This window comes from Solea solea, chromosome 1 (assembly GCF_958295425.1).
Source record: "Solea solea chromosome 1, fSolSol10.1, whole genome shotgun sequence".
Taxonomy (NCBI): Eukaryota; Metazoa; Chordata; class Actinopteri; order Pleuronectiformes; family Soleidae; genus Solea; species Solea solea.
The window spans coordinates 11,690,416-11,834,594 of NC_081134.1; the positions used below are offsets into that span (position 1 = coordinate 11,690,416).

Below are 144,179 nucleotides of genomic sequence, written 5' to 3' on the forward strand. Positions count from 1 at the left end.
ACCAGAGTTAAATAATCTCAAATGTCTGACTGTCTGGTTGCTGCTTAATCCACTGTGTAGACAAGGCAGGCTGGGTGTATCCCCATGGAGGCTAATGCTACCGTTAAGCTCCTCCACAATGTAGGCCCACTGCCTTATAAAACTTTTATTTTTATACCTTATATACAGCATATGTGATATAGCATGTCAATCTGTCATTTAAGTGTGTTATTGTGCAGCATAGTATTGGATTTGATGCTGTTTTTTTTTTTTTAATTAAAATAAATGTTATTATTACTTAACTTAACAACTTCCCCATGTTCATGTAGGATGGTGCACGGTCAAAATAAGCAAAAATGCACCGGTAGTGGTTTAGTGTCATCAGTGTAATCCATATGCAGTCACATATGTCCGGCCCGTGTTGTTAGTATGACGGGCACATGCGGGTGAGGACGTAGTGGCCTTGCAGCATTGATTGCGACTCCCTCCCCTCGTGCTCAGCGGGATCGCCAGCGGGGGTCGCTGAATTTGTAATCAGAGCCAATCAATGATGCTCCCGTCTACCAAAAAATGTTTATTCATCCTGGGTCACACACATGTGACTGACATGCTCTCACACACACAGTCCAACAATTCGCCTACTCAACAAGCATCCTCTAAATGCTGAGATCATGTTGAGCATGGGGTGTTAGCCAGATATTCAGTGATGGGAAGATGCTGACAGACAGAAGACAACCGTACAGGGATCATGTCGGGGATTGAGTGAATTCACTTGCAACCTGATGGGGACGGAAAGAGAGGTGGACGGGTACCCGAAGGGAGCAATGGAACATTCACACCAGAGCACATACATCTCTGGGACATAAGAAATGAGGCTGCCTGTAGCATGCTAAGCAGAGTGAGTCTTGGACACACATACACACACACACACACACAGACCACAAACTTCTCCTCAATCGCGCCTCACATCAGTGCAGAGTTCACCAGTCTAATTGCAATGAAGGCTCTCATGCTAGTGGGGCACATTTCTCTCCGGCTGGCCATTGTCGTGTGGTAACATAGTTAAACAGCCAGACGCCCCCCCCCCCCCACACACACACACACCCCCTGCATCTCCTTATCAAGATGCATTCTTTCTAATGACAGCTCCACTGAACATGCTGTGTGCATGCTCTGTGAGTCGCAACTCTACGTACATCATGTAGTTATGACCGTGAGAAGCCGGATTTATCTTCATAGTGACAGGGAAAAATAAAAACGCAGGGAAAAACTGGGAAAACTTTTTTCCTCTCACTTCGAGTTGCTTGTAAAAAGGTCTCACCCAGCTCTCCAGTTCTGTGGGGTGTGGTGTGATTTTTTGGTTCAGAATAAAGGCAGAATACGTTAGCACTGTGGGATCTGAGATAACTGCACTGTCGCGTTATTCACCAAGATCTCCAAGAAGAAGCTGCCTGCTAAGCAAAATATAAAACTTTGAGAAAACATTAAAGTGTTTATGCATGAGGGCTTTGCACATGTATGTTTTTTATGTTCCTTCACTCGACAAATTACAATAATATTAAAGGCGAGTGTCTCCAAATGTTGTTCCCCTGCTCTCTGTCTGCAGTGAGGCTAATCAGTGAAAAGGAGAAATCCAGCAAATGTTTCCCGTGGATTGTGGATTTGATGACTGCCGCGAGAGTCTCGATTGCTCCGTCACATCAGAAATGTCTGTAATTGGGTTCAATTAGTCAGCTCAACAGCTCGTCGAGCACGATAGCTGATCGGCCAACAGCGCATCGGTGACAGAAGACCTGGCGGTGACAACTTTGAAAAGAGGGAAATGGATCAGTTGAAACTCAAGAAGAAGCTGCGGTTAGCAGGAGCCACAGGTCCCCTTTGTCTCACTCAGTTCAGTCCATCTGTCAAAAAAGCTATTTCCAGTGCCTCCCTCCTTTCCTTTCCTTTCCTTTGCTCCCTCCTTCTGTACAGTTCAAGTCTGTCACTCTGATCCCCTGGCTGAAAAGGTAAGACAATCTGGTGGTGGGTGGGGGTTGTCTCTGCTGACCTCACTCTGCAACCACACAAACTCAGGTCGACTTTGGCGAACATCTGTTTGAAAATCATGCACATAAAGGCTGCGCTCTTTACTGCGCATTTACAGCTCTGGTTCGTCTCCGAATGTGGGAACTGGTGTTAAATCCACTCCAGGACTGAGGTGAGAGAGATTTGTCTGTGTGAAAGGACATTCAAGTGTGTACTTGGCTAAGCCAGTGGGACAGAAGCGCTGATGTGTGCTTCCATTTAAAATAGCCCAGACAGACAGCTGAGCAGCTGTGACCTCAGGTCGCTTGAACTCTCAGTTACACTCAGTGACCACACTGCTTTTGCAACATGCGTGCATGTCTGTGCCTACAGTGCAATACACCGACTCATCCAGTCAATGTTTTTTCAGGACGTTATAAAGTGTGTTTTGTGACGAAAAAACCTCAGTAAGAAAAACATCAAACTAACGCTCTCTTTCAGTGTGTGTGTGTGTGTGTGTTTGCTGCCTTTCATGTTCATATATTAAGGTCACACATCGTTCTTTCTACGCCAGTCTGTCAGGGTATCGAAAGGACAACAGACAGATTTGGTTTTGTCAGACAGGGACAATGCAGTCCAATTACAGCTCAGGCACGATATCCTTGCACCGGGCACTCACTCCGCCTTAGACTGCAGCGACAGCCAGACCCTCAGTTTCACAGCAACACATATGAAATACACTCCGAGGATCAAATGTAGTCAGTGTGCACAACTATGGGACAGGGTGTGTCGGTGACATCATCCGTGTGCCTTTATGATTAGAAAAGTGTACATGTGCTGGAGAGGGTGAGAGAAAAAAGTGAGCGCATGGCTATTGTGGGCTTTAGCCAGGAAAATGTTATAAGTTACATGCTCCCAGGCTGATGGTTAAAACAGTGGGAGGTGTGGTAGGACTTTAAAGGCCACTGTCGCCTGACACACTGATATCCAGTGCTTTTATAGTTACCATGGAGGGGGGAAAAAGAAGGACAACACACCTCTTTTTTCGCTTCAGTCCGAATGAACGCTTTCGAGACTTATCAGGCTTCGCCGTGGTAATGCATAAAACACTATGCTAAGCAGTGATGCTTACATCGAAGCTGACAGCTGACAATGCGGGGCAATTATAGCTGATGAACAGGCATAGTTTCCCCTACAGGAGCAGCCAAAGGGGTCGGGCCACACATCAGCTGAGCGAGCAAACTGTCACCGTCGACGCTGCTTTCATCACAACTGTCTGTCTGCCACGGTCCCTTCCAGCACCTAACCTATTCATGTCCTCGGCACTCTGCCTCTATTCCTGGTGCAAACACACAGACAGTTATGTTTAGCGAGAGGCTTATTGGATGCAAATAAGGAAGGTCAGACTCGGATGGCTCTTGCTCTGCCTACGCCCTGACCAGCAGCATGTATGGTCAGTGAAATGGTGATGCCGTTTACAGGAAAGGAAGCAAGCCAGTGCAATGTCATCACGTCGTCTTTGTTTGAAATTGACACTTGAGACGGTTTGTGTCGGAGAGTTACTGTACTCGACAAACTGAAATGGAGTGGGAGCAAATCAAGCTTCACAAGAACAACATGTCACCGCTACAGCTCACAAAGGAATACATCTTGTTGCTTTAATCCATAGACAATTTTAAATTTTAGAAGCACAGTTGGCAGTTTTACGGGGAGTTGCGTGCTGTAACTATTTCTTGGCCGGGCACTGTGAAATTCCAGCCGTGTTAGATTTCAAACAAGGTACAATGTGTTAAGCTGTAGAGGCGCTGGTAGGCGAATACTTGAACTCTGGGGTGAGCCAGGCTAGCTATTTCTATGTTTACAGTCCTCATGCTAAGCTAAGCTAAGCTAAGCTAAGCCGACTATCTCGTGGCTCTTGCCCCAGCTTTAAAGTAGCGAAGTGACATTAATATCAGGTTAATACTGACAACAAATTCCCAAAATGTCCGGCTACTTCTTGAGCGTTTTAAAGAAACAGCATTTCTTTATAACGCTCAAAAAGTAGCTGGATAAACGAAGCATGGCCGCCTCACTGTCTCATACTCCAGTAACGTCAAAAATAGGAATTAGAATGGCTCGTGCCTACTCACTCGGGTTGCCAACCTTTCCGTAAAATAAGGATGTGTTTCTCACGCAATGTGTGTAATATGTAAACAGTATAACTGAGCAACGGGATTTTATTCCTTATTTTCTTATCAGGAAGTTGGCAAGCCTACTACTCACCTTCACAGATGTTTGCACTTACTACGGCTGAATAAACACTGCGTCAGTTTAAAGCCCACACGATCCTAAAAAATATGATTAATAACTGGTAAGCCGTGCGTGTGGGGGAACGCTAACAAAAACAGTTTCCAAGCAAACCTCTCTCGTTAATTAGTGTCTATTGTGTGTGACGTTCTTCTATGACGGGCCCAGCTACACGATACAAAGGGCAGGAAATGAGACACAGAACAAACTGTGACTTAAAATATGTACATTTATACACATGCGAGGGTATAGGACTGTAAGTGAACTGTGGGTGCGATGAACACCAGCCTGGAACAAAACAAACAGGAGGATATCATATGAACTGAGCAAACATGGTTACAGAATATGACAATGGGACACATTTTAAGTGTTGAAACTTTTCCTTCTTCATTAAATGCTTTTAATGAATAATAATAGTATATCTCTGTGTGTTTAAACTAGAGTTTAAGTTTTCAGTAGAGATACTGTAGAAGTTGTTTAGAATGCAGCACGGTTAATGGAAGAGGTATATCATTGCTCACAGACCCACGTCAAGCTCTAAGTGTGTAGCCCTTAGCTTTGATACTGTATCTATGCAAATTTATTTTTTTACAAAGGACATAGTCATCTATCTTGAGTACTGCATTTGCATAGCAATGACCATGCATTTATATCTTCATTCACACAGTTAGGAACCCTGCTGTAACTGTACCTGTGCATACAAACCAAAATCTAAACAAGAAATAAAACCTGGTGCACAGTCGAAACCATTGTAGAAGTCATAAAAAACGAATCCCTTATGTTACGTCCTCATAAAGAATCAACTAAAACAAATGATGATTTGTTATTGTAGTTGTTGGGATTTCACGAAATGTTCCGCGGGCATGGAAAGGCGTTGCTTTACCCATTAGCTACGGTACTGCTGCTTATCCTTCGACGATCCAAGGACGGACACTCGCATTCACCACTACAGGCAATTTAGTGCGGCCAAATAACCATGATTTTGTTCAGTGGGAAGAAACCAAGGGAACTCTACACAGACAAAAATGATTCTAATTCAGGAGAAAACACATGATTGAATCCATGTAGCGAGACTTCAACAATGGCCGCCACTGTACTACAATGAAACAATAAAAATATACTGTTTTTGTGTCAAATTGTTGTTGAGTCTTACCCATGTCTCCAAATACCATGTGACACAGAATGGTTGGTAGTTTCTCAACAAATGAATGTGCAATTCAATGAGCAAAAAACACAAAACAGAGTGCACCATAAACAATAATATATAGACTGTACTGTATATTTATGCCATGAGCTTGACCTGGAAAATCAATTGAACGCTCTGCTTTATTTGTTACAGAAATAAAATCTCTCTATAGTTTTCTAACTTTGTGGAGCAGACAGGCATAGTCCATTCATAGCTAGTTGAAAAGAAAAGATAAACCCATTCAAATAGATCCGTTAAGAGCTCTTTGTAGTATCAGAACCTCACACACACTCCATCAAATCTTTCCACCTATTTACAGTTACATATTATCGACACCTAGTTTGTCTGCACCATGTATTCAACTGTGCAAGTGTGAACTAATTACATTCCACTTCCAGCCGAGGTACGCAGTCAGAGAATATCAAATCTGCTGTTCTGGGCTCGGCACCTGGGATTGATCTACCAATTTTCCTCAAAAGGAAAAAAAAAAAACCCCTAAAAGAGTTGACATTTCAAATGAGTCAAATTCTTCCGTCTGAGTGTGATGAGGTTTAGAATCCGAAAGATTAAGCGAAATCCAGCAGCAGAAAAAGAGCACAGCTGTATTGTTATAATGTATGTAAGAACACATAAATGTGAATCCGTAATGCTTTAAGTGTTCTGAACTATAAGAGTGTGTGCCGAGTGTGAGGGGAGCGAGGAGCTGCAGGGCTATATTGGTGTCTACATACGCACACACACACTCATCTAATCCCAGAACAGCCTAGTGGAAGCAGCAGGCATAATCGTTGTAGATGGCCGTGCATGGGTTCAGCTTGTGCAATCATCTGCATTGGTAATGACACAGGACAAGTTCCTGCAGGAGCGCCTCATCTACCGTCTCCTACAACGTTGTCCTCCTCTCTTCTGTATCCATCTTCCTTTCCCATGTTTCTTTCTCCTTTGTTACCATCCATCCGCGTAGATTAAGGACAGGAGCAAGGATACTTTATGTGACATATGATATTTAAGTCTGTCTGCATATACATGTTTCCTAAAATGGTTAAGTGGGATTCACAGACAGTGCTGGCATCAGAATAAAGTCCACTGCATGCAAAGTGCAGCGAGGAGCAGTGCAAGGCTCCAGGGCCTTGCCCAGCTGGCAGGTGGTGAGCCCCCTATCACCTTCACTGATGGGGGCTTGGAGGGGTTCACATGTGGGCCGTCACCTCCAGGTTGTCTAGCAATGGGTCTTCTTTCACTGGAGGCATCTATGTATGCTGTAAGAGACAGGAAGAGGAAGAGAGAGGAGAGAAGAGACACAGAGATAAATGGTCAAGTGGATCACAGTGATCACATTTAATATGTTTTAATGGTCTCTGTCCACTGGTATAGTACAATTGTAAGAGAAAGCTCATCATCTCAATCACCATTCCCATCATTTCAAGGACTTTCAAAAACATTTAATGAAAATGATGTACGATTATGGCTCTTCAATTTAAAGCGACGTCAGAGGAGGCACAGCTGTGGCTGCTTTAGTCGAAAACGCCCGTCATTTATTTAGGAAAAGAATAATTAAAAAATGCATGTGCACTGGATAGATAGGTATAGAGCAACTAAGTGACTTTTAAAGGCCCTTTTCCCCAGCCCCGGCCATTATATATGACATTTTTCTGCCACACAGACACACAGTAAAAAGAAAAGGCCACAGAATGCCACACACACACATCATGATGGAGGAGTGATTGGTTGTCCTATCTTCAGCTGCACCCTTTAAGTGCTCATTTTATCACGGTCCCTGGGAACACATACACATAAAGCTGTATAAACACTTCAAGGCTGACATGAGAGAAATCTTGAAAAAGGACTTCACTTCAACTGCTATTATTGCTATTACTACTATAATGGAGGATTTGCCAGATAGGGCGAGAGATGGCTCCTCTGCAGAGGAAATGGTTTCACTTCACACACACACACACACAAGCGGACCGTCTGTGTGTGTGTGTGTGTGTGTGTGTGTGTGAGACAAACAGTGTGTACACATGTTGTCCACCTGTCTTTTGTAGGGCCATTGTACTGTGTTGACAATGGGTCTTTAAAATAACAGTGAAATACTGCACCCCTGACTTCAGAGTAGATTTTGATCATCAAACGCACACTCGCTTTTCACAGCCAGAAGACGGCAATGTGCCACCAATATGCCTGACCAATGTGCACATGTGCGCTCAAAACAGCAACAAGTGCAAAGACTGTTAAGCTGCCAACATGGGCACTGCAGGAACGTGACAACTGTGCTGCTGCTCTTCAACTGACAAAAACACTTGCATCATGCCTAAAGTTGCTCTGCGCTGGCTGTAAGATAATCGCTTTCTTTCTGTCTGTCTTACTTTTCTCCGGGTGGTGACAACGTGTAGGTGTCTCCAAGTCTAATTTAATTCCCTCTTTTCAATAAAAGACACATACTTCTTTCCACTCCTCTGCCTGACCAAACCCAGCCCATCCTAGAAACCTACACATCTGGATTAGAGACAGATTTTGACACAAAGTACACCAAACACAGGCGAATTCCCATGACCGTCATGACTCAGGCCTAATGATTGTCATACATTTGAGAGTGGAGGTTTGTGCAAGAACCATGCGAGTGTTTGTCTAAAAAAGTGGGATGGATCCCTTGATCAAAACAACAAAAAACAAAAGAAAACAGAACAGACAGACAAGGAGGAAAGAGGGACTGGGTGTTGTGATGAAGGTACAGTAGTTATCACAGCATTGACAATGACAAAGTGTCAGCATGTCTTTTTAAGCCATTACTGTCTGTTTGAAACGATCCCCGGCAGTGGGTGGATAAACTAATCTATATTTAAAACTATACTTATATTTGCATACAATAATATCTGTAGACACTTAGTTGTCAAAACTACTTGACAGCCAGATGTGTGCGATAAGCTACAAATGAAACCTAATGCATTCTCTGGTACAACTGAGAAGGCATATAAGCCCATCCCTATGGTGCACTTGGGTTTTTTTGTGTAAACAAGTATGAAAAAAAAAAAAAAAAGGCTAGGCAGGGCTCGAGAGAGGGAGAGAGGGAGGGAGGGAGAGGGAGAGGGATGATTCCAGTGCCACTGGTTTTTGTTGTTCCAGCAGACAATAGACAAAGACATCATTTATCCCAAATCAGATTGCTGTTATTGTTTCAGTGGACATTGGCTGCATATCACCAGAAAGATGTCAGAAAACAGCGTTTGAATGGGCCGACACAACATTAATGTGACAGCGCCGCAGGCAAACCAACTGGCTAATTACTAGAGCAGGTCCTTGCCAGAACGCCCAATTAGAGCACAGACAACAACGCCGTGAAGCTAGTTAAATTGTCATTTTCACATCAAGCAGGTAAACGGGAAGGTACCTTGTCGGACTGCTTCTCCATCTTTGATATAAAACCAAATTACTGTAAATGCAATAAAAAGTGTGGTTTTGTTTTATTGCATTTGATTTGGTTTTGGCTGTGAGTCTGTCTACTTAAACAAATCCTCTCACCAGGCCTATTTGTGGGCAAAACCAAACGTGGTTGTATATGCCTACAGGGGCAACAGCTGCATGATACATAAAAGAGATGGAATTAACAATATAACTGTGATTTTGACAGTGATTTATCTTATGTCTTATAGGTTTCCTTGATGTTTTTTTTTTGGAAATAAACCAATAAATCTAACACTGCACTTAACCTGAAAGACCAAAACACACACACAACAAATGACATAACCTGGACTGGAGAACGGGCCAGTGAGATGGTGAACGTGACTAAAGAAAAGTACGCTTAAGCTGTCATGTGCTGCTGTCGTGAGCCGGGTCCAAATAAGAGGTGAAAATTCAAAATATGGATCAGCGCAGTAAAGCAACGTTACATAAAAAGACTTGAACAAATGTATTGCTGTTAAAATCCTGGGAACGGACGGACAGAAAGTATAAAGTGCTTAAAATATAATAGTGCATTGTACTGTATTTGTCTTGGACAAAAACTCTAACTTTAATTTGTGTTTACTTTCTAACTGCAGGCAAACCTTTATGCATAATTAAGAGCCAAGAATTAAATGTGGTTTTTATTTGATTTAGTTTAACTTCAAATTATTCCTCAAATGTTTTGCTATTGGGCTCCGACATCTGTTTCTCTTTTTGTCATTTGAGAAAATATATGTAACTAGCAAAATAGACAGTCCTGGGTTAAGCACTGTCATCACAGCGTTTACCAGGTCGTAATATAATTGAGATATCCTTTTAAGCCAATAATTATGAAATACCACGGAGATCTTTATGATTTTACAGACATCTCCTGCAATATTGTTGAAAAATGAATCCGTGGGAGTGGAAGCAGACGAGATCTGGGAATATAGAGAGAGGTGTTGAAAGAGTTAAGTCCCTAAAATATTCAACAACCTGATGCACATCAAAACTGAAGAAAACAAGCAGGGGCAGCAGGGTCATGGGATATGATGTTGTTGTCATAATGAGGCAATGTTAGCAGATAAGCTGTGCTTTATAAGCTGGCTCATGGCTAAATCCCCCAAAGACGGAAAAAGAACAACCAAGTCAGAAAAACACAGAGTGGAAGGGAGTGAGAGATGATGTAAAGGGTTAGCGGAGGAAAACAGTGAAGTCGGCTTTTCACTGTGAGAAAGATAAATGTCCACTGTCACTCAGACGACGCATACACCGTGGCACGATGGCCCCGCTTCTCCCATCACCCCATAAATGACGTGTGTTCTCTACAAGTAAAATGTGAGTTGATTGATTCTAAAAGCTTTATTATAAACAGGAAACACTGACAGTAAACAAACAACACAAAAAAAACCTGGGAGACAAATGGAACCTAAGTGCAACCCCAGTATTGTTAATGGTTAGGAGGAATTGTGTAGACGTGTGTGCATGTGTCTGTGCCCTGGTATAAAGAATGGGTTGTGGTTAGCTTTCATTTGTCAGTTAAGTAGACAGGGTCGTGAGGAGAGAGGATAGGAGAACATGTCACTTCATTCATCTGAAGCACATTCTGCTACACGGGCACAGCGTCACTACCTTCAGTACAATAACACAAGATCTTCTGCCACTGTGTTGACCTCTGTGTTGGATACGGGTGTGAGAAATGGTTCATAGTGTCCTCTGCCATTAATACCTCTCCAGATGGGCAGCTTGTGTTTGGAGGAGACTCCATTTCCCACTGGCCCAGAAGCAACAACAGCTGCTTCTAACAAGTCTGGCCACGGCATGGAGGAAGAGGCGGACCTCAGGTCTTTGCCAAGAGGAAGGAGGGATTGGAGAGGAGGGAGGGAGGGAGGAATAAGGTTTGGTGAGTGGGAGGAATAACAAACGTCTTGGCCATCATTTCTTTTGGAAAAATTGTGAGGGATAGAAAATTGCATGATGGTTGTCTGGGCCGCCATTTAATTTGTCTGTTGCTGCAGAGACAGGGACTCTTTCCTTCTCTCCTCTCCGTGGTTTGGTTTGACAGCACCTAGCTATAAAATGACCCACAGTCTAAATCCTCACAAGGAGCCGAGTAACAGTATCAGTCGAATACAAGTCAAAATCCCTGGGTCAGATAATGGAAAAAGAAAGAGATTCAATCCGATACAATCAATGCTTCACTAAGGACAGTCAGGAATGATCATGTGATCTATGTTGACATTATTTTAAGACAGATTAGTGTAATTTTCGAAATGTGTCTGTATCAGACAAATATCAGGTTGCCATCGCAACTAAATGCTCAAACCTATGTAAAGAGGGTAAACAAACCTTCCTCAGTGCATAATAGACGCAATCCAACTGGGAAACTAAGAGACAAATCCAGAGATAGAACCCAGATCCACAGCAAGTTGTCATGTTTTATGCTATTAAAATGACAAAGCAGCTTTTCCAGTCTGAGCTCAGACAAACATAAACATGTCGCCAGCTTTCTGTTTCACTGAATTAAAATAAACCCAGAACTGTGTTTCAGTCCAACTTTCGTTGCACACAGTCATTTATCCGTACTCCTTTTTTTTTAAGGATGGTCAGAAGATAGAGTTTTGATTTACGACACATGGAAGGACTGTGGAGGAGGTCAATAACTTCTCCTTCTCTCGCTCATTCTCACCACCTTCCTCTCTCTGGGCTCACACCCCTGCCTTGACCTTGCAGGTTTTCTGGCTGCTAAGTGGTTGATGGGAAACAGTAATGGGGGGTGGGTGTTGTGATGTTTCATTAGGAAAAGGTGACCTTTAAAACATTTTTTGAATCACTCGCATGTACAGCCACATACTGTATATGTAACCATGTACATAGGATAGGATTTAGACATGTTTGAATTAATGGGTAGAGGGAGTGTGAGCTCTTCTAGTTCAGGTATAAGACTTGAGACATGAGAAAAATAAAGTTAATTATATAACTGGTCCTTTTCCTTGTGAGAGCTCTGAAAAATCGGAAATTATGCCATTTGCTAAGCCAGTGCAGAAGGGCATGACATTTTTATTCTCTTGAATGATTCCACTGATTTCTCACTTGTTTGTGTAGATGAGCCATCGGATGATTAACTTCACCCATAAGACACCGTTCAGTCATTAGTGTTACTTGGTAGTTACAATATTATCCCTCACACAAACCTGTCAAATGTTATCTGTCCAATACAAGTGGTATTTACAAGTTGTATACAAGTAGTAATACTTGCAGCCTCCTCATCCTCCAATGGAGGCTTGCACAGGTCACACAAATAGCCAGTATTACTACGCCACAGAAGTTTCCATTTGACTCCAATTGGACTCCAATAAAGGACTGATGCAGCTCTTGGTGGCAATGCATCAGGAATGTCCTGGCACTGTTAAAACACCAGGAGAATGTCAAAACAATGTTTTTTAAGGCCCCTCTTTACTGTCTTACGCAGAAACATTAACCTTCCCAAGAACCCACACAATGTTTCCTTATCTCTTTTCACACACTCTAAGACAAAGAGTGGTAAGGTTAGAGGGTGGGGAGAAGGACAGGATGTTTTCACGCAGTTCATGGCTGGTCATTCATCGTTTGCTGGTTCCGTTAATGGTTCACTCTTTATGTGGTGCCATGTCAGGCTGGGGCTCCTCACCCCATCAAACAAATCTCCCTGTTCTGTATTCTGAGTTGCACTCTCACATGCACACCGACTCACTTCTCTGGGAACTGTCCTTGCGGTTCACAGGCAACATGTATAGGGAATCCAGGACTGGTACAGGGTCTTTAACGGGACACGGACGGACTTAAGGGCCAAAAATACAGGGGCACCATTGGGGTACACATCTGAGCCTACAGCTAACCTAGCAACTGGCAGAGCAGCATGGCAACTCCAGGGCAGGGATCACAGCAATGGAATCTACCCAGTCTGATTCTTAGACTATTAAGCGCCTTGGCAAGATTAAGAATTACTTCCCTGGATGCACACACACACGCACACACACACACACACACAGAAACAAATAGGCTAAAGGGGCCCTGGGAGGAAAGCGACCTCTACCAGTCAATGTGACAGATTTACAAGATGCAGGGGAATCCTGGAGAGAAAGCAACCTCTATGCAACAGAGGAGTTAGTGCAACTCCTCAATCTTACAGAGGCACATACAGCGCATTCCCCAGCAGAACACTCATTTGACATTTGGATGATAATATTGGTCATACGCACACGCACACGCACACACACACACAAACACACATACACCCACCAACACTACACCTGCTTGCACTCAAACGCCAGATGCCTCATTGCATTGGCAGGTGTCAGGTTGTCCTTGTCAACAGACAAGCGTGAAGGATGCAGAGATGCACTCGCATCCATATACTTTCGCCCACACACACACGCACGCAAGAACAAACACGCACACACACACACACACACACACTCTTCATTGCCGTCAAGGAAGTGCTCATCAGGTAGCACTTAAGAAACACTGTCGCTGTGAATGTCTCCCAAGAGTTAACATTTCAACCACGGATTCCTCTCCTGCCCACTGCAATCTACCAATCAGTCTCAAGATAAAGGATATTCTTTCTATGATATTTTCTCACAATCTTCTGAGTTTTATGGTTTTGTCTGGAGTGTAAGGAATCTGATGACCTAACGGGTCAAAAACGGAAAACGCTTTACTGTGAAATCTGTCAGAATTGACAGGAAGGCAGGAAGAGCCGTGCTGTTCAAATCCATAGACTTATATACCAGGTATACGTCCATTCGCAAGCTGTTTTCATAGCCTAACATGGTAGAAAGACAGTCAGAAGCAACGGTCCTTTAAGTTCTGCTATATTTGGCTTGATTGCTATGGATTCAAAGAGCAGTGACACCATAAATGAACACATTTTCAACAAACTTCATGTGATGTCCAGAGCTCTATACAGGTTACTACCTGCTCGGTTAGAGTAATAGCAGTGCCCATACATAAACAAGACGTCAAAGTGTGCCCAGCCTCTTCTGCATTAATCACTTCAAAGTGATACTTGCCTATTCAACTTGAAAGGGTTTTGAGAAATCTGTGGGATGTTATAAATGTTTGATTTTGTGGGGCGAGTCAAATACTTTGATGTAAACTTTGATTGCATAATTGAATACACTATTAGAATCAAATCACTACATTAAGTACGCCGTCAGTGGCCCTTCCAATCCCCCCCCCAGCTGTCAGGCATGACTGTCTGTTCCAGGTTCAGCTATAATTGCCAAATCAATAATGGATAAGAGCACAGGGCTTTGTCGCTCTGGTTACTGGTCAATAAGATCGGCTTTTAATGAAGTAACTTGCACAACTCTATATCTATGATACCCCTCATAGACTCCTGGGTGGTACCAAAACTCTCTGCACTGCAAAGCTAATACTTTGTGAAGTTTGCATCAGTGGAGTCTGAGATGGAAGTCTGTGCGTCAATAGGAAAATTCCATCCCAGGTCCATACTTTCTTAACTTCTCTCCTCACCTAGTTTGCATTTCCCCTGCATACCAGGCAGGGCTGAGACAAAGAGGATCAGACTCATCCCTGCTTATCCTTTAACTGTATTTTTCAATATCAAAGGAATGTCTGCCTTTATTTTCTCAGTGCTGTGTTACAGAAGGAATGCCAGTTTCTGTGTAAGTAGCCAGCATGGGCTCCAGGCGAGGCATGAAAGTGAAGAAGGTAACTCGTGTTAACCCAACACCCACTATGTCATTCAATCTGAGCACAGACATTTATAAATAAACCTTGATAAATGGTCTAAACAAACTCTGGCCACTACAATACTGCTTCAATAAAATATCTGTGTGTTAGTTTGTGTAGTTTCAAAGAGTGTTCCTTAACCTTATCGAGCAGTGATTACTTTAGGGGGGGTGGCTGTGGAAAAGGAGGAAGAATGGGTCTAAAAAAAAAAAAAAAAGGTCTGTGGTTCGATTCCCAGTTCCTCTAGTCAGCCATAGAGCTGTAGTGTCCTTGGGAAGACATTGAACCACTAAATGTGAATGATGTGTGACAGAATGAAAGTGCTGTATAAATAGCAGAGCATTTACTTCTGGTTCCAATGACAAAAAAAAAAGAGACACATTTAATCTAAATCTGGCTAGGAGTTATATCTTCTAGATTTGCAGGTTTCAATAAAGTACATTTAATGACTCTGTACACCACCTTCAACCATCTCTAAAATGCCATTTATTGCTTGGGAATGTGCACATGTTGTAAGGATTTCCTTTTATATATGTGGATAATAGCTCCTTCTGTGGTACCGTAGTTGAGGCTTTTATGTGGCTACGGTATCACAGCACTGACTCATGAGCATTCCCTGTTCCTCTGCTAGTAAACTTCATAGCAACCATACAAAACGCTGAATTCTATGTAGTTTTACGAACTTCCAAGGTAGTAATTCCTAACACTTCCTTTAGTTTATAACCTGTTGCACACAGGAGATTCTTGGTGGTTCCCCAAAAAGGGCCCCAAAGGTGCGGTGGCGAGGCTCAATCATAAAGCTACTGATACTCAGTGATACCCACTTGGAAAGGAAATGATGATGATTGCTAATGAGAAGCATTCCCCTCTGATGACCTCACGCCTAGGGAGCCCTTCCAGCTAATACACTCTAAAAAATGCTATAAAAAGCACAGGGCAGAATATACCAGGCCTAAAATGCAGGTGGAAGGAAGGTAACGTTAAAAGGATATAGACAACGGGGAAGTTAATTAAAAAAGAAGAAATGTGTGATACAATAATTTCAATAAAACAGTGTCTGTCAGGCAGATTACTTGCTGCAAATGGATTTGAGCAAATCAGTGTTTATAAGCATGAGAATTTGAGCCACACCCATTTTTGTCGTCTTTTAATAGTCACCATTTAATAATTAATACGCTTACAAGTTTGTTCCCAGAAACTTGATGCATACAGCTAGGTCACGAGAACATAAATAGTTTTTTTCATTACCTGCTCCATGCACTTATGTAATTATGTTATACAATATGTGTATTTAAAATACTGTATATAGGTGCAGACAAACATGCAGATTGGAGTGTTGGACCATAAGTGTTGTTCAATACATTTGTTATTGTAAAATTGTTCTTTTTTTGGCTGCACTAATTTGTGAAGACCAGTGATCAGTACTGTAATAGAAAAATACACACCACTTTGGTTTCAACATTGATTTTCCTCAAATGAATTTCATACGAAATGACACTTAGATGTCTCAGAAATCCTCCATGTACAAGTATTGCACGTATTATGCAACGTCATTCCCCCCGTGTCTCACAGATGACTCTGCATGTCTGACAGAAATTGTAACTCACTCCTCCTACATCCATACGCAAACCAGACTCTCTCCCTGCCCCACCAAAGCTGTCTCTGATCCTTGTGTTCCTTCTTCTTCAGCCCAACTCTGCCCTGCAGAGCTCACTCTCAGCCCCTTGAGCTCCAGATGAAAGGCTGGGGGAAATGGCAGTGCTATTGGTAATATCCGCAACGGGACATCTGCTGTCCAGCCAGCCTCTAAACACGCCAGTCCCAAGGGGCCCAGACTCATTCCAGGATGTAGGATGGGACGACTAAGGGTTGGACTGGTCCTACCCAGCCTGGCAGAGGATATAAACACCAAATCCCCCATCTACCTTCTCACGGTAGATTGAATCATAGGTTCTGATGCTGTAATCGTCCTCCCTGAACCTCAGTCCTTATCGTGGTATCTTCATGTTAACTGTACTCTCATGCTTGTACCACTTGTACTATGGTATTAACCCATTTCTGCCCTCTCACCTCTACTCCTCTACTGTGTGTCCTCTCTCCAGCGCCAACTTGTCACCAACCCTCGCTCTTAATCTTCACTTTTCGAACACGGAAGGTCAGTGCGTGCTAGGTCCACGACAACAACAGGCTGTGGTGGGTTTTGGGGTTGATCCATTGTAATCCTGCTCACACTGCTTTAAGTTGACCGTATCCTGCTAATACAGCTGTTATTGTCCAAAATGTACTTCCCCCTGCCAGGGGGAACAGCTGTCGCACACCTTTATGGCCTTATAGGCTTTGGAGAGAAATTCTCTCTGTACTTTCAGGTACAAACACGGCAGTAACCCAATAATCATATTATAACGGTATATCAAAGCTGAAACACTGCATCACAGCCAAATTCAAGGTCATATCACACGCATTATCTCACACTCTACAAGAATGCCGCAATGAAAGTATTCATGATGAGTGTGTGTGGGAAGGAGTAAAAGGAAAATTGGGCATTGATGGATGGATGGGGAGTACGTATCTTGTTTTGATGTCCTCAAGACTTCAGAATTCAAAACCTGCAGATTGGGGCCTTTTTGTGTGTGTGTGTGTGTGTGTGTGTTTTCAAATGAAGGAGAAAATTCACATCTAACACTATATAAGTGCATTTCACAAAACTAGCAGCTGTGAATTTGAAAGTGTTCAGAATTCATTTTCCCCGGGGATAAACTTTATAACACACACACACACAGCCAGCTGGTTCCTCATGCAACGGTATGCAATGAGAGAGAAAGTTATATAGTTGCCACTCTTTAAAAAGGGAAAAAAAAAAACAAAAAAAAAAACACTGATCGACTCATAAATCTTCCCATCTAGATAATTATGTTCTTTAACATGATGGCAAAGCAAAACAAACATTGCCAGTGGCTTCATGCTGATAGACTGCTCGACAACTGAACTGCAGCGCGTAAGAGCGTAATGCCAGGGGTGTCTTCACTTCCTTGATGAGCTCACCAGTGTTTCTGACAGATGGTGTTTGTTACCAAAAGAGAATTGTACTTCCATGGCTGTATGATTCATACTTTTTCACTGCATTTCCCCGTGGCTCAATCACAACAAGTGTTTATCCATGCATTTACTTCTTCTCCTCTGAGACGGATAACCGGCTTTTTTCTATGGTATTTTATATTGTATTTTTTTATAGCTTTCCCCACATTTTCAAGACCGACGGCCTCATCAGCAGCAGCACAAACACAACTGTCCTCCGGCCAAACACAAAAGTTGTTGCAGTGGAATTCTTTCCCTCCCATGTCACATCCTAAACTACTTTAACTACTTTAATATTTAATGAAAACTAAAAGAAAACGCCTTTTCACTTTCAGTGCCAAAACAGTAACATCTCTTCCATCTTTCATTCCACACTTTTAGATCTTCAGAAAAGGCAAAAAGCCTACCAGAAACCAAGGTGAGACTATTGAAGACAAAGGCAAGAAGAAAAGCTGCACAGACATTTTTCCAGAATCCTCTCTCTCTATAATGGAGAGAAAGGAGCCTAATGTGCCACTCCGGGTCTTTTAGAGATTAATAAGTTAATAAGCTAGCTACAAATGAATAGCTCCTTTGGAAGCAGCAGCCACAAGTGTCTCTGAGCTTATAAAGTAATACGCAATAGCCACACCACAAAATGTACCACATAAAAGGAGCGGGATATATGGTTCATTAAAGATTTACTGAATAATACTGCTGTTCATGGCTGTTGTCATGGCTTTGCACATGACCAGGCCTTGTTTAGCTCCCCAGGCATGTCCCCAGGCAAGAGTAGCAGGATCTGAACCGAGATCAAACAGGCGTGAGATCACGAAATCAGGCAGCAATTCTTTGTGTGGAGAGCAAATTGGACTATGTGAAAAGAACAAGACCTTCCTAACTCTTGTCCCGGCATGCACACATGCATTTACACACACATGTACACAAACACTTTGCGTATGTGTAATCCTTAGGGATTAGGGAGCCTCGGTGGCTACAGCCATACTACTCCATTCATACATACATTCATGTATTCTACTCTGAATATGCTTACTGTCCACACTGCCACTGTTTTAGAGCCTCCGAAATGGAGATGTTTAAAAAAATGCTGCTGTTTATGTTTGAAAACTCTAGGGATAAGGCTAGTTTGAGTCTAAATGGGCAAAAAATTGAGATCCTTTAAAACAATGTGTCTCTTTGTCATCGGACAAATGAAATAAATCCCCGATCTCACATTTCACCATACAATAAGTAGCACTTTCTGAAAACTAAGCAAGCAACTGCAGAGAAGACTACCAATTCCAGGTTACACTGGACAGATTACTTCTGATACACGGGCTATTTTTATCTGAAAATACTGTATTCAAATGGAAACTTTGTAGTATGGATGTAGCCTATAACTGCATATATTCAGTATGCATGTGTGTGTGTGTGTGTGTGTGTGTGTGTGTGTGTGTGTGTGTGTGCATTCAATTCCCTCAGTCAGAATAGCAGCACATCCATCATATCACTGTGACAATGGAGACAGTGTCTGTCCTCTGCAGATTAGTGCTGTTCATTAACTTGTAATAAAGTTCCCCTAGTAGAACAGTGGGTTGTCATACCCCTTGTTTACATGGACCTTGAGAGCTCTGCCAGATCTATAATGAACAGACAGAAGTAAAATATGCCTCCTACAACCCAGCAATGCATTGTAATCTCACCAACCCGAGGAATTCATTTAACAGTTGCCAAACGTGATGTTTGGATCAATCAGAATTTTATCATAAGAGAAAAATAGATAACCATGGGACTTTAAATGTACCCTTTAATATTATGTAAAACCCACTGACTTCATCCATGTAATCAATGAAGCAGACCACATCAAGAAATATCAACACAAGAAGCCAAGCAGTAGAGTGTCACAAGATGCCAGGTTTTAAACTCTTGAAAATGAAATGCAATCCGACATATAGACCTGCAACTTCAAACGGCTTAAGATGGAAGTGCCACTTGCAGTTATTCACATGAACATTTTTAAAGTTGTCCCAAAATGGAGTGTCCTTGCTTAGAATGACAATTGTCCATGACAATTGCTGTTTTCCTGTTCTGTGTGACCTCATAAAATGGTCTCATGACATACATTCCATTTTTTTAGATACAAATAAGCCAATCATAGTTCAGTATGGCTTGATTTTTGATACTGGTTGATAAACAATTTTTGAAATTTTGAAAGCTAAAGAACAATTTACACTCCAAACGCAGTCTAATGGGTTTTGTTCAGTAAATATCAAGCTGTGGTTTAGATTGATTATCCCCAGTTGTTGGGATACTGAAGCCACATCACGACAAGGAGAGCATAGTTGTGTGTAACTGATTGGTGTATTATATAATGGTGACAATCGCCTTCTTGCTACTCAAAAAAAACTTAGAGTCCTTGGATATTTTGTACATTACTACAACCCTAAAAATTATGATTTCTCATAGTTGTATTTTCATTTGCTGTGCCAACTTGCTACTTCCTTTGTATGTCCTGCACCAATTAAGAAAGAAAGAAAAGAAGAATTATCCGCCTCACTATGATTTAATATGTTGACATGCTGAGAATTAAATGTGAAATATGATGTCAGTGTTCACCTTGGTAGGAAGACAACAATCTGATTCACATTTCAAAATTACTTACAAAAACTCAGTGTTGTGACCACGGTAACACAGTCAAATCCTTTGAATTTTTACACAACATTTTGGGGGCATTTTAATCCTTCTCTTTTTTTTTTTTTTTTTTTTTACATACAAACACTAATTAGGTGAACAGTGAGGCAACATAGTGAGAACCCAAAACATTTACGCCAGCAAACTGCAGTGTCTGTTGTATATTTACTTGTGTGTGCTCATCATAAGGCACATTTTTTTTTATCTATATGGCAAACATTGTGCAAAATGCCTCCGTGAGACAAGCAAGTTAACAAGCGAAATGTTATGAATGAAGAGTCTGCTGAATTAGCATCTGGCGTTTCTGCAGTGCACTGTGGATTTTCACATTGGGCCTTCTACTTGTTATGATTTTCCTTCTTCCTTAGATGTCTCAAGGCTGTCCACTGATGGAGTATAAATTCAAATGAATAAGTAAATAAATAAATAAATAACCTAACCTCACACCCTCTGCTGTTGTGTGCAGGGATACATGCTTTCTGCGTCGACTCCCTCCAATGCTACAAGGTAACGCTTCACATCAAAATACCGTGTTTTACCAGCATTATAATTATAACTAATTAATATGAATATTATATAGTACATCACAGTAAAACAAGCCCTGACATATCCTCTCCTGTGTGTGTGTGTGTGCGTTCGCACGCACGTTAGTGAGCGAGTCAGTGTGAGTAGCAACTGTATCCTGTATTAGCGTAAAAGAGGTACAGTGGGGGAGCAGTGCATGCAGAGTGTGAAAATGAATGAATCAATTTTAGAATGAATTTCCAAAGCCATGGAGGAGGTGAATGAACACTTGTGGTCCTCACAAAACAACACAGAGGCAGATTTGTCCTTGGTTGTATACTGCACTAAATCATCTAAATAGAGGCAGAACATAATTAGAAAGTATCACATTGATGCTGTAAGCCATCACAAAGATTGATGTGGACATAATGATAAGTGGCGTGAGGGTTTTAGATGCCGAGTGAAGGACACTTACAGGTATCTTGACCATCTCCTGAGGCTTGACATCCATCTTCATCGTCACAGCCTATGGAGCTGCCCTCCGATTTCCCGCTGCCCAACTCGTCCCAGACCTCCACCTGGCCCAGTTTCGGAAACTTCTCCTGGGTCTCCTAAATCACAAAGAGCAACACAGACTTGTTACACACCGGTTTATATTTTGTCTATCCAGAGCCATCATACCTTAATGACAGTGAACGCTGACAAACTAGTCATGAAAACTGCTCAATTTTGTCTCTGTGGTCGTCAATCGGATACATTTTTTTTTAGCAAAAATTCCATCAACATTGACTTCGGGCTATTTCCATGGGAAGTTATGGATCCTGCAACACCATATAATGCCAGTAAGTGGCACAGTGCATCAGCGGGGAACACTCTGCTTGTGTCTCTCGCGTTTTTTAAGTGTTACTTCTGCTGCCCTGAAATAATAGGCCTAGTATATTTCAGGACTCAGCAGATGACACACAGCATCCTGGGGATATAAAAGATCAGTGTGGGTGGTGTAAAACAACTATGGCCGTGGGTGGTAGGATGATGTGCTGTATTTAATTACAACCACATTTTAAGCACAACATTGATTACAAGGTTGAGATAGATTTTCCCCCAAACAAAAAGAAGTTTTGTCACTGAGGTTTGTTTTTTCACATTATCATTTTTTACAATTTTTGTTTTGAAACTGCATCGAATTCCCTGGTGTTCCGCTCTGATAACTACTGAAATACTTCACATAATAGACCACATTCACACCATTTCACTCAGGGAGCGGGAAGCTCAAATGCTGAGGATGTATCATGTCGCACTGGGCTATCATACTGTATTATTTTAACGTCAAACATCTGCAACTGTCCTGACTTTATCCTGATTTATATCTGTGACATGCACTCATTTCACCCATCACGAGAACCACGATCTATGAAATTTGAATCGCAATCAAACATCAATGGATTCCATAGTCTATCTTTTCATACCTCACATCTTAAATTGTGCGTCTGTTGTCACAATTTGTTTTATTGTAAGATTAGTTTTGAAAGTTAAATTCCAACTCATCGAAAGCCAGTCAACAATTGCAGATAGCAAATGCGATGACTGGAGTTCTGTGTCAAGACCTTGTCCTCTTTAAAACCCATCTCAGTATGGGGTGAACTAATTGGACCACCTTCTGTCTACTCCTGCTGTCCAACATCATCAAGGTGGCCTTTGTTCCATCGCGCCACATCAGAAGAGGAGCTCTCCCGACACAAGAACAAATGATGTGTTGAAGTGAAGCGAAGACGCCGGCCTGAATACTGAATCTGTAGAACATGTGGAACTACTGAGAGACGCAACACGAGCTCGCGTTGACCGCTTCATGTGCACAAACTCACACACTATTAAACATTTATGAGAAAGCAGGCAAATATCACCATCTGCAACAGCCGACCTTCATTCAGTGTGAACAAGCACTGAAGACATGCTGAGAGGTGGGTGGGAGGATGGGGGGGTGGGGGGCTTAGGGTGCTGAGGAATGACTACATATCTTAACACTGACAACATACTTTTCTCTCACAGTCAACACACATGGCAGCAAAGGAAACCTGAAAACAATATTGTCTGATTAATTTCAAAGCTAAATGTAAGACCCTAATCATTTGATGCATATAAGCATTCAAGATGCTGTTCTCCTTGTACTTTGATTTCCTCCAATAATTCAAAAAGCAAAGGTTCATTGGACCTTCGAAATTGACTTAAATTGGTTATTTGTCTCTATTAGGTCTTTCACACCGGCAGGGCTCCACGCCGGTTCCGGTTCCCAAACCCAAATTGAACCGGCCGGCACTTTCACACCGAAAAAATAACAGGTTCGTAACTGGGAAAGTTGGTTGTCGAGGGAACCAAGAAATACCTGGTTCTTCCCTGCGAACTGTGACATCACCAGTGGCCGTGTCTTACATTTAAAAAAGAAAAAGCCGTGACTGACATTTTACATTTGGGTATCAACGGAGTTTCAAATTAAACTAGAGATCAATACAATAAAAAGTAAGCTTTATGCTGAACTGACGGAGGAGAAGGCCAAGGCTGGGTTCACCCGTCAAATAATTAATAAACTCAAAAAACTCAAGAAAGAAAATAGAGACAGCAAAAAAGAAAAAAGTGGAGCTGGACGTGGGGATACAGGCCCATTGTATGAACCTTTGGACAGCGTGATGGGTCAGAGACCGGCAAACCAGGTGACAGGGGCACTGAACTCAGCCACCACTGCCACTGTCTGTAGCAACAGGACAGAAGCCCGCAGATGCTCCATGCGATCTGCCATTATTTTTGCCGGGCTGGTTCGCCAGAAAGCACCACCAGCTTTCACACGATGTTAGCTGGGACTATTCATTATGAAACTGTAGTGGGACAAATTAGACAATATTGGGCATCTACAGACTGAGACAGAATGAGGCTGCTTACAGAGATCTCATTAAAGACAAAGATTTATAAAGGTTATTCTGCCCTAGACGCAAAAACTGCAATAAACCAATAACAGTCACTTTAATTATAAGAGTATAGGCTGGACACCGTTGACCCTGTTGGCATGGATGCACTGGTGGTAACATTGAGAGGCTCTAATTTATATTTTGTTTATTATACAGTGCTCTTAAATCATAGATGTATATATTTTATAGCGAGACCGATCAAAATCTCCTGCTCTGGCTGAACAATAAAGTTCTATTCTATACTCAAGATTACAGTCAGCGCCGCAGATACTGAGCCAGCGGGACGTTTTCTGAAATGTCTGCTGTGATAATGACATCACTATGAAAACCCTCGAGTGGGAAATTAACACCAGAGAAATGTAAGTTCTGGTAGAAAATGAAAGACATTAAATTTTGAATATTAATCAGGTGGTGAATTTGACCGTTTCTGTCAGGGGGTTGATGTCAAAATCATCATGAAAGCAGAACACATCACTATCATCTCTGATTTTGATATTGTAACTCATTATTATATGGCATGTATCCCATTTATACCCAGTGCGAATGTACTCCATCTCACTCAGGTCTGAGTGGGAGAAAGATTAAAGCGTATATATATATACATATATATATATAAGTGTAGAGGAGTCGTACACAACCAGAACATGAGACTCAACTTCATGAAACTCAAGTGTGCCCTTCGGTAGAACCAGCTAAAACATGTCACTAATGCCCAAGGCAAAAGTGAAAGCCACTGACAAAAGGGCGAATAGCTAGGTTTTCACAGATGGACAGCTAGGTACAAGGGGATTAGACGAAATTCAAACGGTATTACATGCTCACAGCTTTGTACTTCATGGCTATGGAAAGGCTCAATCCGTTTGACGGCCTCTTTGTGTGTCCTGTACAGGTTAGGCCCGTTTGACGCTGCAATATAATATGCCGTGTTAAAATAAGGACAGGTTTTTGTCAACAAAATTGTGACTGGTAAGAGAAACTGTTAACTACATCAAGTACAGTATGGTGCTGGTATTTCTCCTCAGCTCGTCAGCTAGAGTTTCATTTTATTATCTATTTAGCGAATCAGAAGGTTTCAGCAGAGGCCTGCAGAGAAGAGATAAGTGACAATAAAAGATAGATGGTAAGACACCGAAAACATCTCCCTGGGTTTGGACAGTCACAATGATAAACACACTAAGACTTATTAAGCAGAACAACAGCAGTTAATTCAATGCACGTTCACCGAGTTCACAAGAAAAGGCTCTGCTGAACAGCAGAACTTTGTACCAACACCGTCCAAATAACCAGTTGGGTATTAAGTGAATAACTGTGCCGTTCAGGGGACGTTTAACACAATGGCGCTTGGCCCAGCTGTCTTTAAAGCATGCTAATTAGAGAGGGAATCAATTAAGTTGCCGTTGCTGTGGAAACAACGGCCGAGTCGTCGTGTAATTGTTGGTTGGCTGCTGTCCAATGCAATTTGTTGGTTTGTTGTGACAGAGTCAGGAATGCAAAAGTGCCTGAGCTCAAACGTGGTTATTTCAGAGGTACCATGGAGGGAAATAAACTGTGGTTTTCCAACAACACACCAGAAAAGCACATTTCTAATTTGTCCTTGGAGAGCGATAAACCATGCACTAATATGAGAAGTCAGACAACTTTGAATGTATCATATGCTGTGAAGTCTGTCTCTCTACCTTCACTGCAGTCTAATAATAAAAGAAAGTTCTCTATCACTTTCTCAAAGTGGCTCTTCTTTCTACAGGCCTCTGTTCATACACGCTAATGTAAAGCTATTAATTGCATTTGTGTACGTGTGTGAGTGTAGACACATGAAGGAGAGAAAGAAAAAGATAAGAACGTATATTAATACATAATTATGAAAGTAAAACTTTAACCCTGCAGGGACAGACGTCTTTGCATTAGAATGACTCTCTTTCTGATGTGTCAAACAATACCTGATATTATTATCTTGTAGGCATAGAGATTAAACTGCTGTTCTCAACAGCCTGTTGCCTGTGACAGCATGCTCTGAGTACAAAAAAAAACTGAACTTAAAGCCTGTTGAAATGTGGTTAAAAGTGTAACTTTTGAATATATATATATATATATGATTTGTTTTGCCTCCTGACTGACAGAGTCAACACGGAAACACAACAGAAACATAGTGCCGGTAAAGAAAGGTGGCTAGAAAACGTCAAGAAGCACTCAAGTGAATTGTACTTCAAAACAAAACAAACAAAAAAACAAAAACTGGATGTTCAGCAGAAAAATGCATCTAGCAACTGGGGACTGGAGAGGTGAGGGTGGTGTGAAATGACTTCAGTATATAAATATATATATCACGTAAAGGCATCAGCAGGGTTTTGGTAATCCCTCAGAGGGCGACAGAGGTTCTGTACTGGGTTGGCTTTAAAAGTTGCAGGTAAAAAGCAAACAGTAGGTTCCTATTCCTCGAACTAGGTTCAATGGTAAACCTCTGATTGTTTTTTACTTGCATGTCAGATTGTGAAAAGACAGTATAAGTAGATGTAGAGGTGAGGGATACAATAAAAGTCACTAACACTGAGCTATAGCCTGAAGTTGTGCAAGCAAGCTGAGGCAGGAGGGGTTAAAAAAAAAAAAAAAAGAGACGCTAACCTTCAAGGATTAACTTGAATTTACCACGCAAACCGAAATGAAATCATTTATTCCCAAAAGGCTTTAAATAAAATCCCATATCATGGAATATTTTCTACTTCTCCTCTCACCCTGCCAGCTTCCCCCCTACCTACTAAGAGCATCAAGAGCTGAATCCCTGCACGCATTAGACTAAATTCTAGTCACACTAAAGTCTGTACTGCCAAGAGTAACCGATCATCCTCTGAAGAAGTTTTTTGTGGAAACAGGAAACCCAATTTCGAAATGTAAAAATGTGAATTGTGGTCATCTGGGATGGAATATGAATACCACAGCTGTCGCAGTATTTGTGCAAGTGTGTGGCCGCGCATGTGAAACGTGCAGAGGCCTGTTGTCCAATGAATGCACTACAATCATAAGTCACATTCTTTGCGGGCCCAAATTGAGACATGTGCTCTTTTTCTTCCCTGACGTTTTGAAACAGTATCACCTCGTTGAAGCCAGTGTTGGTGAAACTGCTATGTGGACAGTGAAAAAGGAGAAGGAGGAGAGACTTAAAAAGCGACCGTAAAAGTCTGCACAAGTCCTCCCGTCTTTTAAATTAAAAAGATCCACATTCTCTCACAAGCTCATAATGCTCTAACATCAGCTGGAAGACAGAATAAAGGCATGTGTGTGAGTGTGTCTGAGCCAAGGAAATGGCTGCAAAAGAAAGGAGAATAATAATAATAATAATAATAATACAACCATCATTGTAGATAACTGCACTGATTAGCAAATCTATAGCTACTGATTCTGGAAGAGATGAATTGTGCCTCTTATGGCCAAGTAGTTCAGGGACAGTTCTTAATAAATACAAAACATCTTATTGGCACATTAAGCAACTCCTGGACTTAAGTACAAGTCTGTATTGCCATTCACAACATGGAAAATGAAACATCCAACATCCAGTCCAACACAATTTTAGAGTTAAAGGAATGACAATGTGAGACACATACTTTTTTGATGTTGTTCTTTTTTGTGGTTTACGACAGGGCCAATAAAATCCACCACTAAAACCTTACCCAGAGCTGACAGCCAGATATTTTTGTCTTGTTGAACTTTTTTTTTTTTTATGTAAACCAACTCGCATTGTAGGAAACTGGAGAACGACTGATGCCATGCAGTTGTTTTTTTAGACAAAATATTAGCTCAAGGAAAAGAAAATCTGTTAACATATTCGTGGACACACTGGCTCACGCATAAATATGCCAAGGTATGTTATTACAATGATAAAAATGTAAATTATGGAGGAGCATCAGCGCTGATGGCGGGCACATTTGAAGTAAAATTACATTTAAGTTGCTTTGCAATTTTTATAATAAAGAAAAAAACATTCTGCACAAATATTGAAATAAAGCAATACAAAAAAAGTGTCTAAAAGGTCCACATGGTGGCATCTCCTGCAACAACAACTCACTAGTGTTCTCACAAAGTCAGGCACATGTTCACTTCCCAAAACTGCTGTGTTATTTTAACAACTTTTTTTTTTCCTGAAACAACAACGAACAACCCTGCGCTGCAAGTTAGCGCACGTCAATTCTGCTGCTTACTCCTAAGTGACATATGGCCATGTCCATGACCTCATGTAACCCTCATATGAGTCAATCAGAGGAAAACACCGTGGCGTTGGGCTGTCACACCCTCCTGTCACGCTCCTGCATATGTGTGTGTGTGTGTATGAACTTTGGTTTCTGTCAGCCAGATGATGGAGATGTTGTTCAAAAAGGTTTGACAATTTGAGTGACATCAGCAGTTTGCAGAGAGCATGTTCCAACAAGGGACCTTGTTGATCTGGTAGAGTCAACGCACACTGGTGGTTTCTGGGAAACAGGAGCCTGTCAGAGAAACGGGGTTTCAGAGGAGCAGCATCTTAAAAGGTCCAGTGTGCATAAGAATTGGTGACATCTCATGGTGAGACTGCAGATTGTCACCAAACGGAGGACTTTGCTCTCACTACTCTCATGCCTAAGCACATCAGGGAACTACAGTAGCCTTCGCAGTTTAGAGAGTTTGCACATAAGCTTCCACTTCAAATCGTGGCAGCGACCTATGTAAACCAAGGCCCTTGCCTACAGTAAATGGCTTCATCTACAGCTATAGGAAAACCATACCATTCATTAAAAAGTGATTATACATTCATCTTGAATTTCTTCAGAGCTTTTAATTAGTCTCGTTCAATTCCTGTACTTAACACTTTAGTAATCATGGAGCTCCACAACTGTCTCTTGATAATGTAAATTAATTTCATGGAAATATGGTTATGCATGGACAAAAATGAATTCAATTTCTGCCTCCTAAATGTTACACGCTGGACGTTTAACGGTGTTTAGCACATCAGCTGTTATAATGGTCATCATTATGGCCATCGTGAGACCACAGACGGCATCAATCAGTGTTGGTTAGAACTTTAGGAGTCACGCCAACTAGAACAAAAATGTGTTCACAACCTATCTTGGCCGACACATGTCGTCATGGTTTACATTACAGGATCTCCACCCAACATGCACGTCAACACAGCACAGCTACAGTACATACATTTTCTGTATGAACGATGACGCTTGTTATATTCACATGACGAACATGCCTGTTGCCATGGCCGGCTTTGTTTTGTCACCACTGCCAGTAATGATCCGTCTCTGTTACTATTCTGAGTCAGAGAAATGTTACCATTTAGCAAACAACTGCTGTGGTTTCAGATGTTTTTTTTCCAAGACAAGGGTGGTCAGCGCAATTTCTTGCTCACACTGAGATGACAATTTATTTTGTGTTTGTTGCGTGAGTGATTGATCGTTTCCTCTTAATAAGCTGTTTGTTGTACTCGGTTTCCATTAGCAGTATAACAGCTAGTAATCCCTGTGAGTGTTAAGGTTTCACGACTACACTCCTAAAGGGAGATTTTTGTTACCGTGTTCCAGAAATATAGGTCACTTTCTTAACAAGAATCGATGTCTTTGAAAAGCTGATACCTCTGAGGAAAGCATATGCAGTATGATCCAATGTGGAAAAATAGTCTCACAATTTTATGCGCTTTTCATCTAATTGTGATGGTAAAAAATGTTATGCTGAGACTAGAGTCTGGGTTCACAAAGTTTAATTGCCAAACTAACAGAGAGCCCTGTGCAATGAGACTTGTTGCTGTATCGTTGCCACAGCAGCAGCGGCAAAGAGCAGCAGAGCTCCTGTGAAGGCCAGCTCCATCATCATCTTCAAGTGGAAAGAATCTGTCCCCTCCCTGTGACGGGCTTCCAACTCAGCCCAAGCTCTTTCTTCATCCCTGGATTCCAACACTTTAGTGCTTAAATCTTTTCTCGCTGATTTGCTAAAACATGAAAGAAATATACTGTGTACTGTGAGGGGAAATTGAAGTCAACTGTGTGTATGTTTTTCAGAATTTATCTTCACAAATATGAATTTGTGTTTATTTCCACAGTCACTCTAAATACAACATATAAACTGTCCTTGACAAACAAGCGCAAACTGTAACTCCGAGTCCCTACAGTGGCTAATAAATTCAAAGATCCACAGGATCCACAGTGGGGATGTGCTGAGTGTGTGTAAACATGAGAAAGATTTCTCAGATGTGGAACCTTGCTGGGCCACGGGCCAAACCAGACAGCGGCACAGTGGTAAAACTCATCAATCACACATACAACTGGCCTCTATGTAATGGATTATTTTTATTTTTTTTTTTTTTAAATGGTGGACTCTTTTTTATGCTGGACTGTTCAGATCTCGCCATCCAATGCAGCTTTCACCATTTGTAATAATGCTGTCAAAGTTTGTTTGTGGGGTGGAAAAAAGCTTTAAATAAAACAGGAGTTTGACCATCTATACATGCTGCCACTGACTTTACTTACTTAAGTGGAAAGTGACAAACTGACAAATTATCCAAGTCTCACATATGAAATATGTTAGACTGCCTGTTATGAAAACAGGCAGTCTAATGTGACAGGTTCCCCACCCAAAAACAGCTGGACCCATGGCTGGAAATCAAAAATCCACTTTGAAACATTTATTGTCCACATCCGCAATATTAACAGGCAGATAGTCAGAGGACATACACAGGCCTGTTCATTTAATGGACCATTTTATTGGAGGTCAAGCGATTAGGTTTGTCCTGTGTATTATTTCCAGCTTTTACAAACGTGACGTAACTGTATATTTTTGTAGATGTGGGTTTGTGTATTCTTCTTGCACCTTACAAACCTGCCTGTCCCTGTGTGTGCGTGTGTGTCTCTGAGTGCTCTTTTTGTTACCACTTTAGGGCCCTTTCTGGTATGAACACTCGGTTATGTTTACATGCATGTTAAAAGTCAGACTTTACTTGGACTAAGACAATCATTTTTTTTTAATGTCACGTATGCTGTTCATTACTGGCGTATGTCTCTGACTTAGGTCGCAGCTGTTGTGGCACTAACAACTCACCAGTAGGTAAAAAATATACACTTCTCCAACACACTATTCAAAAAAACTTTAAGAATGTATTTATTTCAATGCCCGCGTTATATGTACTTTTTTTAGAAAGAAAGAAACCCATCTAAAACCACCCCCAACTGTGTGTTTTGTTTTCAGACAAATTTTTATTTTTGTGAAAATAATAAGCCTCAACACTGATGATGAAAGAAAACAATTTGTTTTTCAAACTTTGATTTCTTTTCTTCTTCTTTTTTTTTCTTAATCTAACAGAAAAAGAAATATTTGCTCCCACTTTGAAAGTTGTTTACACATAGATGAAAGGAAAGGAACACACAGACACAGAGAACCAAAAGAAGTTGACCAGTAACTTGACCAGTAGTCAAAAATGAACAAAGTTGCGTCCTGTTTTTGTCTCTGAAAAGAGCTCTGAGGTTTGTCCTTGTCCATGTAGTCTGGTCAAACAGATCAAAAATTAATTGACGATGATTCATATCCGTAAACCAATCCAATGATTGGATTGAAATTAATTTAACAGCCTAAAGGGCAGCAGGGGTGTCTAATAAAGGTTGTTATTTAAATGGAAATTATAGTTTGTCTTTCTCTTCATTTCCCATTTAGAAAAGTCCTTGTCTCCAAAAACTATATAAAAAAACTACATGAGATTTTATTTAGTCATGTTTAAAGAACAACCATATATCTAACAACAATAAAACTATTCATTAATAACAACAAAGGAGACAGCAAGTGATGGTTTTAAGCATATGTCTTTTAAGTTCAAACTAAGCACTAAATAGGGTAGCTCAAGGTACATTTTATAAGACACCTACTGTAATGGACAAGGGATATGTTCCGTAAATTTGTTGAAGTGTAAATTATATCACTTCCAAATTTCCTCTAATAATTCTTGCACAGCTGAAGTGTCAGGCTCTCGGGAGTGAGGTGGAAAGACTTTTGGGTGTGTCAATAGAAAATGAAGGAATATGCCTTTGAGGCTGTCCAAGGCCTTGTGAGCATGAAATATTAGTCTATTGTGATTGTTGGCAGAAGATCTATTTCTTAACAAAACCACAGGGATCTATATGAATAGGTTTGGCCTATGCTCAGGGTTGGGAGCTGTCACAGGTGTTTGTCAAAAGTTTGAAACTATACGCAAACCTTTAACGCTGTCTGATGGATAATACGGCATCTATTCAAAGCTGTGTTTATCCAGGTGTGGACAAGCGTGATAAAATGTGTTTTCTACACTCGCTGATGTTTAACTATTCTAGCTATACCTCAAACAGCCAGCCACATGAGGCTCTTTAACACTATAATGCTTTGCTGTTATCTGGCAAAGCCACAAGGCTCAGCCACCATCTGCCACCTGGTCTACATTGAAGGTAGGCTTTTCAACCCAGTAAATGTCAACAGGCCCAGTCCAACTCTGCATATTGTTACTATGGCAACAAGGTATTTGACAGCCACCATGCACAACTGGATATCGTGGGCTGACAGATGTGATCTTGAGCTGGTAGCAACAGAAAGGTGGACAAGAGATATGCAAGGTTAATGTGAGATAAAAAAAAAAAAATGTATGGAGAGAGAGCGATGAAGGTATGATTAAGTTTGTGGGATAATTTGTCATGATATAGATTAGATTAGGGTGGAATAAAGAAAGACAAAGGCAAACAAGGGCTGAAGAGACAGAAATCAAACAGTTACCAAAAGGACAAGAACTGAGGAAAGAAAGAGAAATTCAGAGGCAGAAAGTGAGAAATGCCTGGTGGACTATCTGTGGGCATAATGTTCGAGGCAACAAAAGGGTAGGCAGGCAGAGAGGAGCAAATCCTGCTCCGTTTGTCTCATTAAATGGCCTGTAGGGACTGTGTGAAATGGCCCTTTTATTCCGGGTCCTTTTCAGCCCTAAACCCCATCTACATGACAAACAGCTTCACTTTGAAGCTGCTTGTGTCATCTCAGCCTATCTGTCACTCATTCCTGACCTTTTGCACCCAACTCTCATCCCTCTTTTTTTTTTCTTTTCAAAGTAATTCACTTTTTTTTGTCACCATCGTCCTTTCACCTTCTGTACTTTAAATGTATCTGCCTCTACATTCAAAACAAGTCTTTGGAGCTGGAGAGCACTGCAAGGACTTTTCAGCAGTTCCTCTAACTAACAGGGACATTTGTTGAGATTATTGGACAAAAGCTCCAGACTTTGAGTTTGACCTGTTTCAGCAGGAATCATATGGTCTTTTGAATCTAGACACATCTGAGGGCCGGGTCATACTTTCCACCTCCACGAGTCTGCAGAGGTCCACTAGGGTGTGATGCATTTTTTCATCCGCCCATTTCCGTTGTGGTCCCCGTACATGACCACAAGCTTACCTCCTGTGCACTCTTCTTATGGTCAAAAGAGAAAATAAAGAAGACAGTGCCCGTGGAAACTTGCTTGAGGTTATATGAGAAGGCCACTGGTACCGACAAATGTACATGTATGTGCAGAGCGGCTTTCCACGGACACAAAACATGGTCAAATGTGACCTGGCTCTAACACAGTGTGCCTGAGGGGCAGGCCGCTCTCAGCAGACAGGCATCTTAACACACTCACTTGAGCACAGTTGCACATGAGAGGAAATACAAATTCAAAAACACAGCTGCTATTGTGTTGACCAAGACAATAAAGAGAGCACACATTCCATTTAAAGTTTCGGCACTGGCTATTTGTGTCCTTCAGATCTTTTATTTGTTAATGAAGCTTTAATCCTTTAAAGGGCTCAGCCTTTTTCCACAGACTTGCTGTTCTCTGGTTCTCTGAATATTTATCTTTTTGATCATCTTACCTGATTGAAGCGATCCAACCCCTCCTTAACTTCAGCCATTGTAGGGTCCGCACCTCGAACTTTGACCTCTGGGTTTTGCCTCTGGGCATGCAGACCGTTTCCGACAACTCGGCTGGTATAACTGTGAAAAAAATAAAAGGGAAATCAGACACACACGCTGGATCCTTTAATCTCTGGCATGCTCTTTGGACCTGGCAGAGATTAGAACTGTTGATTTTGTCAGTGCTGTTTTTGTGCTGATGGCAGGGAGTTTAACAATTCTAGCAAACGGGCTTTATTTATAAAGCTCATTTCTAGTCTTGATGACCATTCAAACCCATCCATCCATTCACAACATCATCCAATGTATACAACACATCTGGGAGCAGCACTTTGGGGTTAAGTGTCTTACACAGGGACACATTGATATGTAGCCTAGCAGAGCTGGGGGATCTATCCCTGTCCTTCCAGTAGGAACACAACCTGCTCTACCACTGATCCACCTCACTACAGTCGGTGACTGTAGAATTTACAGAGAGTGTTCAGCAACAAATGATGGAATTTAGCGTAGAATGTGCACAGAGGTGCAACAATGCTCCACTTTTGAATGTAAACAGTGTCCGCCATCTTTGCTAACAGTTACGCTAACAGGACCAAGTGTATACTAAGCCTATTCTAGTAATACAAAGCTAAATGCAAATCGGTGAAGTACTCCTTTGGAAATTATAATCAGTGACGATATTAGTGGCTTATATTTGAGCAGAAGTTGTAAGTGAGTTTGATTACAAACAACACAGAGGCACAGAAATGTAATCAATAGCCTAAATTATGTGGTCACGTAACACCTGGTTCAATCAAAAGCTTAGACTAGACTATGTTTATGGATTTCAGCTCTGCCACACATACTATCCAACACATTCAATCGGTGTGAGGGACACTTGACCTCATGGAGATCATTTACCAGGTGGGCTACTACAGGTATCAGGCCCAATGTGGAAATCCTCTGTGCCAAGAAAAAGCTAATAACCTTTAGTGTTGGCTGGGAAGTGCAGCTCCTTCTCTATTGTGCTGTAGGGGGGAAGCATCCAGAGCTACATGGTCTTTGCATAGTTTGGAAACTTGACAGTTCAGTCAAGGGCCCCAATTATCAGACTCATCCAGACAGCCGTGAAAGATAATGGGTGTCCATCAGCACCCCAGCCTTTTTCAACAAACCATAACCAGACAGGCGCAGAAGATCAGTTCAAACCCAACCCACGTCCTTCATCCCACGTTTCCACATACACAGGCACAAGAGTTTCAAAAACTACATGACAAAAAATGACTAGTTTGCCTATTCAAAATATATACTGGTTGTTACAGAAATGGCAATACGAATAGAAATGCACAAAATTACATTTGTCTCAATTTAAAATGGAAATTGGGTTGCGATAGTTTGTTATCTTTAAAGAGTGGGTCCACATTCAAAACATTTGGGCAACGATTTAAGAGGTTAAATTAATCATCCACCTCCTAATTTAGTCTCTTCCCAGGCTCCTCATGCTGTTCCTGAGATTAAACAACAACCTACAAACACGACTTACGTCTGCCTCTTGTGTCCGCGATCTTAATCTCAAGGTCAGATACTGGGCAATTAACAGCATCACCAAGGAGAGACATCTTTAAGCATTAAATCAATTGACGCTTCTACAGGCAGTGCAAGGCTAATGAAGTGATTATGAATGTGAGTAGGTTTGGGTGTAAGTAAGTGTGTTTATAGATGTGTTGAACTGATATTTGCACAAATGTGTGAGAGGTTGTTCATACAAACAGCAATGCACATGTGTTCCAAAGGGATGCGAGAAGAGGAAACCATAAGTGCTGAACTTGGGGATATCTGACACAAGCTATGTTCTGATAAGCTCTGAGGTCCTTCAGCTTCCTGCAACAGAGCTTTACAGATTAGGGATGGCACAATATCACGGCTTTGTGTCCGATACTGATATCGCAACCTTGAATCCCTTGGTTTTTTGTTTTTTTTTAAACATTTACCACCATGTTCTAACCAACCATTTACATTCTCCATTCATGCCCCGGTCACATGATAATAGTGATGTTGCTTGTGCTTAGTGAAGTGTTTATGTTGTATTTATGGTTTATAGATTGTATCAGATTTTCCTTTTCTCTTTTGCTGATATCCAGTCCAATGATTGTGGCCAGTATCAGACCAATATTGATACTATGTGCCATATCGGCTTATCCAAATAACAGATTGGGCCAATTGAAATAAAGTACAAGTTTCTAATGTAACCAATTGCTCCACATTACTCATTTATTCTATTACACCGATCCTTTCTGGTATTCCTTTGCTGTATTTGCAATGTGGCTCTCATCCCCCTTCTGGCCCCAAGACACACACACAAACCACTGTCTGCTTTGACAGCGATTGAACTCTTAATTGCCAGCAGCTCTGAATCTTCTTTTGTCAGGATGGAAACAATCGATAGCTTTTGGATTATAAACCTCCCCCCTGACATAAAAGATTAATTGAAGCATCAAACAGCTCTCCAAGCAGTGGTTGAAAGTGGGAGCCTGTGTTTTAGGAAGAGTATGCATGTCTGTCTCCAGGCTTGGCTCCGGATGACAGTGTTGGCGTGGAAATGAGCTCATCAGATGGGATGTTAATGAAAGGGACGTGTCAGGGTGCGTCTGGCAGCTTGATAGGCCTGGAAGGTTTCATTGCGGGGGGAATGTTTGATATTGCGTTGGGGGGGGGGGGGGGGGCGCGTGACAACTGACACCGTAGGACGTCCCAGAGATGATTCTGTGATAGATATACAATTGCAGCTGCAAATTTCTCAAAAGGAGCAGACCTCGGACACTATGATAAGTCTGTAAATGGCAATAGACGGGTCCTGAATAGTTCATACTAATAGCCCAGCATCCCTGTGACTTTAAGTACAACAGTGACTTGACTGTGGAAAAGAGTGCGTGCCTAATAAATGACTAACTGTTTTCGTCAAAAAAACATGCATGTGATGATGTCAAACATTCAACTTTAGCAAACATTTGAAACGGCCATAACCTACACACATACGGCTTCTGAGTCATAGCTCTCTGACTGTTTTCTACTCAACTGACACATTCCCCTGTGAATGCCCAATTGTTGCACTCTTGTAAAAGCAGCTTTGTCCGGTCTGTCTTATGCTCAGCCTGGAGCACAAAATACCAGTGACCTTCATTCCCTGACCCCAGACCAAACTGCTGTGATCTTTTGAAGTGCTGCGGGGAAGCTCATGGACTGTAAGGGAGAAATGAAATATGCGTCTTTCAAGGTGAACATGTACAAAACAGAAATAATGTGTATTTTGAATGGAGTCTTAACCATTTTTATAATCCACCAGTGTTTTGTGTGTCCTTCCTTATCTACGGGTAAAAGTCACCATATTTTAGTGGTCTCGTATGGGTGGTCACATTTCCCGGACAAAAAAAAAACTAAGATTCTTTTCCATCCTCCTACACCTTCTCCGCACAGCTTATTCTAAACAGAAACAAGCAGTATAATCAGAGTCTTACAAGACAGAAACTATAAAATAAACACATCCCAGATCCCAGTGGTTAAGAAGATTATCAGATGGTTGTGAATCATCTCTGAGATAACTGAAGGCAGTGTTGTTGGTATCGTTGATGTTGCTGTTTCAGGAGTGTGGGCCGGCACGCCAAGACTGCGTGCACTTTGAAGTTGACATTTTGTGTCTGAAAAGCTTGTTTCACTAATTGGAATCAATAAATCATCTTGTAGTAGCTCAAAGGCGGGGCATTTTGTGGAATTCTCACGTTTATCGGATCAATGGTGTGTGTACCAACAGGATTATATCATTAAATAATATAGAAACATACTACAAGGCTGAGTATCACCACTAAAACTATTAAAATCAACCCTGTGTACACACCTTTACAGGTACAAATCCTCAAATGATCCTCTTACATGACACAAGGAACCTGCCTGGCAAGTTAATTATAATCTCTTGTAAAGAGGCAATGGAGTTGAGGAGACACTCAAAATGAAAACTGTCTTCCACCAAAGGTCAAGAGCAACTCCAGACAAAGTCTAACACAACACAGGGATTCAAACAACAACAACAACAAAAGTGCTTGGATTGTGACCAACTACAACTGAATTATAAGCCATGATGAATTTTCTGGTCATCTCTGAAACAAATGTTAGGTGGCACGAGCACAAGTGTCAGTGACTGAGAAGAACTGAACGGTTTATGTCACGTCAGAGTGTGTCAGGTGATACAGCTGTCAGCAAACAGCAAACAGCAAATTGTTGGTTCATCGTGATAAATAAAGCTTTCCCCACCTTCCATCCGTCATGGGTTTACAAGTCTGAGCATGTGCAGGTTTACAGTGAAGGCTTAATCAAGCATCGGGCCAGCTGTAGTTTCTGTTTCATGAGAATGTTAAATGTTAAAATTCTGGGATTTTTGTACCTCACTTTCCATTGTCTGTGCAAGGAGACAATTATTGCTGTTCATTACACACAGTCCATTAAAACAATAACACCATCATGCACTGGAAAAACTGTGAAACATATGAAGTTGTGGCTGAAGCCATGGAGAAAGAAATTAAGTCTTTTGTGCATATTTTCAGAGAATGGAGGCTGATACAAAATAATTTCAAAAAATATTATACAATATGCACACATTTTACAATTACCTAACTTCACACTGCCTTTTTCTTGAACTGTACTTTTTTTTTTTCTCAAATACATGTTTTAGTACCAAAACATGTGCTTGGTGAAGAGAAGTCTTGAAGCAATATTCAAAAAAGGCTGCATCAATAATATGTTAATATTAATAAACTCTGGAATGACCTGCTCGGGGAAATAAGGCCATCTTAGTCAGTGTCTTCATTTCAGTCTTATTTAAAAGCACTTTTTTTTTTATCAGAAAGCCCTCTCTGATTTTATCTCGCTGCCTTCTATTTTCTCTGTTTTATTTTCAAATTGTTTTGTTGAATGAATCGTTTCTTTGATTGGAATCTGTTTTTATAATCTGTTTAGGACTTTGGTTTGCACTGTGACGCACTTTGTACTTTGTTTAAATGGATTATATAAAGATGGTTATTATACTGCAATAAATTCAACACACATTAAGATATTCCCACTTTCCTTTTTCTTTTCTTTTTTTTCATATATTTCATTTTCAGAAGTGGTTTTCTTTATAGCTAGGACTGATACTATTTTCTGCTGCATATATTAAGTGAGATAGAGTCTACTTATGTCTACTTATGTTGAAAGCATACACTGTATATACTGCTCTCATTAACTCTAAACCCATAACACTGCAGTGTTATGGGTTTAGAGTTAGATCCTCTGCAAAATGCAACACAACGCAAAGTGAGTCCAGTAAGAAGAGCATGGGAGGGGTCGAGTAGATGTTTGTAGCCAGCTAACTTTACGAGAAGGGCTTGGACATGTCGAAATACTCTGAGCTAGAGGTTTTGTTCTGAAAGGCCAGACTGTTCTCACACACAGTGCGAGCTTAGCAGTCATTCACTGGACTAACACCGAGCACATGAACAGGCAGACGGTCAAAAGCCACTTAGCAAACATTTAATCAACATGGCGTACTGTATGTACACATGCTGTCCGTTGGGCGTTCAACGTGGACATGTGCAAACACATACACATGCTGCATTTAGGGCCGTGCCCTGCGATGCAATGTGAGCTTACACACACACACATACAGCACAGCACAGCACACTGACACCCACCACAAACCCCTGAAACACAAGGCTTGTTCCCAATAAACACAGTGAAAATAAATATTTAAAACCTCAAGCTATGAACAAACTGAAGCACTGGCAAAAATCTCTGGCTGTCCTTATAGAAGATGTGCAAACCCTTGGCAATACTGCACAGCCTGCATTGGTTCAAAGGGAACTTTATTAGAGCGGAGAAACTCGCATCATAAAAAGTGCAAGGAGAAATAGCAAGCAAATCAGGAGAGGTCATGTACAGGGCAGGCAAGCTCAAGCAGTGCAGGGTTCTTCTTTTTTCTTTTTTCAATGTGCTCCATTTCTCTCATTCATCCTGTTCTTAAATGATCTGTTCAATCCGAAGAGTCTTTTGTTCATATCATATTTATTCTTCCTCTTACCATAAACTTCATTAAATACTGCTTTCTCTATCTTTCTCTGTTGTTTTGCTTCGCTCTGTAACCCAGCTGGTAACCACATGAACCACTGAATGACACAGTAGCCGCAGTAACTTGGAAGTCTGAGCAGTCAGGACTACCTGGGGCATGAAGTCTTGGCTTCAGTTTTATTCTCCATTCTATCCCCAACAGCAGTTTTTTTTTCCTCTTTATCTGCCTCATCGTACCTGAAGGCAGTTTGGGGATTTTGGGAAATGTAACAGGTACAAAGATTGTCTTATTCCGGTGAGAAACCAACCTAATGGATGTTCAAAAATACCACAACATAACGATAAACGAGGCTTACATTTGAAAAGTCTCATCCCAAGTTTCTTTCACCACAAGAGAACCCCAAAATAGGCTTGTCAAATTCACTGTAACTGTTGTTGTTCCATTAGAGATTTTCTTTCCTGCCTGGTTTCCATTACTGAAAGCGGAATTTAACTGCAGTTCTGAGTAATGAGACAAATAATCCGCATGCAACGTTTGAGATTAGATCCTGATGGTAAACAAGCCATAACAAATAAATAAAATGTGTCACTATGTGTAACAGGCTGCTGTGTTAAAACTGTGAGGGCTACTCTGTATGGTCAATAAGTATGCCTGCCACTTTATTTAGCTTAGGTAATACATAATAATAACAAATCAGTCTTTAACGGTCTCTGTCCAGTGTCACTTGACATTTATCTCTTCAGAGAAAGCATCATTATACTTCATAAGCCAATACATTCTAACTAAAGTTGAAGTTTCAGTCTTGCTCCGGGATGTTACTATGTGCTTAAAAAAAACCAAAAAAAAAAAACTCCCAAACTGGGACTCCTGGGTAGAACATGTTTATCTTTCTAAATCAGGAATGTAGCCCGCCCTCTGTCATGCCACTCTTCAGTCTGGCAATCATCTGAGTCGAGTGATGAGTCAGAGACGTAGAGTAGTCAGGCAGGGTCAGAAAAATAAAGCACAACAGGTAGAGCAGTCATCTTGGCAACTCCAAACAGGTTGCGCCGCGACGTCACTTGGATACAAACTGTATGTTTACATGTTGTGGTTTTTCCTAGAAACTGCATTTTTTTTTTGGGTAATTTTGTGAAACTGTTTTTTCAGAGATGACATTTTAAACTCAGGCCTCCCTGGTTGGAAATCCTTAACCTAGTGTAATTGCATTAAGTGTGGAAATAACTACTATTAATGATGGGTCACCGCTCTCAAACATCTACTACAGCCCTGAGCCTGTTTCTAACTCCAGTTACACAAACGTCAGCCAAGATGAAGCACTATGGTCCAGGACATTTTACTGTACATTAATGAATCTTTACAGTTTTTGTCTTGAACTTCACCTGAGGCATGGCACCTGTGCTATATTAGCGGCATAACTGTCTTTGAGGTGCTGTGGACCCGTAAAATATGGCTGTTTATGGCCGTGTGGTTGGTTTCGAATTACACACCACTATGTTGGTGTCAACTGTTTTGCCACTTCTGGGTGACTTCCAGGGTGAGTTTACCAAGACCAGGCTGCTTTATGGAGTGGTTGCACTGTAACAGCTATATGGTTGAACTTTAAAATGGCTCATGTTACTCATGGCTATTACACACTAAGCCCGTCCTCTAATGTACAATAACAGGGGTTACTGCACTTACATCAGGTCAAACATCCAATTGATACTACTCATTCAGTCTGTTTTCACCTCACCTTTAGATTTCATTTCATTTGTATTGTGCACATGTTTCGAGTTTAAACGTGACAAGAGAAGCAAAGCAGCCCCTCCAAATGTTTGCTTGTTTCCTTTGTGCCGTCGTCGTTGATTGGATGCCTCTTATCAGATTTTTGGGTAGTTGGAGATTAAAGCTGCCCACAGTCCCCAATGAGCCGGTAGACCACAGTTCTGTGGAGATGTGGCCGACTGCTAATAGTCTTCTACAACTCTCTTGAGATTTGGGATTCTGAAGATACTGAGTGGTAAAAAAAAAAAACAACAACAACCGCATTCTCATTTGTAGCATTATTTGTTTTTGGTAGGCCATCGCTGACCAAGATTACACTCAAACGTCCTTCAGTAAAACTAAAAATGTACATCTAAAACGAGACTCTAATCCATTAAGTTTGTGGTAGTAAATAAGGTCAGCTTCAGGCCACATTACAAGTGCTCTGTCTTCTGGGGTAGGCTCATGTCTAGTCCTGCCTTGGTATGTTCTCTAGGCCATAATGACCCAGGCCAACACATAGTCAGAGAGGGGAGCAAGAAAAAGGGCAAGTTCAAAGATGGAAAAAAGTCAGATGGAAACATATCTGAGGAGGCAGAGACTCATTTATCATGCACATGCCATTACAGGTGAACCCACACGATGATTGCCTTGAACACCAGAGGTGTTTGACACTCGCGATTAATGCTTTTCTACCTGTCCATGTCCGTTTACATCGGCAGGCTGGGTGATGTCTACAATATCAAGCGTGGCTAATCATTAGCCCATTAAAGGCCTGTACACAGCCGAGCATGTTTCATTTCAGTGTTACTCTGGGCTCATGAGCAAGTATCGATTTACCTACAATCACAGCAACTGCAAAGAGCTGAATTAATTTGGTGTAAGTGACTGGCTCTTGGCAACAAACTGCTCCTGCAGGCTTTCTCATGCACACACACAAAATAAATTTGCAGCACAGTATAACACAGTACCACATCACATCCTATTTGAAGGTGCTGTTGAAGGTTTGTCGTGTGAAAAATCCCACCAGAATCTAAACTGCTTTGACTGAACAGTATTGCAATCCAAGCAGTTCTTGTGCAAAATGTGCTTCTACACTGCACTCGTGTGGCCAATACAATGAACTGTATCATCCAATAGTCGAGGCAATGGGCAGATCTGAGTTTGGATTTTATGAAAGAGCTGACAGACCAGTGCCAGAAACAGTGCCTTTAGAAAAAATGGGCTTTTAGGAATTACGCATGTATTGTAAATGTAAGCCATGGCTCTAATAAGGCTTACCAGCAGAATGGGGTTTCCTGACAAAGCTTGACAAACTGTTCACAGAAAAATAAATAAATAAACCTTCCAACTGGAAAAATAATTCCAATCCAATAAAGTCATTATATAGCAGTTTTGTGAAACATTGGACAATAAGGGGCACAGACAGAGACTTACAGCCTGCACAGTTGGCTGTAAGTAAACTAATACCTTTCCTTTATTCAGCTGGTGAATAAAAATTACTTTTCATATTCACAGTATAATAATATATCTGTTTGTGTTCATGATTTGGTGTCATTCATTTGACAGTATATTCGAAACCTGCAGGTAAGCTGAAACGACATTACATCAAGTTACAAAATGTAACCCAACTAACTTTTGTTATGATTTAATTATTAGGAAGTGAAGAGAATCTACCTCTAACGCTTCCCATTCACAACTTAATCAGTAACTTTCAGTTACTGATTAAGTTGTGAAAGTTAAACAAAGTTGTGAAAGTCAAACAAAGGTCAAGACTAGAGAACACACTAAGAGAGGGCTGACCTCTGCCAAATCTGCTCAGTTTCCCACACTTACCTAACTTGCAAGATAAACACTACATTTAATTTTTTGTTTTTTTATAAAAAATCCTGAATCCGGATTACTAGATTGTCACCAAAATGTAATAATGTTTTATTGGGCAACAAAATCCCCAGAAAATGCCATCAAAGTTGAGTTATGCTGCTCACAAACAAACAGAGGAAAAAACAAAAAGACATAACCTCGTGGGTGGAGGTGATGGGGAGCTTCCATTTGTCTGTCTCATTGAGACAGACAAATGGAAACATACAGTATGACTGCTTTTTAAAGCTTTAATAGTCTCTTTTAATAGTCTCTGGTTGCAGTTCCATAGATTACAACTGTAATTGGTGTCTGTGGTTTGCTCTGAGGACATTCCCAGGCCTGACTGTCCCAACTGTGCCTGTCAGTGGGTGTAACTGTTCCCCACCTCACTGTGTCGCCTGCTCTGACGTGCCAGTAGATGAACTGCAGGCTGACTCAACAGACCACACAGACTTTTGGGAAAAAACATTATGCAGCTCCGTCGGATTGAAGGAATAAGAAAATCCCAGCCGCCTTGCCCACACACAAAAAGAAATCGCATGCAGACAAACATTTTACAAGACATTTCCTGACCAAGACGACAATTTCTCTCGTGCATACGCCAACACACACACTTTCTCATGCAAACTTCCCTGTCTGTGTGTTCCTCACAAACAAGATTGTAACACATTTGGGGAAAAGCATGTGTTAAATAGGGGCGGGCAATGTGAGTTTAAATTGATATGATCATTTTCATATCATGTTACAGCTATACACATTTTTTGGATGACAGAATTTCAAAATAAAAGCATTTGAACTGATTTGGAAAGATGTATAGTTTACAATAAAAATGTATTTACGACACTAAATCAATTTAAAAAACAAAAAAACACATAGATAACTTCATTATAACTTGCTATTAAGTGGTGGACCGCATGTGGTCCATGGGCCGCAAGTTTGAGACCTCTGCTCTAACTACTTGTAAACTGATCAATTGCACGCCAGTGACACTGATCCCCCAGTAGGTGGCAATATTAGCCCATAACATTAGTTAATGTGATTCCAAATTCCACCACTCAAGTCATACATTTCAGTTGTGTGTATGTACTGTAAATAAAACACATTTGAATGATCTAAACAAGGGCAGATGGGCAGGATGTGGATGCAGCAAGAGATCACAAGAAAGAAAGAAAGACAAAATTGTATAAACATGGGGTTAAAATTAAGGGCAATGCAAAGAATAAAATAAAAAAAAACCATAATCAGTTAAAAAAGGTGCAAGAGACAGCTGCTCATCAACAACAGAGCTAATTATATGATTGAAATAGCAGCAGCAGCAGATTCTTAGTCATTAATGTGTTTATACAATCTGTTCTTGGGTGAGACAGAGAGAGAGAGAGAGAGAGAGAGAGAGAGAGAGAGAGAGAGAGAGAGAGAGAGCGAGAAATGAATCTATCCCCACTTCCAGCCATATGCCCACATGCCGAGGAGGGCATGGATGACTGAGGTTAGAGGTCTGGAGGGGCAGTTGGTGTGTGGAAGGCAGACAAGGGCAGGCAGGGGCAGAGCCAGGGGAGTAAACTATGTCATAGAGCACAGACGGGCGGAGTGGACCATGATCCTCTGGTGTGGTACGACCACCTGTTTGTCTGCACGTCTGTCTGTCTGATCTGGGCCAGAATGGTGTGTGATCTACTGCTTAAGGATGACAGCTCCAGTGCAAACTAACATATAAAGAACAGTCTGGGACTCTCCACGGGTAAACTGTACATTATAGTTTTGACGTCCATGTGTTAATTCTCTATGTGCAAGCTGGTTTCGCACTTAGAAAGGTCAGCTCAGTTTGTACAGAGTGTTTAAAAATCCCCCATGAACAGAGAGAGCAGCATAGCGCTACATCTGGAATATACTGTATAGATGCGGTCCATATCAGCAAAGAACATCCAGCACAAACAGTCCAATTTCAACTCAAACAAATGTACAAAAGTACATTTTCCTCAAGGCAACGAACACATGATCACTCGTACCCACACAGAAGGGAGAGGGATTGCGAGGGTGTTGAGTGAGGGGGTCAGGGATCAGACTCTGCTGCTGCAACAGGGCATGTGGGAGCAAATACATCCTCTGCCATGAAGATATGCACATTGGGCAGACAGAGAACAACACACTGTACACTTATTTTAGTTAAATACACTAGACGTACGCATACTCGCCCCCTTCACACTACCATAAGACACTCGGTAACAAGGACATTTTAGCATATTGTCTATTAAACAACAATCTAAACTTCTGTTAAGGTCAAGGATTAAGAGAGAGTGACTGTTGCAACGAAAGCGTGGAAGGGTAGAAGCAATCATGCAATTATCAAAATGAAGTCAAGCAGACGGTAGTGCTGACAGACAGGTGGCCAAAATGACTTTCTCTGCAAAAATTCCGGGGTAAGTGCCATGTTTGTCATAATCAGGCTCATCTGTCAATCAGCCACAGGTTGGAAATTAAACATGCCTTCATAAGCGGGACTGTAGACATTTATTACTTTTTCTAAGATTAGTCACTCCCTGGCAGTTTTGGTATTGCCCTATATTATTGCAAGGATTTGGAATAAGTTGCCTTTGCTAATTTAAAATATAATAACACTTTCTTTTTTGTGGATCTGGCAATAGCTGCCCATTATGTGCCTGCAGTTACACATTCTTCAGTGTGTAACTCCATGCATCAGCTGTTATTATGGCCACGCAGTCACCTATTGGACATGAGGTTCATTAGTATTCTCTTCGTGTTCAAACCTGATTAGAAAACAATTAAGTGATATTGTATGTGCGACACAATAAGCACTTTAACAGTTTGGTCCCTTTTTCCTGGTTTGCCTTGATGCATCACATACTGTATATTGTTAGTAGTCTAAGTTAACTGGAGAGTGTTGTTTCTCACTGACTGTTGTTACCGTTCGTTTTCTGCTTGTGTATGTCCTCGTGTATTTTGTTTTATCTTCATATTTATCAACCTGCGTATAGGAACTATGGATGTAAATTAGCCATTGTTTATAATGGAGCATATTTTTTTTATGTTGATGTTCATTAATCTGCAATGTCCCGACTCAAAAATAAATAAATCATTCAGCAGGCTTTTCATTCAACTGGCTAACATAAAGTTTTGCGTGGCCCTTTCTCCATCGCTCTCATATACAGCCAAACATGCTTCAAGATGACGGCCTTATTAAATTCTGGCCTTGTGTCAGTCTGCTGGTGCTTATGTAGTGCAGGTGCCTAATGCTGCTCCTGAAAGTCAAAGATTTAAATCAGTCCAAGCTGCAGGGTGAGAGATAAAATCACTGTGGCAAGTCATCATGTTCCCTGAGAATGTCTGCAGTGGGTGCACACAGGCTCGTGATAATATAGTATAAACTCATGGGTTTGGTATTTTATGTCTACAAAACATTTTGTCATCAGATTTCAAAGGAGTAACTTTGCCTTTCTCAGGTAAATTAGAGTTCACATTATAGGTCACATACATACAGCCATTCATGCTCTGACCTTTCACCTGTCAATGTGTTTAGTGGCTGTAGCTCATACTGTGCAGACTAAAACTGTCTACACGGTCTCTGCTCTGTGACAATATAACTACAACTACCGAGCAATGACAACCATGTGTGTTATTTTTTTTTGTAATGTCCTTAGATCAGGGGTCTTAAACTCAAAAGACCTGGCGACCACTGAGTGCCTAGTTTGGGGCCAGTCAAGTGAAACAAAAAAAGAGTCAACAACCTCAAAATAACAATATCGATGATGACGTTTTACATAATTTAAGTTTGTTTTGATACGGAATGATAAATAGTTCATCATATAAATGTATTTATGATGTAAAATCAATCCATTAATAAAAAAAACATACAGAAATAACTCATTATAACTTGATATTAAGTGGCGTGCTGCATGAAATTGATTGTGGCCCGTGAGTTTAAGACATTTGCCTTGGATGATCATTTTATATGCCTTTTAACATTAATTACATTCATTTGTAATAGGTGTTAAATGGACCAGGCCTGCGCCTTTAAAATCACATGATCATTTCACATAAGCTCCTTCCGAGCATCATCACTCAGTCACAATCAGACTGACCAGTATGATGGCAATCCTGTGTTACTATCTTGTGTAACTTCCCAAAGAATATTGTACAGGTACGTGTACATACAGCTTAAGTAAAATTAGGGCAGCAAGATAAGATTATTGTATCAAGTCAGGGTTAAACACACACTCTTTAACACACGACTGGTAAAGAGATCATTTTCTGAAAGTAAAGTGTTTGTTTAATCCATCATCATACTGTCTTTCAAATATGTTTTGAACATGTATGCATTAACTGGTCAGTTGTTAAAGTGTGTGTGTGCTTGGCAGCGGCATGACGTGTATATGGATGTATGAGATTAAGGTGGGGTGTGGGTGGGGGTACTTTCCCCTTCAATCTGCAGCTCTTCCGTGTGTAGGCCACATTCCCAGCACCATTCAGGGGTCTCCAGTGAGAGAGCCATGACACCAAACCCACCCGGAATTCTAGGAACGTTTTTCCTGTGGTTTCAGGTTACCACATACACACACTGAGCACAGATCACAGGCGCACGCACACGCACGCACAACACCCTCCACAGTAATGTACTGTACTTTTGTTGTTTGTACAGAGTTGGATTTGTTAGCTTTCCCTCTCTCCTTCCGTGCCTGTCATTCATTTTAATTTTAAACTCACACACGGACTCCGCTGGGTTGGACAACTGACCTTAAAGATTGGACTGGATTCAAACCAGACATGTTCGAATACTCACTCGCATGGTAAATACCGCGTGCTGAAAACTCGTACACACATTTACACTTAAACTCTACAGGGAGTGTTGCCAGTCTTCACGGCGGGCCCCAAATTCAAACATACAAATGTTCATTGCATCACACAAAGTTCAGATCCGACAACTTGCACTCAATCAAGGTCTAACTGACATTTGTAAAGTCGGCTGTATCCCCCAGGAAAAAGGATAACAGCATCCCTAAAAATAGCCCACGACTAAGAGAGAGGTTCAGCTCTGTAAATCAGATGTGAACGGGGTTGTGTATTGTAGAGGTGCAGTAATGTGGTACACAGAAATAGTGTAATTGTCTATAAGGTCATAATCCCATGTCTACACGTGTGTTTGGATCAAAGCGGAGGTTTCAAGGTGGATTTTCTCTGCCTTTGAACAGTGTTAAAATGCACTGAGCTGAAGGAGTGTGTTACTATTGTGGTGAGAGTCAAAGACCTGAAGCTTTTATTGTGGGCTTTATAACTTTGTTTGAACTGCACTAAAAGTGACATTGCTTCAAATGTGTGACTTTCAGAAATTCAATTACAAAGTCACATAAGGCTGACAGTGCAGTACAGAAATATGGGGCACACTCTAACCTTTGATCTTCCATGTTACGTTTTGTTATAAAGGAGGAACTGGAGTTGAATTCATGTACATGGGGCCATTAGAAAATACTGGCATACACAGGCAGCGACGGCTCTTAATATTGCGCCACCATAAAAGCATCACAGAGTGTGAGCTGAGCAACAGCAAACACTTCATTTTAGTGTGGTGTCTTGCCACAGCAAATTTATGACGGGAGTTAAAATTGCCTCCAAAACCTGAGATTTGTCCTTGAGGACACGTCATTAGGCGTTTTGTTGTGCGCGGAATATTTTTGGCAGTGTGACGTTTATCTGTGCAACAGATTATAAACGGCAGTGCTGACATCATGGAGGACACATTTTATATTTTCCGTTTTCGTTTTTTTTTTCTTTGTTCGGTAGCGCATGCTGTGACTGAATGCGTGTCAAAATGTGAGACTAAAGCTGGTCAAGGGGCTTACACTCACACTCGCTCACAATGATATACAGGTCACTACTGATTTGGCATCCAGACACACAAGCAGTGGGGACTTCAAAGAGGCTCACAGAGGCAATTAAGCCACAAAGACAAATGGTTCTAAAGCCACTGCTTCCTACTACTATTGACCTATCCTTCTTTTCCCTTATCCATACATCAGTTCATCTCTCCATCAGGCCATTGTTTTCACATAAACCCTTTCTTTCCCCCTCCCAAGCATGTCCATCCCTTTTTTTCCCCTCCATTTCTTATCCTACCAGCCTGCTATGAGTTTGATGCCTTGCCAGTGGGCTAGTGCGAAGGTTGATGAGTGCACTATGTCAGCTTCACCCAGTAGGAACCGCTCCAATAAAACTTACCAGTCTATTGTGGCATTTTAATTATATTAGCTCGACCAGTCCACCGACTGGGCACAGAACAGAAGGCAGAGGATATAAAACTGTGTCTCTACCATAAAAGTGACTATAGCAAGACTGGAAGGAGTCAGATGGAACTCTTACAAACATACAATATGCACAAGGCAAACCATAAAACGAAAACTTGAGAAGGCCAAAGCACATAAACACCCCTCGCTCAGAGGCATGTGAAGTCCCAAATTGGCAAATAACAGTAAGTGAGTCCAACAAAAAACACATTTACTTACAAACAACCACAAAAACTTCTAACACTTTGTTTCCTCGGTTTCTTGTGTGTAGCAGCACATTTAGAAATACCATAAACTCCAGACTCTCACAATCTGACCATTTCAGTGGTGAGAATAAATAACTCAGTTACTGTAATGTGATCGCTGTTGTTTTCCCTCTCTCTGTCACACACGCACACACACATTGACTTTTGACTTTCATTCATTCATTTGGACAGCCTAACCAAAGCATTATCCCATTAACCAGTTAACTCTAACCTACCCACAATACACATCTCAGCCCTAAAACGTAACTAGTTTCTCAGAAACAAGGTCAGTGCTGATGCCAGAAGAGAGGTAAATAAACAAGAGCACACAAAGATGCAGGCTGTAAGACAGAGAAAGTCGTCTAAAAGCAATGGGGAGCAGGTCACGCTGGGGTCCTAGGCAGCAGCACAGGGTTATGGGAAAGGGATGGGCTACTGAATCCCAGCTAAGGACAAATAGAAGAGGGGGATTGTGGGAGGACCAGAGGAAGGCACAAGAAGTTCGTTGCAGAAGTCAAATGCAAATGGCAGAGGTAAAAGAACAAATGTATGAGAAAAAAAGAAATGAAAGATAATCATTATCTCCATAAGTCCTCCTTACTTCTCTGATGTTTATGCTCTCATCTTTAGTGCCGCAGTTGCTTAGGATGGTATAAGACTCTGACTGTACTATAACGCTAAGCAACAGAAAAATCACGCTATCATCGTGATTATAGCTCTGATACGTCACCTCCTTCCGCCATCATACCACTGAAAACACAGCTGAGTAACTACTCACACCAACACAGAGGGGGAGGGGTCACGTTACTCAACGCTGCACACAACCTGAGTGATTCCTGCACTGTTTTTTTTTACGAGTCATTAAAAACAGCTCATACCTCAGACACAGTGTGACAGGACATTTTAGTCATTTTGTCATGGTTTCAATTTTAATACAACAAAATACCTTGAAACTGCCTAATGCCATTCCAACATGTTGGTCTTCGTGTTTTTTAAAGACGAAAACACCCATTGAAAACATCAACACTTACTTGTGCTGATGTTTCGCTGCTGCAACACAAGGCACATATGCAGAGCACACTACGAGCAAGGAATGTCCTTCCTCTGCACATACTAATTCATTTATTGTCCCCTCTGCAAGAGTTTCATTATCCAACATCCTTGCAATTGTTCGTTTTGTTTTTCAAACTCCTCTGACCCACGAAACTGACACAAAGAAGGTAGAGGGGGGGGGAAAAAGGTGAGGACCGATGGGTCTGGAAGAAGGAGAGAAAAGTGAGCGAGAGTGCAAGGAGTGAGGGCTTTGCCCAACGCCGCACTCTCCCTGTTTCTCCCTGCTTCTCCCTGCAAAAACAGAATGAAACCCAGATGTCAAAATGATAAACAAATGGATTGTCATAACCTTATGAAAATGTGAGGCATTCAGAGGCACTCACACTGCTTTATTGTCTGTAGGACTTTGCATGGAGCACACCCAGAACTTTGGAATCCTATTTAAACTGTACTGATGATTTATTAGTTCTTTGTGGTAATAGACAACGAGACACGTGCATGTGCACACAAACATACGTCTGACAACAATTGAACACACTGTGACATCATGGCAGTGCTGAATCACTGTGAACATGCTGGACTTTTCATGCTGGTCAAAACAGAACAGGAGGGAAAAGTTGAACCTGTCCGATAAGCATTAAAGATTTCTGAATGCTCATTTATTTATAAGTGAAGTAAAATATACACTCTACCTTAAAAGTGTGAAAATGAGGTTAAGACAATGTGAATCCCATAAGCATATGGGACAGGCATTCTGCTAATATGCCAGAATCCATCTAAAATAATTACTTGGAACACAGAGTGTATGAATGAAGTTCAAAGAGGAGGACTACTTCACTCACTTGGCTCCGTTTCGTCCATGTTTTTCAATTATAACATCGGCTTTAAATCTATGCAGCAACTTTTTCTTGGTTCACATCATTTAAAACGACGTAAATTATGGGCTCCAGAAAGTGTGAATGCAGCATTGCAACAACAGTGCCTCACAGAATCATTTTATGGCTCAACTTTGAAAATTCAAAAGCATTGTTACTGTTTATTATTCCGTGGTTGTTGCAATAACTTTTGCTGGTGACAGCAGCAGAAGCTGCGATTGGAAAAACTATATTCAGAAACATCAAACATTTCACAACACATCTCAGGTAAGAAAGGTTAATGTTATGTGATTTTTCCATTTCCCCAAGGTTGCAATTTACTTGGCTTCACCTGCCAAGTAAATTCACCTGCCTAAAGAATTGCCTTAACCTTAATTCCCATGTTTATTATGGGTTGACCTACAGTTACCCGTCTCACTAACATACAAAGACCAATCAATGAAAATGACGCTTTGCTTTAATTTGCCATTCAAACTTTTACAAGGGTTATAGCCTTGTGTTTTCAGTCCAACAATCCAATTAAGGTCTTTGTATAGTCAAATAGGGGCTACAGCCTGCAGCATACACCCAAAACCTGCACCTACTATATCTAAATATGGTATGTGTCAACAGGGAGCAACAACTTATTCTCTTTGTGATGAGACTACTGCAATAGATACACAGTAACTGACAAATATAAATAAGGAATGTGGTAATTTTGGTTGATCTTATCTTTCCGGAAAAGATGGCGTTAAGCATCCACACATGTGGTCCTGTAAATGTTTAGGGATGTTTGAATACATGCCAACATGCACTTTTGGTTGTAAGTACAAATGCTTGCCCCCCTCTCGCCCGTCTGTCATCAGATGCTGAATAAAAACAAGACGGGAATTTAAATCCCCAATGCCTTTGATGTTATTTTGAAGTATTACAGCATTCATGAGTGTGTGAGTGCGTGTGGGTACATTCTAACATGTGTGTCTTCTTGTCTGAGCATAGTTGTGTATGAATGAAAAAAAACATTCCAGCTGTTGAATAGCTCATGGATCTTATGTGGACTGATGTGTGACACACTGTGTGTTCTTTTATAAATCCGGAAAAACCTCAGAGAGTCCTCAGAGACTTTGTGTGCCCACCACACAGGGAGAAATGTGTTTCAACAACAGCAGCTTATTTATGTATTGTTTGCTGCACACTTTAAATATGTTCTCATCCTTTTTTCCCCATCTATGTCTCTCACTGTCTGCCCTTCTCTCATCGCATCTGCAACTCTCATGCAACTTTCCCAGGCATGGTGTGGGCAGTGGCAGAAGTAGTGGCAGTAGTGTCCGAGTCTTTCCCATGCAGCCTCATAGGAGGGTCTTTGTTCCTCCACTAGGCTTTGGGGGTCCCCATAGCAGGGCTGTGCCCCACTCCGCTGACTCCACAATGGGTCTTTATGCTGCCAAGCCCTCCCCGTCACTCCACCATGCTTCCCTCGTCAGGGGCACATGGAGGCACTGGGGGCACAATGACACCAAAAGCCCATCCCTTTTCATGCCCTGTTCTGTCCTCATCGCTCTCTCTACAAAACATGCCAACAGAGTCAAATACAGTAGATGAAGTTTTTGCTGAATAACCACAGGCCAATATGCGCACTTTGAGTGATGCCTAATGTCTCGGTAGGGTACTGATTTCCTATTCAGCACAAGAACACTTGCCACCATGAGCAAAGACTTGGTTCTCACCAGGGAATGTGTGATAACACACAGCTAAATCCCATTAGCACTGTTGTTGAAGTCTTTGGTAGAAGAAGTGACACTAACAACACCCTCGCTCACACACAAAACACAGAGTAAAGGAAAAAATGGGACTGGCTCTATCTAATATAGCTGATATGTTCTCATACAGAATGTTCCTGATCACACTCACAGCAGTTGCCAACTGTATTTTTGGAGTTTGAATAAGGTCCTTAAAAAGCCCTTTGGGTTGAAAATATACAGCCTAGAAGCACATAGGCTTATAGTATTCTGTTAAGGTCGCGTGTCACGTGTGCCTGTGTGCACCAGGATGCTATTGTGAGCATGCGCAGAATAAATAGTAGGTGAGTTCCCAGATCAAAGAGACGATGAGTGTCTGTCCTTTTTTCTCCCGTGAATATTAGCCTCTAGCAGGCGCTAGCTAACCACTTTAGTGACTGTGATAACGATAGACTGCTGCAGAAATGTCTGACACTACATATTCCAAGTAACAGCCCTGAGTGAAACTTAGATCCATGTTGAATGCCCTCTTAAACCATCGCCAAAATAAGATGGTGACCTAATGGTGTTTTGCTGAGAAATGCTAGGATACTAGCAAGCTAGGACAGTCACAACATTGAGGCATCTGAAAAGTGGAGTGTGAAGGTGAATATTTTTGGTTGTAGACCATAGATCCATCCAAGTGGGGTGGCGAAGAAGGCATCACAGATGGGTATCAAGTTTGTGTGTGTGTGGCTATTTATGAAGCAAAATAATGTTTGTTCAAACACAATTTTTGGGAAAAAGTTACAGTCCCATTGTGAATCCATGTGAAGTTTAATGTATGGCCTAACCCAGCAAGAAGACAAGGATAAAAAGATTTTCGAAACAGTCAGGGTGGATCATGGAAAAGGCACCCCAGACCACTGTTTTCCTGTGTCAAGGCCAATACTGGCAGCGCCAAGGGCTGAGGTTGCCATGATAATGTGAGCCAGTTTAGAGCCACCACTGCAGAAGGAGAGATTTAACCCTGTCATAATCATGGACCAAGTTTTTAAGAAACACGTCCATGGAAATCAGATACAGACTTTCATGTAACCACATGCACACAGAGAAAGAGTAATTATCAAAGAGATGCAACCAAGACCATAAAGAGGAGGAGCGTTCCCGCTCCAGACCGATAATCAGCACAAAATAAAAACCATACAAATATAAGAAAGGAAAAAAACGACGACTCATTAACTGACCCTAACGCAAAGGGAGACAGGCACAGCTTTCTGTGTTCACTTAATGTGATGATGATTTAATAACTGTCTTATTTCCACACTGACTCACACACCCTGACCCTGTCCTACACAAGCACATGCACAGAGGGCCTGATGCTTTTGCTCAAAACCGAAATCTATCGCTTCACCATTCAACATAGAACATGTCTTAAATCTCAGGAGAACTTGGAAGTTCATGCTTGAAATATGCGTACAAGTCACAATCGACTGTCATTTGGAGAACGACCCAAACCATCATCCAGCTATAACAAAGCAGTGGAAAAGTATGCAAGATGTTGCCTGGTGATAGGGAAGTAACAAACAGCAGCAAAAGCCAACATAACAAATATAAACCACATTTTTTTGGAGAACTGAACACATTTTTTCTTACCTCTCCAACACATCCTCTCCACCCCAGCATGTGAAGTCGTCCACCATGTTCTCCCCTTCGCACAGCATCTCTGGCAACGCTGCAAAGAAAGACTTGTAGCGCTGCAGATACATCAAGAAGTCCCTAAAATTTGGGATAGATTGAAACAGTGTTAGTACATATACTGTAAGAAATATTTCTTCATCATGGTCCATGTTCAAAAAAAAACAAAAAACATACCACTGAGGAATCCATTGTGTTATTGTGGCATAAGGGGCCACATGTTTTTGAGGCCATATCTCCTTAAAATAACTCAGTGGTACCCTACCACCACAACAATACACGCATATAACACTAATCGTGATATTTATGATGACAGGAGACATTTGTGGTTCTAACTGTGACTACCTCAATTCAGCACATTCTCTAGACTGCGCAGTGCTACCTTCACCTGATAATCTCGAGCACATGTTACTGATACGGGTGCGCTTGTGTCGAGCACAAGATTGGCATCATAATTTGATCTGGCGCACACTGTTGCCACTCATGAGGCAGAGCAAAAACAGCAGGGGTTGTGAGAGGTTATATGCCGAGGTAAGTCAATGTTGTGAATCACTGTTCAAGTGCAACAGATGATATATATATATAAGTGTGGTTTTGTATGACATAAAAAAATGCATAGGTCACCCAAAACACAAAGATAACCAACTGTTAAAGTATATGAAAATGTCACATACATGTATATAAGTCGATATATGAACTACCATATGCTTGGTAAAAAAAAAATGTATGTGAGAGATGGAGGAATAAGTCCTTTGGATTAATGCTTACCTAGAGAGCGTTTTCAGACTATGTTTATTGTTCTTGGAGGGTTTCAGGGGGAACGAGCTGGGAATGATGGGAGTTGGAGTCCAGGGGAGATTGTTGCAAGCAAGGAGGGTGCACGGATGTGAAAGTGGAGGGGTGAGAGACAGAAAAAGGGAAACAAAAGGATAACATGACAGGACATGTGGGGAGAAAAGACCAGTCAGTTGACCCTGGAAGAGAGTGATTAATCATGCGCATGCAGAGAATGGCCACACCACAAAAACATCAATAATCATTTTCCCCCACACCACATCAGCAAAACAGGGACTGGTATGTAATGTATATGATCAGTTAGCAAACAAACCCAGAGAAACATGTGAACATGTAAATACAGTTAAACATTCAACACAAACAAACTTTTTTCTGTATTCCTTTATCCACTTTTCCCCTCATAGAAGTAAAAAAAAATGAATGTTGCTTTAATATGTTTCTTTTTCTCATCAGTACAATATTTTCCCTTTTTCCTGCAGTGGTAGTTGCCATGTGTCTGATGTGGTCAGTGCTCACATGTGCAGCAGTCAGGGCGCTGGATTGTGTTGCCATGAATGGTGTTGGCACTGCCAGGCCAGACCTGTCAGCTTGGCTGGCATCAGTGCAGTGATTCATGGTTTGGGACAAGGTCAGGCAGGCAACACTGCAGAATGTGTGCCTGAGTGCATGTTTTTGTGTGTGGTGCTATTTAAGCTCAGGCCCACTGGTGTGCAGAATTTGTGGCACTGCTGTCTGGGTAAACAGGAAATTGTTGGTCCATCAAGATTAATCTTACCCACACCCCCTTGCCTGTAGCCGGGCACATCAGTGCCAGCTGCTGTGGATATGAGGGAGGCTGCCTCAGAGGCCAGGTGGAGGGCATGGACTTAAGTGCCAGGCACTACATTTACTATGTGTGAGTGTGGGTGTGTGTGTGAGTGTGTGGGTGATATGTGATGTGCCCAACTAACCATATAAAGAAAGTGAGAAGTGATGGCAGCTGTGAATACACATTAGCCAACCCCTCTGGCTACTTCATACAGACGCAGCCATTGAAACTCACTTTTCAGGTAGCAGAAAGATGTGTTTTGATTTACAACAGGCAGTAGTAAACTCCTGAATAAAACTGTAGTTAATGAAAGTTCATTTTTATTGCCCGCGTCTTACTTCCTCAAGTGGGCGAGTTGCCCAAGCCACTGCTCTGGTAAAGGTTGGGAGGGGGCTGCAGATGGAAAAGGAGTTGAGGAGGTCACCGTAGAGGTTGTGACCTCTGGGCTTGTAGACTGCATAGTTGTAGGCTCCTCAGTAGAAAGGCCACACACCTTGTCCACCTGTGGCGATGATAGAGAAAACACACACATGCACACACCTGTTAGGATAGGAAAACGTATAAAAGGGTGGAGTTGAAGGGTGACTTCAAAACAACCCACCGACTGACACCTGCAGTTGAAAGCATACGAGGAGAACACATAAAGTGTTCAAAGTGAACGGTCTTTGTTCGCAGTTTTTAATGCAGAATGAATGCTCGCGGGATGACGCGAGTCATGAGACGAATTACAGAACATAAAAGTTCAGGATAACGGGGGAGGAGTAACATGGGAAAACAGTGGGCGTTAATTGAAGGATGTGATGAAAGAAAATGGTGTGATGAGTGAATTATTGCCAGGAGGGCTGACAGTAAATGTAACACATTCCACTACCTCATTGAGATGAATGAATGTGCACACAGTTGGCAATGATGGCGCACATCTCCAGTGGGCTATTACAGCCAGCAGCAGAGGAGAAGACAGCAGGGTCATGAGAATAAAGGGGCGTGTGCCTCAATCCAAGAAGGAAAATCAATGACATCTCATTGGCTTAAAAGCATCGAGGCAGCATTATTAAGTGGTTCTCAATTAGCTTGATAGACCCGAGTGTTACAGCTCCTGAATGCTTGAGGGAATAACTCCTCACAGTGATCAATGTACATGCGCTGCTTTGTCAAGAGGGATGTGTCACTCGACTGAATAATAATAATGCAACACAACTATGAAAAGAAAGAGAATGGGTGTCGAGCTCCACTTCTATTTTATTTGTTTTAACATGATTCAACCACACATTTGAATCCAAAGGCTTTCGGAACGATCTTCAGTCTGCACGAGGGAAATGAGAGCAGCCATGGCCCTACCATTGTCTACTTTGTCTACTTAGTGGTGTGAGGACTCACATCTGCAGCAAAAACAGCCCACTGCTATCCAGGGACAGTTTGAGCATGTGCAAAGGGACACAGGCATCTGTTCTATCTGCGAAACTTGTCCCTTCTCCATATTGATAGAAACATGATGACACTATTCTTTTTTACTGTTACTTTTACTGAAACCGTTTTAGCTTACTCTCTTTTGTCATGGTTTGGAAACCTGACTTTGAAAGAACGAAACTCACTGAATCTAATTGACGGCTGATCTGGGAGTCACAGCTGTGTCCAGAGTCGCTGTGTACCAGACAGTCGCAGCTGATGGCCAGCTCTGTTTGTAAAGATGACTCCCATCCACTTTGCAGTGAAATTCAGCACCTTCCATCTGGCCGGAGATTTAAAGTCCCGAGGTCCGAGACTAACCACAATAGAGACAGCTTTGTCCCTCTTGCAAATGTTCTTTTAATAAGCCTTGGTCATTTTATTTGAATTTTATTTTTTACCTTATCTCGTCTTTTTTTATTGGACGACTGACTTTTTTTATTCTGTTTTAATCCTCGTGAGTACTTGTCCGTGTCCATGTTTTGTGTGGTTTTAATCTGTCCAAATGTCTGTGTGTAATATGGATGCTTTCCTTCTTTTTTACCTCAAAACAAATCTACCTATGAGTATAAATAAAGTCACCTGAACATGAATTATTTGACAACAATTCATTGACATTGGTTGGCCTTCATAGAGCATGCTAATTAACCAATCCAATCCAATCCTGTAGATAAATTGTGCAACTTCCTCAGACTGATAGACAAATTGCCCCAGGTTAACATTTAGCATTTAGGTGGCACGTGAGAAGCCGGAGACAAACAATGACATTTTAATTTGATAAGGAACTGCACATGGTTAAAGCAATGTGTCCACATGCCAGGAGGAGTTTGGGTAAGTGATTCTTGAAGCAGCTGAAATTTGTCACCCCCAGCCAGCTTAAGATGCTTTCTTTCCTCCAGAGCGGAGCAGATCAGTCATCTCATGTGCCTCATAAACTCAGTTTGAATGGAGGTGTTTCACATAGGCTAGTTGCTTCTTAGTGTGTGTGGGGGAGGTTGGGCGGTCAATGGTGAAGGAATCCAATAGCTGCTTTTCGAGAAGTGTAAGTTACTACGTGACTACGTGGACATTTTTCTTCTCCGTTGCAATGTTTACCTATCACTCTCCATGCTCTCTCTCCTACTTTTTCTTTACAACATTCTGGTCTTAAATTATCTCCCGAGGCAGACGCTGGGCACGGGGAAAGGTTGTTTTATTGCATTAACCTTAGCCCCCCATAGACCCATAAAACATGCTCACATGTGGTAGAGCAGCTCACAGACGCATATGCACGTAGCCACACACACACACACACACACACACACACACACACACACAGAGTGAGAAAAGATAGTACACTGCAACTATTTTGTGCATGCAGCTCACTGAATACGCCAAATGCTCTAAGCAGGTGCTGCAATAGTTTTGGAGACAATTACTTTTTTTATTCCTTTGCTTCTGCACACAATAGTGTATTGACTTATTAAATGTCTGAATAAAGCTTCAGCATTTGATCAAGTGTATTGGATTTTATAAAATGATTTTCTTTTGTTCAGTTTGTGCTATTGCGTGTGTAGCAACACAATCAAATTAACCGGTGAGACTTTGTTAAGTGCCAGAAACAGTAAAGCCTTGGTTAACCTGACAGATGTTGAAGTGAACCATGTGTCTCGTCCTTGTTTAACAAAAATACATCTCCATAAAATATGGTCCCGGGATTAAAAATACATATTTCAGACAACATACGGTCCCATGACATCATGTCCAGACAGAGTTTGGGAGGTCTACAATGCTGTGTGTAAGGAAGAATGCATGTTTGTGTGAAAGTGGTGAAGTTGGCAGACTGCAGCGGGCAGGTGTGCGAAGAGCTGAGCAAAGAAAAGATGAGTCTGTAACAACAGTTTAGGCTGAGGAAATAACATGTTTATGACTTGAATGTTTCATTTTACTTCATTCTTTGAATTGTATTTGTGTTGATCAGTGTAAACTTGCTGCAATTGCATTTTGGCTGGATCTCTCTGAAGACCACTCTGGTTTATAAAATGTAGAGTTAAAAAGAAAAGACAATCAAACAGTTAGTGAGGCCTACAAGGACTGATGGTAACACATCCATGCAGTAAACAGAGGAAAAGAATTATCTGGACAAATCTGTGGGGAGAGTAGACAATGATGTCAGGAGTCTAAAAGAGCAGGATATTTTAACTGAGAACTGAGGGTTTAAATACATCCCATGACACCAAGCAAAAAGGTCATAGCTACACGTTATCTCCCCGCAGTTGTGATGAATGGAGGATTAAGACAGGACCTAATCCTGCCATTGTGAACTTTCAAAAAGGCTGACTGAAGTTTTAAACCCAGTGCCATTTCTTACCTGCCTTTGTGTGACACTGATACTATTCTCCGAGACCAAAAATGTAAACATCTGTGTAAAATATGAACACAAAGAGGAGGTCACTCACAGTTCTGTTTGCTTTATCATACAACAAATACAAGGGGGGAAGAGGTTCAAAAGTGTACTACTTTTGAAGAGGCCCCGAGAGATTGGAGAAAAGCCTGCATTTCAAAACAACAACGCTAAAACAAATGATTCTTATGCCTAACAAAACATACAAAAGTGTACACGGAACACAAAGTCATCGTAGGAAAAATAAACTGGATCTTCACCACGGGCGCTCTTGAGAAATGGAGACATGCTCTTATAGGTTGGATCATGTGTTCATATAATCCTAAAGGCCAATCGGATGACAGATTGAATTACGACGTGAGCTAGGAAACCGCCATAAATCAATTATCTCCTGACCCGTTGATGGCGTGAGAATGAAAATCCCATTTGAGCACAGCATGAGTACTTAGTCTGGAGTGTGTATATGTGTGACCACCTGTTTGCCCTTGTTACACCTTCACAATTTCAGCTATTTTGTGGAGCATTCCTTGTTTGATTGCCCAAGGACAGAGACTGGTGGAGGAGGGCAGATTGGTGGGATGCATGTTTGTCACCAGGAGAAAAAGCATGGAAACACAAGGTGTGTTCAACTGCTGCCAATGCTACACAGCTACTTGTAGCATAAAAAAGAGGGGAAAAGCAGGTTCGGTTTCACTCCCGTTTGTGTATATTCATGTATACATGTATGTTTTGCATATATTTATGTGTATCATGCATGTTGAGCATTTGTATTTATGCTGGTAAGAGAGTGTAAGAAGATAGAAAGAAAACCCACCAAGCCCAGGGCCATCCCTCATCTTGGGGAGTATTGGCTTACAGATAGCAACCGTGGTCTTGTCTTCCCAGTTTATTTATCAAGGGATTACCCAGTAAAGCCAAGGAAACATTCTAAGCTGCACTTCTTCCCAAGCACACAGCATTATGACATGAGACAATTTGTTTGGTAAATGAAGCCCCCCACACCCACCACTTTTCCACTTTTCCATTTTTTTGTATACACATCGCCTAATACTAGAGATTACTCAACCCAGCCCTGCCAAAGTCAACGCCAGATAAATTCACCCTCTAGTAAAGCCAGGCGATTCTTAGTATTTGCAACAAAGGTGCACACTTCCCTTCAGGTTGTCCCTTTACGACAGTTGGCCTTTAATGACTGGTAGTCGAGTGGAGGATAACTCCGGCCAAAATAGGGTGGGATTTAAAAGATATGGTCAGATACTGACATTGTTTATATTAATAATCCTGTCCTTCACTTAAACAATAGCGTTCTTGCACAAATCACAGTGCATCAGTGTAAATGCGAATACACATCTGTGCAAATTACGCATTGTTATCTCCACTTTATTTACACATTAAGGTGTCCGCTTGAATTTCACTGGACTAGCAGTGTTGTGGTGAAGGCAGGAAGCAGGCTTGTTACTGGAGAGTTGCCACATTAAACAAAAAAAATCTGGGTGGAATAAGAAAATATCTCCTTCCACAACAGAGTTGGAAATAATTTTTTGCTTAACCACACACAAAGACAGATTGAGGTTTTTAGGATGGCGAGTTTAATCAGGCCGTCATGGACACAAACAGTTTTAACCCAGTGTTTGGACAATAGACTTGCATTTTTCATCAATGAGACAGATAAACAGGAAAACTCTGGAGTTCATTCCATCAAAACAATACGAACGATTCTTCAAGTATCATCTAATATGGATCTGGGTGGAGCAGTGAGGGTTGTAATGTAATCAATGAATGTTGCTCTATAGTTTATAGAGCACAGAGCCTCAGGATAAAATAGATTTATACAGAATGCATGTTCACCAAGGTCTAGTTAATCCTGAGTTATCTGCTCTCACGGTGTTCAATGGAGAATGCATAAAACGTGAATTCAGAGTTGTTTTCTACTTTTCTTAGAAGACTAGGTGTAGTTTGCACCCTGTAAATGGTTTGGATGCTCGGCTGCACAAGGTCTTCATCCCCTCTTGATTGCATTTTCGATGGCACTGTTTATCACTTTTGTTTAGGGGGGGGGGGAGAGAGACAAAATATGTATGTTTATTTTTGGGGATTTTGCCCAATTAAATGTGAAATGTAATTCAAAAAGTAAAAACAAATAAATAAATAAATAAATGTAAGTACCAATACGGTAATGTGAAATCATCTTCATTATAAGTTAGTGGTGCGTAATGCACAAATACTAATGAGGTATTACTATTTTAACAGTAACTGCACTTTAAATATTACCGTTTTTAGAGAGTTTCTGTGTGTATGCAAAGCACTCTCCTGCCTGTCTTCTGCCTCCACTCACCATAAAAAGAGGCACAAATGGCACACACTCCCTTGCCAAATGTCCACATATTGTCAACAGAGCAGGCACACAAAGAGAAATATGGCTTCGTTTCACACACAGAGCTCGTCTGTAGAAGATGCGCGGAGAGTGAACTGTGCAGAGCAACCATAGGAGTCAACATGTCCAACTTAGCAAAGCAACTCGCCGATAAACACGCCGGCCTGTCAAACCTGTTTAGCATATGTGATTGATAACATAATTACGTCATGCCCATTACCTCAAATTATAAATTGAGTAAATAAATGGAGCATGATTTATTTTGCGTGAACTTCTTTCACCATTGGAATTTTATGAGGCAATTACAGGCAGAACTGTTTATTTTGGCTGGATTTTTTTAAACTTACCAATGAGGCAAAACTCTCTGTAACGCAATGTTCACACTGATACCACAACTTCCAAGCTGCCTAAGATTTAGGCGTTCACAAATATGAGATCAACAGCACTGGGTGAGTATACAAAAATGTATGTATAATATATACTCAGTTCTATCATGTTCATTATCTATCTATCATGATTGTCAATAATAGACTTTCACCAATGAGGTGCACACTGTCTTATGAGTACACATAGTAAATAAATTATATGTGGTTACAAAAAAAAAAGTGAAGATGACAATGATCTAATTATTTACAGCAATCCAATAATTCATGTTGTAAATTGGGGATTCTGGGAAACCACTTCCTTGTTTTTACAATTGTACCTAATGAAGAGTCTACCACAACAACAACTGAATGTTTACTCTGACTCGGTTCCAAATTTAAAATTTGATTTTGTCTAAACAGCCAATCAACTTGTCAAAGCGTGGCGCAATCAATCTGCCAATCTACCTTTTATTTGTTTCACATTAGCCATAATGGCTTCACGCCATAATCTAGAACAGTCACCTTCATTCATTGTAAGGAAAAAAAAAAACAACAAAAAAAAACAGCATACAACACTCCCTGAACTACTCACAAGCAGACTGCAATAGCTTTCCACTTGGCGTCTCCCAGAAAGCCTTGAGTAAGAGAGGACAGATGATTTACAGCGGTGCTCTTCTTTTTTTCCCTCTCTCTGCCAGATCTTCCTTGCCATCTTTAAAGATCTCAATTTATTCCTTTTAATTCACTTTATCTTTTTTCTTTAGTCACTCTGCAGCTATTGTCAATCAGCCCTCTTCCTCGCCTTTTACACCGTCTTATCTGAGTGATGTCAGTGCTAATTAAAGAGAGACTCTGTCCCTCATACATCACAGGGAGAAGTCCTTGAGATTCCATTCAGCGAAGAGAACTCAAGAGTTTCTCCATCCACACTTGCTTGTTTTTTTCCCCCCTGATTAAATCACTAACAGATGATCTAAAAATGAGAGGCTCTTGGTTTTTCCTTGTAAATATGGGTGTTACTGAGGAGTTTGTTGACAAGATTTGTCCATCTTTGTAAACAAATTTCCGAGAATTAGAGACACACAATGTGGCAAGACGTCTCTGAGGACTCGAGTGGTGTTATACCACAGGGATGGAGGGAAGGGGCAGGAGAAAAAAACACAGAGGAAGGTCAAGTGAGTTCATCTCGTCTGTGTCTGCGATATGGTGGCACGGTAAAAGCGAGCAAAATAAGCTTGCAAATAGAAAACTTCAACTCTACATGTCCATTTGCAGTCTCCCAAAGAACCAGTAATTGCTGTTAAAATGATCGCACAGACGCAGTAAGTATTTGTGTTAGCTGTACCAGCAGCTGCTGCATGAAATTATTATACCTGACAGCTCGAGTTAAAAGGTGTTCATATACCAAGCCGGTGGGAACCGTGGCATCAGGTGAAGCAGTTGCATGTATGATAGATACATACAGGGGATACAGGCGTAAAAAGGCCATGTAGAGTGAAAAACTCAAATTCTGGTGTTGTATATCTGGTTCAAATCTTGAGTCAGATTTTTGTGTAACAAAGACATATGGATATGAGCTTTGTTATTATTCCCCACAAATTATGGCAATATATTTTATGTGCCTTTGAATTAAACGATCTTTTTGTCCCTCCGCCACTTCATTTTTTTTATTCCATGTGAAAAAAAAAACCCAGTACATCTGAGAAGCAGACGTCAGGATCTAAGGAAATCCCCGCATTATTTAGTGTCCCTCCTGTGAACATTTCGTCAACTTATAATCAACCATATCTGCGACAGAACATCTATATCTGAAATAATATGATTAGACCTGTCAAAGTCAGGGGTCAGAGAAGGAAACACTGCTCTATGTTGAGAACCAAATCAAGTGGCCCCAAAATCAATCGTCCACTGATTGCTCGCCGTTTCAACTACATATTTCATACAGAGGAAAAATAAATTGAGGAATGAGAGCTGCTACAAATTGGCAGAATATTAAAGCACGACATATACTAAAAGAGAGATGAGGAAAGCAGGGAAGGAGATGTGTGAGGGGGGCTTAGGAAAAAGCGAGGCTGCACCCAACCATGATTAGCTAATGGAGTGCTGAGTAAGTCTGTCAGTCAGCTTGAGGGTTGGAGGCAGTGCCAAAGGCACAGACAACTTAAGCAGATGGGTGAAAGGTATAGACTGGTGCTGAGCATAATTCTGTATCAACTTCCATTCTGTCACAGCCTCAGATAAAACATAACAATATCACACTATATTAATAATACAGCACTGAGTCGTTGTGGTTAATCATTTCATATACAGCTGATGACTGGGTATCTAAAAAACATTTTTTTTTGTTAATGTGAAAGTGAGTTAGTGGCACATTAATTGTTAGTATTATTGCATGGATTGAAATGCAACTAATTATTAACTTGGCAAAATCATTATGAAATGGTACAATAAAAGAAAAATGAATATATCCAGAACTGCTTGCTCACAAAAGCTACACATAAGACCATACAATGTATATATTACACATACTCACCATATTGGCCCCTTCCTATACTGTGCTAAACCCTAAAATACAGGGGTGGTACATAATGACATGGGGAGTCTTACAGTTGGATAATGACAACGTTTTTTTTCACACCAATGATATTATTTCATTTTATTGAAGACTAGAAAAGAGAAAACACATTTTTGCAAATGTAAGCAACTTCAGTCTACTGAGTTGCCGCCATGGTGTATGGAAACCTTCCAGTCATCCCACTGGCCCTTGTTTCCATTATCTTAAGACCGAGGCTGCCATTATCATTCCTGTATAAGACTATAATGAAAAGATGTGGTAAAACCAACAAGTGGATAAGGTAGACCTGCATAGAAAATGCTCTGGACCTTTGATACTATTCATTAATGAGCAGACAACAACATTCTGAGTGAACGGATGATGGTCTGAATAAATACAGCGCATGCCAAGATTCCCATGTTAGGCTTCATCCTGTAGTTTGCTCATCTTTAGCATGTATAATATATGGGGGGGTTACCCTCAGGGGCACATGAGTCATATCATTTTTATGGTCATGTCAATAAACAGCAGTCTGTGGCCTATCAAGCACAACTGACCCTGGAGGGAGAAACTTTAAAATGAATTCAACAGTGCACTATTCAGAAGGTGAAAACCTCACCAAACATTTGAGCTACCAGGGGCCCAATAAGACCTGCCACTTTTACTGGACATTTCCCAATTTTCTCGTAATTGTGTCTACTCAACACAATCCAGCCCCACAGGCTCCCCCACGAAACGTAACCACTTCTCTTGGAGCCACGGTCATTCTCCATCTCAATAAGATCAAATATGTGTTAAAACAGGAACTATCCTGCTCCTGCTCCACATAAGTATCAATAGCAGCCTTTCAGGCTCATGCGCACTGTTAGTATTGTCACAGGGTGGGCCATACATTTATGCTCCTTACTGTAGTTCTAAAAACCTGATACCTGAACGTGGTGCGGAGATGATGATGATGAGTGTGTGTGTGTGTGTAAAGTATATTTGCTGTGACCCACATCCTAACCAATGACGTATAGTGCAGCACATATAACATATTATGGGGCAGACAGTGTAGTCTGTAGCTCTCAGTGAGAGATGGAGCAACCACAAAACGGTTTGGGATTTGATCCCAGTGTAAAACCGCACAGTCACAATAATTCTTTGAATAACAAGTTAATATAAAATTCTGACTCGGCAAGAAAGGGTTCACACATACATTACGAGTTATAAAACGATTCTCAGTGAGTTAGGTATTCAACCCAGTAGGATAAAATTATTGATGGGTGTTTACAATGGGGTATTCGTCTGGTAGAGGGCATTTACAGGTTTATGGGTGAAGGCCAGGAGATCTGCACTGAGACTTATTATTGTTCTTGACAGGCCACTGTGGATTTATAAAATGGCTCTGTGATTTAATACATCCATGCATGTCATTTATGTGAGCATGTGAAAGCTTTGTTGGTCATTTTTTTGCACACTAGCTGATGTGAAGCAGAGCACAGACAATCAGAGACACCAGTTTTCATGTGGGGCCACCACCTTCTCCATTCGCCTTCAGTCTCTAAGCTCTTTTTTTTCCAGCTGACTGGGTCTAGTTGTATGGCTTAGCTGGAACCTTTTCAATTCTGCCCCACTTGTAGCCTGTGTCGATCTCCCTGCTCCCACTTTGCCAGCCACCCCATGAATACCAAGCAGATACACACACACACACACATACTCATGCAATACATGCAGGGTCTATTTCTGCATGTAGTTGCATCAGGTCAGTCTCTTAAAGCCCAGCATCTGACACTCACCTGCTTGAGTGTGGATGGGAGTATAGCGAAAGTGAGTGATGTGTGTGTTTAACGCGAGTCTTTAGTGCAGACTTCCTGCAGCTTTGATGTTCCTCCGCAACTTCGAAAGGGGGACATACCAGTGGTTTCACATGTTTAAGCCCATTAACTACAAATGACTTACATTTTATGTTACTGCCAACCATTTTCCAACAGAATCACGGTACATGCAAAATATACTTTTCCACCCTCCAGGCAAAAACATTTAACTTAGATCATTCTGGTACAGTTTGAAAAAACATAACACAAAGAGTGCTGAAACCTGCTAAAGAAAGCAGAGTTTTCTCTGCAGCACATAAATGAGCTTGAGTAAAGAAAGGTTAATGAAGAGTTGACATTTGCCTGCTAAACGGAATTGCTTTGTTTCTCACAATACAACCATGGCAGTGTTGGTCCCATTAAAAACTGTATATTAGAGACCTGCATCCCAGACAACTTTTCAGCGAGGGAAGCATTTTCCTCCCATGTTGTGTCCTCACATTCAACACAGTGAAAAAACTTTTGTCCAAGCCTATGATATAAATCATAAAGATGCTTATCTGTAATCCTTCGAATGGGATGCGGACAAGTAAATGAGGAGGAGAGTGAGGGGTACACACTCTGAGAAGAATCAGGGATGTTACATGCAATTAGGTATTTCACAAAAGAGAATGCTGAAGTTCACTTAATATACACTGTTGACAGCCAATATAAGGGCTGTGTAGATATTTTGTTTTGTTCCGTTTAATATACATAACTCTCCGCTGATCACCTTCTGCTTGTGTATTAAAAAGTGAAGATAAAGATGTGTGTTCTGAATTTACTGACAGAGCTGATTTTGGATGGGGAATGAAATGCAAACAGTGCTATTAATCAAGGTACTTTACATCTGATCTCTTCTATACAGTAGGTTGCTTTACATGAACAAACACTGAATGTAGTTTCATATAGAATACAGCAGTCTTTAGTTTATAAAAACAGATTGGCAGTCATTCATGAAACTGTCTCTATGTTGTGAACATCCAACTTATAACTACATATAACATAAGGCATATGGTAGTACTCATAGCATGCGAGTGCACCAATTCTCATTATAGCCTCTACTTTTCTCATTTCCATCATAGTCAATGAGGAATTCATAATATTCCCTGAGAGTAAGAATCTAAACAACTGGAGTGATTTTTATCTGCCTTGCTGTTTTGGAAAATGATTCCTTCCCTAGCCTCAACACAGCCCATATTTCCTTGGAGGAGGCTGAATTTTTCTTTTTGTAGCATAAACATTATTTTTCTCTGAATAGTTTCAATACTGTGCAAACACTAATGGAGTGTGGAGGGTTCTTTGTTGCACTGGTGGAAAAAAATAGCTCAGAACCCACAGGCGGCCTGAAAACCCTGTCCAATCAATACAGTGAACACTGCCAAAGTATATGTATAAAACAAAGATGTTAAACAAAAAGGTTTCGAGGTTGTTCCCGCTTCTGCATTTAAAGCTGCTGATCTGTGTTTCACCAGTTTGTACTCACTGTGGCAGTGATGATTGAGCCGTGGAGCTGAGCGTAGAGCAAGGCCTTGTTAACGCGGCCCCTGACCTCCAGCAGAGCCAGTTCAAGGCTGTGGTGCCCGGCCATGGCGTGAGTGAGCTGCTCCAACAAACTGGTATACCTCCTCCAAGACTGATCCAGCTCTGACACGCTGGCCAAGCAGCCTCGCATTACATTCAGACAGTATCCCACGCAGGGCTTGATAAGCGTCAAGCCTCTGCAGTGGGAGCAGTACACCATCTTCACAAGGCCCTTCACACACTCTTTGGTCAGGCTGATGTGTTCAGTGGCATTCATCACCTCCAAACCCTCCTCCAGGGCCAGACCCAGCTGCCGCCCAGCTCCTAGGGCCCCAGCCAGCTCCTGGGCCATGACAGCGGGATGAGGTCCGAACGGGTTGACATCCTGCCGGATCATACGGAGACAGTCTCCCATTTCACTGCCCACCATCATACTGCCTTCAATGCCTGGATTGATGAGTTTTGTGTAGACGAGTGGGAAGAGGTTGTTAAAGAAATGATGAACTGTCGCCTCCACCGACACATTGGCCCCGCGGAGATAGAGCGAGAGTGAGGAGAAGAGTTGATTTACATGAGGCAAGGCATGGTGAGACAGGGATGGGTATGCTCCCTCCAACAGAGAACTCAGGTGTCCCTGAGAGAACGATAACAGGTACTGGAACATGTCTGCAAGGTAAACAGAAGAGAAACATAGGGATATTAAATAGTATAATGTTGATTTCAGTTTTTTTTTTTTTTTTTTAATCATTGAATCTAGAAGCTCTCCATGAAATGGGTAAGGCACTTATATAATGAAACACATTTCCAAGCCCTGGCTCCCAAACAGCTAAACTTGGCTTGCATCACTAAGTTGGCTGAGGAACCAGAGTCAAGTTTCCCTATAATGCATTTGGATATCATTGTGTATGAAGTCATCACCCCAATAAGTATGTCTTAAGGAGACAGACAGAGGGAGGGGGGAGAGATAGTTGGGAGGGAGCAAGACATCAACCGCAATCAGTTTGCGTGTTCTGTGGAGAACACTATATATTGTTTGAGAATCTGCAGGGATTTCTGGCATGCAACCAATCTGCAAAACACAGACACAAAAATAGTTTTGTCATCCACATCCTATGTCATTTCCTGGTGAGCATATGAGGCTGTAAAGCAATCAATGATGTCAGCGCAGAGACTGATTAGCACCAATAGCGTGCCACACTCTTGCTAAGTGAGTGACTGTAACAGAGCAAAATGGAAGGGTAGAGGCCAAGGAATGGGAAAGAAATAATATTAAAACAGCTTGATTCTCCTCAGTTTTTTCTGTATCTTTAAAGTACCCTCGAACTGACCCCTGCTTTCACTACTCACTGACATCAGTGACATGGCATATCGTTCCATTAAATTCAACCAGATATGAGCTGATCCCCAAATGGGCTATACAGCCAAACTCATCCCATTATTCCACTCTCTCCTTTACTACGCGTCCATTTAATCACATTACCCTCTCTCCTGTCCTCCTTCTCTCCACACGCTCCCTCTGTTATGCAACTGTGTGGCACAGTACGGTATACACATGTACTGTATGTGTGTGTTGGTTTGTGTGTATATACACGTGTCCTGGACACAACACTCTTTTCAGGGGGGGGGGCTTAAAAGCATGGCAGGTCATGAAGGAGCTGTGGCAACTGTAATGAAATTGAGACAAGAGGAGGAGGGTACCAACATACAAGACCTAACCCCCACACACGTGTCACACACAGACATACGTTCATACGTATACACACGTCACACACACGATCAAACTCCAGTAAGTAAGTAAAGCTTTATTTCCAAAGCACCTTTAAAAACAGCAATTTACCAAGTGCTTTCACATACATAAATAAAAAATACAGAGAAAAGGAAGAAAAGCAATGAGATAAAAGGATAAACCCATAAATACTTCAACACAACTGTTACCAAACTGGTGTTTGTGCTACCTCTTTAGGCATAATCCCTTCCTTGTCAGGACAAGTAGTCCTCACGGAGACCAAACCTTGGTCTTAATGAACCTGAACCTCATTTCTAAAAGGAACATTTAGTTTAGGGCTAAGATCTCAATTGTGGTCAAATTAGAGTTACGATTAGGCATAGATTAGGCATAAGGCTTTGTTAAGGCTGTCAAAATGAATGGGAGTCATTATGAGTCCTTAAAAGGATAACAGCGCGAACCTGTGTGTGTTGTGTGTGCGTGTGCCTGTGTGTGTCCAGCCCCTCCCTGCTCACAGACAGAAGGATAACAACAGTCATGTCCTCCTCAACAGCTGCACTAATATGACCGCTGTCTGTGACATGCAGGGACTCCCCGACGTTCAGTGAAAGGCACCAGTCATTTGTAATGCCCCAGAAAACACTAGCGTCATGATCAGCGCAGCTCACACTCTCATAAAACATTTTAAAAGGCAGCCTATTAAACGGGTTCTGAAGAGTGTGATGTGTGAGACTGAAATAAAGTAGACAGACATGAGATGTAATGGTCTGCTGGGGATTATAACGGCAAAGCAAAGGGTGACAAGTCGTGGTCTGACTACTGACTGAAAGCCGTTAGGAAGCCCCTCCAGACACATTCAGCTAATGACAGACAAACTGGAGCAGCAGAACGACAAACTCAAAACGAAATGAAAATGAGCACAAACAGCATAAGGCTGACAGAGAATTTGTATAGCTGCAGTTTGTGAGTGCAGAGCTGGTACCAGTGTTAAGTATGCCTGCTGCCTGTCAGTCACGGCGCAATAGTCATACTGTATGTATATCAGAAGACGTACCCACAAGCTTAGGTCACACAGTCACTTACATATTGTTGTTATAAAATGATCATGCTCAGAAATACCAAAGTTTAGTAAGGTGTGATATATATATATATATATTTTTTTTTTTTATCTAGTCTTGTGAGGGCCATGACAGCATCCTGCTGAGGGTTTATGACAGACTCATTAAATCATGAAGACATTCTGTACTTGTTAAAATATCTTATTTTTTTTGTTTGCCAAGAGAGTGACATGGAGAGAACATGAAAGACGAAAAAAGGGGAAAGAGAATGGAAGATTGCCAGGAATAAATGTAATAAAAAAACAGCAACTGAACTTTAAAACAAGGAAAAACAACTACTGTACAAGTGGACTCCACCTTGTGAACATGCTCTGACATCTGGATTCATTTGGCCCCTGGGTCCGGAGCACTTCCCTGTCTCTCCATGGCTTTTTACTTCAAACATGTCCTTCTCTGGAAATACAGGAGGAGGACAGGAATCCACCTCAATTCCTTGCCACACTCTCTCTGACAAACAACAAGGTGGATCTCAGGAATCATTCATTTTCTACATCAGTTATTTTCTATACTCTATCTTCTGTGCTCTCTCCCACACACAGATCCGGTTTCTCATTCCGCGATAAATCAAGTAAAATCATTGTGGGGTTCTCTGCACTTTCCAGTAGTGGGAAACAGGTTGAGAACAAAAAACAAGAAACCCAAGAAAGAGAGCTTTTTATGTCCTAACTACCACTGCATGATAGTCAATTGGGCTTGATTGTTCCGTCTTAACCACTGCGTCTGAATCCAAATTTGACCACACTCCATTCAGACATACTGTTGTGGGTGGCTATCATTACCATGTCACAGTCTCCCAACTGTACGCCTCTTGGGAAATAAAGTCTGGCTGGACTGAGGCTATTTTGCATGAAGCAATTATCTCTAATTTGCAAGGAAGCCCAAAAAACACTGACTTTCAAAACACATAATTGTCAGGCTAACTATACAGGAATAAATGAACAGGTCTGCATTTGTCTGTAGCCCTGTGGGGTTAATGTGACATGCTCTCTGCTCGGAATAAACAAGGTATTAAATGGATAAAAAAGTGGTGGCAGAGCAGAAGAGGCCTTTGTCATGCAGTGGCCTACAATGAGTTGAATTTATGACGCTGCAATTGGATATTATACCATATCTTTCCACCGATGCTATGCCAAGGCCACTTTCTGAGATCACAGGGTTTTAATCATAAGAAGCTATTTCCACTTTATATTCTGCATGGCAACCCAGTGTTTTACCGGTACAATTAAATCCAAAATGTCACCATGGTAAAGCTGCCTCAAAATACGTAAGCCCACTGGCGGCTCTGAGATTTGAGTCACAAATATAATGTGTCTTGACTCTGCTAGCCAGTGGTCTCTGATTTTTATACCACCTATACAATGAGTAAGAAGTGTGTGGGCGTGTGTCAACACTGTCACACTGTGCCAAGGTAACAAAGGCTAAGGTATCATAGCTAGGTTACCAAAAGTCAGAGCCAAAGTGCCAAACATAAAGCACTGACTTTGGAAACTGAGGTCTTATGGAGTGCATGGCGGCCCCTGAAGAACTTTAACAACACTGTGCAGCCATTTTCTTTGGAGTGGTCTGCAGAAGCAGACTATGAGGAGAAGGAACACACTCGATGATGGAGAGGAAAATGATTGCTGAGCTATCATCTCTGATTGGACAACTCATCCCACCATCTGCAGGACATCGACATAGCACAGAGTGATTCACCTAAAGTGACTCAAAGCTTCTCTTCCTGCCACGATTACCAGATTAACCAACACTGCTCCCAGTAGACCACATACACGAGAACTCTACAAAGTTCAGTCATCCATTTAAACTGTCGATCCTGTCTATTATTTCTATTTCCTTATATTTATATAGCATGATTACAGATGTATGACTTTTTTCCCCTGATGTTTCCTATGTTTTGCTATCCACTTTGCTGCCGGAACAGAGAAAATGTCCTCATTCCCCATGGGTCCAATAAAGGATTATTGATTTCCAAATTTTGTGGAGGGGTGGAACATGACCCAAGGAGGAACCTATTAAAGTTTGGAGCAGATTGGGATAAATAGGCGAATTCAGAAAATCGATTTTTTTTTATTTTCTTAAACAAAATTAAAATTGGGCGTTAGTCTTGGCAGAGCTATGTGCTCTCTAAGTGCTCTTTTAGCTTTCCTTTAGTTTGCTTTTTAAAGTGTAAAGTGTTTTGACTCCCATAAAAATGTAAGTTTTAATGTTTTTACATGTGTTATCTCTTTGTTGTATAGCATAAATATGTAATATCCATGCAAAGATTTTGATTAAATGAATACAAAATTTCAAATGTAAAAGTATATCCATTTATATACAGAGTGAATAGTTCTGCTATAGGTGAGGCTGACCCTTTTACAGAGTGCAAATAGAAGTGCATGTGCTGTACTACATGTGCAAGTGCATGCATGCATGTGCCTGCACGGGTGTGTGTGCATATGTGTGTATGGCATGTGCTTGGAGATGTGGTAATATTGTGATAATGAGGTAGGAGACACTGTTCTCATACCATGGAGCTGTGGGCCATTCCTATCTTGGCAATCAGTCCCGACTGAACCTGGCCAACCATCTTCTCAGCAAAGCATTTTAATCCTACCATAGGTTTTTGGTTTCAGGCAGGTCACCACAAAGATATGTGACATAGTGACACATGTGTGGATTACACATCCGTGTTTTAATTAGTAGAAATACTGCACAAAGGGCCATCTCCCACACAACACAGCTCATCTTGGGTTACAGAGAAGCTGCAATGTTGCCTCTAACTTTTTAGCAAGCAGTTTAATGGGAATAATCTATAAATGAGTCAATTAATCAATAAGAGCTGATTCATCAAACGTGTGCGGCCAAATCACGTCCTGGAAAACTGACCTCCAAGAATTGGAGAGCTGCACACAAACCTAATCAGCCAAGAAAGCATGCATATTCAATCACATATGCGTGTGAGCATATAACCAACTAACCTGGTCACAAATCCTAATTTGCTTATTTTTCCTACCAGGGGGCAAACAGGTGGGATAATTAGCTTGAGGGGAAGAACGGGAGGAGGTAAAGGATGGGGAGGTGAGTGGGGGTAGAAAGCTCCTCATTTCTCCATCGGCATTCCAGTAATTAAAAAGGCTGCCCAGCCATATCAAAACTCTGATACATAAACAATTCCACAGATGCCATGGAGGCCTTCGTAGTGCACTGAGCTATAATGCAGTGCGGAGGAAAAGTGGAGGCATGGAGTGGCGGCGGGGGTTGTGGGGGCTGCTTTGGCCAAAGTAAGGAAACATGATCGAAGGCAGAGGGACGAGCAGATGAGAGAGGGACAGGGACAGAAGAAATGGAGTGCAGGGGCAGTGGGTGAGGGGCTGAGGGGAGAGCATTGGAGGGAGGGAGGGCTTGTTCAGATGGCTATTACCATAAAGGGGAGAAGGGGAAGGCCAGCCTTGGGGCAGACTGTTGACAGACTGATGGACAGCACCTCTGGTCTAAAGCATTAAGGGGCAACAGGTCTGTAGTCTATATAGACCGACCATTTCTCTTCTGTTTGTTGGTACATAAATCACTGTATCTTTCAGCATGTTGTCATTGTGAGGAGCAGCACAGTGTACACACTTCTACATGTATGCGTAAAGTGTGAAAGACTGGAGGATTTTTCTTTAAGAACTAACTACAGACAGCAATGTAGTTTTGTAATAAGCAGAAAGTCTTGTCAAGGTAATAAACCAATAAGTTTATCAGAAAATGAGGATGATATAAGACAGCTAGAGAAAGGGACTGGGCTCCAGATTTTCATTAAAAAGCAAATGTAACACTTGGGCAAACATGAGATTAACATGAAACAGGCTCTTGAACACACTCTCAGGTGTGAAAGGAACCGAAGATGAAAGAGATTTTAATGAAGAATGTTCTACTTTACTTAACAGGTGGGGCCTCTGTTTTCGTTTTTCAGCTTAAGCCTTGAAGGGTAATTTGTGCATTGCTTCAATCTACTCACTCTTTGATTTGGCTTTTACACTTCTGCCATTAAAAACCAAATACAAAAAAAAGGTTCAATCTGTTTCGTTAGGTGAACTGACTCAAGAGAATATACTGAATAAACAAATACAAAAAAAAGATAAAAGTATAAAAAAAGTTTTGAAAATTAAGATAAAGTGTGTGGTGGTTGTTTTAGAAGCAGATCCATGTAAACCGCCTGTTCATGTTGGCACATAATGCAGCGGATATGGTTCATCTTGGATTTAAAAAACTGCACAGGGTCAGAACGACTATGTATAATTTCTTTCACATATTGATCCTCCTCCTCCTCCTCTGGAACACAACAGATGAAAGACTGGAGGATTAGTGAATAAAACCTTCCATGGGGAATCCTTAATGGTATGTTACGAGCCACAGGGGCAAGGAACAATAAAGGCGAGGCAAAAGAGAAGTGTCACAGGGTGTTAGGAGGAAAGCGAGTTGATGTGAATGGAGGAGTGATGAGGTGAGGTGGCAGTGAGAGATGGGAGGAACATAGCTGATGGCTCTTACCCACTTAGAGATTGCAATTGCAAGTGTAAGGGTAGGCTATACTAAATACATGACACTTGAACCTGTATAAGATGTTTTTATCATTATTATTGTTGTAGTTTAAAAGTGCATACACACTTCCTGTATTTTCTTGATGTGTTCCAATAAAGTCAGCTAGAAATAATGATACTGTATGGTCATTATAGCATTGCTAAAACAACAATTCTAATGGTGGTCTTAAACATTTGCACAGTGCTGTATGTACTGGACGATGCTCATACACTCATACATTCAAAGCACATTAATCACACACCCTGATCTCCCACAGGCATCGCGTGGAAGTGGCTCTCCTTCACAGACATGCAAGTCTGGCCAATTTGCAGTGTTCAACCCTTTAGTCTGTCATGCTAAGTCTCACTAATGCTCATTTCGTTTCTCCCAGGACAACCTTATTTTGGCTCTCTTTACAAGATCCCCTGTCATTAAACTGAATAAAAAGTAGAAAAGATGAAGGTTCTCAGAAATCGTATGAAAAGCACTTTGACTGACAGCTGTTATACGATTACATGTGCACACAGTGATTTGTTTTCACATTTCATGGCTGTGGGATCAGTCTGTGAAAGACCAGAGCAGCAGAATCAGGCAGGACACAGGAAAGGCCAGACTGAAGCACAAATCCCATCAGCCACTCAGACAGATTGTGTTAGAGAAAAGCCAAATTCTCTTGCACAGAGGAAAATCCCCCAAGAGATGCAACTTTGTCTGATTACCAAGACACTTCCTGGACATCAAGCCTATTGTCTTCATACAATACTAGCGAGTCTGCTGAAACTGATGTCTCCAAGAACAGTTTATTTGTTAGTGAGTTGTGTCAGAAAATCAATCCATGTTAGGGGGAGATTGGTGAGAAGTAAATAAAGGGATATTTATCTCAGTTCCATTTCATTCCATCATGTCAAATTATGGCTGTGGAGCCTGGCAGCAAGCAAATCTTCACAGATCTTTTATTTGTCTAGGCACACGATGTAACATAAAGGAATATGGATGATTGGTGAGGAAGACTGGGGCCTTTGGAGAGCAGAATAACAATGATGTAGAAAAATAAGAGTCTTTGCGCTGAAGGGGAAAATGGGGAGGAATTTCTATGTTTATGATTTCATTCTGTGGAGCACACATTTGGCTGCTGGGTTATCTTTGAGACACGAGGGCTCCCTGTCGAGCACATGCCAGCAAGCAAGCTGTTGGCATAGTGCCAGTCGAGACCCAGCATGCTCTTGTTAAGCAGCCACTGCTGACGAAGCATGGGCCACAGACAGAGTGAGACACCCAGGAAGAATGAGGAAGCATCAACAGCAGGGAGCTGGGAATCTACAGAGTAAAAAAAAAACCTGCTGATTAACCATTGACATCGATACACACGTACCTACAATAAACACACCTGCACGCTTTCACTGAAATGCTGCTTTTATTATCAGCCCTTCCTCCATCTCACCTTTTCCTAGGCCTAACTCCCTGCTCCTCTGGATTCTTACACATTCATTCACAGGTGAAAGGTATAGATGAAAAGCAGAAGTAATTAGAGAAGCTTTGAGTGTGACTTTATGACTGTGAGAGGCGTTGAGCGTTCCCCCTCCCTCCTCCCTCCTCCCCTTTGTTCTTTCCCTAATGTTTTTCCCCTGTGAGCCTGAATCCTGCGAACTCTGAGGGAAATACATCATGCCCCTATGTGTCAGGTCTACTCAAGAGACTATAGGCGTAGTTAAAAACAAACAGGCTTAAGGAACACACAAATGCACACACATTCACACACCAAGTATTCACTCCACGATTAGGTAGATAAATGTTTCCCCTCCACCCTGTATGATTAAATAGGACGTGTAGGGATAGATTCCGGATATCCTCCCTAATTTGAGCATGAGGTCATGGTGCAGCGCAATGTCATCCTGTGTCCAAGCATCAGCCCCTAGAGCAATAACCCTGTCGGTCAAAACATCTGCTGAGGAAAATACATGCAGCAAGAAAAAGGAAACGGTATGATGCGAGAGTGGAGAGACTAACAAGATGACAGGCACAACGAGGAAGAGAACTTGCAGACAGATACAAAGAGATTGCAATGTAGATAGATATACCTGATAGAAGACTAAGAATAAAGATATTCTTCATTGCTATCACTTCTACACACACACACACACACACCTACATGTCCAGACACACGCCCAAATCGTGAAAGATAAACACATGATAAATCATCACAATTTAATAAAATACACAGTCGCCTTTACATCGACTGATTTGTGTGTCCCACCCAGGATGATCCAGAACAATAAGGCATTAGATACCAGTTTACACCTTGAGGGGGGTTATGCAGAAAGGTTGAGAGAGCAGGAGACATAATCAGGGAGGCTGCGGATTCCCAAAAGACAGACAGTCAGTTGAACTCTACCACCTGTGTGGTGGTCTGAGTCTAGGGAGAGAGTCACAAGAGAAAATGCACCAACCTTTGTCATGTTTCTTCTCTTGTCTTAAATGGTGTTCATGCTGAGCCTTCTACTTCTGCAGCCTGACAAAAGCAGCGAAAACTCAAGTGTCCTTTAGCCTCTAGTTGTTGTTTATTATGCCTTATACCCTCTCCTAGGACATGAGGGGCTGGAGAGTTCTTAAATGATGAGAGAAGGTTAGCTGATTATGTAGCCTCAGCGAGGATGAAGTGAGATTTTAGTTTTTTTTAGTTTTTTTTTTAGATGTAGTTGAATGAGGCATTGACAAAGAGTCAACGCTTACCTCACCGTGCAAACTCCCAGCGTGCCGCCATTTCCTGGAACCAGCCTGAAGATTGTAAACCACATTCTGTCCCGAACCAAAGTCCATCGAGAAAGTCTGTGTTTTTAGCTTGCAGGGACATAGTAGCTGCTAGTCTATTGCTGCCTCGTTCGTTATGTTTGCATCATTTAGTCAAATTGGAATCAAGGATTTCAAACAGAAAAGGCACAAAATAACACATAAAAAATACTGCTGGAGGCAAGAGTGGATCAACAACTCCCTTGCGCTGTGATGTAAAAGGACTGATTTGTTTGTACCTGTTTTATCTAGTGAACGAGTCAGCAGTTTACAAAGATCAGTTTTCAGTTGCAAAAGGCTGTCGAAGGATCAAGGATCCATGTTTGGAGAGGACCCCATAGTGTCTTTCTCTGTCTTACCCACAGTTTTAATTGTAGTGCACTTTAATCGATGATCGGGTGCTATGTAGGGCAGAAGAATATATTACGCTGAAAAGAATTTGTCAGCTCTTGTCAGGACAACTTGAGCCTGGAGGTGTTCATGGTGACTTGCGAGGCTGTTAAATACTGTACATGCTCACGTCTTTGGTACACACACGCACACAGGCACACACATCATCAAGAAGCACATTACAAACACACACACACAATCAAGGGGCACATCCATAAAAACACTCAATTGCCAGCATTGCATACACAGAGGGAGACACACACACACACACTCGCTCAGACACACCGATACCATGGCCTTTAGCTGTGGACTAGGTCCCTTTGGTATTAGTGACACTAGTGATCAAATGTGTCAGCGTTTGAGACATCTGCTTCCCAGTAGTGTGACTATATACCCTGGTAATTTCTCCCTAGCACATCATCCCCACCTGTCTTTCTAACAGACGCACACACAAATCAGATTGGATTGCCTGCACAACAATGTGTTGACAGCAGATTTCTGCATAGTGGAATGCATAAGTTAGCTTGTTGCAATAAACTAAAATTATGGCTCGAACCCATTGGTTCTAACATTCAACTTGTAACACTGGCAAACAGACACAAGACACCCATGTGTTCATCTTTCTCACAGCCAATCATGAGGCCTGTGAAAGGTGTCTAACTAGTCAGATTACACCACATCTCTTTGGGTGGAGCAGGACGACAGGCCAGAGCCTTTATTGGCAATTCTTGGTTGGCCCAACTCAGCCTGGCCCAGTTTAGTCTGGGTTCTGTAGCTAACACCTACCAACCATTATTTATTAACAATGGCTTGGATTATGAGAATATATCTATCTGTGAGTTGACCTGTGTGTGTTTGAATGTTAAATGGTAGTAGGAAAAACTAAGCAGGATGGATGTTGTTGCATAAAAAGGCAGAACATACTGGAAGACTTGTAAGAGTGTGGCAGTGTGCAATATCTGGAGAATCCCAGAGAAATATTGGTTCCGTTCCACTATAAAGCTTTGTTATTCCATTATATGCAGCATTCAAACCTATTTGTTTAAATCAATTTGGCTTCAGAAATCTTGGGGGGAAAAAAAATCATGATTCTGTCTGTGCTTATTGGGCTCCTCTCACATGACAACTCAAGAAAACTCATGAAAACACAATAAGGCCTTTAAGGTTATCAAAACAAAGGAAGTCCAACAAAAACATGGACATGTGAGCTGTGATTTGGAAAACATTAAAGGCACAATGTATCATGTTTTCTCAGGGAAAGAGCAAAGATATGCAACACCAAAAACAGTGGGTTAACGCAACAAGAGAAGAGTTTTTGGCTTGAACATAACTGCCTGTGGTGCAATCCAATTGACAGGATACAAACAAAATGGGGCAAGAGAAGAATGTTATCCACAAACAATGTTCCACCATCCAGTGTGTGAATAAAAGCATCAGTGGCATCAGCCAAAATCATATTCTCATTATGGGTCATACGAGCCTCTTGCTACTTCACATTCCACTCAAAGCTCAGACAGCACAGAGACTGTCCTTAGATGGCCTTGCAAATTGAAGGGTAGTGACATCATCATTTTCAACACCACCATACTCCAGTTTATATTGTTATTCCATTGTTAGTTTCCATCTTGACCTTTTCTGGATATGCGTAACACCTGATCTTCCTTCTCCACACAGGCTCAGACATGAGGTAAGAGGGGAAAGATCTTAATAATGATGAAAAGGGCGAATACCAGGGCCAGGATTATTCAAATATGGTGACTTATATTCATGTGACCTGCCGGTAAAAGGCCCTTTCTCCAAGACTATGATAACAACTGAAAAGGTACTGAAAATCCATATGTCGCTGCTGTGATAGTACAAGGAACATTGTGTGGCATTAATATATCTGATAAAATCGACTATGACAATAACAAATAACTATTTCCCATGTGTATTTATTCACATGTGATTTGACTTTTCTATATTGGACAAAAACAGTGTCCAATAGTGTTCTTACATGCATCATAAAATAAAATGTGGCCAAAATGGCATCTAAGCCTATTGTCCTATAAAACTAAGTGCATGTTACTGAAATTCCTGTAACACTAAAACCATCCAAAGCATTTGTCCAACCCTGTGGCATTGTGCTGGAGGTTTCGGGAGGAAAAACTCTGTATCGGAAATTTTAAAATTCAAATGACACTACAATTACTAGAGGAAGAGGGAGGACAAGCATGAGCAACTAGTGCACGGCTTGATTCAGCTGGGTGTAGCACAAAACCATTTGGCAGGCAAGACCTTGCCAAAACAGGCTTTGTATATACAGAAGAGCTTTGCTTTTCCAGAACTCAGACATCTGAACCGACCAGGCTCCCAAAGCATTGCAATCAAAAACTTATATATAAAAATAAATAACAAACAAACAAAAACAATAACCCGGCACGGACTGTTTCACCCTGTGAAAAAATACTGTAATTTATTCAACTGCTGTCTTCAGAGCAGAATCAGATAATGACAAAGGAGACCATCTTCCAAACACTGAAGCCTGAAAAAGGCCACTATACCCTCTTTTCATGTCTGCCCTCAGTGATCCTTCTCCGCAGTTCTGTTGCTGCCAAACCCACAGAAGAAGGGAAGAGGAGGGGGAAGTTAAGGCACGCTTATTTTGTGAGTTGCATACTTGTCTGCACACCAGCTACTGTAACCCTAGGGAACTGAGTAAAAACTTTTTTTTTTTCCACAACATACTGTACAAATAAATATTCTTTGCAAGCAAGTGAACGTATTTTGTATATACTGCTAATCAAATAAGGGGTATACGTTAAGTTTTAAGACGACAAGAAACTGGTTCAAGGATTCTAAGAGGTTCATGTATTGTTCGGTGCAGGATCTACAGAAGACAACTCATAAACAATGCAATCCTGTCATCTCTTTCCCTTCCATCAACAACAACCAAGTGTCCCATCCAACCCCAGCTTGGCCCCTCTGTCCTGGCTCTTACCCTGAAAGGCATCCAAGTGGCCAGAGATGACATGCTCCAGCTCATAGCTGTAGGAGTGAATGTTGTGGAGGGTTTCTCGTTTTACAGCAAGCTGGTAGTTCTCTTCCATTTTGCGGGTGCAGCAGGAGGGACCCTGGTGCTTGCATATCAACAGATCCACATCTAGGAAAGACGAGCAGAAAAGGACAGTTTTAATTTGTTGCTACATAACATTTTGTTTATATTTTCCAGAGGCAGTGGTGACACATTACACATATCACAGGGAATAGGGGTGAATAGAAGTGTGTGTGTGTGTGTACTTGTGTGGGCCATATCTCCATTGGGAGGGTGAGAATGTAGAGTAACAATTCATCCACACTTCCTGCTATAAATACTCCTCTGCTCTATGTAAATATATTTTGGATCATCCAATTGTATTTGTGTGTAATTCACACTGTATATTACATACAATTACAAAACAAACAAGCAATGACATTTGGTAATGTGAATGCATTCATGCAACACTTGTTTGTCACACATACCCATACACATATACCCTTCACAAACGTTGACGAAAACACAAGTGTAAATACTATGATCCAAAGACACCCCAATCAGGCACAATTACATCAGCTGAAACTTGATGCAGCCTTCTCTGGCCAGTGTCTGTTCTGGCCAGAACACCGTCTTACCACCATCATTATCACATGCAGGAACTTTGTCATGACATCACCCGGGCTCATCGGCATCACATCGACTGTCCTTTACATACACACATTTCTTTGCAGAAATTCACACGCAAACGGACATTGCCAAAATCTTTTATGATAACTCATTTTACAAGGGGAAGGGCTGGATGGGGTGACTGGAGGCAGGTGGTGTAACCAGAGCCTAAAGCATGGCCTTAGGACAGACCACAAGACCAGTGCCTCACTGTCCAAATCCCTCCATGAAACACAATAGGGTTACATTCTCCATCCCTCTTTCCCTTTCTGCCCCCTCTCTCCCATTTGCCTGGCATATCCTAGTGAGGCCTGGGTGTCTCTTAATTACCCAACGAGGCTCCATTTGTTCCCATCCCAGAGCCAGCCAAGTGAAGGCATAACTGGTAGTCCCTGCCTCTTCCAGCTCATTATCTCTGTGTCTGCAGCAGAGATACACGGTTACAAAAAAAAACCAACATCTTTACTACTTCACCAAGCTACTCTATTTCTCACCTCCACAATTAAATTGGCCAGTGACCAACTTTAAAGTCAATACCATTCTACAAACGGGTAAGACAATACAATAAGAGAATCCAAATCAATTTCATTGTATAAACAAGATACTAAGTTATGGATTATATTAACGACAACTCTCGGTGTGAAACAGGTCAGTTCATTCCAAAAAGGTGTCCACTTCATTCTTGAGATAAATGTTATAACACTGACCTTTTAAAGTACTTAAGTGAGAGCAGTGTTTCTCCAAAGACCACTACCAACAGAAGTAATCAAGCAACACTGGAGATTCTTACATATTTTGACTAAAGAGTAAATATGCAACACTGCAACAACGCATGCTGGACAAACCGGACACTTACTACGCAAAGAGGAAAAGCTCTGCCAAATATACAGTACTCAATGCATGAACCCACTTGAAAACATCTGTATCTATAGAAATGTCATCAGACGACTGACAACACAACATGCTTGTTGGTGACCACACACTTCTTGGTATGCTAATGCCACCATAGTTCCCTGACGTGTTTGGTAAGATGATTGGCGAGGGGAGAAGTCCTATATTCTTGTTGTCTTACACACCGGTCTGCATAACTTTGAGAGGATTTAAGGATTTTTTTTAACAGTTTATTGCTTTATTTCTGTTTTAGGGTTGACATTTCATCATATTTAGTGCCTGTCCCCTCTCCTCTTCTGGCCCTGACCCTGATCACTTCACTGGCAGCCTCTTTCACTTCTTTGTGTTTGTGTGTTATCTGTGATATGAAACTTATATCCAGGGACTCACAGTGGAATCCAGCCAAGCTCACCGTCCCTTACGAGTAGATGGATGGAGTAAGTGATACTTGGAAATACTTTGGCTGGTAAAGCCACCACAGCAATCAGGACAGGCTGACTGTGTCACAAATATATACCAGGCCACCGTTTGGAATCAACAGAAGCCATGTCACTGCTTCTGTGTCCAACAGCAATGAAAATGATGAGCCTGGCCTTTTTTCTTATTTATCTAAATAACTTACATACAGTTTAACAAACAGCTATTCAGTGGCTTCTTTGTTAATGGTAAAATAAAATATGCATTAAGAACTGAATTGGAAAAGAAGTTTGCTATCTACAATCTATAATGTATGGCATGCAGAAACTATTAATATCTGTGTTTTGCATTTGAGTAATGTGTATTGTTAGACCATAGTACGTTTAAAATTCACTGCACAGAATATAGACCACAAACAATAATTAAAAAAAACTGACCTACTATCAACTTTCAAAAAAAATTGAGTAAGCACCTTTGGACACTGTAGTTTTTCTACACTATTTTTAAAAAAAAGCTACCTAAACAACTACAATCTCACAACGGACGGTTCTTTGTCAATCAAAAATGTCTGTGACTTGACCACAAAATATCAATATTGTTTTCAAGCCACCCGAGAATAGGTTTGGCTTTATGTTTTGGGCTTGTTGATAAGATAATATTAACTCTTTGCAACGCTGCGAAGTGCCTGAACAACCGCAACCACAACAACCATTGTATGCACTGTCCCTCCATTCTCATCCATGTAACCCTGTAACTAATTAAAAATAGCTTTAGATGTCTTCTCACACTAGTGCCATGTTCACACAGAACATTGTACAACATAATTTTTAAGTTGTTTTTTTTCCTTTAAGTCAACTAATGCTTTATTTTAACAGATAATGTGCTGATACCACACCACCATGATTGTTCCCTGGCGTATTGGGGTGAAAACATATGTGGTAACTTTTTGGGGAAGTATCTCAAGACAGCAAATAAACAGCTTAATAAACAAAATTGAGTGTTTGTAAGTTGTTGAAAGATTTGGCGTGTTAATTTCTTTTGATTTCACAGACTTCCAATTTCTCATGACATGCAAATGTTCTTTTGTCTTCAATCTGGTCTCGTCTGATTTTAAATAACTCTAGGCTGGAATTAAACTCAAACCCACAGACTCCAGTGGGCCTAGAGGACTGAACTCCAGACTGGTTCTTTTGTAATTAGTGCCTACTGTGCATGAAGTCATTCTGCCTGGCTAAACACACTTTGCTTTCCAGAATGGATGTCATCATGTCAACTGTGAATCCTAATTCCTTTAATCATCCTCAGGTGACAAACACCTCTGAAGTAATTTGGCATATTAAAGCCATGGCTCAGGGCTCTTGACATGTAAGTCTCAATCCCTTCAGCGACACCTCAGTGCCCTTCACTGCACAAGTCACAACTCCTGAATGGAGAAACTATCACCGTGTAACTGCCATGGGAATTCACTGGCTATTCTCAATATCTGGTTCTGCAGATGCAGACCCGAGTATAGAGTCCTGCTGAGAAGATGGTAATGTTATTACCACTCTTCTCAAACACGTGTGCATAAGCTCCTGCACTCATGCAGTGATTCACATGCAGCTCACATCGCCTTAATAAGGTGTGGATATTTTGATTTTTAAAGTGTTGATAACTGGGCGGGTCGTGGCCTCCTCTTACTGCTGTTTTGATATATTTCTGAGAACAAGATTAACTTTGTGGAAAAACTAGGCAATTAATGCAGTTAGCCTTCTCCTGCCTCAGGAAGCCAGTTCCCTTTGAAGGTCCTAGATCCACTGATCATACAGGATATTTACTCTATACAGATTTTCTGTGCTTTGGATAGACCACACTGAATAAAAAACACAACTCAAAAGAGCCTTTGCTCACATACCTGCATTTTTTGGACAACTTTGAAACTCAATGTTTAGCTTTCCCAGACTCTAGAGCTGCCTACAGTGATTGGCATGAATTCAAGAGCCACACCACAGGAAAGAGGGTGGACAGACAGATGTTAAAGAGAGAAGTGAGGGGCGGACAGGCAGCTAGATGCACACCTGAGGAAGTAGCAGCATTTCATCAGAGGGGTGCTTAGCCACGCATTGGCAGAGTAATTATAAAATACAAATAAAAAAATGTAATGTAATATAAGAAATCAGCTCTCCTCAAATATGCCATTTCTATTCAAGAATACAAGGTGGTGTCTTATCAGGGATAGAGATTATATACCTGGAAATCTACTGAATCTATCACAGAAGCAAGGCAGAAAGAGAAAGCACACAATCAACTGAAACACAAGACTAACTTAAAAAATCAATGAAACGTGTAGTGTAAACACAGAGCTGTCACGCTAGAGCTTCTGCAGTGCATCTCAGCTGAATAATACACTGAGTTTACTGAGCTATGTCTTCATATATGTACATTTTATTTTTTTGTTTTTATTGTAAAGGCCCAGTTTGACAAAACTCACTTGAGTGGGTCTTATGTGAATTTTACATTTGACGGAAGTGGGTGGTTGAAAGTTGGCCAACATAAGAAAAGCGATACGTTTAATGGTTTTTAAATGTGTATGGAGTAGGTGTACAACATGTGTATGATATCTCAGTGAGAGAAGCCAACTAAAAACAACAGGGACTCAAAATAACCATAGCCAATCAAAGAGTCCTGAGAGCTTGCCAAGGCTTTTGACGCTGTAACTGGTTAAGGATGTGGTGACATGATAACAAACTCCCTTGCAATTAACACATGACCCTGCTTGCCCTGCAATAAAGACAGATGCATAGATAGAAGATACTTTCTCAATCACTCTAAAATAGTTGTTGATGACTCAGTACATTTGGAGAATGGCAGTAAAGCAGCAACATGAAAAAAAAAGGTGTCCTCTGGGTGGTATGCATGCAATCAGATAAGCTCTGCTCAATCAGATAGATTTAACCGAGCTGTAAAATGGGTTGATCATATCTGAGGACATTATCCAAGAAGCCAACTGCAGACGAAGTGAGTCGCTGCAGAGCCCTGCAAACAGTCTGCTATCCAAATGATCTATCTCCAGAGGGCTAAATCAGCACCCTGTCGTAATCTCAATATGGAGCATTTGGCTGCGCACCACAGTAACAAAGTGCTCATAACTCTTCAAAATAATCAAGGGATAAAAGCAGCTTCATGTCACAGATTATCTCAGTGTCCTTAATGCTGGATCTTGCATGGGGATAATGTCACTCTAGTCTAAACTGTGGTCCTGGGAACAAACTTTTAGGGTGTGGAAAGCAAAGTGTTCACAGCTCAAGAAACACTTCCAACCACACAAATACAAAATATCTATCTTTCTATTTTCATATCTGTCTATCTGTCCTCCTACATACCGTATCTATGAGGGAACAGACATTATGAGCTCTTGATAATCAAAACATTATCACTGCTCACTGTACTACATGATGTACAGAAAAGGTATAGTTATTTTTTAAATTTTATCCTGAGCCACTGGCAGGATCTCACGTTCCCTGCTGACATCTTTCTGGTGTTTAGTGAGAAATCAGTTTACCACACATGAATGAAACGCAGCACTGTATCCCTAATACAAACATCAGGCTCTGAAAAGAGTTGAAGTTTTGCCACTTCAAATTTCAGGACTTGCTTTTGTTGGCATTCGATCTGAGAAGTGAAGCAGAGTAGCATAATTGTGTACACACACACACACACACACATACACCAAATCTCCCACTTTAACACCCCCTTCCATTGGTTGCTTTGAAGACAAGAACCAAAACACCCTCTCTAGAACAAGTACAAATAAAAAGCAACATAATATAGAAGCCCAGAATGTCCTGGTGGAGCAACATCAATGTTTGATTAGCTGTGAAGGGAAGCAGAGAAGTGGCTGAGCGAAACCGCACAAAACAGCAGTTCACCAAACCTTTTAATCAGGCAAAATATTTATATCAATTAACAGTCCGGCAGGAGCCAAAGTCTGTATCTTGATCACACAAGCAACATTTTCTCAAACTGTTACAGGTATAGATAGACGGTTTGTCAAAGAAATACAGACTTTTTAGGTTGAAGGCATGGAAACCAAATGTATTAAAGGGAAAGACTATTGCAACCCCCTTACAGCTGTACATAGTCGTGTAGCTTCTGCCAGTGCCTTAATGACAGCAACAGCTTACCACACAGACCTCACTCCAGACTGATGACATCCTCAGAAGACCAAGAGACCTTGGACTTGGTCTTCTGAACCTAAATCCTACTGGTTGAAATCAAACTGACATCTTCTGTTGCTAGTAGTGACACCCTGCTAAACAAACATATCGAGTGGTTTGATTTCACCACGAGGTATGTTTCCCACTCCACATTGCTCTTCTCCCTGTAAAAGTATGCAGACTCAGGCTGGTGATACTTAAGCTGCCACCGACACGCATGTGACACTGCTGCAGTAAGGATTGTGGTCTGTGGTCACATAGATAGTTTTACATTGCATATCTACCGTTTAAGTATGTGCAAGAAAAGATGCACATATAACGTAGACATTCAGGACTGGAATAACACATATCAGTGTCAGCACCGCTGAAAAGTCGCGTTTGCGGCGTTCAAATACACTGCGCTGTGTATGTCAATTAAAATAACTCTACATAGAAGAAACATGACTATTAGTTAAAGGCCTAATATGCTTAGAGAATAACTTTCAAGTTAAACTAGCATAGTTGAACCAAAGCCTGAAACCGCTCAAAATGTGTTTTGCCTCCAAAACAGATTTGGCAACATTGTTGAACCTTATAAAATAAGTTTTCCTCAGTGTGCGAGAAGAAAGCACATACCACAAATCCTGCAAGGCATTTGAAGCTGCTTTCAAGCATCATTCTGACAAAACTCTGACAAAAGACAGGAAAAATCTGGGAACCATGACAGCAGATGTGCCAAAATAATCTGTTACCCTGCTGCAGGAGCCCTAACTGCAAAAATGCTGTGGCCCACAGTGTATGTACGAGAGCTTGCCACGCCAAGTATCTAAAAACATGTGGCCAAAAGAGTTGGTGGTGCTGACCTGAGCAAATCAATCTGCAGTTTGCAAATCAATCGCTCCCCTTAATATGGCCACAATACACAGAGTAAACCATATGGGATGAACGCTAGACTTGCACTCACTCACTCACTCAGTAGTTTATGAATGTGCTGAGCTGTTTCTCTGCCAAACGAAATTTGCAAAATAATCGTTTAAACGCTCCAAACAGCCCACATATGATGAGCAGCTGGGTGGCATGTGAAGTTGCAAATTGTGGAGAAAAAAAAAACTAGAAACTCTGCTGCTTTTCAAGTCGAGAGATGAGACAGATGAGACAGGAGTGATAAATTCACTTAAATGTGACACTGGCATTCTAATTTATAGATACATGTTTGTGGGAGTAAGAAAAACACTCAGGATAATGAAAATCGGCAATGATGATTCATGGAATTTGCTGCAAAAACTGCTTAACTTGCTTGAAGGTTACATCAGATAAGACAGCATGCTATAGAATTTGACATGCAACATCTTATATTATAAATGGGAGCATCACCATAACAATACTTGTTTATATCTACAAGAGACGATGTTCCATCTTTGTTTTTCAATCTCTTACTGTTGTCATTTGAATGAATGTACATGTATTCTACTTCTGCTCCTATAGAGAAATCAGTCACACGGTGAGCGTGTACCGATCCACAAGTGATTTTGACACAGGAGTGGATTGTTGGAACCGACTGAACATTCATTCTCGTCAAGAAACAAAGAGAAAGTTTATTTGACATATGCCTCGCACGTTTGCAAATGTCTTTCCTGGAATGACACTGATCAAAAACAAAGATCGTGCGCGTGGCTACTGCCGAGATTCACATGTTGTGGTGCGCGTCTTCAGCCGAACCCACGGGGCTCACCTGTGTCAGGTGTCTCCGGTACGCGGTGCAGCGGGCCGACCTGCCGCAGCTGGAAAGCGGTCCTCACTTCATGACAGCTGTGCGACTCCACATCGATCACACGCACTGCAAACACGACCGCAGAGAAAATCCAAAAGCATCCGCAAGAGTTCACGCGTGGGCATATTCCTCGGGACATTGCCGCATCTCACACCAGGTATCCGCGTGGATAGAGCCTGTATACTGTAGTCGGGCTGCAAACTGTGTGACAGTGTTGAGCGGAGACGGTGCGGCAGTACAATGAAGCGACGATGAGCTTTAACATCTGACAAACGTTTCCGTCTGATTCTCACATTATTGGTTGGGGTGAGTGTCAGCGTCTCACTGTAGGCGAAAGTACTGGGGTCTTCTCTTGGACAACTGAGGAGCACTGTGGACTGAAGCCAGTCTGTCCCGCGCTCAACACTTTGCAGTGGTCGACTGTCTTCATGCCTGTTTCCAAATGCCTTGCGCACACTCCCCTCCCTCTCCGTTTACTTCAGCTCTATGTCCCAACTAAAAATCACTAATGCATCTTCATCATCCCCACAGGGAGTTTCAGCATCTTCAGTATCCTTACCACATAAAACGAAACTTTTTTTTTTTTTTTTTTTAATCATTGTTATAAAGGATATACTTTTTTTATCTCACAAGTCTCCCTCTAAAAGTTTTAACTCAAAGTAATTTTGAAAAACATCTTATTACCAATAGGTATTAAGACACAAAGAATGTGCTTAGGTATATTAGTGCAAACACAGTAACAATAAAAATGATTCCCTGCTGATTTGTTTGTGTTTTTTAGGATTTTATTTGTACATTTAGTGTATTTCTTATTTTACTTTTAACATATAGTTTATAATAATAACTAAATACAATAGTGTATACCCCTGCTTCCTCATTGACCTGACTGGTGATCATGTATAATCAATTGTTTCTCGGTGAGTACATGTACGATTGGGCTGGATTGGGGTGTTTTTATGAAAAGCTCTTTTTTGTTGCATTATATGTATGAAAAGTGCATATAAATTGCCAAAATGAGTTGTGTCATTGCCTGTTTTATGACTTTAAAATATGTAAACACAAAATACTAACCAGAGAGACCACAAGTGTTGTTAAATAAATGTTTGTTTAAGTTAACCAATTTTGTATATCATTAGTTACTATTGAACTGTTCTATTCTAAGATGGAAGGAGGAAAAAGTACAAATTGACAGGAGATAATACTGTTTATCAGATGCACAGATTTCACATTTTGTGACCCAGTGTAGTATTATCTGATCTTTCCATACTTTTGTTTAGGCTATTTCAAATTAATTCAGTCAAATCCAATATATAATTTTCTAAATACAAGTCAAATATCATTAAATCTAAACCTCATCATTTTTAAATTAAGGCAAATATTCTACAATACTCTAGTAATATTAAAAATGTTGAGTCATTTACTGGGTCATTTTAATTTTCAAAATGAATTCACGATTCAAAGATTTGCAGGATAGAATTATGTTCATCGCCACAAGACACTATAAAATATGACTTTCTACTCCAAGGAGTGCCTTCATACACTTTATTTTGTTAAATACTGCCCTCTCCTGGACATATAGTATAGTGCAGTGATGAGCTCCAACTGATTTTTAAAAGTCTTTTTGGCAATCTACAACACAATATAAAAAATAAGTTGTTATCTAGTGGAATAGGATCAAGTTGTTGTGTGGTGTACTTGGTTTGAAGGCCTCTGCTTTCCACTTCTTGGAGGAGAAACCTAGGTACCTGGGTACTGAAACCTAGGTCCCCGGGTACTGAAATATTTGTCATCACTAATGAGAGCATTGTGTTATTCATACATGAAACACACTAACCTTTTTATGTTTTAAGAAAGAGAAGATGACATACCAGTTGCAACACTTGCATATTATTTCCAAATGATAAAGAAAACAGAATAAAGCACTATATGAAGATCAGGTCAGCACAATAACGATTTGATCCACTGGAACAGCTTTTTAGAACCCATGACATTATGTCCTGATCAAATGACAACCGACAGACTTGCAGACTGGACCCTGGGTTGGTAAGTCTGAGCTATAAGTGTCACTGACCCGACAGGAGCTACAAGGAGCCACTTGTCCCAGGGTCATCATAACACACAAATAACTACAGCTGCAATACAAATCAGAACCCGCATGAAAACTAGTACAACAGGGCATGAGGGTCATCAGAACACACTTTGCACTTGCAGCAATGTGAGGACAAATGGGGGTGGCAGGTGGCCTCCTCAGGTTTGTCTAAGGGTCTGTGTGTCAACAACAGGTTACTCCCCTGAGGGCAACTATGTAGGACCACAGCTGGTAATTCTGTTATTTTCAGTAGGGGAACACATCCAGACAGAGAGTTAAGAGGAGTCGTGAATGCCCAGTTTGACTTATGGGATAAGAACATGCAATTTTCTATCCTTTATGCACACTTTTGGAACAAATATTAAACTGACCAATTACAAGCATATTAAATGTTGATGCCAAAAGATATGCACAGTCTCAACACATGTCACTGGGAGAAATCTTGTTGGATAGCATTTGACAGATTATTTGTTACTTACTTGGCATTGGTATCCTCTCCTAACTGCATTCACCATTTTGCTTCAGTCACCTTAAATCATGTCAGAATCCCAGTGCAACTGTGGGCAGAATTAAATGTGGTACAGTAAAGTAAAGGCACCATGTTATGTTTGCTCACAAAATGTGTGGTTGGTCATTTATTTATTTTCCTTAAGTTGAACAAGGTTATGATCCACCATCGTGGGAGTTTGAGCTCCTACATTGAGGCCATAGAAGTATTTATTCATCAGTTTTACAGAAATTAAACACATAAACAAAAGTATTTATGGGTAGCATATTAATTTCTGCGAATAAAACCTGCTTCATTTTACACAATGTAACCTGTGATTATTTTATTTTTATGAATTAACATACAACTTCTTCACGTGTTTATATACTGCGACAGTCAACTGAGTTTATTTACATTAGCATGTACCTGTTTTCCTCCTTTGCCGGATAGTGATCGTGTTTCCCCTCAGGAAAAGTTTGATGATACAACGAGGGTAAAACCTCAAGCAAGAGCCAGTCTTGGAAAAAATAAAACACTCAATATATAGGGTTTGGAAAAGGTCTGACGTGTTAATTCACCACAAAGTCGTGGACAGGTAAAGGCTAACGGAGGTTAATAGTTATCATAGCTACTAGCTTCCTAGCTAGCTAATCCGAGTTACAGGTGTTGCCAGTTAACCCTGTTAAATATCCGGAAACAAAGGAGTGGGATACACTTAATACAAAATGTGTAATTTACACTGTCCATCAAAAAAAATACCCTAAACAAACGTTAAAAAAAAGTTCAAAACATTTGTATGTGTAGTAACTCCACTTCTGTCGCAAAAAAACCTCCGCAGTGGCATGCAGCCACAATGGCATTATTAAATGAATATTTGTTTTCCCTGCTATTAGATTTTAAATTTGCAGTTTGAAATATTATGAATGTATTTCTTTGATTCCCCCAAAAAATGTTGTTACATGTCAGCAGAGGGCGCCAGACATCCTAGTTTTCATAGCTCTCATTTATTTTCTTAGCTCCCAGTGCTCATGTATGCATACTTTATGGGGTTTTCTACTAAGCATAATTACAGATAGTTACAAAATAAATAAATTAATAACATTTTTGTAATTTTATTCTGACAGAAAGCTAGATTATATATATGTATAATATATATATACTGTATATACATATATACGAATATATATATATATTGTTGTATAAATATATATATATATATATATATATATATATATATATATATATATATATATATATACACACACAGTATATATGAAGGTTAAAAAAATATTTGTTTTGGTGAGCAGTAAATCAGCAGTCACCCTTACATCATAAAATAGAACATATGCCTAACTCATGCAGGCCCTCTACATTTAACCATATTATACATTCTTGAACATAACTGTGGTTCCTCTGTTGCCAATTAAGCCCATCCATCCTTTTTACAAGGGCTACAGAAGGATGAAGTAGCTGCAGTTGTGGTTGTGCTGGTGCTTCGCAGTTCTATATCCTCATGCTGTGTTGGGGTTCAGTTAGTTTACAGTCTGAGGAGGCTTTAGCCTGGCCTTCTAAACTGGGGATTTGTGGGATTTACAGAAGGTTAAACCCCCAAGATTGGAGTTTGAGAGAATTTTGCTCTTCAGTCTCCTATTTTCACCTCTCTGTCTTGGTGGAACTGCGTGAAGTGTGGAGGGTGGTCATTAAAGACATGCCTCAGCTTGACAACTCCAGTGGGAGGAACTGGTGATAAATGAATCTTGATGAAGCTTGATTAAATCGAACATTACCTCACACTGTGCAGCTCTAGCTAAGGAAACAAGCGGTTGAGATTTTAGTTCAGTTTTAAGTAAGCTTGCATTTACAAATGGGGTTGATGTTGTGCACTGAAGAGGAAGTGGTTGCTTAAATTTTGTAGCATGTGCACGCCTAAATGAAACATTGAGTGGTCAGTCTGAATGTCGGCACATTGTTGGTCAGAGGAAGAACCTTATGCTTCATTACCCTCTGCTGATGTGAGGAGTGGAAGTAAGCCATGCTGCATCTTAAATGCAGTCTGACATCTTCAGTGTCACTGTCCCAGTATCAGCTCTGTCAGTGCCTTCTTCGTCCTGACCTGAATGGCACTCACAGGGAGAACAGAAAGTACCACTGAGCTTCATAAGAATGTGAATGTCACTCCACACCCGAATTAGAAGCAGAGTCCTTTTATAGTAGCACCATGTTCCGCTATTGCATATTATAATGACTTTGTTTTCCTCAGTGGCATTTAATTGATTGGTATAATGGTTTTTATAGACTCTTCATTAGCCTGTTACAGCAGTGGATCAATACAACAACATGCATGATTGAACCATCCACCAGTCCTCTGCTTCAGGGCACATTGGTCTGTATTAGTACACAGACATTAATGTCACGTGGTTCGACGAGGTTATGTTAACCTGCAATTAATCTGAAAGACTGATTGGCTGACTACATGTTATTGGACAGAGTTGAAATGTTGTTTTGAAAATGAATAGATCAGATGTGTTATGTGTTCTAGTATAGATATTTTAATCCACTTTGATAAATATATATAACAGCAAAAAAATAGTTTTTCAAATATTTGGGCTATTAGGTAGTTTGGATGCCTCCCTATGTGTGTGCAGCACAAAATGTTGCAGCCATTGTGTCTGACTTCATCTCCCACTCTGTCCCTGAGGGAGTGTCCTCCACTCCTCACAAAACAAAGCCCTGTTGCCTATAGGTGGAACAATTTTGTTTAATCTAATTGACCTTTGATCACCCGTACTGTCTGTGTTCATTGAACTCAGATGGGCTCTAAACACTTTCTTTGAGATTGCACACATAGACTTTGCACCGAGGTCAGAAGGGGGTCTTTGTTGTACATGTGTGTGTTTATGTGTGCATGTGCTGAATTGGTCTGGACAGAGTGACTTGCTTTGTGCGTGACCAGTCTAGCACATCCCTCACAATGGGCAGAAAAAGGCGGGGGCGACTATACCTTTTGACCGAGCATTTATCTCAGTCAGATCATAGCACATGTTGTTATGAGGAAAAGCGTTTGAAATATGTGTAGAGAAACACTGTTTGATGCCACACTTTTTTACCTTCCCACTACTTTTTTTTTGATAATCATATGCAGTGCTGCACTGAGGTTCATCGCATGCATCCTGAACTCACTGTGTGTGTGTGTTATTGCTCATTTTGGCTCCCCCAGCCTAAACAGAAACCTAATTTTAGTGCCTCCGACTTCCTACTCCAGCGAACCGTTCCCACTCCACCCGCAAAGTGCGAGACGGATGGAGGGAGGGGGAAAGTGAGGGGGGTTAAAAGAAATGGAGGGAAGGGTTGATGAAAACAACAGATCTCTGCTCCCTAATCCTTTTGTGTCGACAGTGTTAATCCATCCTAGCAAACCCAGTCCCATCACCCCACCCGCACTGCTCATCCTACCTCAACCTCTGCTTCTACGCCACATGCCAGGCAGTCCCATCACGTAAACAACTGACAGTGCGACTGAAACCAATACTCACTCCCCAGTCAGTCAAGCAAGTGTACACAAGAACAGCGGTAGCCTCCTGACATACTTGCAACTCAGATTCAACTCTGTCCCTGCTTTCATCCCCTTCATTTTTGTGACCACTGGGAGCAGGTCTGCCTGGCTTTGTTTGCCTATGCAAACATATTATAATCTTGCATCAACATTGTGTGTATTGGAAATTGCACTGCGCTGTTTTCCCTTTTTATGTAGTTGGCTTTCATGCTTTTCATGCTCCTCCTTGTGTTGTTGTGCATTGTTTTGCCTACTGTACATGTAATGAATGCACTTGAGAGAAACATGGTGTATTCACTGCAAGTGTTTTTTTTATGTCATGGTCTTGTTTACGATCTGTGAGAGAGGGGGGGGGGGGGACAGAGAGGGGGAGCGCTGTGGTTGCTGGGGGAAGAGAGGTGGAAGCGTCTAATGAGGTCACACCCTGGCAACCCAGTGACTCCTCCCACTCACCCCCCCATCACTCTACTTGGCCCTCTCTGAGTGTGCCCACCCACTCATCCCCCACCCCACCTTCACCCTCTGACAGAGTGAGCTCTCCGTGGTGCTGAAAGAAGAAAAACACATTCAGGCTCCCGTTAGAGTGCAGCCTGGGAATCGGAGGCTCACAAGACATGAACTGAGATATGAAAAGACTAAGTGAAGAAACAGGCTGGGGTTTGAGTATTCATTAGGATGAGTTAGGAAGCACTCAGTGACAGAAAATCGCATTCAGGATAAGGAAAGAGGAAGAGAGAGAGAGGATGACGCTGTAGTGGAAGGAGGCTACAGTAGGCAGTGGGCGTGTTTTTCTTGTGGTGATCTGCAGTTGGGAAGCCCGGTGTCATCTGATAAAGCTCAACCTGACTATACCAACCTGTGTGACTGAGCAGGACAGAGGAAGCTGGCTGGGTATGCCATCCCTGGAAATACACACCACTCTGCTTCAGGGCATTGCAAGTGAGGATCCCTTTCACTTGTGAGACAATCTGTACATTTGGACATATGACAGCAGGAGAAAAGACAGTCTGTAGGGGACACATTAGAGAGCCTGTGAGTGTTTGGACTACAACTGCGGGAGCAGTTTAATGTGAGGGGGTGTTAGTGTGTTTTTGTGTCGTGCTTGCAGTGGCAGTGGCAGGTGTGGGCTGTTGCTATGCTGCATCTTTCTGCCATCTCTAGAATGTGCAGATGTGTGGAACAGTGAAGCTGGCACCTGGCTTGGACTTTGACCACATCTGGACTGGAGGGGCTGCAGCTCCCGTTTCTGGCCAAGGGAGGAGGCAATGGGCTGCACACCCAATGGACCGAGCACCCATCTAGCACCAGAATAACACTGGGTCACAGGGACTCCTTTTAGCAAGCCAATCAGTTGGACCATACAATGGATGGAAGTCTATGTGGATTTAAGTGGAATTGTGCACTGGTGCTCCAGCATAGTTCAGAGTTCTCTAGCGTGCACTGGACTCATCACTGGGACACAGAATACACATTGGTTGACAAACCTGCAGGGACACAGCCCCATTGTAAGTATGCATTATCACACTTACTCATACACAACAACTCATGACTCACAGACAGGCAAATATGTTTACCATACACATCATAATAGAAAATTCTCTACTCAAGTTTCCGTAAAAATCACAAAGCAGAGCTGCAAAATGTGTTTACTGTATTCACAGGTTAACCTGTACTTGGTCCACAGTACTGCACTGATGCTTGTGTTTGTGTGTGTGTGTGTGCATGCATTGCTTTGCGCCCATCTGTGCTGCCAACGGACTGTCAGCCTTGCAATCTTTTTGACTTTGTGCCTCTACAATATTCATGCTGCCATTCTCCCGTGACATGGTTGCCTTCTAACAGAAATACCACGTCACCTTCATTTACTTACAAAAGGCAAAGTGCAAGCCTTGTGTCCCAACTGTTGAAGCAAATGTCAACTGGGGCCTCGGAAGGGAGATGAGAATAGAGGAGGCAAATGTGTTTTATAAATCAAGAGTTAAATAAATAAATAAAGAACATTGTACAGCAATGAGTTATTGGAGGACAATCCACTGTGAAAGGCTTGGTTGGTAAAAACAGTGCGATAAGCATGCCGAGTCCAGTGCAGAGAGCTGCAGCAGGCTTACAGGGATTAGGCAGGCAAGATTAATTCAGCTCAAACACTATTTGAACTGTGCATTCCCTTTGCTGTGCCCTTAACACATCTAACTGGTACACCTTGTTCCTCTCAAGAAGCCAAGATTTATTTCCCTTCTCACAGCCTCACATCTCTGAGATGATAAGACCTGATAAACAGACACGAAAATCTCTCCACCACTTGACACCAGAGTTCTGTGTCCTTATTTGAGCTCTACTCCAAGATGGTGATTCTGTCTTTTGGCTCTTGCCACACTTGGCTCTTGCCACACTTGTAAAAACCAGAGCTTAACGAGTTTTAAGGATGGGAGTGGAACTGGCAGATTAACCTAATGACCTAGGATCCATGCTGCACTTATTTGTAGACAGACGTAAGGTAGAGGCATGCTGAGGAGGACCAGACAATAGCTGCTCTCTCTTGCCCTGCAATCTCCATCTGGCTGCCCTCCAAACCCTCCCCATGCTGCCCTTGCCTTCCTACAAACAAACATGCACATACAGATATCACAAAACCCCCCCTCCCCCTCGCCGTGCACACTCTCACACTCTCACAGATAAACAGGCATGAGTCTTAGGCTGATTTGACAACACTGACCTACATAAAAACAGTCACGGTTCTCTTCTTGTTCAATACTGGACTGTCCAAATTCACATTTGGCGGTTGCACATTGTATATACCGTGTTGCTCACAGTTGCACAGGTCTCCAGGCATGTGCACGCTATAAAATGCTTGCACACTGATAACATCATTAGCGGCACTATGCAGGGGTTGGATCAAAACTGGCTGCAAATACTGCTGTTTTAAACTGATTCCCCTTTGGGAGGAGTTAATCACAGGATGATTGCACCAATGTGGATGTGTCATTGAAGAGGCTGTTCTCCACAGCAACATCCAAGCTGTTTCTCTCGACAGCGATGTCGTCCGTATGTATATTTTTTACAAAAATCAAAGGCAGCAAGCAAGACTCAAATTCATCAAAGCTCAAAAGATTATTTTTAGATTTCCAGCAACAAGATGAGGACGATGTGTGTAAATCCACGCACCACAGTCTATTAAGATTATTCATTTCATCTATGTGGTTTGTCCCAGGAGTCCTGTATTTTCACATCCGAGCCCAACACATGCTACAACGGCAGAAGATGAAAGCCTCTTTTCACTTTTTATGCAGACACTCTGAAAGCCAGTCATTTCAGCCAGAGAATGTGCAAACACAACTGAGAAAACAAGCAGCCGGCACTTAACCACAGCCAGAACTGTAACTGAAGGTAATGAGTAACTGTAGCTAAGTAGTGTATGTGTGTATGTGTGGTGTGTGCGCACAGTGAAACCCCTCCAGGGAAAACACTTACTCTTGCAGACACGGGAATGATGCAAGTCTCACCAACAACATGGACTTTCTTCAGGCCATGAGCTCAACACAGCAACAGTCAGAAATCTTAAAAAAAACCAATAGGAGCATCATACAAAGTCAGTGTGTGACGTTTTTTGTTGTGGTGCTGATGCAATATTGCTTCATTAACCTTGAAAACTGAAGGTTGAAGGTATAACTACCAGGCCAATGCCGTGCTGTGTGATGCTACAGTACATATTATCAGTTGGGCAAATTAGTAGCACTAATATTTCGTTTTATGTTTCCCTATCAGAATGCTGTGGAACCACTTGAAGAATGATGAGCTCCAAAGAGGAGGAACCTCTCCGGTTTTTCAAGTATGTTGAGGAAAATGGGCTGAGAGCCTACAATGGCCTGGTAGCTCAGAACCTGGACCACGCCAGGAATGAGAGAAATAGGGCATTCCTGCAGGAGAAAAACGACAAGAAGAGAAAACAGGAGGAAGCCATAAGGAGGTAAAAAAACAACGACTTATAATATAGAAATATAGAACTACATATTGATCTGGGTTTAGTAGGTACAGTAGATACTGGTGAAGTAGATTTAGAAGTCTCATAACAGCGCACAAGTGGGACTCTGCTCTGCAAGGATGTCACTGTGTTCACTTGATGAAGAGGTTGTAAGGAATTGGGACAAGTGGCCAGAGGGTCTCTGTGGTAATGGCAGGTTGCCATATTTTGGAGTTTGCAAATGTGGATTGGTGCGCCCCATGATCTTAAGAGGATAATTAATTTTCTTTCTTTTTTTTCCACTTTTGGACTTATTTGGGACTTGTCCTTGCATTGAGGTCATTGCTGTTCCATTTTTAAATGGAAAGCTGTCAGAAAAGAAAGAAAAAAAAGGACAAGGATGGAGGGGGATGGCAGTGACAGACAGACAGTATCCCATGTGTTCAAAGTATCACTGTCAGCTATAAATAGGGAATATTTTTATCCAGTCTACGTCATCCAAGACCAGTCATGTGCGCTGCTGCACCATGTTTTTGTATTTTGTTATGAACACAAACAGCCACACCACTGTGTGGCACTATACAGAACTTCAACGAATAAGAGTCATGCACTTGGCAATAATGGGACCAACACATGGATGTTGTCACCGCTCCAAAAACAAGACATGTATAGTCTTCATTTAAAATTACAGCCAAACAGTGTTGTTGTTTTTTAACAGTCCTCACACTGTATGTAGCAGTTAGGTTAGCCGAAATCTGGATTCAGCAAATCTGCTTGAAAAGAACCGCATGCTCTTCAGTCAAATGCTTGAACAAGTCATGTCATGATGCAGCAGGCGAGACAAACCGTTCGCTGTGATGATTGTTTGTGTGTCGACAGTCCGTCTCTGATATACCACAATGTACTTTAGCAGGTGCAAGGAGTTCTAGCTGTCGATCAGACACTAAACCCCTCTATGGTCTTTTGAATGCTGAGTGTGTGCGGACAGATGTGCGTCTTCTGAGCTGGTTTACTGTACACAGTCACACTTTGAACCCTGTCACGTTGCTGTCAAGGGGTCATGAGATTTAACAGGAGCTTTTTGGAGCCACTGCGATTGTCCATTTGCATTGCTGGCATGATCAGAGCGGACAGAGTTCAGCTGTATTCATGGCCTATAAAAGAAGACAACTAAGTCACAGAAACACACGTCCTGTGCTCCGTCTGACGCAGTCATAAACAGTAACTTAGTGAATGGGACACACAGGGTTATGTCAGAGGAACATAGCATCTATCTTGCTCTCCTTCTACTGGCCCAAAGCTGTTGCCAAAAGCTTAAATATTAATACACAGTTAGTGGAGGACGTGTCAAAAAAGAAAGAACTGGATTTTTCATGAGGCCTACAAGTAGGTCAATGGTACGACCCATTTTTGCAGTAACTGAAAAGATTATTGTGTCCATGCTTGCATGCGCGTAAATAAACACATGCCTTCTTGTGTGCATGTGCATGCATGGATGTGTGCAACAGGAATATAGAATTTGTTAATGTGTGAGAACGACGGTGTGGCTGTGAGGGAGAAAGAGCTTTTTAATGCAAAGGTATTTAAGAATAGGGAGGAAGAATGGAAAAAAAAACAACTGTTAGAGATTAGGTGTGAGCTCAGTTGCAGGAGGTATTTTCTGCCTAGTGACAGCTGGAACAGCCATAGGCCAATCAGATCTGTGTGCTAGGTTTGAGTGAGGCGGGTCTTCCTGCCTGCTGCTCTCTCACTCTGGGTTTCTTTTATTGTGTTTCATCAGAAGTTATTCACAGTGTCTCTCTCTCTCTCTCTCTCTCCCTCTCTCTCACACACACACTCACAGAGAGAGAGAGAGAGAGAGAGAGAGAGAGAGAGAGAGAGAGCGACTGACTGAGATAGAGCTGACAAACATTTAAACACATTTACTTACATTTGCATATGCAGGCAAATTTTAAACGGCTGCCTTCTCCTCTCCTTCCTTTTTGTGCTGAAAACAGCCATTGTTTTTAAGCGTCCCTCAACCTAATGTATTCTTGATTTGTGTGTGTGTGTGTCTTTGTCTGCCTGCCTGCCTGTCTGTCTGTCTGTCTGTGTTACATGGTGTCACAGTGATGAGAACCAGAGCTGCCTGATGACAAGTGAACTCCTACTGGTCTAAGTGCACCTTTAGTCTGTCCTGTAGCCAATCACTGGGCAAATATCCTATAAATAACCCAGTCACCACTACTCCAGTGACACCCGGCCACCACACACACACAGACTTTTTTTTTTTTACTTGTTTTTCATTTTCTTTTAAAGGTCTTGGCAGTGTGGCATGCATGCAGCAGGAACTACTCCTGTAGAATCTCTACAGTTTCATTGGTTGTGACGAGCACGTGCACTTTATTATTATTGTTATTATTGTGTGGCAGGCTGCTGGCTTTGTTTCTGGTTTCTATGGGTACCCTGTTGCTAAGCAAAGATAACTCCCTGGTCAGTGAACCCACCACACCAAGCACTTCTGCTCAGCAGCTGGCCAGGAGGGATCCAGAGTCAGGAAAGAGCCACACACCAAGAAGTCTCTCTCTCTCACTCACACACACACACACACACACAGAACACAGAACACAGAGTGCAACACAGGGTTGACATTTATCAATGCATGTGTAAATTCTTCCATTTGCTTCAATCACATTACCTTCAATTAATTGTTTCTCTGATGTGAGGATAAATAAATGAACAACATAGATTGAGCATAATATACTCTTTGTAAATGTCTTTTGTACAACAAACCTTTTCCCTAAACAGATCTTAAACTCATTTACTCACACACACACACACACCCATTACCATACTACACTCAGACATCATTAACGCTCCATTCAGACCAATCATCCATTTGTAGGGATTGATTGTGTACAGGCTGGGGGACTTTTTCGGTGTCAGTCTGTGTGTGGTTGTGTGAGCAGCTCCGGTCATAACCAGGGTTAAACTCAAATCAATACCCTGCCCTGAGAGAGACCCTGTTTTCAATGCCACTAACACATCTGTGTTGTTAACTCAAGTATCTCATCATTTGAGCCTTTGGAGGAATTTTAGACGAGCACAAACATACAGTTATGATTCGCTTACGAGGAGGAAAATCATAATATTTCTCTTGCAAGAAAACCCCTGCTGTTATGATTCATATCACATGTTCCTGTACCTTCTCTCTGTCCCTTCCTGTGTTAGGACGGGTGAAGACATCGCAGCTGAAGGCAAGCACTTGCGTATAGGCTCTATTACCATGCCTGACCCCCAGGAACGCATGCCCATGCCACACCCGCATGCCCTTGCCTGTGGGCAGGGCTTTTCCATACGCTCCCAGTCCCTCCACTCTGTCGGTGGGGGGAACACTGGGGGTGGTGGTGGTGGTGGTGTAGTAGAGGAAGAAGTGGGAAGCCCAACCTCTAGGAAGCAGCCTCCACCCAAGCCCAGGAGGGACCCGGCCACCAAGCTGAGCATGTCGTCTGAGGCGGTGGACCACAGTCCCGTGTCCACTTGCCGTGGGGAGAGATGTGACGGTGAGTGGTGGTGGCACTTTACACAAAACTGCTATATGCTATATTTAGTTTCTCTCCGCAGTGCCCTCCTCAACAATGTGTCTGCTACAGGGACATGACATCCAGATATTCATTGCATACTTTCATTCACTGTGGAATACAGTGGTGGCATATTGATACAGAAATAATGATAAGTTCAATGGAGGTCAATGACATCAGGTGATAACCAAAATGTAAATAAACTATTGTGCATAAGAAGGGATGTTTTATACCAAAGCAATTAACTAGAGCAACTTTGGTTGCCAATGTCTTCAGGAGGTAAGCTGTATCTCGGTTGGCGGTCAGATAAACAAATCACAGGTCATTTGTTCCCCATCTGCTAACTTGAAGATTTCCAAGGCTTCAGTGCTGTTAGTACTACATGAATACTGTTTCCACTGATGTATTCGTATAGAGTGACTAATCTAAAAGATGGATGAGAGTAATGTGCTGGTTGTTGTCTGATTTGAGTCAACATTGTGCAGTTCAGCAACTTTATGAAATAACAGACTTTGTTTAAGTAAATTACTGGTGAAATCTTGCTCGAGCGCCATTCAGAGATGCGGATATCAGTCAGTAACAGCAATAAAACAGACCCATCTTACCATGATTATTACGACAACGTGGTGTAAAAAAAGAAAAAAAAAAAAAGAAGCTGTGAATCTGTGAGACTGACAAATGTTTTCCTTAACAAGCCACAGAAATAGTAACACTCAATCACAGCCTACAGTACGTGCTGAGCATGAAGTCATAGCTGATATGAACAGAGCCGTCTAAGTGGCAGGTGACTGTGAGAGCAGGGAGGATTAGAGGTGGGAGAAAGCCGTGACTCCAATTCAGTTTGAATGCTGCCCATGTGATGTTTAGGGAGTCGCCCAGCCTGCCTCACATTGGTGGGGATCTCTGCGTGCACACAGATCTTCCTGGGCACCACGGCAACCATCCCACAGAAACGAAGACCCCCTGCAGCACAGCCAATCACAGCAGCACTGAACAGCTTTGGCGAATCAGGCTGCAGAGATGCTGGAGTCTGAGGCTTCAGAGCCAATCGGAGGGAGAGTGTGGGGGTGTCCCTGGCTGAGGGGAGGGTTGCGTGCTCTGTAGCTGGCGCTGTAGCTGGAAGGGGGCGGAGCCTGTCTATATAGAATTCATTCAGGAGGAGCGATTGACCTAGATTCAATTTCCCCAGGAGGAGAGGGAGGGAGAGGGGTTTGCGGGTAAACATATCCACTACAAGGGGGAGGGGGAAATGAGGGAGTAATAGAGAGAGAGAAGGGGTGAAGGAACAGGAAGTAGGAAGAGAGTAGGATGTTTGGAGGGATGGATTCATCTTGAGTGCTCCAACAAATCTCATGACCCACCTTGCAAACCTGTTAGTGTCCTAATGTCTGTGGTCATTATGGAAAAGATGCACAGATGCACTTTATTATCATGTGTGGACACTAAATCAAGGAAGCGATTACACAAGCAAACACAGCAGGAACACATCTGGACGGAGCCAACTCTTTTATTAACACCAATTAATTAGTGGTAATGAAAAGAGAATTTGGAGACAAGAGGCCCATTTCATTCTCAGAGCAAATTAACATCGGTGACATTCAGCATCGAACTCGATTAATGCAGAACATACTGGTGCAAAACCACATGAAATGTTCTAATAGCCCTTTGTTTATCCTACTGAATTATTTTCTCTCATTTAAAATGCACTGATTTTTTTGATAAAAGACTTTACTCTCACATCTGATACTTCAAAGCCACTCATTCAGACAGGACAGAAAACAAGGACGATAAATAGACCTCCTCAGTCAGACCGCTTACTGGAATACTTCATAGATCGTGACACTGTGTGTATGCATGTCCTGATTTACATCAGTGAGTGTGTAGGCATGTGCAGTGTGCGTGTGTAAACGTGCATGCATGCGTGTCGCGATGGTGGTGAGTCATAAAGTTATGGGAAGTACATGTGTGCCCGAGCCATCTGACGTCTGAATTATTGAAAGCATAAAATCCGCAGTTTGAAGATTTCAGACATGGCCCAGCTCTTAACTACACTTATCCCCTCCTTCATATCAGAGAAAGGACTCTCTGACCTAGAAATACGCTGTGAGCAACCCTAGTAGTATAGAGAGCACTGGCATGGCCAGCTAGTCCAGGACGTACTGTACAGCAGTATGGAGAACATGGACATTGCTCATAGCCTCTATGCATTACATCGAAAGAGATTCACACTGCAATGCTACGTCACCACTATCAGAAAGAAGTTCCACAGTGTGTGTGACCCAGATACCAGATACTCACATACTGCTCCACTGCTGTATATATGTGACCTAGAAACATGCATATGCCTCAACTATTCCCACATAACTGACTCAAGGTATTGTTTACGTCGATCTACATCAACAGCCCCAGGCTTTGTATTAATGCTGATGTTTAATTTAAAGATGAATTACAAATGACACTCTTTTGCTAAATCCAGTGACGGCGGTCCCATTACAACACTATTTCAGTCTGAAATGATTCAACATTGAAAAGTGTGAAAGTGGTTTGTGTTAAGACGTTCTCTCACTCTGTCCTCCAGCAGCTCAAGGATGCAGTGAGGACTGTAGGAGGGTGCCACCACCCAAACCCAAGAGGAACCCCAACACACAGCTGAGCATCTCCTTCGACGAGTCCTTCATCAAGAGTCACAGGAGCAGTGGGGTCTGCCCCTCCAAACCTCTCCACTACGTCACCTCCCCATGCGAACGCAACCCCTCACCCCCGCAGAGTGATGAGAGTCCCAATGACGACTGTGAAGATGAACCCGTCTATATAGAGATGGGTGGGATTGATGTTGGCACACGAGAACCCCCTAAGAGTGAAGACGAGGAGCCAGGAGAGTCGGTGTACGAGGAGATGAAGTACCCAGCTCTGGACGATATGGAGTACAGGACCGATCCTGTCGGATGCCGCTCTGCATGCCCCACCCCAGCGCCCTATGACCCTGAACCGCTCAGCCGCTGCTCCACACCTCGAAACATTCCCCTCTGTGACATTCCTGCACCTTTCCCCAATTTACTCACTCACCGGCCTCCCCTGTTGGTGTTCCCACCAGCACCAGCACAGTGTTCACCCAACTCAGACGAGTCTCCCCTCACCCCTCTAGATGTAACCAAATTGCCCGTGATGGAGAACCAATCCTACAGTAAATCCCCGACATCCTCCACTGAGCCAGCCTCCTCTGCACACATCCGCAGGGAGCTCACTGCCACACCGACCCTCACCATCTCCGGACGCTCCTCTGCACCTCCACTACCCTGTACCCTATACAAATCAAACTCCTCATCCTCCTATCAGCGCAGCCACTCCGCTTGTCCATCACCTGTCAGCATGGGTCGTTGTCTCACCCCTCTGAGCCTCATGCGTACACCTCCCTTTGACGCTTCAATGCCATTCCCTGGGGGACTGCCGCGCAGCGCCTCTGCCACTCCTCATGGCAAAGGCTCGCCACCTCAAGACGGCGGGGGTCGACTCCATGGTTCTATGCAGAACGTGTCGACGGGGCGTTCACGGACGCCCACCAGCCCGCTGGACGAACTAACCAACCTGTTCACCACAGGCAGGAACATGCTGAAGAAAAACACAAGTGGCCGAAAGTCTAAAGAACCTGGAGAAAGTGAGTCAGCACATTTGCCTCATCATTTTTTGGCTTGAAGTTAAGCAAAGGCCACAGGAATTATAGTACTGCATTTGTAGATATCTTGTTTTCGGGGAGCAATGGGAGTTGGGTACCTTGCTCAGGGGTACCCCAGCCCTTTTGACCTGGTGGTGACTTGAACTGGCGACTCTCCGGTTACAAGCCAAGGTCCCTTTCCACTTGGCCACGTGTTGCCCCAAAGGAACAACCTTACTATCTAAATCTACTGTATTTATTCTGACTCCATGAGCCAGGTCTGATACAGATCATATGATTTAATCTGAGGGGATTACAGACTAACAGACAGCAGGTCCCTCAAACCTACTCAAGGCATTAGGCCATTTAGGCAGCATTGCATTTAAATACATAAACATCATGTTTAAATACAGATGGCAATACCAAAATCAATGCAACCATGACAGAAAGCAGGGACTGCTCAATTAAAAGATGATGTTTATGTCATTATGAGCACCGGTCAAGCGATATAAAGTTGCAGCCAAAAAGAGTTGATTATTATTAATAACAATAATAATAATAATAATAATAATAATAATAATGAAGAAGTAGTCATTTACAAGGCTGAATATTATCAAATGTAATGCATGTAGTGTAAATTAATAACATTTCAAACCAGGCATAAATGCATGAAGGATAGCATAGTTCATTTATATATACCAAAGAGTTCCTATCCATCCTTACCAAACAGTCTTAGCAACTACAACATAGCAACAGAGGAAGGAGGAGAAAACGCCGTTCCTTATTTGCAGATTCCCTCCCCTTGGGTAATGCAGCCAATCACGGCTCAGGACACACCAGTCTACGACAAACCACTGAGCTTCTGATAGGGATAACTATTCCTCTGAACTCAAATCTACCCTTGATCAGAGGATTTCAGATTCTCCCTTCTGTCCAATCAGCATATACTCCACTTGTGAAGCCAATCATGAATCTGGGGTGTAGCTGTTGTATGGAGATAGTAGAAGCTGAGGAAAAAAGTCATGGATTCTTGTTATTTACAACTAATGTAATCTTGTGATTTCACTTCAGTTTGTTATTAACCGCTATGTTAATTATCCCCGTTGAATAACCAACATACTTTAGGTGATTATTAGATTGTCAAGGGCTGCATTTAAGTTCCAGGAATTCCCACTGTTCTCTCCCCCCCATCAGCCCTTTGATGACGCTGTTGTTGTTTCCTTGTCTCATATGTTTTATACTGTATGCACATCAAGAGAGGGAAAGCTCAGTTGATAGAGCTGTTTTCACACTTCCTGTCCTGCCCGTTAAAGGCACACATGTCCAAAACAATATTACATTTTTATATCCCAACACCTGTGTTAGTGGGGCTTTAGCAATGACAGGTTGTGTGTGTGTTGCTCTTTGACTACAAGTACACACCGTGTAATGAGCACACGTATTTAACACAGTGAATGGAGGTTTTTTTCCTCTCCCTATCAGAGGCAATAGAGGCAGCAGCAGCAGCAGCAGCAGCAGCAGCAGCAGCTCGCCTGCCTGACCCACTTACCAGCCGGTTAATCGCCATACTGACACACACACACACACACACAAACACACATACGCACATGCTTTAGCACAAACTTGAAAGCCATGTATGACACATGTGGGCATGACTGGGAAGCTCTATTCTCGTTTATGGTGCTGTATGTTAAAGCCCATATCCAAGCCATATAGAGGGCACAGCCTCTATATGCATGCATACATATTTAGTGGTGCTGCAGTCGTCTATAGTAGTTGCATTAATGCTTTAATAAATGACATACTTGTGACAGCATTCAGCATTTGCTACACTCCATGTTGGAATGTAAATTGGCAAAGGACAGAATGAGCTATTTTAGGGATTTTGACTGAATTCGGAGTCAGCTAATCAGATTGTGTGTGTGTGTGTGTGTGTGTGTGTGTGTGTGTGTGTGCCATCTATTATTAGTGTAAAATGAAAGGAGCACAATTCAGCTGTGTGTGAGCCCACATATTAATCTAACACCACAGTGGTTTCCTGTAGCTGTTTCAGTGAGAACTGAGTGACACCTAGAGGACATTTGGTGGTAGTGTATAATACAAAAAAAAAAAAACTTGTTTTTCTTATACACTGATGTCATGAATATGCCATCCATTATGTCCTATTTATATTTCAAGAGTAACTACCATATGTGAATAACTGACATTATGTGATTGTGGAGTTATTGTTAATAGTGTCGTTTGAACGCATCATTAACAATCATTTGTTTGTCCTGCTCTTTTACAGCGGAGTCCAAAAGCAAGTCTCACAGCGAGTCCAAGCGCGAAGGCAAAGAACGTCACAGTCACAGCAAGGAGTCCAAGCGGGACTCCAAAGAGCGCCACAGCAAAGAGTCGTCTCATCGGAGGGACCGAGACAAAGACAGAGACAAAGACAAGGACAGAGACAAGGACAGAGACAGAGACAAGGGGAAAGACAAGGAGAGAGACAAAGACAGAGACAAGGGGAAAGACAAGGAGAGAGACAAAGACAGAGACAAGGGGAAAGACAAGGAGAGAGACAAAGACAGAGACAAGGGGAAAGACAAGGAGAGAGACAAAGACAGAGACAAGGCGAAAGACAAGGAGAGAGACAAAGACCGAGGGAGCAACAATGTTGAGCAACTGCCCCACAGACGCAACAGTAAAGACCGCACTTGTAGTGTGGAAACACCACCTGTTCGCAGGGATAGCAGGGACAAAGGCTGCAGCAGTGTAGAGCCCATCCCTATGAGACGGGGGTCCAAAGACAGGAGCTTCAGCTCCTTGGAAACCATCTCTTTGATAAGAAGAGACTCCAAGGACAGGGGCATCAGCAACGGTGACTTGATGCCAAGGAGGGACAGCAAAGATCGGAGCGAGGGACACGGCGTGGAGTCTTTGCTGAGACAGGACAGTAAAACAAGAGAGAGACTGCTCGATCAGCCACCTGAGCTGTTACCCAGACAAGACAGCAAGGAAAGAGCAAGAAACGGTGTCGACTCTAGACATGAAGCCAGAGAAAGGCTGCTAGATCAGCCGCCTGAGCTCTTACCCGTACTGGACAGCAAAGAGAGAGCAAGGAATGGTGTGGACTCAAAGCATGAAAGCAGAGATAGACCACCTGAGTTTTTCCCCCGACAGGAGAGCAAAGACAGAGTTAGAGCTGGAGCAGAATACAGGCATGATATCAAAGACCATCGTCCCGATTTGTTACCGGGACCTGACAGCAAAGAGAGAGTAAGGAACAACATGGAGCACAGACACGAAGGTAGAATAGACCAGCCACCAGAGATCCTGCCCCGACAAGAAGCTTCCAGAAGCACAAACGGCAAAGACAGAGCTGTCTTCAGCTGTGAGTCCAAGAACGAGGAGAGAGAGCGGAGCAGCCACAATGGAGCAGATATTCCGCCTCCTCCTCTACCCAAGCAGGACAGTAAAAATGTGCGTAAAACTGGCCTTGAGGTGAGAAGGGACAGCAAAGACAGGAGTCTGAATGGCTCAGCTGCAATGGAGTACAGGTGTGATGGCAAAGAGAGAGGCTATCGATCAGAGGGCACGCCTCGACGAGAAAGCAAAACAAATTACAGCATGGAACAATCAAAAGCACAAGAGAGAAATGGCAGCACAATGTCAGGGCAGCATTCATCCACAACAACACCTACTCACCATGGGAGGTCATCTGGTAGCCCACCAATGACTATGGGAACAGGAAATGGTGAGAGCCAAGACCTCAAATTCATGATCCAGTATGGTAACACTTTATATAAGGGAAGACATATTCACCATCAACTAGGTGCTTACTAACATGCATGTATTAACACCTTATTTAGGGAAAATCTTAATTCATGTCATAATAGAGGTACAATAAGGTGTTAATACGTGCTTAATATTTACTAATAAAGGGCTAGTATGCTACTTATATATGATAGTAAGTAGTTCATGGTGAATATGTGTTCCCTAATATAAAGTGTTACCTCCAGGATTGCAGCATACGATACAACATAAAGTACCCAGTTGAATAAAATGTACGTATCTGTGTGTGTTTCATAAAATGAACAGTTTTATTTTGCTTTGTAGATCTGAAAGCAGCACCTAAATACGGCCGCTCAACTTCTGTCCCTGCCAACCCCTCACCAATGGGAACTCCACAGAGGAGAGTATCAGAGACACATCAAAGTCAGGTGAGCAGATGTTGCCTATACTTGTTTACGTGTTTTTAGCCTGTAGCAAGGTCTGAAATTGTACTTCCTCGGTCAGCTTCTTACCACAGTTAATAACTGAATTCATAATAATGTGATGTCATATCCTTATGTGCATTCTTATCTACCAATACTGATATTACTTTGATGCAGTCTTGACTTGTTTGCTTAGTTCTTTTTTTTTATTAACATTTACCTTTTCTTCTTTATGTGATGTTAAGGATTTTTAGGATTGCAACAGATTTTGTGTTTTATTGTGCATATACAGTATACAATAATATAATATAATATAATATGGCATTTCTATTTCTATGTCTTTGCTGTTTTAGTGACATGATTATGTACAGCAGTTTGGTCAGCCTCAGTTGTGTAAACGTGCTTTATAAATAAATTTTACGCTTGAGTTTTTTTTTACTTCCTTTGTGAATTGTTTCGATGTGAGTATTTACATTTTCAGTGCTTTCATAGTATCCAATTAACCATGACATAAAGCTGTATTCACCTAATTGAATGCACCCGAATCTGTCCCTCAGATGCCCCAGATGCCGTGGATATGTGGGGATACGACTATGCTAGAACAGATTGAGAGGAAGCGCACCCTGTGTACGGAGATCCGTTCCAGACAGCACCCACAGCTGCAGAGGTTTCTGGAGAGGCCTCCTCTTCCAGACAGACACGAGGACAGGCACCAAGAGCGGAATCAGTGCAAGCAAGACAATGCATCTGTCCTCCCAGCCTGCGGGAAAAGCAGCGGGGCCAAAAAGATCCGTCCTCCCCCCTACCCCACACAGAAAACTGTATTTTGGGACACAGCCATCTGACAGTCACAACACACTTGCACCTCCCAGCCACACAACCCCTAATTACCCACTCCCTCTCCCCTCTGGATCAGGCTGATTCCTTCCTCCAACATCAGGGCAATCAGGACAGCCAATAAGAGCACCAGGGGGATGGCACTTGCTGATGATGTCAAAGGACAATGGTGGTTACCATAGCAATATTTCTGCTCGTTCAGGTCGTCATGTTTTCTTATCATCATTGGTGATATTTGATATTTTTCTATTTCCTGTGACTGGATTCTTGTAATATATCTAGTAGAATAGATATTTGATGAATAGATATTTTTTAAATGAGATGGGGATTAAAAGCATCTTAAATTATGAATAGTAGATGTAGATGCAATCTAATGTTTTTTTTAATTATTATTATTGTTATTATTATTATTATCAGTTATTTATTTATTTTGGTTTTGCTTATTTTACATTTTCAAAGCATAATCTATAAATACTTGTACCGGAGTAGCATAATTTTCTTATGCCCAATTCTTTTTGTGCTCAACAGCACCTAAGTGAATGGACTTATTCAATTCTGTCTCTATATTACTTTACATTTTTACTGTCGTATAGTAAGTTGAGGAGTTCAACGTCAACGTGCTTTAGATTCCAGTATGTTGTAGAATGTACAACAGTTGGTCCGGACACAGAGACGGGGAAACTCTGTAGTTTGTGTATTACAGTAAGAAGCTGTGTCGTCACTACGTCAAAGCCTTTTGAAGCAGTCAAATCGTTGTAGGTGACAAAGAAAGTGTGAAATGTCTCCGTCGTATGAGATACACTATGAGGGTGGGATGGGGAGGGAGTAAATTATGAGCATACATTTTAAACAATATAATTTCCAAAAACCAGCCAAAGCCTGTCAAAGCAAGTTATGGGTGTGGTTGCGCTTACGGCGTTTGGTTATTTAAAATGGGGTGGTGGCAATAGCTGGCAAGTACCAGTGCCCTTACTTTGCCATGAACACTGCGAGCACCATGACACAGCAGTGTGAATGCTCTGTGCCAATGACCAGCCCGTACAATCAAACACCTGATCTTTTAGAGCGTTTCTTAATTTTACCGCAGATTATAATAGCCATATGCACTTGCGTAAGAAATAACTGTCAAGATTATGCTTATATATATATTTTTTGAAAATGTCAGGAGTAGCGAGCTGTGTCATGGACGTTCTAAGTGATTGGCTGGGAAATAAAGGCTCAGGAGACTGGCTGTGTGTGTGTGTGTCGCACACTGTCATCTGTGATTGGTTGTCTCTGACAATATTTTCCACTGAATTGGCGGGCAACCATTTTAGAGATCAAATTGCATAAGGACCTATCCCATGGCAACAGCTCTTCCCAGTCAAAAGGACCGGGGTTGCACAAAGGCCTACGAGTGATTGAGGCTTTGTTTGAAAAGAAGAACTGCACTACCCATCATCTTCCATTACATTTAATTAGGCTGGAAACATACATGTCCTTCTCCCCCAGCGCTCTCCCTCTACCTCAGCCTTCTGCTTACATCATCTAAAATTGGTTCTCTTTGCACATTAAAATGCAATGACAACATTGCCAAAATAGTATGGGTTTGACAAATGAGCAAGCTGTTAGAGTGCAGTAACCCTCTCTGGTGAGAATCAATTGTACACAGGTCCCTCTGTATGGTATGTCCGTGTGTGTGTGTGTGTATATGTATGTGAGTATGTTTGGGGAGAGAGCTGTGCATGTCTGTGTTTGTGTGCCAAGCTACACTGTATGCAAGATGAATCTTTACAAATGATTGTTTTAAGACATATTTACCCTATCCATAACACTGGTGGGTGGAGGTTTGAAATGTAATAATGATGATGATGATGATGATGTACAATCTTTTTTGTGTATAGATGTGCACTGTGAAAAGGTAGAGAGAGCACCGCACTGTCAGAGTCCTCTGTCCTATTGCACTTGAGTGTTCTCTTGTTTTGCGTAATAAACAAAGGAAAGACAAAAAAACATGTTTGAGGAAAAAAAAAGTACTGTATTCTGATTGTCACTTGGGTTCTGTTGAGAGAAATAAATAAATATGGACTTGAAACCCACTAAGGCAAACTGTATCCTGCTGAAATTGTTCATTTTCTTCTACCTTCTTCTACCAGTGTCACAACTATTGAATTTTGAACGATTATGAATGTGAAACTTTACCCCTAAAGTATAATTTGGACAAGATTGTAACACTGATCTGGCAAACATTTGGGAACAACACTATCAATTATTAAAACATTTATAATAATAAAAAGCACCTCATTAAAATAATAAGAAAAAGATACAGTGACACCATTATAAAAACACGCTAAAAACAAAAAAAAATTTTTGTCACCAAATGTAACCTGTAACATACTGCAAAGGATAGTTATTTCCCTCCGAGGCAGACATGACAGTGGCTGCTTTTTCCGCGCTGTTTGTCGGCGGCTTTGATGGTGCCAGGCCTCGGGGTGATAAACTGCTCTGCCTGACTCACAGCAGTCAGCCAAAAGCTGTAGAGGTTGGCAAAGTAGTGACAGGAGCCGCGCACACCCTGGCACTCTATGAAGGGGTGAGTTCTGAAATCTTTAAGGCAGCTGCCAGAAGAGGTCAAAGACTGGCCACCGCCTTCATCACCCGCACCTGTGTGCTGAGGAAAGAAAGGCAGCAGGAAGATATTCAGTGGAGAAAATGACATGTTTGTTTTCATTCATTAAGTTACAAACCTTTTGTTTACACTCACCAGGAGGAAGGAATATCCCGTCCACAGACTCCTCCAGCCAGGTGGGCACGTGGGAAACGTGTCATCCTGGCTGTGGAAAGCCACTGCAGGTGAAACTGTCTCGCACACAACACACCGGCTGATGTGAGCTCTGATTTCCTCACCAAGCAGTGGCATCATGGGTATGGGAGCAGTGGTGGAGAGCCAGTAGGATTTGTCGTTGCGACTGGAGTAGTGACAGGCAGCTTTGTTGCAGTAAGAGAAAGGCATGGTGGAGAAAACAGGGAGGCAGGAGCCAGCCTGGCCTGCAAAGGGAAGAGGTAAAAAAGAGAGGACGTTGAAGTTTTTTTTGTGTTTTTTTGTAATAAATACAACTAATTTTAAGATGTCAGCTGTCACTTATAGCAGTTTGCTACCCAGGTCCTGTGTGTGAGCCTTCTCCTGTCCTTCCAGGTACACCAGGCTGTAGCCCACCCAGAGCTGACTGCTGCCTTGAGGGCAGTGAGGCACCTGAACCGACTGGCTGTGGATAACCAAAAGAAAGCCTGAGCTGGCTGTCCCCCTTTGACCTGGCTCGCCTGGATTGCCAGGTAGACCTGGAGAACCTGGTGGTTGAAGGTGTTTTAAATGGGTAGGGAGTGGTGGATGTGGAGGGAAAGGGAAAAGACAAATGGGAGATTAAATTAACGTCTTAAGGGAGTCAATCATATATCTGTAGACTTGAGAGAAAGGCCACATGAATTAAAACTAGTGTCTTACTCAAAGAGACAAAGGTGCCTCTAGTAGTAGTACAGACCAAATGCTATTATTGGTCTTCCTGACACTAGATTCAATGGTATGAAGACAAGTATTGTTATGAGACTGAATATTCACCTTGAGCCCCAACAAATCCTTGCTGACCATGTTCCCCTGGGTCTCCAACAGGACCTTCTGGGCCAGCAGGACCTGGTGGACCAGGGAGACCCAGAGACCCTATGGACCCCTTTTGTCCTGAAACACAGGTAAAAACAATTAAGAACAAATATGCAGACTAGCCAGGACATGTAAAGGTACACAAACATACTGTATGTATTACAGTGTCTTGCCTTTATACCCTGGACTCCCAGGAGGACCCACATCACCAGGAAATCCCTTAAATCCTGTGGAACCAAATGGACCTGGAGGCCCGGGGGGAGCCTTCTCTGGCGGTCCATTGACAGAATCACCACGAGCACCTTTGAGACCTGGTAAAAACATAATACACTGGTGACCAGGTGTTGTAGCACTACATTTTAATTTGAGTTAATAAATAATTTCATTCGTTGAATAATTTTCAACGAATGGCAGTAAACAAATAGATATCAGATTTATGAATCTATCCCGTTTTGATCTAACTTGGCTACCCACAAAGCCCCACACTCACCGCTATTTCCAGGTGGGCCAGTTACTCCCTTTGAGCCCCTGGGCCCAGGGAGACCTTGCTGACCTCTGGGTCCTGGAGTGCCCATGAGACCAGTGGCACCTCTCTCACCTATCAATGTGCAGCAGTATTTAGAGTGCATTCAACTGGATCACAAGTAACGGCAGTAGTTTTGCACAGTAATGCACCTTTTGGACCCATAAAGCCAGGTTCGCCCTGAAATCCAGGAGTCCCTTGGAAGCCCCTCTCACCCTTGCAACCTTCTGACCCTGGGAGGCCAATTGGTCCTGGGTCACCTTTGTAGGAAATGCCAACACCTGGGGGGCCTGGTTCCCCGGGATCACCTAATAATCAAACACAAAATTCCAGATGTTGATAGACAGATTTAAAAAGAACAAGCATAAAGATGTACTCAATTCCATGAACATAAACAGTCACACATACCTGGAAGTCCTGAAGGTCCTTCATATCCTATGTCTCCATGGGGTCCTGGTGAAGGTGTGACACATTCTATGCCAGGGAAACCAGGTTCTCCTGGGAAGCCTGGAAGACCTGGAAAATATAATTGTAAAAAAGTTGAATTGCTTCGTTCACATAGACGCCTGTGTAGATTCTCATTCATCCAGGTCATCATCGTTCTTGCTGTTTTGGATGACATCTCTCACATAGTATTATGTAGGAGTAACCACACATACATTTAAAGAAAGCAAACCTCTGCCAAGTGTCAGTACACAGTGGGAAGTGTGAAATTAAATAACATGAAATATGCACTCATTTGTCTCACATCCTTATAGACTCAAGGTCAAGGTCAAGGTATCTTTATTGTCCCAAAGCAGGGAAAATAGGTTTGCAGCCAGGAAGATGCACACACACAGATATTCAGACATAATACACAGATAGACAACAACAGATAACATCATGGGCAGATTAAAAGAAGCAATCAATAGTAAAGATAAAACATGATAAAAAAAAGAATAATATATAAATAAATAAGCAGCATGGACACATAAAAAAGTGCAAAAAGTGCATGTGCAAGGTGCCCAAGCCTGGTTATACCTGGGTCACCAGGTGGGCCCTGCAGGCCTTTAGACCCAGGGTATGTAGCTCCTGGAGGTCCTGGGTGGCCCCTCAGGCCTTTGACTCCAGGATATCCATCTGGTCCCTGAGGTCCAGGTATATCTATGCCTTTCAAGGGATTAAAAAGCACATAAAGTTTAATTCACAGTTTTCCGCTGTACCATCAGTGCATCAGCGGAGTTCCCTTTTAACAGGAGGAAGTATCTGACAGAACCAGACTAAAATAATATATATATATATATATTGATTGATTGATAATGATAATAATAGCCTCGAAACTGGATCTGGATCCTGCAGCCTGCAAGATGAGGACAGGGAGAGAAGAGGAAGGAAAGGCACAAACTAGAGAGAAAACAAGGTTAGTGAATTGTAATAAAATCATATTCATACCCTGAGTGAGAGAGAGAGTGATTTTGAGTGCACCACATAATTAGAGAGAGAAGTGGAAGGAAAGGCACAAAGTAGAGAGAGAAAGAACAAGGTTAGTGACTTGTAATAAATGTCATATTCATACCCTGATTGTGAGAGAGTGAGTCTGAGTGCACAACATCATTTTCCCCAGCAGTCTTGGTCTATAACAGCATAACTAAGAGATGGTTCAGGTTTCCAGCCCTAATTATAAGCTTTATCAAAAAGGAAGGTTTTAAGTTTAACTTTAAATGCAGAGAGGGGTCTGCCTCCTGAACTAATTCCACAGGAGCCTGCACTGAAAGCTCTGCCTACCATTCTGCTCTTACAGACTCTGGGAACCACAAATAAGCCTGCATTTTGGGACCGAATGAGGTATGATGAGGCCTGATCATTCAATCATACGTGATTGAAACTGTATTAATGAAAACAAAAGCCAACACACAAGAAACATAAGAGACATACAAGTTAATAATTGTTTCACTGTATCCTTTTATCTCTCTTACCATTTGATCCCTTCATCCCTTTTGGACCCCTAAGTCCGTCCAATCCATTCAGACCTGGTGGCCCAGGAAGCCCTGTCATGAGATCACAATGTAAGAAGTGTCTTGAGTGTGTGCCCTGCCTAAACTGTATGATAATGGGACAAACAGTGAATGTTACATAGGCACCTGGGGGTCCATATGGGCCTGGTGGACCCGGTGGTCCCAGACCTCCATGATCACCTGGAATACCTGGCAAACCTGTACTACCGTTTAGGCCACGAGGCCCAGGGAAGCCTACATACACACACACAAGTGAGCAGAAATATGGTGATGTATAAATGTATAACAATCCAGATTCGAAACATAAAAATAGTGAAACCTGGTATTGATTCATTACAACTTAATAAGACCTTATGTTTCCTTCAATTTAAATGTTAGCGAGTTTATGTGAGAATACATATCCTCAACCCATTTTCATCCTGACTCCCGAGAGCATCATAAACTATTGCTTTGTCATGTACCTTTGGCGTCTGAAAGAGACACACCGGGCTCACAATGGACTCCGATGTAAACTCACTGGCGGCACATTTAGACACTCAAAGCAGAGCAGCAGTAAAATATAATCAGTTTGAGATTGGGATTAAAGGACCAGGATAGGACTCATATTAAGGTTAGGGCCAAGAAAAGGATGCTCACACTCAGACATACTTTTATTTTATTAATATCATGAGCATTTACATGACCAATAATAAGTCATAAATAATTATAAATAGTAATGTATATATTTTCTTTGTCAGTGATTGCTTAATTGCTTGATGTTTAAGTGTGGATGGATATACAATATCTCTCTGCAATATCTCAAGATGGATTGCAAGTTCTTTCTTCTCTTGTGTATAGGAAAACAAATTATTGCTGTAATTAAGTTAATTATTGTAATTATTGCTGCAGTGCACTGGTTCTCCAGGTCAGCTATAACGGGAAATCACCTGATCCTCCTCTTCTTCCTGGTTCCCCTGGAATGCCTGTTTGTCCAGGTGGTCCCGGTCTTCCCCTGGATCCTGGGTCACCTGGGTCTCCTGGCCGCCCTCTTGAAGCTAGAAGTAATTGTGTAGTACATAGTCTTGGAAACTACCACCCCTCCTTCAAAATATGTTTGCTTGCATTTTCCTAGTTTCCTGTTCATCGTTTGAAGTGTTTTTGTGAAGCAAATGTTCTGTTCAGTGTGGCATTATCTTACCACATGCCCTATTCTCCCCAGGCAATCCTTTGGGTCCAGGTGGACCAGGCAGTTGGTTTGACATTCCCGGATCACCTTTAGCAGATTTATAGAGGTTTCAGCAGGTTACATCCAACTAAATGATGCATGTTTGAGAGTGTGAGAGTGCATTGTCCTTTACATGCATCTTAAAATATCACATATTCCATGAGCACATTCACCAGTATGCAAAACATATTACACACTCTTACTCACCCTTAGCACCAGGGAATCCTGGTAGCCCTGGTACCCCCCTATGTCCCATAAGTCCTGGATCTCCCTGTATCAGACATTAGTGTTTGAGTGTTGTCTTTGTGGCAACATGTGGCACATATCAGACTTTTCAAAAGAAATAATGTATGGTTTTATGGTTAGCATGCTTTGTGATTTTCATACACTACATTACATTACATACACTAGAAACTGCAACTTCTCACTGAATTAAAATACATTTAGTTAAATTCAGTTAAATGTGTACCGGATCTCCAGCCTGTCCAGGATATCCTCTTGGACCAGGGAAACCTTTGATTCCAGGGTGACCAGGAAGCCCTGGGATTCCTGCACCACCTGGGGTACCAACGCTGCCCTTAAACCCTGGAGGACCAGGCCATCCATCAGGCCCCACGTCACCTGGTATTCCTCTTACACCCTTTAAGCCTGTAAGGGACAAAAACAAACCAAAAGTTATGTTACAATTTTTACAATGTGTGTATCTAGTAAATTAAACAATGTTGGTGACATTTTATTTAACAAAAACATAGTTATGTTTAAATAGATGCATAAGTAAAGTGAAATCTTCATGCCTGCTAATCCTTGTTGGCCTGGCTGCCCCCTCCTTCCTGGTAGTCCTGCTGGGCCTTTAGTCACTGTCACAATCGTTGATGGGCCTAATAATCCTGGTAGACCACGTACACCTGGATAGATTGCAAAGATGAGTCTGATTTGACAGTCAAACTGAAAACACAACTCAAAGACAAATAAACTAAATAATAGCAGTTCAGTCAGACAACTCCAGTTTAAATGTTAGATTGTTGATTGCATCACAATACAAATGGTTTCCTTTTGGAGTCCAGGCTCCGACTTAATCACTTCCCACTAGGCAGCGAGTGTGAGGGCTCTTTCTTTCTTTTTTTGTTCCTTGTGATTGTTTTTGTATTTAATTTGGACATTCAGTGATGGCACTGATTTTCCCTCAGTCTTCTTAATTTGGTGCTTAAATTGCTTGGAGATTACCGGCAGTCCTGTTGTCGGGCTTTGTTTATTTAATTTGTTTTTGTTTATGTTCTGGGGATGTGCTGGGTCCAACGGCCCATTGCTGGGTTAGTCAAGACGCTACCCACCTCTTGTTACTTTTTGCTGGGATCTCCAACCCTTTTCCTTTGTTCACTTTGTTTTTGAATAATGAAACTGAGGCGATAACACCCCCCAGTTGGAGCTTGCTGAATGCTAGGGTGGAGGTGGGCAGCAACACTAGTGCAGGCAGAGGGAGCGATGGGAAATTTTGCAACTAAAATACCCCGCCAAATTCAGAGGGAGTGTATGTGAGGCATGTCTTATGGATAATAAAATGCACCTCGAGTTGACTGCCTGAACTTGCTTGCAGGCTCGCATCATTTAGGTTGTATGGCTCTCCTTAATCATTCTTACTAATTGTTGTTACTGTATATCCACTACTATGTGATGGACAACCTGATCAAGGCCAAGGTGACTGCAACATATCCTTACCTTTATTACCAGGCCATCCTGGGTCTCCTGGGTCACCTACTCGACCATTAAAGCCTCTCTCTCCCTGTATACCTCTGGGTCCTGGATGTCCGGGGCGACCTTTTAAACCTCTTGCCCCAGCGCTTCCAGGGTAGCCAGTTTCACCTAGATGAATTGGCAAAAAAAAAAATCGAATTTCAGTCATGTCAGTCAGTTTACAGATATAATGCATACTGGCTTTTAGGACAAGATAGTGAATGTCCATTCTTAAGTGTGGAGATACACGTTTTTTTTTTTTTAACAACTTTTAACAAACTTTTTTTTAAAGCAAGACAAACCTTTTAGTCCTGGGAAACCATCTTTCCCAGGATCTCCTAAAGGGCCAGTGTTGCCACTTGGTCCTGGAGCTCCTGCCACACCAGGAAGGCCAGGAAATCCTTTCACACCCTTTGGTCCATGACCAGGTGGACCAATATCTCCTTTTAAACCCTTTTGACCAGGATAACCTACATAACATTACAAAACACAATAAGAAATTATATTAAAAGGAGTGTTAGATGGCTTTAAAATGTTTGGAAGGAGTTAAACCCACAATTTTGCCCATTGCATGATTACCTGGTACTCCTGTCTTTCCAGGGTTTCCTGGAGGGCCTGGCGGGCCTATGGTTCCATACAACTCACAAACAGTACAAGGTGGGCCTGGGAGACCAGTGGCACCGGGGTCACCATTGACTCCAGGTTTTCCTTTATGACCTGGCAGTCCAGGATAGCCTTGTATGCCTGTATTTACATTACACCAATTATTGTTACAATTCACTGTGTGTATGATTTTGGTGTGATACCTAAGCTGTTCAGTGGTTCAGTTGTGTCACCTAAACTAGTACAGTTTACCTGGCGACCCAGAATTTCCAGGAAAGCCACGTGGTCCCCTTGTACCCGTCTCTCCAGACGGGCCTGGTGGGCCAGTAGCACCTGGACTGGCAGAGAAAACATCTCCTGTGGGACCCTTTCTGCCGGGAAGTCCTGGTAACCCAGCAGGGCCTGGAGGGCCTTCCAGACTAATCCCACTGGGACCAGGATCACCTGAATCCCCATTTAAACCTGGAATTCCTATAATAAGTAGGAAAGACATGTAAGCACACTAATCACCCTGCAAGGTGTGTTATTAATTAACTGTTAATTGGTTGCTTGATTATCCACATCCTGGAGCCCAAACGCAAACCTTAAATCTTTGTGATTTTTAAATATGAAAAGAAAAAAAGTATAACGTCATTACCCGGCAGACCATTTCTTACAGAATCACCATCATTTCCTTTCATGCCTTTGTGACCTGGGGGTCCTGGAACACCGGGGAAACCATCTCTTCCTGGCATACCTGGAATCCCTAACAGGCACACAATACAAATGGACTAGTGATTTCAAGGGTCATAAAATATGCATTTTAAATAACACATGGCTTACCGTGGCAAACCAATTCCATTCTTGGGATGTGAGTTTAAAAACAGCTGGAAACAACATTATGCAAACTTTCCGCAAACCTTAGAAAGGTCATCTTCATAGAGATTGCGTAATGATGTACTTTTTAAGTTTTTTTTAATATATGATGCCTAGCACTTGCAAGATTTACCTGAGGAACCTGGCTCACCCTTGGCACCAGGTGGTCCAATCTCATCTTCATGGCAGCATACTTCAATTTCACCTGGTTACCAAAACACAACATGCTATTGAGTGCATAACACCTAGCTGTGGGAAAGGGTTTCAACCAACTGGAATTCCGTCTATATCTCTGACCTGGAGAACCTGTACGCCCAGGAAATCCTGGCAGTCCAGTAGGTCCCTGATTTCCTTTAGGTCCTGGTGGCCCTGGAATGCCTGGAAAACCAGGCCCTGGGGGGCCCACAGTCCCTGGAATTCCTTTGGGTCCAGGAAAGCCAGGGTAACCTTTAGGGCCAGGTAGTGCTGCATATCCAGCACCCTGAACAAATGATAGTAGCATAGAAGAACAACTTATTAAACCTGTGATTAACCTAGAATCATTTAATCATACATCTTCATGAATTACATTTACAGTTTTTAAATAATACACACTCACTGGTGGTCCAGGGTCCCCTGTAGGGCCACGGTGTCCATCCTGTCCTGGTGAACCTGTTGCCCCAGTGGGACCAGCATACCCAGGCACCCCTTGGTCACCCTTGGCACCTTTCAATATCAAGAGTAGATATTAACCTGGCCAGGTTACTCTTGGTGCCTTTTTTTTTTATCTGGCCACAGCTTATGGCTAATAGACAAATCCAATTTATTTACCAATTTAGATACAGTTGAGACCATTTAGCTTGCAGGCTAGGTATGTGATACACATATTTTTGTATAGTATATAGTCGTATACCTGTAGTATTGTTTAGCAAGCTTTTTTAAACTATTGATAATGCCACATTAACTGTGCAGTAGATAACAAAATCATAAAATGTATTGAAGGATCAAATTGGTGGGTTACATTTGCATAATATAACAATAGAATAATATCCACTCCTCTGTAAAGTTGTTCTTTGTTTTTTGAAACACCAATATTACAATATATTGTATGTGAGTGCTTACCTTTACCACCAACCGCAAAAGAATCACCTTTCAGACCCTTCAGTCCTTTTAAACCAGCATTTCCTTGAAAGCCCTAAGAAAAAAACAAAGTCAAACACTAAATAAACGTTTTTGGCCTTGAACAAACTTTTACTTGTGTTTTAGAAATGGCATTAGTTTATGTGGCAAGAGTTAGGATTTCTTTACTTGTGGTCCTTGTGAACCCTCAGCTCCTCTAAATCCAGGGTCACCTTTAAGTCCTTGAGTTCCAGGTAACCCTGGAGGTCCTGGATAACCTGGTGGACCAGGTAGCCCTATGTTTCCCCCATCAACCCTACATTCACAATCCCCAGGGCACCCTTAAGGAGACAAGGATGTCATTTGCTGTAAATACATTCAAATCCAAACCTGTCTGTTTGATTTTATATTCTACCAAAAGTACTTTGGCAAAGAGATAGACACATTCGTTGACAGTGGGATCATCAGATAATGCACAATAATTCATAAGTCAGAGATCACCTTTAATTCCTTTGGGCCCTTGGTTTCCAAGAGTCCCTATGGATCCTGGGTCACCAGGTTCACCTGGGTCACCAGGCTCACAGTAATAATCTGTAGGATCAAGCAAACAAGTAATTTCAATACAAAATTGGATACAAATTAAATCAATAACAACAAAAGAAAATAAATGAGAGAACTTACCTCCACATCCTAATCAGATCCAATAAAGTATGACATACCATAAACAAACAAAACTACAAGTATTATTCAAGTCAACATACAGAAATACATTTGACTTATTGAAATGAACATGCAAAACTATTATCATGATAGTGCTATTATTAAACACACTCTTGTGCTATACACGCATTTGGGAACATAGATACCTGGACGACCAGGGAGGCCTCTGTAACCTTTAGGACCAGGAAGTCCTTTAGGTCCCATTGGTCCTGGCAATGGTTTGATTTCAAAATTGTATCTTCCTGGTTCTCCTTTGTAGCCCTTTGGACCGAGGGGCCCTCGTGGACCAGGGAGACCTGGCTCTTCTACAAAGGTGTGAGTGATAATGTGCCATTTTAAGTGTAAGTGTGCATTGCAACCATGTAGTAACATGCTTAAAGACAGAAGAAAACCTAAGCGTTTAATTCAGAGAACTGAGAAGAGGGTCCAACTCTGACCTGGTACTGTTAACCCTGGTGGGCCAGGTGGTCCTTGCGGACCCTGATATCCATGGTCACCTGGCAGTCCAGATGTTCCTGGATACCCCCGCTCACCTTTAGCACCTGGAACATACACAGAACTATAAAATAGTCTGTAAGAGCAATTTTTGTCATTTTGTAATTTCTTAGTCTAAAGCCAGCTATTATAAAACAAATGACAAAGGAAATAAAACAAATAGAAAACAATATAAAAGACAATACAGTTGAAGTGACAAATATGATCTCAAGCAGGAACCAGGGAGGAGAGAAAGTAAATGACTGTGTTTTTACCTCTGGCATCACTCCCATTTTGGAAGAGTAGGGGACCGGGGACACCTGGGTCTCCTGGGTAACCCTGTAAGGAAACTATTGTCAATGAAATGTTGTTGATCCATTGACCAATTACAAAAGGGCAAGGAGCAGGAGAATTTACCTTTGGTCCAGTTCTTCCAATGAGACCTGGAAGTCCTTGCACTCCACGAACACCCTGAAAATGTACCATTGTATTTTACTTGACACAAATTGTTTTAGTATAGGCTAACTATACTAAAACCAGGAAGGAAACACACCTCAGGTCCTGGTTGTCCTTCCCTACCAGACCTTCCTGGAAGACCCTATAGCAGAAACAGTGTGTGTGTATACGTGTGTTTGTCTGAAATTATGTTATTATTACACAATTATGAAGTCAGATTAATTCACATACCCTAAGTCCAGGAAATCCAAGGATTCCTTGCTCTCCCTTAATTCCTTGTCTGCTATAGTCCTCTATATCCCTCTGAAAAGAAACAAATCTTAATGCCCTGTCTCTCTTTTTGACACACGTTGTATGCATACATGTCAGATGAAACTCACGGCTTCGCCTTTTGGTCCGCATGGTCCGGGCAGACCTTTGTCTCCCTGAGAATCACAGGAGAGGAGACATAATGTATTACGGCTCCAATGTAGCATGGAAAAGTATGGCATTTATTTTTTAGTAATTACCAGGCTTGTGTGGGCAAAAGTAAAAAAAAAAAGAATACAGAAAGCATCTGTATTTTTGGAGCTGGCAGGCAGCACCAGCAAATGAGTAAGCATGTTTTGATTGAGTCAAGAGTGGATCGAGGTCAAAATCAGGACAAAAACAAATATTGTATTATATGGTATAATATTATATATATATATGTATATATAAAATATTGTATAAACGAGTATTGTGCGTGTACATTGCAGAACAGAGTCAGTTCTCCCTTCCTGACCCGATTGATATAAACTCTCACAGCAGGATACTACATCCTCATGCTTCACTGCTGGCGTGGTACTGTGCAGTTGATGCTTGGGCTTTGTCTTCACCTTGTAGCCTTTGAGTGGAAGAAAGTCTGGAGGAAATTCTATGACTTCTTCTGGTCCTGGAAGGCCAGGTGGGCCTTGTTCACCCTGAAATATGGAATATTGATGTACAGTAATTTAAAGTAGGACACAATGATACACACACACACACACACACATAGTTCAAAGCTGTCCAAAGTCAAAAATGGTTTCTTACATCGTCACCTTTATCACCTGCTTGTGATCCTCCAGGGTTGCCCTAAACAGGAAACAAAAGATTGGTGGAGTTTTAGTCATAGTAAATGATTAAATGCAGCACTGCCACAAAGACTATGATACAATTGACTCACTGATGGTCCTCTATCACCTCTAGGTCCTTTCAAGCCCTAAACAGAAACATACAATAGTACATCTTTTCATTGTTCAAATCACTGCTTTTCTAATGATGTATATGAAGAATTTTAGAGGTGTAATATGTTGCATCTACAATTATCACCTTTGGTCCAGGATGGCCAGGGAGTCCAATACTCCCTTTAGGTCCAATGTATCCTTTTCCTCCCTAGAAAGAAAACAATGCAATTATTTTTGAAATAATACACAATTAAAATGGAATGGCAATTATATTTAAAAGAGTAAACACGAATGAAGCAGCTCTAAGAATAGGCTAATAGTAGATGATTGAAAATATTTAATCCATGTATAGAACACAATAAGAGTAAACAAAGAACAGCTCTTAAAAAAAAAAACATACAGGTAAACCAGGGTCTCCATGTCTGCCGCGCTCCCCCTGCATAAAACAAAAAAGATGTGACATGAAGATGAAATGCAAAAAAAAAAAAATCAGTATTTTTTTGATTATTTATTACGACAATTATTGATAATGACTAATTTGTTCATTGTGATATTTTTTTGTGATAATGTGGATTTCTCTAGTGGGTGGGGGACTTACAGGAGGTCCTGGAGAGACAGTGCCATATTCAGGTTCTCCTTTAATTCCTTTAGAACCAGGTAATCCCTGACAAAAAAGAAACAGTTAAAAATGTCCTTATTCATGATTCCTATCTGCACCTTCATGCTGCCAGTTTCCCCATTCTACTATCTAAAGGTGCTCTACATTGAGCTTGTTTTCCTGGCTATTTAAATTAGTGTAGGACAGCCATTATTAAGGCAGAGTTAACATGAACAACAATGTCCTGAGTCCATGGATTTATGCAGTTCTTGTAAACAGTCATTTACTCACCGGTGACCCATGAAAGCCGTCCAAACCAGGAAGGCCAGGGACTCCATTTTGACCCCGTGTCCCATTACAGCCATCCAGTCCTGGCACACCAGGCTCCCCACCTGCTCCAGGATGACCCTGAACAACATTGAACAGTTACAGATGGTGATGCATTTGCACAGTATTGTACCTGACATGCAAGAAAGAAAAAAAATAGAAGAAGAAGGAAGTCAGTGTAACTTGATATGTCCACTAGAGGGCATATTAGACACATAATTCAAATCATTGCGTCATCCTCTGTGGAGTATGCCATTTCTATGTGAAATAACTTTACTTCAACACTTTTTAAATCAGCATATCTGAATTCCTTTGGATAGATTTTCATGTTCATTTATATTTGTTTTAAATGTACAGAGAATTACTCACTAATGAGCCATCATTACCAGGGAAACCAGGAGCACCAATCTCGCCCTGAAATGTAAAAAAAAAAGAAAAGAAAAGAAAGGTTCATCAGTTATTTTCTAATTTTATTGTTACTTCTTATTTTTAGTCATTGGTACAGACTTAGTTTAGTCTAAATGTGATGATTAGTGACATTACACTCAAATAAAACATGCACAGCAACATTTGCACTAACACGGTCTCCTTTAAGTCCATCTGAGCCTTGTAATCCCTCTGATCCCCTCCTGCCTTTTTCTCCTGGTGGCCCTTTATGTCCCCATGGGCCCATTGGTCCATTGGAGCCTTGCACACCTGGCTTCCCCGGAGCCCCCTGCAAATAGAAAAGTCAAGCATAATACACTATCTTAACTTAATACATTTTTCTGTACTTTTTATTGCTAGATTCAGTATTGATCAAAAAACACAGAATCTGACCATTACTGATTTTCAATTTTAAATTGTATTCCCTTTCACAATGTTCTCCTGCTAGCCTAATTTAGAGTGGGAACACAAAAAATAATGTCATCACAATTTAAGGATATAAAGGATATTAGGAATGTTTTTCACAGACAACTTTCAAAAAGTATTCAACAAAAATTAGAAAGTGTTTGTACCCGTGCACCTTTGGCAGGAAGACACTGGCATACGGAGCAGTTTCTACCTTGACATGGCCCCTCAGTTTGCCCCTGGAACAACACACAGACATAAATCATAGGCTGTAAATGCACTAAGACAGTGGTTCTCAAACATTTTATACCAAATACTGAGAAAATATCATCTGCAATGTTAAAATACAGTGGTGTAAATAGGCCGAGCAAAGTCAGCCTCAGACTTTTCACAGGAGGCAGATTTAATCCCAGTAAGATAATTTTGCTCTCTCATCATCCTCCTCTTCCTCACATATACTTCAGACACTGGTTTAGTGAAAGATTAAGATGGAGCAAGATATAAGGTACTAATTTAATGTATTATTTGTTTCATTTTCTACACACTCAAAATTCCTCAGCTCCACTCCGATTCACATACCCTAGCATATACAGTAGAACAGTATTTCTGATTCTCCTCCAAGAGCCACCAGAGGAAGCTCACGTAGCACTGGTGGTATACATAACACAGTTTGAGAACTGAGGCAGTAAGATAAGTAAGTCCAGAGCAGAGAAAGTGCACATCTGCCATTCCCAAATGGTAAAAGCCATGGGAATTCACACATTTCCCAGCGCTGATTAGATTGTGTTCCTCTCACACTCTCACTCTCACGCCTCCAGATACTGAGAATTTCCACAAATACTCGTGTGTGTGTGTGTGTGTGCACGCGTGTGCTTGTACTGTTTACCTCTTCAGGACCCTTTCTGGTATAGACACTGATCTTGTCATGACCAGTAGTCCTCATGGAGACCAAAACCTGGTCCCAACCTCATTTCTGGAGCTGGTTAAGTGTAGGGCTAAGATGTAAATTGTGGTTAAGTTAAGGTTAGGGTCAGACATTCAGTGGAAAACACTTTGTTGAGGCTGTCCAAATGAATGGACGTGTCCTAAGAAGAATAGCTGCTCAAACCTGTGTGTGTGTGTGTGTGTACTGTGTAGATATGTCACAAATATTTGGCGATATTTACTGAATACTTGAAACTTTTTAAAACAGGAAATACAAATGGTATTCTTATGTACATCTGCTAATAGGCTTGTCTCATTTTCTGTTTCGGTCCAGCTGTGTTATTTATCTACAACAACACATGACTGCATCTTAGATAGACAGGCCGAGCAGTCCTGTAGGTGAAACATAATTGGAGCAATACGGGTGCATCGTTTACATCAAGGAACTTTACTGGGAGACACTTCATAATTTTAAGAGCAAAATGTGACAAGTGCATTGGTACAGTATACAGAGAACCATGTACACCCCGAGGCCTTGTGAGCGCAGTGACTGTGAAAGCATCAGTTCCTGTTCTGTGAAGGGTTCACACTGAGTGACTGCTGTTCGTGACAGGGCCAGACAACTTTCTTGGTTACTGTATCAGCAGAATTAGAAAAGTCTTCCTTTTGTGTGTCAAAGAAGATTTCTATAGAAAGTTCTCACCATAGTTGTTCAGTAACTACTTCTACTACTACTAATTTCATTAGAATTCATCCTATTCTAACGCTTTTCTTCCATCCCCAATTCCAAATTTACTTAAAACGACAAACCAGGGGTGTCAACAAAAAGTGAACGTGACAAGTCTCACAATGCACTGCATTAGCTCTCACAGTGTACATAGTGTGATCAACTAAGTAACTGTGGTGATTACGTTAAAAGAAACCTACACCAAGGACAGCATATACTGATGTTTTTGAGCGTAAACTACCATAAATTGTACCCTTCAATACTAAATGTCCTAGTTTCTCTTCGTATTGGAAGTAAATCACATAGCTTTTATTTAGTTTCTTCATCAAGAGACCAGGTAGAGAAGACTTACTGCTTTGACCTGCTGCACAAAGATGGTCAGCACAAGGATCCACCTGTGAAGGTAATAAAGGTAATAGATTTATTTGTGGTCTTATTTTAGCTCCAGGCAGCTACTGAATTACTTATACATTAATGACAGAACAGTAGCTATATGTAATAAAAAGACCCTATAATGTTTGATGGTGACCTCCTTATTTTTGGTTTACTGTCAGCATAATACAATAATCCACACGAACTGTGGCAAGAAAAATCTGTGGTGCGATTAGAAGAGAGAAACAACCAGCATTTTTGTCTACTCATTTTCCCATTGCACTGCAAGTGTTCAGAGGTGCTGAGTAAACAGACATGGAGTTTGTTTCTCTTGATGACGGATAGCTTATCATGTTTACTCTATCATTTTAATTTGTTTTAGTGCAACAGGACGCATCACACATTGGCTATTTAGCATTCTGCACCAAAAAAAAAGAAAGAAAAGCCACAGTATATAGTGTACTACTACTACAAATAATACTAATAATAGAATTATCCAATAATAAAGTATATCAATATTGATACTCACATGAGGGGGGACAAACTCATGACACTAAATGAGGATCTCATCTCTCATGTGATCTGTCTGCTTTACAGGTGGGTGTTGGAATCAGTGCTGCCCCCTGTGGTGGATAAAAGAAAATACGATGCACCAAAGTCACCTGCGAGCCATGTACCATTTAACATTACAAAAATAATTACTCCTTTTAAGTAAAATAGAGTAAGTACAACTGTGATATCGAAAACATTAAAATCAGCAAATAATGATCTGCAAACGTTGCAAACAGAAATTTTATAACTCACCCAAATTTGGAGGCTGAGGTTATCTTCATGAAAAGTTTTTTTTTTGCATTCAAAGTAAGGGAAAGATTCAAACTGATCTCCGGCCTCAGTATCAGCGACAACCAAACTGAGTGACTGCCACTGTTTGCTAGTGTCTGGGGTGAGATGAGGAGAAAAGGATGAGGACTGTGGTTCGCTGCAGCTGTAAATTCAGACCTCCTACCTCTCCAGATTAAGTTAAACAACTTCTCTGGGCTGTTTTGCCTATCAAGGCACTGAAACCCACAAGGGGAACTTTGATCTAACTGAAGCAATGATCTAAGATCATTTACGGTGCAGCAGTAATCGAGTGTACTTTGAAAGCTGGTTGCTGAGGAGGATGCTTAGAAACCCTCTCATCACCTCTGGGTTGTTTGCGGATACTCCTGAGCCTCTGATTTGACTAAAGCAAGGAAAGCCATGGGAAGGCCGGTGCTCGTAGTTCCTCTGCTCTTGTTTGCTGTGATGCTGATGGGCACCAGGGCCAAAAATGTAAGGTGTTCCTTTTTCCATTACTGACAGAGCATTATAAATGGATGTGATTTCATTAATCTGGCAGCATATACACACAAGCTGCACAGGAAACTAAATAAAAAACATTGTACTAACCTTTGTGCAGTTGCTTGTACCAACTGTGGGGTTGTACCTCATACAGTGGGGCAGTTTTAGTGTTTCTCTTAATGTTCAGGATCATACTGTTGCTTCTTATTACTTTATAAGTAGACTTAGGAGACTGAGTTAGTTGCCGAGTTCTGGTGGTTCTGGAGCGTTTTTCAAGGAAAACTACTTTGCCCTGCATTACAACTGCAATCTTCATTTTAAATCATACTAATACTGTTTAGTTAGTTTAAACTAACTTCAACTAACTTTCCTTGCAGACCTCACACAAAACATACAAAAAAATCACAATATATGGAGTGTAGAATATTTCCACAACACTGTTCTCCTGGTTTATTTCTGGTGTATATATATCGTGAGCATCATTTATTCATTGCTGCCTCAACTCTGATATACAACATTATAGTCTGTTTGTAACTGCGGTGTGCATGCTTATCTTATCTGCAAACATCGACATATCCCAAGTCGACAAAACCCATTTTGCAGTTGCTTTGAACTTTAGTTCAGTGTGTGCAGAGTATTCTTCACTGGAGAGTCTTTTAATGCAAGAGCATGGACAAAAAAAGCTTGGAAGAATACAAAGGGGAACGTTTTAAGTGCATTAAGCATTTCAGTTCCACCGTTTGCAATTATGCTGGAGTGGCTAATGGGAGCAAAAGGTAGAAGGATGTTGGATGTCATGTGCTTAGAGAGCTACTGTATTTGACACATGATAAATGAGAGGTCCCACTTAACACAGCAGGTATGTCAAGTTTGAGTTCTTTGAAAATATTCCCCCACACACACACACCATTACTGTATAAGAAACCAAGTATAATATAAGGGAGTATCAGTTATTATTTGTCACAAATTGTGATTAAATCTACATGTCATTATTGTGTCAGTCACTGGTTTCAGCTGTCCTAATAAAATGCTCCTTGACTTTCCTCACAAACCGACTTCATGCTCAATCATCATTTCATATTATTTCATAACAGGCTATAGTCACTGAGACACTTTCAAGGTATACAATAAATGTATACCCCCCGTGCACTTTGATGTATTGTTGGGTCTCCACAACACGACCATCAATCATAATTAAATGTATTCTGTAATATTGGAGTTGACTGATAATTATTTATTGTCCCAGGAGCTTATAATTGAAATATTAATTATCCTTCAGGCACTTAATCATTGTAGCTCTACTTTAATATTTTACCTTTCTATCCCATCAACTTATTTTCCCCTCTATTTGATAATGTCCACAGTTTCAGATTAGTAATGAGCAGAATCAGCGTTGCACATGATAATGCAACAACTTAAATCACTTAAAACAATCTCCTCCCTTCAGGACATGCAAAGTTTTTGGAAGGTTTTTGTGAGTTAAGAAGCTCTTGTTCTGTTCGCTTAAAAATGGTTAGGTTTTTAAAATTGAATGACAGGATACACTAAATACAGCTGCAGTTATGGACATCACGTTTCCCATTGACACAGAAGTGAATAGTGTTGTCATTTCTTTTTTAGTGTGTGTGCAATGGAAGATCCAGGTGCCGTTGTGAAGGAGTGAAAGGCAACAGGGTAAGTTGATGATGCGTTGTCTGTACAAAAGCAGTCCAATCAAATCTGTGCCTAAGTTTAACAAGGATGCATTCTGGCTTTTGTTGTATTAAATATGCCTCGGTCTACAAACTGTAAACTCCTCTCAAATTCTTAGCTGACCAAAACTGAGGAAGTTAAATGGAAAGCAGTCATCATTCATTTGATTATTTACACCCGTGATTTTCCTACTGTGCTGCTGCTCAAAGGGCAAATAGCTTCAATATTGTTTTAACATCCGTCACTTACTTTTAACTATTTGATTATAAATCAATTTACTTTGAGCTCCAAGCACAGAGCTAAAACAAAAAAACAACTTTAGAATAAAACAGATGAGACTTCATTATACTAAGCAGCAACAAACAGACATTTTTATGCTACAAAACATTCAAACTATTTAGTTTCAGGGTTTTTGTGTCTGTGTGATTGCTGTTATCAGCCCTAATGTCTTGCATCTGTCTCATTGTGTCCCCCACCTGGTGTAAATAAGGTGTATTGTCATTCCCATCTGTACGTTCCAGAAGTCTCTCATGTTGTTGCTCATGTTTATTTGATTTTTGTCTGTTTTGACTATATTCACTCAGGATATCAATCAGACCCTTGTGATTCTCTTTTACACAGCGAAACAAACTGTATTGAAGAGTTTTTTTTTCCTGCGTCTGGGTCTGTTTTTAAGCAATTCTGTCTGTATGACAAACGTTAAATTCACACATGTAGGTCAAATAAAAATGAATAAATGAAACGCTGAATTTAGATTAAAATTTAGATTTTCATCTGACTGAGAAGTAAATACAGTGCTTGTCTTTGAATGTTTCATTAATGTAAGTGTCACTGACAAAAAAAACATCAAGTTACAAGCATCATCCACATGAACTTGCTATCACATTCTAAAGTTTTCAGTGACAACAACTTAAGCCTTAATGTTTACTCAAGCTGGGGTAAACAGGCATGTGCTGCTCTAAAAATATGAATAAACAAATGTAAATTAAGGTAACTTTATAACTTTATATGGCATTCACACTCAGAGACATGCAGTGTATATTAAACAGCTGCAGGCGTGTTTGTCGTTCAGTCTCATCATGGTAAAATATCAAGAAAACTCCTAACGCCCCATCAAATCTCAATTTATAAACAGCTAATAAATGTATACCTTTTCACACAGGGAGACAAAGGTTATGCAGGAATCCAAGGTCCCCCAGGACTAGAGGGTCGTCCAGGACCAGGTGGCCATGTTGGGCCAAAAGGGCCAAAGGTAGAGTTGCAGGCTCTTTCGGCTCCTTAGCTTGTGCACTTTCTGTTTCTTTCTGCATCATATAATGAGGTTGTTGCCTTTCACAGGGAAACACCGGGCCTGCTGGACCTATGGGATCAAAAGGAGATCCGGTAATGTAACTGTACTTTCCAGCAAACATTTCCTGTGGTAAAACAGGAATCCATTTTGTTTCATCTGTCTGTTGCATAAGTGAACTGTTTTCACATGTTATTACAGGGACCTGAAGGTAAAGAAGGATTTGCTGGGTCTCACGGTTTACCGGTGAGTTGTACTAAGTACCAAATTTATGTATCTCTGTACTTTATTTATATTTCTAGCAACTTTTACTTTTACTCCACTACATCTCCTCAAACTATCGTTGTTACTACCAAATGAAATCAGAAGAAGAAGAGTTGGTAATGGTTTGTATTTATATAGTCTTGATGAGCTGCTTTACACTAGAGTTTTGCCATTCACCCATTCACACACAACATTAAGTGTCTTGCTCTAGGACACACATAGGGCCAGAAATTGAACCCACAACCTTCCAGTTGCAAGACAACTCGCCCTACCACTGAGCTACCATGGCTCAATCCTTACTCCACACTTTTTTAATAGTACATTTTATATCAGAAAATTACTTTTGATACTAGTAATGTAAATGTCATGTACTTTAAGACTTTTACTTAAGTAACATAATAAAAAATTACTTGTACTAATGTCATTTTCTGGTAAGATACTTGTACTTTTTACTCAAGTATCCCTTTACGGTACTTTATACAAGACTGTGGCTGTCCCATGCAAACACATCAGTGGGGAAACCTTTCAAATTTGGCACACATATTCACTTGGGCTTCAGAAAGAAGTACGTATAGTTAAATATCACTGTGAGATTAGGAATCACATTTTTGCCGTGTTATATCTCGAGAAGTCCATGAGGAAATGTGCGACTAGCAAGGAAGGTAAAGGGAATAGGCTATATGTATAGCATATAGCATTTAGCTATAGCTATAGCATTTAGAGAGGAGAGTGTGGGGCTTCTGCCCACAGAAAGTTTCTGAAATACAAGAACACTGAGCTGCGTTTATACCCGGTGTAACACTGTGTTCATTCACATACACATTCACAAGTGAACTAAAGCCTGGTTCATTTTCATTGAACCTATTTGGTTAATTACACGTGTTAGCGACAGACAAAAAAACAACAAAAGTGTGTCGAGTCACAGCAGCAGAGAATTATCACATGATGAGGAGGAAACGTCAAAATGACAATACCTGGTGGTCATCAAGTGCTTCTTCCTGATTCCTGGCATGCTTTTTTTTTGTAACTTCTGTGGATATTTTCTTACAGGGTATCCCAGGTTTACAAGGACTTCCAGGCCCTCCAGGTGCCCCAGGATGCAATGGAACTGATGTGAGGAAATGGAACTGTGTCATCTGTTGTAGCTTTTTTAAATTTGTGACAGCTTGACTAGAAATTATATTTAAGTCAAATGGGACTTTTGAAGGAAGAAAAGAGAAAAATAAGAATAATTAAAATTCAATTTGATTTATTATGAACAGAATGAAACAACTTCTCTCAGATGGGATTGGGGGATGATAAAAACTGATAGGACGTCTTGTAAATTAGGTGCTTCAATTTGTAGCAAAAGTTTCCCACAGGATAGATATTGGTGGTGATGATACGAAATTGGTTGCAATCCCTGCATGGGAGGAAACATCTTATTACTGTTCAAGGCCGGCATCCACAGCTGAGGAATTAAAAAGTCAAATGAATCCGATTGTGATTGGATGAGACCAGATTGAGCTGATAGAGAACAAGGACCTGACAAATCCTACTAAGATTCACTGAAAGAAGAGTGCACAGCTTTTCAATTACACTCTTCTCTCATAGAGTATGTTTATGATATTTGTAACTTTGCATGTTTTGAATACTTTCACTACTTCTAGGGTGAGGATGGACCTCCTGGTATTCCTGGTACTGATGGCTTTTATGGACATTCAGTAAGACTAAAAAAATATTTAACATTATAATGTGCATAATTTAAGTCTTGTGTCTGTCTACATCTCTCATCAACATTTTTGTATGGCACAAAATACAATTTTTGTCTTTATCTTCCAGGGTCCACCGGGTCTGCCTGGACCTAAGGTAATGAACTGTATACATTATTAAACACATGAAGGTGTGGCTGCAGATTCACTTTGCAATGATGCAGTCTTCAACACAGTAATCCCAGACTATAGTGATACTATAGCTGGACCACTGGACACTGTCGCAACAAAGCTGTTTTTTTTTCTGATATCCATATATCCAAGTATAAAAAATGTAAAAAAAGTTTCTCAGAACTGTCACTCATTAGCACAAAATCACTCCACTATACTTAAACAGTGTATCATCATGATGTACTTAATACCTGCATGATTTCCTGTGTAAAAGTGCCTGCTCTCCCTGAAAGTCAACTTAGATTTTTTTTGCATTTTTCACTAGGAGAGAACTCTGAATAGCCCTTAGTTCCCCCTCCTGTGGAGACTGATAAAGCTGGGATCGCTGGGATTGTGCAGGTTGTTTTATCTGGATGACGACTACCGTAGTGGTGACATGTCCTGAGATTGAGAGATTACTGTTTGGGAGCTCTTGTGGCCTTTTACATTTGTAATCCTGCGTTGTCTTGTCTGGATCATTATAGCACATGCATCTTAAATGGTTTTGCACCTTAAGCTTGTCAAAACCCTTGAGAAGGAAAAGCTTATGGGAAACACGCTGGCATTTGTTACCCTTGTTCAATGAACACAGCTAGAATCCTCTCAATATCGATTCTGAAGCTGAAGATGTGGTGAACGAGGGTTTATGTGATCAATTCACTGAGTGAGGCAACTCCCAAGATACTGAATGAGGTGGTTATAATTCTAAGCACATGTGTGCATGGCAAATGCATGGCTAAATAAAGATGAGTGATGAAGACTGTGAGCCTAACTATATTTCCAAATGTAACTGCTAAACATGATTGTTGTTACTCCATGCTTGAATGTTTAAGACTCAAATGTAATTTAAACTTACTTCCTGTATTTTACAGGGTGAATCTCGGGTGTCAGAAAATTTAGTAGGGCACCCTGGGCCACCAGGGTGGGATGGAGAACTGGTAACCATATTTTGAATTTGTTTTATTTGTTTGTATTTGTATTTATATGTATTGCTAAACGACATGTAATGTAATGTATTCCTAGATACAGTTAATGTCACTTACTATAAATTGCCTTGTTTCATATTTTAAGGGAGCCCGAGGTCCCCCTGGGGAGACTGGACCACCTGGGGACCATGGACCAAGAGGCTCTATTGTGAGTGAAGTTATTTTACTGTTGTACATTTTGGCACCATACGAAATAATTATGTGATGTCACTGTCTGCCTTTTTTTTGTGAACAGGGTCATCCTGGCAATCTAGGGGCTAAGGGACCTAAGGTACTGCTAATTAATAAATACCTGGAGATTTGTGTACACATTCTGTATATCTGCGATCGTGAATGTGAGTATTTACTGAGTGGACACGTGACAGCAAAGGAAAAACACTTGAAAACCCCAGCTTCAGGGATTTTTTATGGTCTGTTATTTGTTAATTATTGAAACTGGCAGTATTCACACAACCTCAGAAAGTTTCCTGGATGTTGCTACTGGTTATCTATGGTGCTTATTAATCAGTGGGACAGCATTTTAGAGTGGAACATCTACAAGCATTCCATTTTACAACTTCAGTATCAGGGAAAGGACAGGACATTACTTTCCCAGGGTTCATGTTCCAGAAACAAGGTCGTGAGAAATGCAAAATAGAGTTCTGTTTGTCAAAGATTGGGATACAAACAAGTTAACTTACACAGGCTTTCCCACACTTCAGGGTCAAGGAGGCGTAGGTGGTATCCCAGGACTACGTGGACCAAAGGTAGTTTTTTTTTCTTTTCTTAATCCACTCATAATGTGTGTTAATAATGTTACATTCAATTAAACTGAAGAACATTTAGATTAGACAGCATTTCTGGTAAATCTGTTACATAATCATAACACAACCTGTTTGAATCATGGCGTGATGGTGATGAACTCAATTTGTGTGATGTAGGGGAGACCAGGACCACAAGGAGTGCCGGGGCCACCGGGTCGAATAAAAGAGTATTTCACTGAGATAGAGCCACTGATTGAGGTGAGAGCACTGTAACAACTATCCTCTAATTATATAGTGCAAACTAAATATAATAAATAGAAATATACATATATGTGTATAAAGTGCAGTTTCATGTATGTATAAGGATAATTATAATTCAATATGATGACAGTATATAATTTCTTTTCACTTATTATCAACCTTTGTCAATCGAGTTGCATTTTATAGGTGGTTGGGCTTGGGTTGCAAATACCCTAAATGTCAACACCACTAGTAACGTCAATGTGCACCTGACCCATTTCATACCATACTATTTTAGAATCAAGGAAATAAAGCCCTGTTTCGAGGCGAAACATTCACCAAGATTACAAATTAAATTACATGATAACAATGCTTTATATCCCTATAATTATTATAGGTCATGATAGTATATTTAAGGTTTCTTGTGTTGTGGCCTGGGTGTGCCAATGTGGCCACTGGCATCATTTTCTAATATTGGGACCAAAATGAACCAAATAAAACTGCCAGTGCTGTCATTGTAAGTGGTAATTATTTTCTATCCAGGGTCTAAAAGGAAATAAAGGAGATGGTGGAGAAAAAGGCTGCAAGGGCGAACCAGTAGGTTTTCCTATACGATGACACTCTGATCTAATTACGATATACATATTTCTAAAAGTAAAGCAATTTTCTATTCATTTCAAAAGATACCACTACTTACTCTGCTTTTCCTGTGCTCATTTTCTCAGGGAGGAAATGGTTACAGTATTCACATCAAGGGGTCTAAGGGAGACAGAGGAGCGCAAGGCCCAGAAGTAAGATACTACCACATGTGCATACATATCTTTCGTCCAGTCGAGACAGACTACTTCTACCACTTTGCATTTGGGGGGTAATATATATATATATATATATAGAAAAGCTGAACAGCAGAGGGCAGTGATGCAATATTACATCACAGTCAGGGTTATTTGCAATTAAACATGAGCAGGAAAGGACAAAAAAAGATTCTAACCACTGACGTGTACACTGTTTAGAATTTCATTGGAAAAAACTTTTTCCAGGTACCACATTTGGACAATCCCATCCAGAAATTGAGATTATTATATGTCAAATTAGAGTGGCTTGTGACTAAACCTGAGCAGAGGCACTATTTTATAAGGCTATGACGTCTTTAATTTTAAACTTTTGAATTGAAAAAAAAAGTGGAAACTTGGGCCTAATGCCCAGGGCCCCTGGTGGGGTATCATCTTTCTATTGGACCTTTGCCATTGTTTTTCATTTTACCTACAGGGAAAGCCAGGGAAGGACGGTGATCCTGGACAGCTTGGATATAAGGTGCCAACCTACTGTGTCGCAATCGTGTGTGTGTCGTTCTTCATTATGTGGCTTTTGATTACAATCTAGTTTTCTTCAGGGAAATACTGGCCACAGTGGCGATCCAGGTTTTCCAGGGACACCAGGATGGACAGTACGTGATCTGTCACTGTCATAATCAATATCTAGTTGTTTGGTATGTCTACATTCTTTGTCTTAAGCCTTGTTTGTAAACTGTCATTTTAGGGTGAAAAAGGAAATATAGGTCCACCTGGTCCGCCTGGAGAGGTGAGTTTTCAATTTTTTACTTTCAAATCAGTACTTACCAAAAATATTTTATTGGTATGTATGAAAAAGAAAGCATTTTTTCTTATACCAACTCTCCTAGTCGTCCCCTAATTCTATTCCACCACATGTGTCCTTAGTCCCACACCAGCAGTGTTTATTTTTTATCTAGTTTGGTGTCCATAGGAAAGAAAGGAACAACAAAAAAAAGAAAGCCTACAAAAGCGAGAGAGACAGAGAGAGAAAAGATAATCTTAAATATAGGAATACCTGTTCAACGCACTCTGGCATTTCTACACCATAAGTCGTGTCAATTTGTTATTCCAGTCACAGTGGAAGAAATAAGATATAAATGGAACCTACATTTTACTTTGTTCAGGCTTCTCTCCCCTTAGGACACATTTAATCTTTACTAGTTTTAGATTGAACAACACATCTGTCAGCCACCGAGCATGATGGGATAGAGGTTTAAAATATTTCCAGACAAAGTTAAGAAGCAAATGAAGGCAAGGGATATTATAAACATTTAATACTAAAATGGCAATATACAGTTTTGCACACTTGAACACATTCTTGCATCGGAGTGACCCAAAGGATAACTTTTTGGTTATCACTAACTCAGTTTATTTGGTATGATTATTTACTGTAGTGTCAACTGATGCTTTAGGTTTAGGATGAAATAACCTATCTAATTATTAGTATTATTATTATTATTTGCGATGGGGTGTTATTTTGATCAAAGGAATATGACCTGTCATTGGTAATGGTACGTAATGCCATCATTCTTACTCATATTTATTTGTCAAGAAAAACGGAATTTCACATTGTTCCTATTTTATTGTTTCTATTTTATTGGTTGATTTAGCCTCTTTTCTCAGATTTCAGTGGCTCTTCTAAAATGAGCTGCTTCATTTTAGAAAGAATGATGGATGATAACATGGCCGCAGAGAAATGGGTTCTCCATAAGCCGGGACATTTAAAAAGTGGTTTAAATCTCAATAAAAAAAAACAACAGCATATTTTTGGAAGAAAATCTATCTGAGACACAAAACTGATTGATGAGTATACACACAATGTTGTCTGGGAAAAACAAACTAGCAGCACATAATGCAGATATATGAGACCCCAAGGATGTCACAGGCCAAACTGTGCAAAGATTATTATTGCAAAGATTAAAATGATCAATTATCAGTGATTGGTTGTCTACATCTGGCAGGGTGGAGAATACAGGACTTTGATGGGTTACGGTCAATCATTTCACTTTTTTTTTTTTTTCAAGGGAAGATCTTTATGGCTATACTGCCTGTGGCTTTAAATCAAGAGAGACAATTTTACATTGCAATTTGACATTGTCTTTTGACCAGTGTGGTTTTGTTTACAGATAATTAGCCATGTGACTGAGCCACCGAAAGGATACCGTGGAGATCCTGGTCTCCCTGGTCCACCTGGACTTCCCGGGAGTAGAGGTAGATAAGCAGCTTCATGACAGTGAGCTGACAAATAGATCAATACAATAAATGCTAAGTTTACATTTAACACATTCCCTTTATAGTAGAACCAACTGTTGTAGTAACAGTTACAACCAATGAGGGTTGGCACTGGTGGCAAACATTTATACCTACGGTCAATTTAGAGTGACTAATTAATCTCTGTATGTTTTTGGGCTGTGGAAGGAAACCAGAGAACCCGGGGAAAACCCATGCACACGCATGGAGAACATGCAAACTCATGAACTCGAGCCTTTTTGCTGCAAGGCAACAGTGCTAACCACTACTCTGCATGTGACCCAGAATTTAAAAAATAGACAATAAAATAAGCTATTTCTCTTCTCTTAGGTTTTGTGGGCTTTCCTGGGCCAGATGGCCTTCCAGGTGAATCTATATATCTCTTTAACTGTTCCATTTTTATTGCATTTTTAAGGTAGAGAGTAAAAAAGTATTACTTTTAAATCTAATAATATTGCTCACAGTCACTCACTGTATATTCCACAGGCCGTGCATCTGGGATTGGTATACCAGGTCCACACGGTCCCAGTGGCTTTCCAGGCCCCAAGGGAGAACCTGGGGAGCCTGGGCATATGTATACTGGACTCCCAGGTCTAGATGGGGACCCTGGTGATCAAGGGCCTCCAGGAGATCAGGGCCCACCTGGACCACCAGAAGACCGAAGTATGTATAAATGTCTTCCCTCTGCAGTTTCTCCTTTTTATAATAACACTGACTGGTATAATTTTCCATGTGGATAGTTATTTAAATTTTATTTAAAGATTAATTTAATACAGCTCTTGCCTTATGATTGCATTGGATATTATTTAAAGTTATTCTATGACCTTTTTATTATATACTTTTTCCACTTTTATATGAGTCACATTTAGAAAATTTCCTGAGATCTCACATTTAGAGAAAGAGAGAGCATTTATATTGTATAACCCTGTCAAAGCTCATTTGCATTCTATTCTCTTGTATTATGTAGAATAACATTTCTGCAGTTCCTTTACAGTAAAGCATAAATATATTTTTATATGCAATAGAATGTGTCAGTAATTTTGACAAGACAAGAAAAATAATGGATTGCTTCTGTATGTACAAAAATTAAGTACTACCACTTCTCTATTCTGGCTGTGACCCTTTTATAGCAGATATTTGATTTTATTGCCAGGCTTCTGGTGTTTGGACGATGATTTCCTAATCCATGTGATGGAAATAAAAGT

At 41.3% G+C, this 144,179-nt stretch overlaps 4 protein-coding genes and 1 long non-coding RNA gene across 7 annotated transcripts in view; 2 read left to right on the forward strand and 3 right to left on the reverse strand.

Annotated features, from left to right (window-relative positions):
• Positions 1–4,480: 4,480 nt before the first annotated feature.
• LOC131470215 (glypican-5-like) lies at positions 4,481–94,043 on the reverse strand. Of its 3 annotated transcripts, XM_058645908.1 has the most exons (10): positions 93,870–94,043; positions 93,436–93,513; positions 82,912–83,073; positions 69,328–70,031; positions 57,223–57,386; positions 56,050–56,106; positions 55,240–55,362; positions 33,699–33,819; positions 21,339–21,474; positions 4,481–6,714 (listed from the first exon to the last, which is right to left on the reverse strand). In XM_058645908.1, the coding sequence occupies exons 2-10, from the start codon at positions 93,440–93,442 to the stop codon at positions 6,527–6,529; spliced, it is 1,662 nt and encodes a 553-aa protein (XP_058501891.1). In that variant the 5' UTR covers positions 93,443–93,513; positions 93,870–94,043; the 3' UTR covers positions 4,481–6,526. The 3 variants fall into 3 exon arrangements, with proteins under 3 accessions (XP_058501891.1, XP_058501872.1, XP_058501882.1); XM_058645889.1 differs by lacking the exons at positions 93,436–93,513; positions 93,870–94,043 and adding an exon at positions 90,829–91,303; XM_058645899.1 differs by lacking the exons at positions 56,050–56,106; positions 93,436–93,513; positions 93,870–94,043 and adding an exon at positions 90,829–91,305.
• Positions 94,044–97,526: 3,483 nt separating this feature from the next.
• Positions 97,527–114,701, forward strand: nyap2b (neuronal tyrosine-phosphorylated phosphoinositide-3-kinase adaptor 2b). The gene is made up of 8 exons (XM_058647997.1): positions 97,527–98,501; positions 100,759–100,960; positions 104,165–104,496; positions 107,093–108,169; positions 110,454–110,562; positions 110,815–111,902; positions 112,265–112,368; positions 112,920–114,701. Exons 2-8 carry the CDS (start codon positions 100,782–100,784, stop codon positions 113,205–113,207), a joined length of 3,177 nt encoding a protein of 1,058 aa, XP_058503980.1. The 5' UTR covers positions 97,527–98,501; positions 100,759–100,781; the 3' UTR covers positions 113,208–114,701.
• A 565-nt stretch (positions 114,702–115,266) lies between these two features.
• On the reverse strand, positions 115,267–135,825 carry LOC131471548 (collagen alpha-4(IV) chain-like). The gene is made up of 48 exons (XM_058648157.1): positions 135,620–135,825; positions 132,259–132,392; positions 131,984–132,077; positions 131,435–131,477; positions 129,599–129,670; positions 129,181–129,315; positions 128,970–129,014; positions 128,565–128,681; positions 128,274–128,339; positions 128,076–128,111; positions 127,821–127,883; positions 127,675–127,710; positions 127,542–127,583; positions 127,349–127,432; positions 126,872–126,916; positions 126,723–126,794; positions 126,589–126,633; positions 126,453–126,506; positions 126,311–126,374; positions 125,999–126,103; positions 125,708–125,866; positions 125,343–125,531; positions 125,031–125,182; positions 124,845–124,917; positions 124,342–124,448; positions 124,041–124,224; positions 123,877–123,948; positions 123,526–123,633; positions 123,141–123,359; positions 122,865–123,029; positions 122,588–122,755; positions 122,271–122,414; positions 121,349–121,459; positions 121,024–121,202; positions 120,762–120,825; positions 120,528–120,602; positions 120,277–120,384; positions 119,477–119,584; positions 119,312–119,383; positions 118,377–118,505; positions 117,765–117,872; positions 117,509–117,664; positions 117,324–117,431; positions 117,007–117,144; positions 116,795–116,911; positions 116,338–116,526; positions 115,943–116,226; positions 115,267–115,849 (listed from the first exon to the last, which is right to left on the reverse strand). The coding sequence occupies exons 3-48, from the start codon at positions 132,022–132,024 to the stop codon at positions 115,589–115,591; spliced, it is 5,112 nt and encodes a 1,703-aa protein (XP_058504140.1). The 5' UTR covers positions 132,025–132,077; positions 132,259–132,392; positions 135,620–135,825; the 3' UTR covers positions 115,267–115,588.
• Positions 132,693–144,179, forward strand: part of LOC131471303 (collagen alpha-5(IV) chain-like) — a 23,283-nt gene continuing 11,796 nt past the window's right edge. The window contains exons 1-21 of the mRNA XM_058647806.1: positions 132,693–132,768; positions 134,398–134,451; positions 135,632–135,721; positions 135,808–135,852; positions 135,959–136,003; positions 137,072–137,134; positions 137,671–137,724; positions 137,843–137,869; positions 138,795–138,860; positions 138,994–139,056; positions 139,144–139,179; positions 139,610–139,654; positions 139,829–139,909; positions 140,435–140,488; positions 140,617–140,682; positions 141,161–141,205; positions 141,285–141,338; positions 141,431–141,472; positions 142,851–142,935; positions 143,305–143,340; positions 143,461–143,637. Coding sequence (XP_058503789.1) covers positions 132,697–132,768; positions 134,398–134,451; positions 135,632–135,721; positions 135,808–135,852; positions 135,959–136,003; positions 137,072–137,134; positions 137,671–137,724; positions 137,843–137,869; positions 138,795–138,860; positions 138,994–139,056; positions 139,144–139,179; positions 139,610–139,654; positions 139,829–139,909; positions 140,435–140,488; positions 140,617–140,682; positions 141,161–141,205; positions 141,285–141,338; positions 141,431–141,472; positions 142,851–142,935; positions 143,305–143,340; positions 143,461–143,637 — 1,300 coding nt within the window. The 5' untranslated portion in view covers positions 132,693–132,696. The remainder of the gene's footprint in view (positions 132,769–134,397; positions 134,452–135,631; positions 135,722–135,807; positions 135,853–135,958; positions 136,004–137,071; positions 137,135–137,670; positions 137,725–137,842; positions 137,870–138,794; positions 138,861–138,993; positions 139,057–139,143; positions 139,180–139,609; positions 139,655–139,828; positions 139,910–140,434; positions 140,489–140,616; positions 140,683–141,160; positions 141,206–141,284; positions 141,339–141,430; positions 141,473–142,850; positions 142,936–143,304; positions 143,341–143,460; positions 143,638–144,179) is intronic.
• LOC131471313 (uncharacterized) overlaps positions 137,064–144,179 on the reverse strand; it is an 11,116-nt gene continuing 4,000 nt past the window's right edge. Inside the window, exon 4 of the long non-coding RNA XR_009241990.1 lies at positions 137,064–137,129. This is a non-coding gene — a long non-coding RNA (uncharacterized LOC131471313). The remainder of the gene's footprint in view (positions 137,130–144,179) is intronic.

Excerpts from the sequence above, each read along its gene's own strand:
- LOC131470215 (XM_058645889.1), bottom strand. The coding sequence starts at position 91,006 with ATGTCCCGAGGAATATGCCCACGCGTGAACTCTTGCGGATGCTTTTGG. Across the intron at positions 56,107-57,222 it reads CAACTCGCCCACTTGAGGAA|CTCGTTCCCCCTGAAACCCT; the intron begins GTAAGACGCGGG and ends CATCATTCCCAG. Across the intron at positions 6,715-21,338 it reads AGGAGATGGTCAAGATACCT|CATACATAGATGCCTCCAGT; the intron begins GTAAGTGTCCTT and ends TGTCTCTTACAG.
- nyap2b (XM_058647997.1), top strand. The coding sequence starts at position 100,782 with ATGATGAGCTCCAAAGAGGAGGAACCTCTCCGGTTTTTCAAGTATGTT. Across the intron at positions 111,903-112,264 it reads GACTATGGGAACAGGAAATG|ATCTGAAAGCAGCACCTAAA; the intron begins GTGAGAGCCAAG and ends TTTGCTTTGTAG. Across the intron at positions 112,369-112,919 it reads CAGAGACACATCAAAGTCAG|ATGCCCCAGATGCCGTGGAT; the intron begins GTGAGCAGATGT and ends TCTGTCCCTCAG.
- LOC131471548 (XM_058648157.1), bottom strand. The coding sequence starts at position 132,024 with ATGAGATCCTCATTTAGTGTCATGAGTTTGTCCCCCCTCAT. Across the intron at positions 120,385-120,527 it reads TGGGGAGAATAGGGCATGTG|CTTCAAGAGGGCGGCCAGGA; the intron begins GTAAGATAATGC and ends AATTACTTCTAG. Across the intron at positions 117,432-117,508 it reads TGGCTTTATGGGTCCAAAAG|GTGAGAGAGGTGCCACTGGT; the intron begins GTGCATTACTGT and ends GCACATTGATAG.